This window comes from Schistocerca americana, chromosome 6 (genome assembly GCF_021461395.2).
Source record: "Schistocerca americana isolate TAMUIC-IGC-003095 chromosome 6, iqSchAmer2.1, whole genome shotgun sequence".
NCBI lineage: Eukaryota > Metazoa > Arthropoda > Insecta > Orthoptera > Acrididae > Schistocerca > Schistocerca americana.
In genome coordinates this window covers 550977409-551121587 of record NC_060124.1, presented here as the reverse complement: position 1 = coordinate 551121587, position 144179 = coordinate 550977409, and positions in this window count along the sequence as shown.

Genomic DNA, 144179 nt, shown 5'->3' with positions numbered 1-144179 from the left:
CGAGTCCAGTTTTAGATTCTGACGCTTCACTTCAGGTTTACTGTATCCCTTGGACCTTCTTATTGACGATGACACACTGAAATTGCATCCAAATTTAATACAAAAGGCACAATGCCGACTTAAGTACAGGAGGACTGACACTCTTACTTTCGATGATTTGAACCTCTCCTGTGAGTCCAATTTTAGATTCCGATGCTTCAAATCCGGTTTACTGTATCCGTAGGACCTTCTTATTGACGATGGAACACAGAAAATGCATCCGAATTTAATACAAAAGGCACAATGCTGACTGAAGTACAATTGCACTGACACTCTTACTTTCTATGACTTGATCCTCTCCTGTGAGTCCAGTTGTAGATTCCGATGCATCTCTTCACGTTTACTGTATCCCTTGGACCTTCTTATTGACGATGAAACACAGAAATTGCATCCGATTTTAATACAAAAGGCACAATGCCGACTTAAGTACAAGAGGACTGACACTCTAACTTTCAATGATTTGAACCACTCCTGTGAGTCCCGTTTAAGATTCCGATACTTCACTTCAGGTTTACTGTATCCCTTGGACCTTCTTATTTACGATGAAACACAGTAATTGCATCCAAATTTAATACAATAGGCACAATGCCGACTTAAGTACAAGAGGACTGACTCTCTACTTTTCGATGGTTAGAACCTCTCCTGTGAGTCCAGTTTTAGATTCCGATGCTTCACTTCAGGTTTACTGTATCCCTTGGACCTTCTTATTGACGATGAAACACAGAAATTGTATCCGAATTTAACACAAAAGGCACAATGCCGACTTAAGTACAAGAGGACTGAACCTCTAACTCTCTATGATTTGAACCTCTCCTGTGAGTCCAGTTTTAGCTTCCGATGCTTCACTTCAGGTTTACTGTATCCCATGGACCTTCTTATTGACGATGAAACACAGAAATTGCATCCGAAGTTAATACTAAATGCACAATGCCGACTTAAGTACAAGAGGACTGACACACTAAGTTTCTATGATTTAAACCTCTCCTGTGAGTCCAGTTTTAGATTCCGATGCTTCACTTCAGGTTTACTGTATCCTTTAGACCTTCTTATTCTCGATGAATCACAGAAATTGCATCCGAATTTAATACAAAAGGCACAATGCTGACTTAAGTACAAGAGGACTGACACTATAACTTTCTATGATTTGAACCTCTCCTGTGAGTCCAGTTTTAGATTCCGATGCTTCACTTCAGGTTTACTGTATCCCTTGGACCTTCTTACTGAGGATGAAACACAGAAATTGCATACGAATTTAATACAAAAGGCACAATGCCAACGTAAGTACAAGAGGACTGACACTCTAAATTTCTCTGATTTGAACCACTCCTGTAAGTCCAGTTTAAGATTCCGATGCTTCACTTCAGGTTTACTGTATCCCTTGAACCTTCTTATTGACGATGAAATACAGAAATTGCATCCAAATTTAATACAAAAGGCACAATGCCGACTTAAGTACAAGAGGACTGACACTATAACTTTCGATGATTTGAACCTCTCCTGTGAGTTAGTTTTAGATTCCGATGCTTCGATTCAGGTTTACTGTATCCCTTGGACCTTCTTATTGACGATGAAACACAGAAATTGCATCCGAATTTAATACAGAAGGCACAATGCCGACAAAGTACAAGAGGACTGACACTCTAACTTTCGATGATTTGAACCTAACCTGTGAGTCCAATTTTAGATTCCGGTGTTACATTTCAGGTTTACTGTATCCCTTGGAACTTCTTATTGACGATGAAACACAGAAATTGCATCCGAATTTAATAGAAAAGGCACAATGCCAACGTAAGTACAAGAGGACTGACACCCTAAATTTCTATGATTTGAACCGCTCCTGTGAGTCCAGTTTAAGATTCCGATGCTTCACTTCAGGTCTACTGTATCCCTTGGACCTTCTTATTGACGATGAAACATAGAAATTGCATCCGAATTTAATACAAAAGGCACAATGCCGACTTAAGTACAAGAGGACTGAACCTCTAACTCTCTATGATTTGAACCTCTCCAGTGAGTCCAGTTTTAGATTCCGATGCTTCACTTCAGGTTTACTGTATCCCTTGGACCTTCTTATTGACGATGAAACACAGAAATTGCATCCGAATTTAATACAAAAATCACAATGCCGACTTAAGTGCAAGAGGACTGACACTCTAACTTTCTATGATTTGAACCTCTCCTGTGAGTCCAGTTTTAGATTCCGATGCTTCACTTCAGGTTTCCTGTATCCCTTGGACTTTCTTATTTCGATGAAACACATAAATTACATCCGAATTTAATACAAAAGGCACAATGCCGACTTAATTACAAGAGGACTGACACTCTTACTTTCTATGATTTGAACCTCTCCTGTGAGTCCAGTTTTAGATTCCGATGCTTCACTTCAGGTTTACTGTATCTCTTGGACCTTCTTATTGATGATGAAACACAGAAATTACATCCGAATTCAATACAAAAGGGACAATACCGACTTAAGTACAAGAGGACTGACACTCTCACTCTCTATGATTTCAACCTCTCCTGTGAGTCCAGTTTTAGATTCCGATGCTTCACTTCAGGTTTACTGTATCCCTTAGACCATCTTATTCTCGATGAAACACAGAAATTGCATCCGAATTTAATACAAAAGGCACAATGCCGACTTAACTACAAGAGGACTGACACTATAACTTTCTATGATTTGAACCTCTCCTGTGAGTCCAGTTTTAGATTCCGATGCTTCACTTCAGGTTTACTGTATCCCTTGGACCTTCTTACTGAGGATGAAACACAGATATTGCATCCGAATTTAATACAAATTGCACAATGCCGACTTAAGTACAAGAGGACTGACACTCTAACTTTCTATGATTTGAACCTCTCCTGTGAGTCCAGTTTTAGATTCCGATGCTTCACATCAGGTTTACTGTATCTCTTGGACCTTCTAATTGATGATGAAACACAGAAATTACATCTGAATTCAATGCAAAAGGCACAATACCTACTTATGTAAAAAGAGGACTGACACTCTACCTCTCTTTGGTTTGGATCTCTCCTTCGAGTCCAGTTTTAGATTCTGACGCTTCACTTCAGGTTTACTGTATCCCTTGGACCTTCTTATTGACGATGACACACTGAAATTGCATCCAAATTTAATACAAAAGGCAAAATGCCGACTTAAGTACAGGAGGACTGACACTCTAACTTTCGATGATTTGAACCTCTCCTGTGAGTCCAATTTTAGATTCCGATGCTTCAAATCCGGTTTACTGTATCCGTAGGACCTTCTTATTGACGATGGAACACAGAAAATGCATCCGAATTTAATACAAAAGGCACAATGCTGACTGAAGTACAATTGCACTGACACTCTTACTTCCTATGACTTGAACCTCTCCTGTGAGTCCAGTTGTAGATTCCGATGCATCACTTCACGTTTACTGTATCCCTTGGACCTTCTTATTGACGATGAAACACAGAAATTGCATCCGATTTTAATACAAAAGCCACAATGCCGACTTAAGTACAAGAGGACTGACACACTAACTTTCTATGATTTGAACCACTCCTGTGAGTCCAGTTTAAGATTCCGATGCTTCACTTCAGGTTTACTGTATGCCTTGGACCGTCTTATTGACGATGAAACACAGAAATTGTATCCGAATTTAACACAAAAGGCACAATGCCGACTTAAGTACAAGAGGACTGAACCTCTAACTCTCTATGATTTGAACCCCTCCTGTGAGTCCAGTTTTAGCTTGCGATGCTTCACTTCAGGTTTACTGTATCCCATGGACCTTCTTATTGACGATGAAACACAGAAATTGCATCCGAATTTAATACAAAAATCACAATGCCGACTTAAGTACAAGAGGTCTGACACTCTAACTTTCTATGATTTGAACCTCTCCTGTGAGTCCAGTTTTAGAGTCCGATGCTTCACTTCAGGTTTACTGTATCCCTTGGACTTTCTTATCGTCGATGAAACACAGAAATTGCATCCGAATTTAATACAAACGGCACCATGCCGACTTAAGTACAAGTGGACTGACACTGTAAGTTTCTATGATTTGAAACTCTCCTGTGAGTCCAGTCTTAGGTTCCGATGCTTCAATTCAGGTTTACTGTATCCCTTGGACCTTCTTATTGACGATGAAACACAGAAATTGCATCCGAATTTAATACAAAAGGCACAATGCCGACTTATGTACAAGAGGACTGACACTCTAATTTTCCCTGATTTGAACCTCTCCTGTGAGTCCAGTTTTAGATTCCGATGCTTCAATTCAGGTTAACTGTATCCCTTGGAATTCCTTATTGACGATGAAACACAGAAATTGCATCCGAAATTATTACAAAAGGCACAATGCCGACTTAAGTACAAGAGGACTGACACTCTACCTTTCTATGATTTGAACAACTCCTGTGAGTCCAGTTTCAGATTCCGATGCTTCACTTCAGGTTTACTATATTCCTTGGACCTTCTTTATGACGATGAAACACAGAAATTGCATCCGAATTTAATACAAAAGGCACAATGCCGACTTAAGTACAAGAGGACTGACACTCTAACTTTCTTTGATTTGAACCTCTCCTGTGAGTCCAGTTTTAGATTCCGACGCTTCACTTCAGGTTTACTGTATCACTTGGACTTTCTTATTGTCGATGAATCACAGAAAATGCATCCGAATTTAATACAAAAGGCACAATGCCGACTTAAGTACAAGAGGACAGACATTCTAACTTTCGATGATTTGAACCTCTCCTGTGGGTCTAGTTTTAGATTCCGATGCTTCAATTCTGGTTTACCGTATCCTTTGGACCTTGTTATTGACGATGAAACACAGAAATTGCATCCGAATTTAACAGAAAAGGCACAATGCCGACTTAAGTACAAGAGGACTGACACTCTAACTTTCTATGATTTAAACCTCTCCTGTGAGTCCAGTTTTAGATTCCGATGCTTCACTAGAAGTTTATTGTATCCCTTGGACCTTATTATTGATGATGAAACACAGAAATTACATCTGAATTCAATACAAAAGGCACAATACCGACTTAAGTACAAGAGGATTGACACTCTAACTCTCTATGATTTGAACATCTCCTGTGAGTCCAGTTTTAGATTCCGATGCTTCACTTCAGGTTTACTGTATCCCTTGGACCTTCTTATTCACGATGAAACACAGAAATTGCATCCAAATTTAATACAAAAGGCACAATGCCGACTTAAGCACAAGAGGACTGACACTCTAACTCTCGACGATTTGAACCTCTCCGGTGAGTCCAATTTTAGATTCCGATGATTCAATTCAGGTTTACTGTATACCTTGGAACTTCTTATTGACGATGAATCACAGAAATTGCATCCGAATTTAACACAAAAGGCACAATGCCGACTTAAGTACAAGAGGACTGACACTCTAACTCTCTACGATTTGAACCTCTCCAGTGAGACCAGTTGTAGATACCGATGCTTCACATCAGGTTTACTGTATCTCTTGGACCTTCTTATTGATGATGAATCACAGAAATTACATCCGAATTCAATACAAAAGGCACAATGCCGACTTAAGTACAAGAGGACTGACACTCTAACTTTCAATGATTTGAACCTCTCGTGTGAGCCCAGTTTGAGATTCCGATGCTTCACATCAGGTTTACTGTATCTCTTGTACCTTCTTATTGATGATGAAAAACAGAAATTACATCCGAAATCAATACAAAAGGCACAATACCGACTTAAGTACAAGAGGACTGACACTCTAACTCTCTATGATTTGAACATCTCCTGTGAGTCCAGTTTTAGATTCTGATGCTTCACTTCAGGTTTACTGTATCCCTTGGACCTTTACATTCACGATGAAAAACAGAAATTGCATCCAAATTTAATACAAAAGGCACAAAGCCGACTTAAGCAAAAGAGGACTGACACTCCAACTCTCGACGATTTGAACCTCTCCTGTGAGTCCAGTTTTAGATTCCGATGCTTCACTTCAGGTTTACTGTATCCCTTGGACCTTCTTATTCACGATGAAACACAGAAATTGCATCCGAATTTAATACAAAAGGCACAATGCCGACTTATGTACAAGAGGACTGACACTCTAATTTTCCATGATTTGAACCTCTCCTGTGAGTCCAGTTTTAGATTCCGATGCTTCAATTCAGGTTAACTGTATCCCTTGGAATTCCTTATTGACGATGAAACACAGAAATTTCATCCGAAATTAATACAAAAGGCACAATGCCGACTTAAGTACAAGAGGACTGACACTCTACCTTACTATGATTTGATCAACTCCTGTGAGTCCAGTTTCAGATTCCGATGCTTCACTTCAGGTTTACTATATCCCTTGGACCTTCTTTATGACGATGAAACTCAGAAATTGCATCTGAATTTAATACAAAAGGCACAATGCCGACTTAAGTACAAGAGGACTGACACTCTAACTTTCTATGATTTGAACCTCTCCTGTGAGTCCAGTTTCAGATTCCGATACTTCACTTCGGGTTTACTGTATCACTTGGACTTTCTTATTGTCGATGAATCACAGAAAATGCATCCGAATTTAATACAAAAGGCACAATGTCGACTTAAGTACAAGAGGACAGACACTCTAACTTTCTATGATTTGAACCTCTCCTGTGAGTCCAGTTTTTGATTCCGATGCTGCACTTCAGGTTTACTGTATCCCTTGGACCTTCTTATTGACGATGAAACACAGAAATTGCATCCAAATTTAATACAAAAGGAACAATGCCGACTTAAGTACAAGAGGACTGACATTCTAACTTTCGATGATTTGAACCTCTCCTGTGGGTCTAGTTTTAGATTCCGATGCTTCAATTCTGGTTTACCGTATCCCTTGGACCTTGTTATTGACGATGAAACACAGAAATTGCATCCGAATTTAACAGAAAAGGCACAATGCCGACTTAAGTACAAGAGGACTGACACTCTAACTTTCTATGATTTAAACCTGTCCTGTGAGTCCAGTTTTAGATTCCGATGCTTCACTAGAAGTTTATTGTATCCCTTGGACCTTCTTATTGATGATGAAACACAGAAATTACATCCGAATTCAATACAAAAGGCACAATACCGACTTAAGTACAAGAGGATTGACACTCTAACTCTCTATGATTTGAACATCTCCTGTGAGTCCAGTTTTAGATTCCGATGCTTCACTTCAGGTTTACTGTATCCCTTGGACCTTCTTATTCACGATGAAACACAGAAATTGCATCCAAATTTAATACAAAAGGCACAATGCCGACTTAAGTACAAGAGGACTGACACTGTAACTTTCTATGATTTGAACCTCTCTTATGAGTGCAGTTTTAGACTCCGATGCTTCACTTCAGGTTTACTGTATCACTTGGACTTTTTTATTGTCGATGAATCACAGAAATTGCATCCGAATATAATACAAAAGGCACAATGCCGACTTAAGTACAAGAGGACAGACACTCTAACTTTCTATGATTTGAACCTCTCCTGTGAGTCCAGATTAAGATTCCGATGCTTCACTTCAGGTTTGCTGTTTCCGTTGGACCTTCTTATTGACGATGAAACACGGATATTGCATCCGAATTTAATACAAAAGGCACAATGCCGATTTAAGTACAAGAGGACTGACACTCTAACTCTCTATGGTTTGAACCTTTCCTGTGAGTCCAGTCTTAGATTCCGATGCTTCGCTTCAGGTTCACTCTATCCCTTGGACCTTCTTATTGACGATGAAACACAGAAATTGCATCCGAATTTAATACAAAAGGCACAATGCCGACTTAAGCACAAGAGGACTGACACTCTAATTTTCCATATTTTGAACCTCTCCTGTGAGTCCAGTTTTAGATTACGATGCTTCACATCAGGTTTACTGTATCTCTTGGACCTTCTTGTTTATGATGAAACACAGATATTACATCCGAATTAAATACAAAAGGCGCAATACCGACTTAAGTACAAGAGGACTTACACTCTAACTCTCTATGGTTTGAACCTCTCCTGTGAGTCCAGTTTTAGATTCCGATGCTTCACTTAAGGTTTACTGTATCCCTTGGACCTTCTTATTGACGATGAAACACTGAAATTGCATCCAAATTTAATACAAAAGGCACAATACCGACTTAAGTACAGGAGGACTGACACTCTAACTTTCGATGATTTGAACCTCTCCTGTGAGTCCAGTTTTAGATTCCGATGCTTCAATTCAGGTTAACTGTATCCCTTGGACCTTCTTATTGACGATGAAACACATAAATTGCATCCGAATTTAATACAAAAGGCAAAATGCCGACATAAGTACAAGAGGACTGACACTCTAACTTTCTATGATTTGAACCTCTCCAGTAAGTCCTGTTTTAGATTCCGGAGCTTCACTTCAGGTTTACTGTATCCCTTGGACCTTTTTATTGACGCTGAAACACAGAAATTGCATCCGAAATTAATACAAAAGGCACAATGCCGACTTAAGTACAAGAGGACTGACACTCTACCTTTCTATGATTTGAACAACTCCTGTGAGTCCAGTTTAAGATTCCGATGCTTCACTTCAGGTTTACTGTATCCCTTGGACCTTCTTTATGACGATGAAACACAGAAATTGCATCCGAATTTAATACAAAAGGCACAATGCCGACTTAAGCACAAGAGGACTGACACTCTAACTTTCTATGATTTGAACCTCTCCTATGAGTCCAGTTATTGATTCCGATGCTGCACTTCAGGTTTACTGTATCCCTTGGACCTTCTTATTGACGATGAAACACAGAAATTGCATCCAAATTTAATACAGATGGAACAATGCCGACTTAAGTACAAGATTACTGACATTCTAACTTTCGATGATTTGAACCTCTCCTGTGGGTCTAGTTTTAGATTCCGATGCTTCAATTCAGGTTTACCGCGTCCCTTGGACCTTCTTATTGACGATGAAACACAGAAATTGCATCCGAATTTAACACAAAAGGCACAATGCCGACTTAAGTACAAGAGGACTGACACTCTAACTTTCTATGATTTAAACCTCTCCTGTGAGTCCAGTTTTAGATTCCGATGCTTCACTAGAAGTTTATTGTATTCCTTGGACCTTCCTATTGACGATGAAACACAGAAATTGCATCCGAATTTAATACAAAAGCACAATGCCGACATAAGTACAAGAGGACTGACACTCTAACTCTCTATGGTTTGAACCTTTCCTGTGAGTCCAGTCTTAGATTCCGATGCTTCGCTTCAGGTTCACTCTATCCCTTGGACCTTCTTATTGACGATGAAACACAGATATTGCTTCCGCATTTAATACAAAAGGCACAATGCCGACTTAAGTACAAGAGGACTGACACTTTAAATCTATGATTTGAACCTCTCCTGTGAGTCCTGTTTTAGATTCCAATGCTTCGCTTCAGGTTTACTGTATCCCTTGGAGCTTCTTATTGACGATGAGACACAGAAACTGCATCCGAATTTAATACAAAAGGCACAATGCCGACATAAGTACAAGAGGACTGACACGCTAACTTTCGATGATTTGAACCCCTCCTGTGAGTCCAGTTTTAGATTCCGATGCTTCAATTCAGGTTCACTGTATCCCTTGGAGCTTCTTATTGACGATGAAACACAGAAATTGCATCCGAATTTAATACAAAAGGCACATTGCCGACTTAAGTACAAGAGGACTGACACTCTAACTTTCTATGATTTGAACCTCTCGTGTGAGCCCAGTTTGAGATTCCGATGCTTCACATCAGGTTAACTGTATCTCTTGGACCTTATTATTGATGAAGAAACACAGAAATTACATTCGAATTCAATACAAAAGGCACAATACCGACATAAGTACAAGAGGACTGTCACTCTAACTCTCTATGATTTGAACATCTCCTGTGAGTCCAGTTTTAGATTCCGATGCTTCACTTCAGGTTTACTGTATCCCTTGGACCTTCTTATTGACGATGAAACACAGAAATTGCATCCAAATTTAATACAAAAGGCACAATGCCGACTTAAGCACAAGAGGACTGACACTCAAACTCTCGACGATTTGAACCTCTCCTGTGAGTCCAGTTTTAGATTCCGATGCTTCAATTCAGTTTTACTGTATTCCTTGGACCTTCTTATTGACGATGAATCACAGAAATTGCATCCGAATTTAATACAAAAGGCACAATACCGACTTACGTACAAGAGGACTGACACTCTAACTCTCTACGATTTGAACCCCTCCTGTGAGTCCAGTTTTAGATTCCGATGCTTCACTTCAGGTTTACTGTATCCCTAAGACCTTCTTATTGACGATGAAACACAGAAATTGCATCCGAATTTAATACAAAAGGCACAATGCCGACTGAAGTACAAGAGGACTGACACTCTAACTTTCGATGATTTGAACCTTTCCTGTGAGTCCAGTTCTAGATTCCGATGCTTCAATTCAGGTTTACTGTATCCCTTGGACCTTCCTATTGGCGATGGAACATAGAAATTGCATCCCAATGTAATACTAAAGGCACAATGCCGACTTAAGTACAAGAATACTGACACTGTAACTTTCTATGATTTGAACCTCTCCCATGATTCCAGTATTAGATTCCGATGCTTCACTTCAGGTTTACTGTATCACTTGGACCTTCTTATTGACGATGCAACACAGAAATTGCATCCGAATTTAATACAAAAGGGACAATGCCGACTTAAGTACAAGAGGACTGACACTCTAACTTTCTATGATTTGAACCACTGCTGTGAGTCCAGTTTAAGATTCCGATGCTTCACTTCATGTTTACTGTATCCCTTGGACCTTCATATTGACGATGAAACATAGATATTGCATCCGAATTTAATACAAAAGGCACAATGCCGACTTAAGTACAAGAGGACTGACACTCTAACTCTCTATGGTTTGAACCTCTCCTGTGAGTCCAGTCTTAGATTCCGATGCTTCGCTTCAGGTTAACTCTATCCCTTGGACCTTCTTCTTGACGATGAAACACAGAAATTTCATCAGAAAATAATACAACAAGCACAATGCCGACTTAAGTACAAGAGGACTGACACTCTAACTTTCTATGATTTGAACCACTCCTGTGAGTCCAGTTTAAGATTCCGATGCTTCACTTCAGGTTTACTGTATCCTTTGGACCTTCTTAATGACGATGAAACACAGAAATTGCATCCGAATTTAATACAAAAAGCACAATGCCGACTTAAGTACAAGAGGACTGACACTCTAACTCTCTACGATTTGAACGTCTCCTGTGAGTCCAGGTTTGGATTCCGATGCTTCACTTCAGGTTTTCTGTATCCCTTGGACCTTCTTATTGACGATGAGACACAGAAATTGCATCCGAATTTAATACAAAAGGCACATCGCCGACTTAAGTACAAGCGGACTGACACTCTAACTTTCGATGACTTGAACCTCTCCTGTGAGTCCAGTTTTAGATTCCGATGCTTCAATTCAGGTTTACTGTATCCCTTGGACCTTCATATTGACGATGTAACACAGAAATTGCATCCGAATTTAATACAAAAGGCACAATGCTGACTTAAGTACTAGATGACTGACTCTCTAACTTTCTATGATTTGAGCCTCTCGTGTGAGCCCAGTTTGAGATTCCAATGCTTCTCATCAGGTATAGTGTATCCCTTGGGCCTTCTTATTCACGATGAAACACAGAAATTGCATCCAAATTTAATACAAAAGGCACAATGCCGACTTAAGCACAAGAGGACTGACACCCTAACTCGCGGCGATTTGAACCTCTCCTGTGAGTCCAGTTTTAGATTCCGATGCTTTAATTCACGTTTACTGTATTTCTTGGACCTTCTTATTGACTATGAATCACAGAAATCGCATCCGAATTTAATACAAAAGGCACAATGCCGACTTAAGTACAAGAGGACTGTCACTCTAACTCTCTACGATTTGAATCTCTCCAGTGAGACCAGTTTTAGATTCCGATGCTTCACATCAGTTTCACTGTATCTCTTGGACCTTCTTATTGATGATGAAACACAGAAATTACATCCGAATTCAATACAAAAGGCAAAATGCTAACTTAAGTACAAGAGGACTGACACTCTAACTTTCTATGATTTTAACCTCTCGTGTGAGCCCAGTTTGAGATTCAGATGCTTCACATCAGGTTTACTTTATCTCTTGGACGTTCTTGTTGATGATGAAACAAATAAATTACATCCGAATTCAATACAAAAGGCACAATACCGATTTAAGTACAAGAGGGCTGACTCTCTAACTCTCTATGATTTGAACATCTCCTGTGAGTCCAGTTTTAGACTCCGATGTTTCACTTCAGGTTTACTGTATCCCTTGGACCTTCTTATTCACGTGGAAAAACACAGAAATTGCATCCAAATTTAATACAAAAGGCACAATGCCGACTTAAGCACAAGAGGACTGACAGTCTAACTCTCGACGATTTGAACCTCTCCTGTGAGTCCAGTTTTAGATTCCCGTGCTTCACTTTAGGTTTACTGTATACCTTGGACCTTCTTATTGACGATGAATCACAGATATTGCATCAGAATTTAATACAAAAGGCACAATGCCGACTTAAGTACAAGAGGACTGACACTCTAACTCACTACGGTTTGAACCTCTCCTGTGAGTCCAGTTTTAGATTCCGATGCTTCACTTTAGGTTTACTGGGTCCCTTGGACCTTCTTATTGAGGATGAAACACCGAAATTGCATCTAAATTTAATACAAAAGGCACAATGCCGACTTAAGTACAAGAGGACTGACACTCTAACTTTCTATGATTTGAACCTCTCCTGTGGGTCCAGTTTTAGATTCTGTTGCTTCACATCAGGTTTACTAAATATCTTGGACCTTCTTATTGATGATGAAACACTGAAATCACATCCGAATTCAATACGAAAGGCACAATACCGACTTAAGTACAAGAGGACTGACACTCTAACTCTCGACGATTTGAACCTCTCCTCTGAGTCCAGTTTTAGATTCCGATGCTTCAATTCAGGTGTACTGTATCCCTTGGACCTTCTTATTGACGATGAAACACAGAAATTGCATCCGAATTTAATACAAAAGGCACAATGCAGACTTAAGTACAAGAGGTTTGACACTCTAACTCTTTACGATTGAACCTCTCCTGTGAGTCCAGTTTTAGATTCCGATGCTTCACTTCAGGTTTACTGTGTCCCTTGGACCTTCTTATTGAGGATTAAACACCGAAATTGCATCTCAATTTAATACAAAATGCACAATACCGACTTAAGTACAAGAGGACTGACACTCTAATTTTCAATGATTTGAACCTATCCTGTGAGTCCAGTTTTAGATTCCCATGTTTCACATCTGGTTTACTGTATCTCTTGGACCTTCTTATTGATGATGAAGCACAGGAATTACATCCGAATTCAATACGAAAGGCACAATTACGATTAAGTACAAGAGGACTGACACTCTAACTCTCTACGATTTGAACCTCTCCTGTGAGTCCAGTTTTAGATTCCGATGCTTCACTTCAGGTTTACTGTATCCCTTGGACCTTCTTATTGACGATGAAACACAGAAATTGCATCCGAATTTAATACAAAAGGCACAATGCCGACTCAAGTATAAGAGGACTGACACACTAAATTTCGATGATTTGAACCTCTCCTGTGGGTCCAGTTTTAGATTCCGATGCATCAATTCAGGTTTACTGTATCCCTTGGACCTTCCTATTGACGATGAAACACAGAAATTGCATCCCAATGTAATACAAAAGGCACAAAGCCGACTTAAGTACAAGAGGACTGACACTGTAACTTTCTATGATTTGAACCTCTCCTATGAGTCCAGTTTTAGGTTCCGATGCTTCACTTCAGGTTTACTGTATCACTTGGACTTTATTATTGTCGATGAATCACAGAAATTGCATCCAAACTTAATACAAAAGGAACAATGCCGACTTAAGTACAAGAGGACTGACACTCTAACTTTCGATGATTTGAACCTCTCCTGTGGGTCCATTTTTAGATTCCGATGCTTCACTTCAGGTTTACTGTATCCCTTGGACCTTGTTATTGACGATGACACACAGAAATTGCATCCGAATTTAATACAAAAGGGACAATGCCGACTTAAGTACAAGAGGACTGACACTCTAACTTTCTATGATTTTAACCACTCCTGTGAGTCCAGTTTAAGATTCCGATGCTTCACTTCAGGTTTTCTGTATCCCTTGGACCTACTTATTGACGATGAAACACAGATAATTCATCCGAATTTAATACAAAAGGCACAATGCCGACTTAAGTACAAGAGGACTGACACTCCAACTCTCTATGGTTTGAATCTCTCCTGTGAGTCCAGTCTTAGATTCCGATGCTTCGCTTCAGGTTTACTCTATCCCTTGGACCTTCTTATTGACGATGAAACACAGAAATTTCATCAGAAATAATTACAAAAGGCACAATGCCGACTTAAGTACAAGATTAATGACACTCAAACTTTCTATGATTTGAACCACTCCTGTGAGTCCAGTTTAAGATTCCGATGCTTCACTTCAGGTTTACTGTATCCCTTGGACCTTCTAAATGACGATGAAACACAGAAACTACATCCGAATTCAATACAAAAGGCACAATACCGACTTAAGTACAAGAGGACTGACACTCTAACTCTCTATGATTTGAACATCTCCTGTGAGTCCAGTTTTAGATTCCGATGCTTCACTTCAGGTTTACTGTATCCCTTGGACCTTCTTATTCTCGATGTAACACAGAAATTGCATCCAAATTTAATACAAAAGGCACAATGCCGACTTAAGCACAAGAGGACTGACACTCTAACTCGCGGCGATTTGAACCTCTCCTGTGAGTCCAGTTTTAGATTCCGATGCTTGAATTAAGGTTTACTGTATCCCTTGGACATTCTTATTCACGATGAAACACAGAAACTGCATCCAAATTTAATACAAATGGCACAATGCCGACTTAAGTACAAGCGGACTGACACTCTAACTTTCGATGATTTGAACCTCTCCTGTGAGTACAGTTTTAGATTCCGATGATTCAATTCAGGTTTACTGCATCCCTTGGACCTTCTTATTGACGATGAAACACAGAAATTGCATCCGAATTTAATACAAAAAGCACAATGCCGACTTAAGCACAAGAGGACTAACATTCTAACTCTCGACGATTTGAACCTCTCCTGTGAGTCTAGTTTTAGATTCCGATGCTTCAATTCAGGTTTACTGTATCCCTTGGACCTTCTTATTGACGATGAATCACAGAAATTGCATCCGAATTTCATACAAAAGACACAATGCCGACTTAAGTACAAGAGGACTGACACTCTAACTCTCTACGATTTGAACCTCTCCTGTGAGTTCAGTTTTAAATTCCGATGCTTCACTTCAGGTTTACTGTGTCCCTTGGTCCTTCTTATTGAGGATGAAACACCGAAATTGCATCTAAATTTAATACAAAAGGCACAATGTCGACTTCAGTACAAGAGGACTGACACTCTAACTTTCTTTGATTTTAACCTCTCCTGTGAGTCCAGTTTTAGATTCTGATGCTTCACATCAGGTATACTGTATATCTTGGACCTTCTTATTGATGATGAAACACAGAATTTACATCCGAATTTAATACGAAAGGCACAATACCGACTTAAGTACAAGAGGACTGACACTCTAACTCTCTACGATTTGAACCTCTCCTGTGAGTCCAGTTTTAGATTCCGATGCTTCACTTCAGGTTTACTGTATCCCTTGGACGTTCGTATTGACGATGAAACACAGAAATTGCATCCAAATTTAGTGCAAAAGGCACAATGCCGACTTAAGCACAAGAGGACTGACACACTAACTCGCGGCGATTTGAACCTCTCCTGTGAGTCCGTTTTAGATTCCGATGCTTCAATTCAGGTTTACTGTATTCCTTGGACCTTCTTATTGACTATGAGTCACAGAAATCGCATCCGAATTTAATACAAAAAACACAATGCCGACTTAAGTACAAGAGGACTGACACTCTAACTCTCTACGATTTGAACCTCTCCAGTGAGACCAGTTTTAGATTCCGATGCTTCACATCAGGTTTACTGTATCTCTTGGACCTTCTTATTGATGATGAAACACAGAAATTACATCCGTATGTATTACAAAAGGCACAATGCCGACTTAAGTACAAGAGGACTGACACTCTAACTTTCTATGATTTGAACCTCTCGTGTGAGCCCAGTTTAAGATTCCGATGCTTCACATCAGGTTTACTGTATCTCGTGGACCTTCTTATTGATGATGAAACACAGAAATTACATCCGAATTCAATACAAAAGGCACAATACCGACTTAAGTACAAGAGGACTGACACTCTAACTCTCTATGATTTGAACATCTCCTGTGAGTCCAGTTTTAGATTCCGATGCCTCACTTCAGGTTTACTGTATCCCTTGGACCTTCTTATTCTTGATGAAACACAGAAATTGCATCCAAATATAATACATAAGGCACAATGCCGACTTAAGCACAAGAGGACTGACACTCTAACTCTCGACGATTTGAACCTCTCCTGTGGGTCCAGTTTCAGATTCCGATGCTTCAATTCAGGTTTACTGTATCCCTTGGACCTTCTTATTGAGGATAAAACACAGAAATTGCATCTAAATTTAATACAAAAGGCACAACGCCGACTTAAGTACAAGAGGACAGACACTCTAACTTTCTATGATTTGAACCTCTCCTGTGAGTCCAGTTTTAGATTCTGTGCTTCACATAAGGTTTACTGTATATCTTGGACCTTCTTATTGATGATGAAACACAGAAATTACATCCGAATTCAATACGAAAGGCACAATACCGACTTAAGTACAAGAGGACTGAGACACTAACTCTCTACGATTTGAACCTCTCCTGTGAGTCCAGTTTTAGATTCCGATGCTTCACCTCAGGTTTACTGTATCCCTTGGACATTCTTATTGACGATGAAACACAGAAATTGCATCCAAATTTAATACAAAAAGCACAATGCCGACTTAAGTAGAAGAGGACTGACACTCTAACTTTCGATGATTTGAACCTCTCCTGTGAGTCCAGTTTTAGATTCCGATGATTCAATTCAGGTTTACTGTATCATTTGGACCTTCTTATTGACGATGAAACACAGAAATTGCATCCGAATGTAATACAAAAGGCACAATGCCGACTTAAGTACAAGAGGACTGACACTCTAACTCTCTACCATTTGAGCCTTTCCTGTGAGTCCAGTTTTCGATTCCGATGATTCACTTCAGGTTTACTGTGTCCCTTGGACCTTCTTATTGAGGATGAAACACCGAAATTGCATCTAAATTTAATACAAAAGGGCACAATGTCGCCTTAAGTACAAGAGGACTGACACTCTAACTTTCTATGATTTGAAACTCTCCTGAGAGTCCAGTTTTAGATTCTGATGCTTCACATCAGGTTTACTGTATATCTTGGATCTTCTTTTTGATGATGAAACACTGAAATTACATCCGAATTCAATACGAAAGGCACAATACCGACTTAAGTACAAGAGGACTGACACTCTAACTCTCTACGGTTTGAACCTGTCCTGTGAGTCCAGTTTTAGATTCCGATGCTTCACTTCAGGTTTACTGTATCCCTTGCTCATTCTTATTGACGATGAAACACAGAAATTGCATCCAAATTTAATACAAAAGGCACAATGCCGACTTAAGTACAAGAGGACTAACACTCTTACTTTCTATGACTTGGACCTCTATTGTGAGTCCAGTTTTAGATTCCGATGCTTCACTTCAGGTTTACTGTATCCTTTGGACCTTGTTATTGAAGATGAAACACAGAAATTGCATCCCAATGTAATACAAAAGGCACAATGCCGACTTAAGTACAAGAGGACTGACACTGTAACTTTCTATGATTTGAACCTCTCCTATGAGTCCAGTTTTAGTTTCCGATGCTTCACTTCAGGTTTACTGTATCACTTGGACTTCTTTATTGTCGATGAATCACAGAAATTGCATCCGAATTTAATACAAAATGCACAATGCCGACTTAAGTAGAAGAGGACAGACACTCTAAGTTTCTATGATTTGAACCTCTCCTGTGAGTCCAGCTTTTGATTCCGATGCTTCACTTCAGGTTTACTGTATCCCTTGGACCTTCTTATTGGCGATGAAACACAGAAATTGCATCCAAATTTAATAGAAAAGGAACAATGCCGACTTAAGTACAAGAGGACTGACACTCTAATTTTCGATGATTTGAACCTCTCCTGTGGGTCCACTTTTAGATTCCGATGCTTCACTTCAGGTTTACTGTATCCCTTGGACCTTCTTATTGACGATGAAACACAGATAATTCATCCGAATTTAATACAAAAGGCACAATGCCGACTTAAGTACAAGAGGACTGACACTCTAACTCTCCACGATTTGAGCCTTTCCTGTGAGTCCAGTTTTCGATTCCGATGATTCACTTCAGGTTTACTGTGTCCCTTGGACCTTCTTATTGAGGATGAAACACCGAAATTGCATCTAAATTTAATACAAAAGGCACAATGTCGCCTTAAGTACAAGAGGACTGACACTCTAACTTTCTATGATTTGAAACTCTCCTGAGAGTCCAGTTTTAGATTCTGATGCTTCACATCAGGTTTACTGTATATCTTGGATCTTCTTTTTGATGATGAAACACTGAAATTACATCCGAATTCAATACGAAAGGCACAATACCGACTTAAGTACAAGAGGACTGACACTCTAACTCTCTACGGTTTGAACCTGTCCTGTGAGTCCAGTTTTAGATTCCGATGCTTCACTTCAGGTTTACTGTATCCCTTGCTCGTTCTTATTGACGATGAAACACAGAAATTGCATCCAAATTTAATACAAAAGGCACAATGCCGACTTAAGTACAAGAGGACTAACACTCTTACTTTCTATGACTTGGACCTCTATTGTGAGTCCAGTTTTAGATTCCGATGCTTCACTTCAGGTTTACTGTATCCCTTGGACCTTGTTATTGAAGATGAAACACAGAAATTGCATCCCAATGTAATACAAAAGGCACAATGCCGACTTAAGTTGAAGAGGACTGACACTGTAACTTTCTATGATTTGAACCTCTCCTATGAGTCCAGTTTTAGTTTCCGATGCTTCACTTCAGGTTTACTGTATCACTTGGACTTTTTTATTGTCGATGAATCACAGAAATCGCATCCGAATTTAATACAAAATGCACAATGCCGACTTAAGTACAAGAGGACAGACACTCTAAGTTCCTATGATTTGAACCTCTCCTGTGAGTCCTGCTTTTGATTCCGATGCTTCACTTCAGGTTTCCTGTATCCCTTGGACCTTCTTATTGACGATGAAACACAGAAATTGCATCCGAATTCAATACAAAAGGGACAATTCCGACTTAAGTACAAGAGGACTGACACTCTAACTTTCTATGATTTGAACCACTCCTGTGAGTCCAGTTTAAGATTCCGATGCTTCACTTCAGGTTTACTGTATCCCTTGGACCATCTTATTGACGATGAAACACAGATAATTCATCCGAATTTAATACAAAAGGCACAATGCCGACTTAAGTACAAGAGGACTGACACTCCAACTCTCTATGGTTTGAACCTCTCCTGTGAGTCCAGTCTTAGATTCCGATGCTTCGCTTCAGGTTTACTCTATCCCTTGGACCTTCTTATTGACGATGAAACACAGAAAAATCATCAGAAATAATTACAAAAGGCACAATGCCGACTTAAGTACAAGAGGAATGACACTCTAACTTTCTATGATTTGAACCACTCCTGTGAGTCCAGTTTAAGATTCCGATGCTTCACTTCAGGTTTACTGTATCCCTTGGACCTTCTTAATGACGATGAAACACAGAAATTGCATCCGAATTTAATACAAAAGGCACAATGCCGACATAAGTACAAGAGGACTGACACTCTAACACTCTACGATTTGAACCGCTCCTGTGAGTCCAGGTTTGGATTCTGATGCTTCACTTCAGGTTTACTTTTTCCCTTGGACCTTCTTATTGACGATGAAACGCAGAAATTGCATCCGAATTTAATACAAAAGGCACAATGCCGACTTAAGTACAAGAGGACTGACACTCTAACTTTCTATGATTTGAACCTCTCGTGTGAGCCCAGTTTGAGATTCCGATGCTTCACATCAGGTTTACTGTATCTCTTGGAACTTCTTATTGATGATGAAACACCGAAACTACATCCGAATTCAATACAAAAGGCACAATACCGACTTAAGTACAAGAGGACTGACACTCTAACTCTCTATGATTTGAACATCTCCTGTGAGTCCAGTTTTAGATTCCGATGCTTCACTTCAGGTTTACTGTATCCCTTGGACCTTCTTATTCTCGATGAAACACAGAAATTGCATCCAAATTTAATACAAAAGGCACAATGCCGACTTAAGCACAAGAGGACTGACACTCTAACTCGCGGCGATTTGAACCTCTCCTGTGAGTCCAGTTTTAGATTCCGATGCTTCAATTCAGGTTTACTGTATCCATTGGACATTCTTATTGACGATGAAACACAGAAATTGCATCCAAATTTAATACAAAAGGCACAATGCCGACTTAAGTACAAGAGGACTGACACTGTAACTTTCTATGATTTGAACCTCTCCTATGAGTCCAGTTTTAGTTTCCGATGCTTCACTTCAGGTTTACTGTATCACTTGGACTTTTTTATTGTCGATGAATCACAGAAATCGCATCCGAATTTAATACAAAATGCACAATGCCGACTTAAGTACAAGAGGACAGACACTCTAAGTTCCTATGATTTGAACCTCTCCTGTGAGTCCTGCTTTTGATTCCGATGCTTCACTTCAGGTTTACTGTATCATTTGGACCTTCTTATTGACGATGAAACACAGAAATTGCATCCGAATTCAATACAAAAGGGACAATTCCGACTTAAGTACAAGTGGACTGACACTCTAACTTTCTATGATTTGAACCACTCCTGTGAGTCCAGTTTAAGATTCCGATGCTTCACTTCAGGTTTACTGTATCCCTTGGACCTTCTTATTGACGATGAAACACAGATAATTCATCCGAATTTAATACAAAAGGCACAATGCCGACTTAAGTACAAGAGGACTGACACTCCAACTCTCTATGGTTTGAACCTCTCCTGTGAGTCCAGTCTTAGATTCCGATGCTTCGCTTCAGGTTTACTCTATCCCTTGGACCTTCTTATTGACGATGAAACACAGAAATTTCATCAGAAATAATTACAAAAGGCACAATGCCGACTTAAGTACAAGAGGAATGACACTCTAACTTTCTATGATTTGAACCACTCCTGTGAGTCCAGTTTAAGATTCCGATGCTTCACTTCAGGTTTACTGTATCCCTTGGACCTTCTTAATGACGATGAAACACAGAAATTGCATCCGAATTTAATACAAAAGGCACAATGCCGACATAAGTACAAGAGGACTGACACTCTAACACTCTACGATTTGAACCGCTCCTGTGAGTCCAGGTTTGGATTCTGATGCTTCACTTCAGGTTTACTTTTTCCCTTGGACCTTCTTATTGACGATGAAACACAGAAATTGCATCCGAATTTAATACAAAAGGCACAATGCCGACTTAAGTACAAGAGGACTGACACTCTAACTTTCTATGATTTGAACCTCTCGTGTGAGCCCAGTTTGAGATTCCGATGCTTCACATCAGGTTTACTGTATCTCTTGGAACTTCTTATTGATGATGAAACACCGAAACTACATCCGAATTCAATACAAAAGGCACAATACCGACTTAAGTACAAGAGGACTGACACTCTAACTCTCTATGATTTGAACATCTCCTGTGAGTCCAGTTTTAGATTCCGATGCTTCACTTCAGGTTTACTGTATCCCTTGGACCTTCTTATTCTCGATGAAACACAGAAATTGCATCCAAATTTAATACAAAAGGCACAATGCCGACTTTAGCACAAGAGGACTGACACTCTAACTCGCGGCGATTTGAACCTCTCCTGTGAGTCCAGTTTTAGATTCCGATGCTTCAATTCAGGTTTACTGTAATCATTGGACATTCTTATTGACGATGAAACACAGAAATTGCATCCAAATTTAATACAAAAGGCACAATGCCGACTTAAGTACAAGAGGACTGACACTCTAACTTTCGATGATTTGAACCTCTCCTGTGAGTCCAGTTTTAGATTCCGATGATTCAATTCAGGTTTACTGTATCCCTTGGACCTTCTTATTGACGATGAAACACAGAAATTGCATCCGAATTTAATACAAAAGGCACAATGCTGACTTAAGCACAAGAGGACTGACACTCTAACTCTCGACGATTTGAACCTCTCCTGTGAGTCTAGTTTTAGATTCCGATGCTTCAATTCAGGTTTACTGTATCCCTTGGACCTTCTTATTGACGATGAATCACAGAAATTGCATCCGAATTTCATACAAAAGACACAATGCCGACTTAAGTACAAGAGGACTGACACTCTAACTCTCTACGATTTGAACCTCTCCTGTGAGTTCAGTTTTAAATTCCGATGCTTCACTTCAGGTTTACTGTGTCCCTTGGACCTTCTTATTGAGGATGAAACACCGAAATTGCATCTAAATTTAATACAAAAGGCACAATGTCGACTTAAGTACAAGAGGACTGACACTCTAACTTTCTTTGATTTTAACCTCTCCTGTGAGTCCAGTTTTAGATTCTGATGCTTCACATCAAATATACTGTATATCTTGGACCTTCTTATTGATGATGAAACACAGAATTTACGTCCGAATTTAATACGAAATGCACAATACCGACTTAAGTACAAGAGGACTGACACTCTAACTCTCTACGATTTGAACCTCTCCTGTGAGTCCAGTTTGAGATTCCGATGCTTCAATTCAGGTTTACTGTATTCCTTGGACCTTCTTATTGACTATGAATCACAGAAATCGCATCCGAATTTAATACAAAAAACACAATGCCGACTTAAGTACAAGAGGACTGACACTCTAACTCTCTACGATTTGAACCTCTCCAGTGAGACCAGTTTTAGATTCCGATGCTTCACATCAGGTTTACTGTATCTCTTGGACCTTCTTATTGATGATGAAACACAGAAATTACATCCCAATTCAATACAAAAGGCACAATGCCGACTTACGTACAAGAGGACTGACACTCTAACTTTCGATGATTTGAACCTCTCGTGTGAGACCAGTTTAGGATTCCGATGATTCACATCAGGTTTACTGTATCTATTGGACCTTCTTATTGATGATGAAACACAGAAATTACATCCGAATTCAATACAAAAGGCACAATACCGACTTAAGTACAAGAGGACTGACACTCTAACTGTCTATGATTTGAACATCTCCTGTGAGTCCAGTTTTAGATTCCGATGCCTCACTTCAGGTTTACTGTATCCCTTGGACCTTCTTATTCTTGATGAAACACAGAAATTGCATCCAAATTTAATACATAAGGCACAATGCCGACTTAAGCACAAGAGAACTGACACTCTAACTCTCGACGATTTGAACCCCTCCTGTGAGTCCAGTTTCAGATTCCGATGCTTCAATTCAGGTTTACTGTATCCCTTGGACCTTCTTATTGACGATGAATCACAGAAATTGCATCCGAATATAATACAAAAGGCACAATGCCGACTTAAGTACAAGAGGACTGACACTCTAACTCTCTACGTTTTGAACCTCTCATGTGAGTCCAGTTTTAGATTCCGATGCTTCACTTCAGGTTTACTGTGTCCCTTGGACCTTCTTATTGAGGATGAAACACAGAAATTGCGTCTAAATTTAATACAAAAGGCACAATGCCGACTTAAGTACAAGAGGACAGACACTCTAACTATCTATGATTTGAACCTCTCCTGTGAGTCCACATTTAGATTCTGATGCTTCACATAAGGTTTTTTGTATATCTTGGACCTTCTTATTGATGATGAAACACAGAAATTACATCCGAATTCAATACGAAAGGCACAATACCGACTTAAGTACAAGAGGACTGAGACACTAACTTTCTACGATTTGAACCTCTCCTGTGAGTCCAGTTTTAGATTCCGATGCTTCACCTCAGGTTTACTGTATCCCTTGGACATTCTTAATGACGATGAAACACAGAAATTGCATCCAAATTTAATACAAAAAGCACAATGCCGACTTAAGTAGAAGAGGACTGACACTCTAACTTTCGATGATTTGAACCTCTCCTGTGAGTCCAGTTTTACATTCCGATGATTCAATTCAGGTTTACTGTATCATTTGGACCTTCGTATTGACGATGAAACACAGAAATTACATCCGAATTTAATACAAAAGGCACAATGCCGACTTAAGCACAAGAGGACTGACACTCTAACTCTCGACGATTTGAACCACTCCTGTAAGTCCAGTTTTAGATTCCGATGCTTCAATTCAGGTTTACTGTATCCCTTGGACCTTCATATTGACGATGAATCACAGAAATTGCATCCGAATTTAATACAAAAGGCACAATGCCGACTTAAGTACAAGAGGACTGACACTCTAACTCTCTACGATTCTAGCCTCTCCTGTGAGTCTAGTTTTCAATTCCGATGATTCACTTCAGGTTTACTGTGTCCCTTGGACTTTCTTATTGAGGATGAAACACCGAAATTGCAACTAAATTTAATACAAAAGGCACAATGCCGCCTTAAGTACAAGAGGACTGACACTCTAACTTTCTATGATTTGAAACTCTCCTGAGAGTCCAGTTTTAGATTCTGATGCTTCACATCAGGTTTACTGTATATCTTGGATCTTCTTTTTGATGATGAAACACAGAAATTACATCCGAATTCAATACGAAAGGCACAATACCGACTTAAGTACAAGTGGACTGACACTCTAACTCTCTACGGTTTGAACCTGTCCTGTGAGTCCAGTTTTAGATTCCGATGCTTCACTTCAGGTTTACTGTATCCCTTGCTCGTTCTTATTGACGATGAAACACAGAAATTGCATCCAAATTTAATACAAAAGGCACAATGCCGACTTAAGTACAAGAGGACTAACACTCTTACTTTCTATGACTTGGACCTCTATTGTGAGTCCAGTTTTAGATTCCGATGCTTCACTTCAGGTTTACTGTATCGCTTGGACCTTCTTATTGACGATGAAACACAGATATTGCATCCGAATTCAATACAAAAGGGACAGTGCCGACTTAAGTACAATAGGACTGACACTCTAACTTTCTATGATTTGAACCACTCCTGTGAGTCCAGTTTAAGATTCCGATGCTTCACTTCAGCTTTACTGTATCCCTTGGACCTTCTTATTGACGATGAATCACAGAAATTGCATCCGAATTTCATACAAAAGACACAATGCCGACTTAAGTACAAGAGGACTGACACTCTAACTCTCTATGATTTGAACATCTCCTGTGAGTCCAGTTTTAGATTCCGATGCCTCACTTCAGGTTTACTGTATCCCTTGGACCTTCTTATTCTTGATGAAACACAGAAATTGCATCCAAATATAATACATAAGGCACAATGCCGACTTAAGCACAAGAGGACTGACACTCTAACTCTCGACGATTTGAACCTCTCCTGTGAGTCCAGTTTCAGATTCCGATGCTTCAATTCAGGTTTACTGTATCCCTTGGACCTTCTTATTGAGGATAAAACACAGAAATTGCATCTAAATTTAATACAAAAGGCACAATGCCGACTTAAGTACAAGAGGACAGACACTCTAACTTTCTATGATTTGAACCTCTCCTGTGAGTCCAGTTTTAGATTCTGATGCTTCACATAAGGTTTACTGTATATCTTGGACCTTCTTATTGATGATGAAACACAGAAATTACATCCGAATTCAATACGAAAGGCACAATACCGACTTAAGTACAAGAGGACTGAGACACTAACTCTCTACGATTTGAACCTCTCCTGTGAGTCCAGTTTTAGATTCCGATGCTTCACCTCAGGTTTACTGTATCCCTTGGACATTCTTATTGACGATGAAACACAGAAATTGCATCCAAATTTAATACAAAAAGCACAATGCCGACTTAAGTAGAAGAGGACTGACACTCTAACTTTCGATGATTTGAACCTCTCCTGTGAGTCCAGTTTTAGATTCCGATGATTCAATTCAGGTTTACTGTATCATTTGGACCTTCTTATTGACGATGAAACACAGAAATTACGTCCGAATTTAATACAAAAGGCACAATGCCGACTTAAGCACAAGAGGATTGACACTCTAACTCTCGACGATTTGAACCACTCCTGTGAGTCCAGTTTTAGATTCCGATGCTTCAATTCAGGTTTACTGTATCCCTTGGACCTTCTTATTGACGATGAATCACAGAAATTGCATCCGAATGTAATACAAAAGGCACAATGCCGACTTAAGTACAAGAGGACTGACACTCTAACTCTCTACCATTTGAGCCTTTCCTGTGAGTCCAGTTTTCGATTCCGATGATTCACTTCAGGTTTACTGTGTCCCTTGGACCTTCTTATTGAGGATGAAACACCGAAATTGCATCTAAATTTAATACAAAAGGCACAATGTTGCCTTAAGTACAAGAGGACTGACACTCTAACTTTCTATGATTTGAAACTCTCCTGAGAGTCCAGTTTTAGATTCTGATGCTTCACATCAGGTTTACTGTATATCTTGGATCTTCTTTTTGATGATGAAACACTGAAATTACATCCGAATTCAATACGAAAGGCACAATACCGACTTAAGTACAAGAGGACTGACACTCTAACTCTCTACGGTTTGAACCTGTCCTGTGAGTCCAGTTTTAGATTCCGATGCTTCACTTCAGGTTTACTGTATCCCTTGCTCGTTCTTATTGACGATGAAACACAGAAATTGCATCCAAATTTAATACAAAAGGCACAATGCCGACTTAAGTACAAGAGGACTAACACTCTTACTTTCTATGACTTGGACCTCTATTGTGAGTCCAGTTTTAGATTCCGATGCTACACTTCAGGTTTACTGTATCCCTTGGACCTTGTTATTGAAGATGAAACACAGAAATTGCATCCCAATGTAATACAAAAGGCACAATGCCGACTTAAGTACAAGAGGACTGACACTGTAACTTTCTATGATTTGAACCTCTCCTATGAGTCCAGTTTTAGTTTCCGATGCTTCACTTCAGGTTTACTGTATCACTTGGACTTCTTTATTGTCGATGAATCACAGAAATTGCATCCGAATTTAATACAAAATGCACAATGCCGACTTAAGTAGAAGAGGACAGACACTCTAAGTTTCTATGATTTGAACCTCTCCTGTGAGTCCAGCTTTTGATTCCGATGCTTCACTTCAGGTTTACTGTATCCCTTGGACCTTCTTATCGGCGATGAAACACAGAAATTGCATCCAAATTTAATAGAAAAGGAACAATGCCGACTTAAGTACAAGAGGACTGACACTCTAACTTTCGATGATTTGAACCTCTCCTGTGGGTCCACTTTTAGATTCCGATGCTTCACTTCAGGTTTACTGTATCCCTTGGACCTTCTTATTGACGATGAAACACAGATAATTCATCCGAATTTAATACAAAAGGCACAATGCCGACTTAAGTACAAGAGGACTGACACTCTAACTCTCTACGATTTGAGCCTTTCCTGTGAGTCCAGTTTTCGATTCCGATGATTCACTTCAGGTTTACTGTGTCCCTTGGACCTTCTTATTGAGGATGAAACACCGAAATTGCATCTAAATTTAATACAAAAGGCACAATGCCGCCTTAAGTACAAGAGGACTGACACTCTAACTTTCTATGATTTGAAACTCTCCTGTGAGTCCAGTTTTAGATTCTGATGCTTCACATCAGGTTTACTGTATATCTTGGATCTTCTTTTTGATGATGAAACACAGAAATTCCATCCGAATTCAATACGAAAGGCACAATACCGACTTAAGTACAAGAGAACTGACACTCTAACTCTCTACGGTTTGAACCTGTCCTGTGAGTCCAGTTTTAGATTCCGATGCTTCACTTCAGGTTTACTGTATCCCTTGCTCGTTCTTATTGACGATGAAACACAGAAATTGCATCCAAATTTAATACAAAAGGCACAATGCCGACTTAAGTACAAGAGGACTAACACTCATACTATCTATGACTTGGACCTCTATTGTGAGTCCAGTTTTAGATTCCGATGCTTCATTTCAGGTTTACTGTATCCCTTGGACCTTGTTATTGAAGATGAAACACAGAAATTGCATCCCAATGTAATACAAAAGGCACAATGCCGACTTAAGTACAAGAGGACTGACACTGTAACTTTCTATGCTTTGAACCTCTCCTATGAGTCCAGTTTTAGTTTCCGATGCTTCACTTCAGGTTTACTGTATCACTTGGACTTTTTTATTGTCGATGAATCACAGAAATCGCATCCGAATTTAATACAAAATGCACAATGCCGACTTAAGTACAAGAGGACAGACACTCTAAGTTCCTATGATTTGAACCTCTCCTGTGAGTCCTGCTTTTGATTCCGATGCTTCACTTCAGGTTTACTGTATCCCTTGGACCTTCTTATTGACGATGAAACACAGAAATTGCATCCGAATTCAATACAAAAGGGACAATTCCGACTTAAGTACAAGAGGACTGACACTCTAACTTTCTATGATTTGAACCACTCCTGTGAGTCCAGTTTAAGATTCCGATGCTTCACTTCAGGTTTACTGTATCCCTTGGACCTTCTTATTGACGATGAAACACAGATAATTCATCCGAATTTAATACAAAAGGCACAATGCCGACTTAAGTACAAGAGGACTGACACTCCAACTCTCTATGGTTTGAACCTCTCCTGTGAGTCCAGTCTTAGATTCCGATGCTTCGCTTCAGGTTTACTCTATCCCTTGGACCTTCTTATTGACGATGAAACACAGAAATTTCATCAGAAATAATTACAAAAGGCACAATGACGACTTAAGTACAAGAGGAATGACACTCTAACTTTCTATGATTTGAACCACTCCTGTGAGTCCAGTTTAAGATTCCGATGCTTCACTTCAGGTTTACTGTATCCCTTGGACCTTCTTAATGACGATGAAACACAGAAATTGCATCTGAATTTAATACAAAAGGCACAATGCCGACATAAGTACAAGAGGACTGACACTCTAACACTCTACGATTTGAACCGCTCCTGTGAGTCCAGGTTTGGATTCTGATGCTTCACTTCAGGTTTACTTTTTCCCTTGGACCTTCTTATTGACGATGAAACACAGAAATTGCATCCGAATTTAATACAAAAGGCACAATGCCGACTTAAGTACAAGAGGACTGACACTCTAACTTTCTATGATTTGAACCTCTCGTGTGAGCCCAGTTTGAGATTCCGATGCTTCACATCAGGTTTACTGTATCTCTTGGAACTTCTTATTGATGATGAAACACCGAAACTACATCCGAATTCAATACAAAAGGCACAATACCGACTTAAGTACAAGAGGACTGACACTCTAACTCTCTATGATTTGAACATCTCCTGTGAGTCCAGTTTTGGATTCCGATGCTTCACTTCAGGTTTACTGTATCCCTTGGACCTTCTTATTCTCGATGAAACACAGAAATTGCATCCAAATTTAATACAAAAGGCACAATGCCGACTTAAGCACAAGAGGACTGACACTCTAACTCGCGGCGATTTGAACCTCTCCTGTGAGTCCAGTTTTAGATTCCGATGCTTCAATTCAGGTTTACTGTATCCATTGGACATTCTTATTGACGATGAAACACAGAAATTGCATCCAAATTTAATACAAAAGGCACAATGCCGACTTAAGTACAAGAGGACTGACACTGTAACTTTCTATGATTTGAACCTCTCCTATGAGTCCAGTTTTAGTTTCCGATGCTTCACTTCAGGTTTACTGTATCACTGGGACTTTTTTATTGTCGATGAATCACAGAAATCGCATCCGAATTTAATACAAAATGCACAATGCCGACTTAAGTACAAGAGGACAGACACTCTAAGTTCCTATGATTTGAACCTCTCCTGTGAATCCTGCTTTTGATTCCGATGCTTCACTTCAGGTTTACTGTATCCCTTGGACCTTCTTATTGACGATGAAACACATAAATTGCATCCGAATTCAATACAAAAGGGACAATTCCGACTTAAGTACAAGAGGACTGACACTCTAACTTTCTATGATTTGAACCACTCCTGTGAGTCCAGTTTAAGATTCCGATGCTTCACTTCAGGTTTACTGTATCCCTTGGACCTTCTTATTGACGATGAAACACAGATAATTCATCCGAATTTAATACAAAAGGCACAATGCCGACTTAAGTACAAGAGGACTGACACTCCAACTCTCTATGGTTTGAACCTCTCCTATGAGTCCAGTCTTAGATTCCGATGCTTCGCTTCAGGTTTACTCTATCCCTTGGACCTTCTTATTGACGATGAAACACAGAAATTTCATCAGAAATAATTACAAAAGGCACAATGCCGACTTAAGTACAAGAGGAATGACACTCTAACTTTCTATGATTTGAACCACTCCTGTGAGTCCAGTTTAAGATTCCGATGCTTCACTTCAGGTTTACTGTATCCCTTCGACCTTCTTAATGACGATGAAACACAGAAATTGCATCCGAATTTAATACAAAAGGCACAATGCCGACATAAGTACAAGAGGACTGACACTCTAACACTCTACGATTTGAACCGCTCCTGTGAGTCCAGGTTTGGATTCTGATGCTTCACTTCAGGTTTACTTTTTCCCTTGGACCTTCTTATTGACGATGAAACACAGAAATTGCATCCGAATTTAATACAAAAGGCACAATGCCGACTTAAGTACAAGAGGACTGACACTCTAACTCTCTATGATTTGAACATCTCCTGTGAGTCCAGTTTTAGATTCCGATGCTTCACTTCAGGTTTACTGTATCCCTTGGACCTTCTTATTCTCGATGAAACACAGAAATTGCATCCAAATTTAATACAAAAGGCTCAATGCCGACTTTAGCACAAGAGGACTGACACTCTAACTCGCGGCGATTTGAACCTCTCCTGTGAGTCCAGTTTTAGATTCCGATGCTTCAATTCGGGTTTACTGTAATCATTGGACATTCTTATTGACGATGAAACACAGAAATTGCATCCAAATTTAATACAAAAGGCACAATGCCGACTTAAGTACAAGAGGACTGACACTCTAACTTTCGATGATTTGAACCTCTCCTGTGAGTCCAGTTTTAGATTCCGATGATTCAATTCAGGTTTACTGTATCCCTTGGACCTTCTTATTGACGATGAAACACAGAAATTGCATCCGAATTTAATACAAAAGGCACAATGCTGACTTAAGCACAAGAGGACTGACACTCTAACTCTCGACGATTTGAACCTCTCCTGTGAGTCAAGTTTTAGATTCCGATGCTTCAATTCAGGTTTACTGTATCCCTTGGACCTTCTTATTGACGATGAATCACAGAAATTGCATCCGAATTTCATACAAAAGACACAATGCCGACTTAAGTACAAGAGGACTGACACTCTAACTCTCTACGATTTGAACCTCTCCTGTGAGTTCAGTTTTAAATTCCGATGCTTCACTTCAGGTTTACTGTGTCCCTTGGACCTTCTTATTGAGGATGAAACACGGAAATTGCATCTAAATTTAATACAAAAGGCACAATGTCGACTTAAGTACAAGAGGACTGACACTCTAACTTTCTTTGATTTTAACCTCTCCTGTGAGTCCAGTTTTAGATTCTGATGCTTCACATCAGGTATACTGTATATCTTGGACCTTCTTATTGATGATGAAACACAGAATTTACGTCCGAATTTAATACGAAAGGCACAATACCGACTTAAGTACAAGAGGACTGACACTCTAACTCTCTACGATTTGAACCTCTCCTGTGAGTCCAGTTTGAGATTCCGATGCTTCAATTCAGGTTTACTGTATTCCTTGGACCTTCTTATTGACTATGAATCACAGAAATCGCATCCGAATTTAATACAAAAAACACAATGCCGACTTAAGTACAAGAGGACTGACACTCTAACTCTCTACGATTTGAACCTCTCCAGTGAGACCAGTTTTAGATTCCGATGCTTCACATCAGGTTTACTGTATCTCTTGGACCTTCTTATTGATGATGAAACACAGAAATTACATCCCAATTCAATACAAAAGGCACAATGCCGACTTACGTACAAGAGGACTGACACTCTAACTTTCTATGATTTGAACCTCTCGTGTGAGACCAGTTTAGGATTCCGATGATTCACATCAGGTTTACTGTATCTATTGGACCTTCTTATTGATGATGAAACACAGAAATTACATCCGAATTCAATACAAAAGGCACAATACCGACTTAAGTACAAGAGGACTGACACTCTAACTGTCTATGATTTGAACATCTCCTGTGAGTCCAGTTTTAGATTCCGATGCCTCACTTCAGGTTTACTGTATCCCTTGGACCTTCTTATTCTTGATGAAACACAGAAATTGCATCCAAATTTAATACATAAGGCACAATGCCGACTTAAGCACAAGAGAACTGACACTCTAACTCTCGACGATTTGAACCCCTCCTGTGAGTCCAGTTTCAGATTCCGATGCTTCAATTCAGGTTTACTGTATCCCTTGGACCTTCTTATTGACGATGAATCACAGAAATTGCATCCGAATATAATACAAAAGGCACAATGCCGACTTAAGTACAAGAGGACTGACACTCTAACTCTCTTCGTTTTGAACCTCTCATGTGAGTCCAGTTTTAGATTCCGATGCTTCACTTCAGGTTTACTGTGTCCCTTGGACCTTCTTATTGAGGATGAAACACAGAAATTGCATCTAAATTTAATACAAAAGGCACAATGCCGACTTAAGTACAAGAGGACAGACACTCTAACTATCTATGATTTGAACCTCTCCTGTGAGTCCACATTTAGATTCTGATGCTTCACATAAGGTTTTTTGTATATCTTGGACCTTCTTATTGATGATGAAACACAGAAATTACATCCGAATTCAATACGAAAGGCACAATACCGACTTAAGTACAAGAGGACTGAGACACTAACTTTCTACGATTTGAACCTCTCCTGTGAGTCCAGTTTTAGATTCCGATGCTTCACCTCAGGTTTACTGTATCCCTTGGACATTCTTAATGACGATGAAACACAGAAATTGCATCCAAATTTAATACAAAAAGCACAATGCCGACTTAAGTAGAAGAGGACTGGCACTCTAACTTTCGATGATTTGAACCTCTCCTGTGAGTCCAGTTTTACATTCCGATGATTCAATTCAGGTTTACTGTATCATTTGGACCTTCGTATTGACGATGAAACACAGAAATTACATCCGAATTTAATACAAAAGGCACAATGCCGACTTAAGCACAAGAGGACTGACACTCTAACTCTCGACGATTTGAACCACTCCTGTGAGTCCAGTTTTAGATTCCGATGCTTCAATTCAGGTTTACTGTATCCCTTGGACCTTCATATTGACGATGAATCACAGAAATTGCATCCGAATTTAATACAAAAGGCACAATGCCGACTTAAGTACAAGAGGACTGACACTCTAACTCTCTACGATTCTAGCCTCTCCTGTGAGTCCAGTTTTCAATTCCGATGATTCACTTCAGGTTTACTGTGTCCCTTGGACTTTCTTATTGAGGATGAAACACCGAAATTGCATCTAAATTTAATACAAAAGGCACAATGCCGCCTTAAGTACAAGAGGACTGACACTCTAACTTTCTATGATTTGAAACTCGCCTGAGAGTCCAGTTTTAGATTCTGATGCTTCACATCAGGTTTACTGTATATCTGGGATCTTCTTTTTGATGATGAAACACAGAAATTACATCCGAATTCAATACGAAAGGCACAATACCGACTTAAGTACAAGTGGACTGACACTCTAACTCTCAACGGTTTGAACCTGTCCTGTGAGTCCAGTTTTAGATTCCGATGCTTCACTTCAGGTTTACTGTATCCCTTGCTCGTTCTTATTGACGATGAAACACAGAAATTGCATCCAAATTTAATACAAAAGGCACAATGCCGACTTAAGTACAAGAGGACTAACACTCTTACTTTCTATGACTTGGACCTCTATTGTGAGTCCAGTTTTAGATTCCGATGCTTCACTTCAGGTTTACTGTATCGCTTGGACCTTCTTATTGACGATGAAACACAGAAATTGCATCCGAATTCAATACAAAAGGGACAGTGCCGACTTAAGTACAATAGGACTGACACTCTAACTTTCTATGATTTGAACCACTCCTGTGAGTCCAGTTTAAGATTCCGATGCTTCACTTCAGGTTTACTGTATCCCTTGGACCTTCTTAATGACGATGAAACACAGAAATTGCACCCGAATTTCATACAAAAGACACAATGCCGACTTAAGTACAAGAGGACTGACACTCTAACTCTCTACGATTTGAACCTCTCCTGTGAGTTCAGTTTTAAATTCCGATGCTTCACTTCAGGTTTACTGTGTCCCTTGGACCTTCTTATTGAGGATGAAACACCGAAATTGCATCTAAATTTAATACAAAAGGCACAATGTCGACTTAAGTACAAGAGGACTGACACTTCAACTTTCTTTGATTTTAACCTCTCCTGTGAGTCCAGTTTTAGATTCTGATGCTTCACATCAGGTATACTGTATATCTTGGACGTTCTTATTGATGATGAAACACAGAAATTGCATCCAAATTAAGTGCAAAAGGCACAATGCCGACTTAAGCACAAGAGGACTGACACACTAACTCGCGGCGATTTGAACCTCTCCTGTGAGTCCAGTTTTAGATTCCGATGCTTCAATTCAGGTTTACTGTATTCCTTGGACCTTCTTATTGACTATGAATCACAGAAATCGCATCCGAATTTAATACAAAAAACACAATGCCGACTTAAGTACAAGATCACTGACACTCTAACTCTCTACGATTTGAACCTCGCCAGTGAGACCAGTTTTAGATTCCGATGCTTCACATCAGGTTTACTGTATCTCTTGGACCTTCTTATTGATGATGAAACACAGAAATTACATCCGAATTCAATACAAAAGGCACAATGCCGACTTAAGTACAAGAGGACTGACACTCTAACTATCTATGATTTGAACCTCTCGTGTGAGCCCAGTTTAAGATTCCGATGATTCACATCAGGTTTACTGTATCTATTGGACCTTCTTATTGATGATGAAACACAGAAATTACATCCGAATTCAATACAAAAGGCACAATACCGACTTAAGTACAAGAGGACTGACACTCTAACTCTCGATGATTTGAACATCTCCTGTGAGTCCAGTTTTAGATTCCGATGCCTCACTTCAGGTTTACTGTATCCCTTGGACCTTCTTATTCTTGATGAAACACAGAAATTGCATCCAAATTTAATACATAAGGCACAATGCCGACTTAAGCACAAGAGGACTGACACTCTAACTCTCGACGATTTGAACCTCTCCTGTGAGTCCAGTTTCAGATTCCGATGCTTCAATTTAGGTTTACTGTATCCCTTGGACCTTCTTATTGACGATGAATCACAGAAATTGCATCCGAATTTAATACAAAAGGCACAATGCCGACTTAAGTACAAGAGGACTGACACTCTAACTCTCTACGTTTTGAACCTCTCATGTGAGTCCAGTTTTAGATTCCGATGCTTCACTTCAGGTTTACTGTGTCCCTTGGACCTTCTTATTGAGGATGAAACACAGAAGTTGCATCTAAATTTAATACAAAAGGCACAATGCCGACTTAAGTACAAGAGGACAGACACTCTAACTTTCTATGATTTGAGCCTCTCCTGTGAGTCCAGTTTTAGATTCTGATGCTTCACATAAGGTTTACTGTATATCTTGGACCTTCTTATTGATGATGAAACACAGAAATTACATCCGAATTCAATACGAAAGGCACAATACCGACTTAAGTACAAGAGGACTGAGACACTAACTCTCTACGATTTGAACCTCTCCTGTGAGTCCAGTTTTAGATTCCCATGCTTCACCTCAGGTTTACTGTATCCCTTGGACATTCTTATTGACGATGAAACACAGAAATTGCATCCAAATTTAATACTAAAAGCACAATGCCGACTTAAGTAGAAGCGGAATGACACTCTAACTTTCGATGATTTGAACTTCTCTTGTGAGTCCAGTTTTAGATTCCGATGACTCAATTCAGGTTTACTGCATCCCTTGGACCTTCTTATTGACGATGAAACACAGAAATTACATCCGAATTTAATACAAAAGGCACAATGCCGACTTAAGCACAAGAGGACTGACACTCTAACTCTCTACGATTTGAACCTCTCCTGTGAGTCCAGTTTTAGATTCCGATGCTTCACTTCAGGTTTACTGTATCCCTTGCTCGTTCTTATTGACGATGAAACACAGAAATTGCATCCAAATTTAATACAAAAGGCACAATGCCGACTTAAGTACAAGAGGACTAACACTCTTACTTTCTATGACTTGGACCTCTATTGTGAGTCCAGTTTTAGATTCCGATGCTTCACTTCAGGTTTACTGTATCCCTTGGACCTTGTTATTGAAGATGAAACACAGAAATTGCATCCCAATGTAATACAAAAGGCACAATGCCGACTTAAGTACAAGAGGACTGACACTGTAACTTTCTATGATTTGAACCTCTCCTGTGAGTCCAGTCTTAGATTCCGATGCTTCGCTTCAGGTTTACTCTATCCCTTGGACCTTCTTATTGACGATGAAACACAGAAATTTCATCAGAAATAATTACAAAAGGGACAATGCCGACTTAAGTACAAGAGGACTGACACTCTAACTCTCTACGATTTGAGCCTTTCCTGTGAGTCCAGTTTTCGATTCCGATGATTCACTTCAGGTTTACTGTGTCCCTTGGACCTTCTTGTTGAGGATGAAACACCGAAATTGCATCTAAATTTAATACAAAAGGCACAATGCCGCCTTAAGTACAAGAGGACTGACACTGTAACTTTCTATGATTTGAACCTCTCCTATGAGTCCAGTTTTAGTTTCCGATGCTTCACTTCAGGTTTACTGAATCACTTGGACTTTTTTATTGTCGATGAATAACAGAAATCGCATCCGAATTTAATACAAAATGCACAATGCCGACTTAAGTACAAGAGGACAGACACTCTAAGTATCTATGATTTGAACCTCTCCTGTGAGTCCAGCTTTTGATTCCGATGCTTCACTTCAGGTTTACTGTATCCCTTGGACCTTCTTATTGACGATGAAACACAGAAATTGCATCCGAATTCAATACGAAAGGGACAATGCCGACTTAAGTACAAGAGGACTGACACTCTAACTTTCTATGATTTGAACCACTCCTGTGAGTCCAGTTTAAGATTCCGATGCTTCACTTCAGGTTTACTGTATCCCTTGGACCTTCTTATTGACGATGAAACACAGATAATTCATCCGAATTTAATACAAAAGGCACAATGCCGACTTAAGTACAAGAGGACTGACACTCCAACTCTCTATGGTTTGAACCTCTCCTGTGAGTCCAGTCTTAGATTCTGATGCTTCGCTTCAGGTTTACTCTATCCCTTGGACCTTCTTATTGACGATGAAACACAGAAATTTCATCAGAAATAATTACAAAAGGCACAATGCCGACTTAAGTACAAGAGGAATGACACTCTAACGTTCTATGATTTGAACCACTCCTGTGAGTCCAGTTTAAGATTCCGATGCTTCACTTCAGGTTTACTGTATCCCTTGGACCTTGTTAATGACGATGAAACACAGAAATTGCATCCGAATTTAATACAAAAGGCACAATGCCGACAAAGTACAAGAGGACTGACACTCTAACACTCTACGATTTGAACCGCTCCTGTGAGTCCAGGTTTGGATTCTGATGCTTCACTTCAGGTTTACTTTTTCCCTTGGACCTTCTTATTGACGATGAAACACAGAAATTGCATCCGAATTTAATACAAAAGGCACAATGCCGACTTAAGTACAAGAGGACTGACACTCTAACTTTCTATGATTTGAACCTCTCGTGTGAGCCCAGTTTGAGATTCCGATGCTTCACATCAGGTTTACTGTATCTCTTGGAACTTCTTATTGATGATGAAACACCGAAACTACATCCGAATTCAATACAAAAGGCACAATACCGACTTAAGTACAAGAGGACTGACACTCTAACTCTCTATGATTTGAACATCTCCTGTGAGTCCAGTTTTAGATTCCGATGCTTCACTTCAGGTTTACTGTATCCCTTGGACCTTCTTATTCTCGATGAAACACAGAAATTGCATCCAAATTTAATACAAAAGGCACAATGCCGACTTAAGCACAAGAGGACTGACACTCTAACTCGCGGCGATTTGAACCTCTCCTGTGAGTCCAGTTTTAGATTCCGATGCTTCAATTCAGGTTTACTGTATCCATTGGACATTCTTATTGACGATGAAACACAGAAATTGCATCCAAATTTAATACAAAAGGCACAATGCCGACTTAAGTACAAGAGGACTGACACTCTAACTTTCGATGATTTGAACCTCTCCTGTGAGTCCAGTTTTAGATTCCGATGATTCAATTCAGGTTTACTGTATCCCTTGGACCTTCTTATTGACGATGAAACACAGAAATTGCATCCGAATTTAATTCAAAAGGCACAATGCTGACTTAAGCACAAGAGGACTGACACTCTAACTCTCGACGATTTGAACCTCTCCTGTGAGTCTAGTTTTAGATTCCGATGCTTCAATTCAGGTTTACTGTATCCCTTGGACCTTCTTATTGACGATGAATCACAGAAATTGCATCCGAATTTCATACAAAAGACACAATGCCGACTTAAGTACAAGAGGACTGACACTCTAACTCTCTACGATTTGAACCCCTCCTGTGAGTTCAGTTTTAAATTCCGATGCTTCACTTCAGGTTTACTGTGTCCCTTGGACCTTCTTATTGAGGATGAAACACCGAAATTGCATCTAAATTTAATACAAAAGGCACAATGTCGACTTAAGTACAAGAGGACTGACACTCTAACTTTCTTTGATTTTAACCTCTCCTGTGAGTCCAGTTTTAGATTCTGATGCTTCACATCAGGTATACTGTATATCTTGGACCTTCTTATTGATGATGGAACACAGAATTTACGTCCGAATTTAATACGAAAGGCACAATACCGACTTAAGTACAAGAGGACTGACACTCTAACTCTCTACGATTTGAACCTCTCCTATGAGTCCAGTTTTAGATTCCGATGCTTCACTTCAGGTTTACTGTATCCCTTGGACGTTCTTATTGACGATGAAACACAGAAATTGCATCCAAATTTAGTGCAAGAGGCACAATGCCGACTTAAGCACAAGAGGACTGACACTCTAACTCGCGGCGATTTGAACCTCTCCTGTGAGTCCAGTTTTAGATTCCGATGCTTCAATTCAGGTTTACTGTATTCCTTGGACCTTCTTATTGACTATGAATCACAGAAATCGCATCCGAATTTAATACAAAAAACACAATGCCGACTTAAGTACAAGAGGACTGACACTCTAACTCTCTACGATTTGAACCTCTCCAGTGATACCAGTTTTAGATTCCGATGCTTCACATCAGGTTTACTGTATCTCTTGGACCTTCTTATTGATGATGAAACACAGAAATTACATCCGAATGCAATACAAAAGGCACAATGCCGACTTAAGTACAAGAGGACTGACACTCTAACTTTCTATGATTTGAACCTCTCGTGTGAGCCCAGTTTAGGATTCCGATGATTCACATCAGGTTTACTGTATCTATTGGACCTTCTTATTGATGATGAAACACAGAAATTACATCCGAATTCAATACAAAAGCACAATACCGACTTAAGTACAAGAGGACTGACACTCTAACTGTCTATGATTTGAACATCTCCTGTGAGTCCAGTTTTAGATTCCGATGCCTCACTTCAGGTTTACTGTATCCCTTGGACCCTCTTATTCTTGATGAAACACAGAAATTACATCCAAATTTAACACATAAGGCACAATGCCGACTTAAGCACAAGAGAACTGACACTCTAACTCTCGACGATTTGAACCCCTCCTGTGAGTCTAGTTTCAGATTCCGATGCTTCAATTCAGGTTTTCTGTATCCCTTGGACCATCTTATTGACGATGAATCACAGAAATTGCATCCGAATATAATACAAAAGGCACAATGCCGACTTAAGTACAAGAGGACTGACACTCTAACTCTCTACGTTTTGAACCTCTCATGTGAGTCCAGTTTTAGATTCCGATGCTTCACTTCAGGTTTACTGTGTCCCTTGGACCTTCTTATTGAGGATGAAACACAGAAATTGCATCTATATTTAATACAAAAGGCACAATGCCGACTTAAGTACAAGAGGACAGACACTCTAACTATCTATGATTTGAACCTCTCCTGTGAGTCCAGATTTAGATTCTGATGCTTCACATAAGGTTTATTGTATATCTTGGACCTTCTTATTGATGATGAAACACAGAAATTACATCCGAATTCAATACGAAAGGCACAATACCGACTTAAGTACAAGAGGACTGAGACACTAACTCTCTACGATTTGAACCTCTCCTGTGAGTCCAGTTTTAGATTCCGATGCTTCACCTCAGGTTTACTGTATCCCTTGGACATTCTTGATGACGATGAAACACAGAAATTGCATCCAAATTTAATACAAAAGGCACAATGCCGACTTAAGTACAAGAGGACTGACACTCTAACTCTCGACGATTTGAACCACTCCTGTGAGTCCAGTTTTAGATTCCGATGCTTCAATTCAGGTTTACTGTATCCCTTGGACCTTCTTATTGACGATGAATCACAGAAATTGCATCCGAATTTAATACAAAAGCACAATGCCGACTTAATTACAAGAGGACTGACACTCTAACTCTCTACGATTCTAGCCTCTCCTGTGAGTCCAGTTTTCGATTCCGATGATTCACTTCAGGTTTACTGTGTCCCTTGGACTTTCTTATTGAGGATGAAACACCGAAATTGCATCTAAATTTAATACAAAAGGCACAATGCCGCCTTAAGTACAAGAGGACTGACACTCTAACTTTCTATGATTTGAAACTCTCCTGAGAGTCCAGTTTTAGATTCTGATGGTTCACATCAGGTTTACTGTATATCTTGGATCTTCTTTTTGATGATGAAACACAGAAATTACATCCGAATTCAATACGAAAGGCACAATACCGACTTAAGTACAAGTGGACTGACACTCTAACTCTCTACGGTTTGAACCTGTCCTGTGAGTCCAGTTTTAGATTCCGATGCTTCACTTCAGGTTTACTGTATCCCTTGCTCGTTCTTATTGACGATGAAACACAGAAATTGCATCCAAATTTAATACAAAAGGCACAATGCCGACTTAAGTACAAGAGGACTAACACTCTTACTTTCTATGACTTGGACCTCTATTGTGAGTCCAGTTTTAGATTCCGATGCTTCACTTCAGGTTTACTGTATCGCTTGGACCTTCTTATTGACGATGAAACACAGAAATTGCATCCGAATTCAATACAAAACGGACAGTGCCGACTTAAGTACAAGAGGACTGACACTCTAACTTTCTATGATTTGAACCACTCCTGTGAGTCCAGTTTAAGATTCCGATGCTTCACATCAGCTTTACTGTATCCCTTGGACCATCTTATTGACGATGAAACACAGATAATTCATCCGAATTTAATACAAAAGGCACAATGCCGACTTAAGTACAAGAGGACTGACAGTCCAAATCTCTATGGTTTGAACCTCTCCTGTGAGTCCAGTCTTAGATTCCGATGCTTCGCTTCAGGTTTACGCTATCCCTTGGACCTTCTTATTGACGATGAAACACAGAAATTTCGTCAGAAATAATTACAAAAGGCACAATGCCGACTTAAGTACAAGAGGAATGACACTCTAACTTTCTATGATTTGAACCACTCCTGTGAGTCCAGTTTAAGATTCCGATGCTTCACTTCAGGTTTACTGTATCCCTTGGACCTTCTTAATGACGATGAAACACAGAAATTGCATCCGAATTTAACACAAAAGGCACAATGCCGACATAAGTACAAGAGGACTGACACTCTAACACTCTACGATTTGAACCTCTCCTGTGAGTCCAGGTTTGGATTCTGATGCTTCACTTCAGGTTTACTTTATCCCTTGGACCTTCTTATTGACGATGAAACACAGAAATTGCATCCGAATTTAATACAAAGGCACAATGCCGACATAAGTACAAGGGGACTGACACTCTAACTTTCTATGATTTGAACCTCTCGTGTGAGCCCAGTTTGAGATTCCGATGCTTCACATCAGGTTTACTGTATCTCTTGGAACTTCTTATTGATGATGAAACACAGAAACTACATCCGAATTCAATACAAAAGGCACAATACCGACTTAAGTACAAGAGGACTGACACTCTAACGCTCTATGATTTGAACATCTCCTATGAGTCCAGTTTCAGATTCCGATGATTCAATTCAGGTTTACTGTATCCCTTGGACCTTCTTATTGACGATGAAACACAGAAATTGCATCCGAATTTAATACAAAAGGCACAATGCCGACTTAAGCACAAGAGGACTCACACTCTAACTCTCGACGATTTGAACCTCTCCTGTGAGTCTAGTTTTAGATTCCGATGCTTCAATTCAGGTATACTGTATCCCTTGGACCTTCTTATTGACGATGAATCACAGAAATTGCACCCGAATTTCATACAAAAGACACAATGCCGACTTAAGTACAAGAGGACTGACACTCTAACTCTCTACGATTTGAACCTCTCCTGTGAGTTCAGTTTTAAATTCCGATGCTTCACTTCAGGTTTACTGTGTCCCTTGGACCTTCTTATTGAGGATGAAACACCGAAATTGCATCTAAATTTAATACAAAAGGCACAATGTCGACTTAAGTACAAGAGGACTGACACTTCAAATTTCTTTGATTTTAACCTCTCCTGTGAGTCCAGTTTTAGATTCTGATGCTTCACATCAGGTATACTGTATATCTTGGACGTTCTTATTGATGATGAAACACAGAATTTACATCCGAATTTAATACGAAAGGCACAATACCGACTTAAGTACAAGAGGACTGACACTCTAACTCTCTACGATTTGAACCTCTCCTGTGAGTCCAGTTTTAGATTCCGATGCTTCACTTCAGGTTTACTGTATCCCTTGGACCTTCTTATTGACGATGAAACACAGAAATTGCATCCAAATTTAGTGCAAAAGGCACAATGCCGACTTAAGCACAAGAGGACTGACACTCTAACTCGCGGCGATTTGAACCTCTCCTGTGAGTCCAGTTTTAGATTCCGATGCTTCAATTCAGGTTTACTGTATTCCTTGGACCTTCTTATTGACTATGAATCACAGAAATCGCATCCGAATTTAATACAAAAAACACAATGCCGACTTAAGTACAAGATCACTGACACTCTAACTCTCTACGATTTGAACCTCTCCAGTGAGACCAGTTTTAGATTCCGATGCTTCACATCAGGTTTACTGTATCTCTTGGACCTTCTTATTGATGATGAAACACAGAAATTACATCCGAATTCAATACAAAAGGCACAATGCCGACTTAAGTACAAGAGGACTGACACTCTAACTATCTATGATTTGAACCTCTCGTGTGAGCCCAGTTTAAGATTCCGATGATTCACATCAGGTTTACTGTATCTATTGGACCTTCTTATTGACGATGAAACACAGAAATTACATCCGAATTCAATACAAAAGGCACAATACCGACTTAAGTACAAGAGGACTGACACTCTAACTCTCGATGATTTGAACATCTCCTGTGAGTCCAGTTTTAGATTCCGATGCCTCACTTCAGGTTTACTGTATCCCTTGGACCTTCTTATTCTTGATGAAACACAGAAATTGCATCCAAATTTAATACATAAGGCACAATGCCGACTTAAGCACAAGAGGACTGACACTCTAACTCTCGACGATTTGAACCTCTCCTGTGAGTCCAGTTTCAGATTCCGATGCTTCAATTCAGGTTTACTGTATCCCTTGGACCTTCTTATTGACGATGAATCACAGAAAATGCATCCGAATTTAATACAAAAGGCACAATGCCGACTTAAGTACAAGAGGACTGACACTCTAACTCTCTACGTTTTGAACCTCTCATGTGAGTCCAGTTTTAGATTCCGATGCTTCACTTCAGGTTTACTGTGTCCCTTGGACCTTCTTATTGAGGATGAAACACAGAAGTTGCATCTACATTTAATACAAAAGGCACAACGCCGACTTAAGTACAAGAGGACAGACACTCTAACTTTCTATGATTTGAACCTCTCCTGTGAGTCCAGTTTTAGATTCTGGTGCTTCACATAAGGTTTACTGTATATCTTGGACCTTCTTATTGATGATGAAACACAGAGATTACATCCGAATTCAATACGAAAGGCACAATACCGACTTAAGTACAAGAGGACTCAGACACTAACTCTCTACGATTTGAACCTCTCCTGTGAGTCCAGTTTTAGATTCCGATGCTTCACCTCAGGTTTACTGTATCCCTTGGACATTCTTATTGACGATGAAACACAGAAATTGCATCCAAATTTAATACAAAAAGCACAATGCCGACTTAAGTAGAAGAGGAATGACACTCTAACTTTCGATGATTTGAACCTCTCCTGTGGGTCCAGTTTTAGATTCCTATGATTCAATTCAGGTTTACTTTATCCCTTGGACCTTCTTATTGACGATGAAACACAGAAATTACATCCGAATTTAATACAAAAGGCACAATGCCGACTTAAGCACAAGAGGACTGACACTCTAACTCTCGACGATTTGAACCACTCCTGTGAGTCCAGTTTTAGATTCCGATGCTTCAATTCAGGTTTACTGTATCCCTTGGACCTTCTTATTGACGATGAAACACAGAAATTACATCCGAATTCAATACGAAAGGCACAATACCGACTTAAGTACAAGAGGACTGACACTCTAACTCTCTACGGTTTGAACCTGTCCTGTGAGTCCAGTTTTAGATTCCGATGCTTCACTTCAGGTTTACTGTATGGCTTGCTCGTTCTTATTGACGATGAAACACAGAAATTGCATCTAAATTTAATACAAAAGGCACAATGCCGACTTAAGTACAAGAGGACTAACACTCTAATTTTCGATGATTTGAACCTATCCTGTGAGTCCAGTTTTAGATTCCGATGATTCAATTCAGGTTTACTGTATCCCTTGGACCTTCTTATTGACGATGAAACAAAGAAATTGCATCCGAATTTAATACAAAAGGCACAATGCCGACATAAGTACAAGAGGAATGACACTCTAACTGTCTATGATTTGAACCTCTCCTGTGACTCCAGTTTTAGATTCTGATGCTTCACATCAGGGTTACTGTATTTCTTGGACCTTCTTATTCATGATGAAACACAGAAATTACATCCGAATTCAATACAAGAGGCACATTACCGACTTAAGTACAAGAGGACTGACACTCTAACTCTCTATGATTTTAACATCTCCTGTGAGTCCAGTTTTAGATTCCGATGCTTTACTTCAGGTTTACTGTATCTCTTGGACATTCTTTTTCACGATGAAACACAGAAATTGCATCCAAATGTAATACAAAACGCACAATGCTGACTTAAGCACAAGAGGACTGACACTCTAACTCTCGACGATTTGAACCTCTCCTGTGAGTCCAGTTATAGATTCCGATGCTTCAATTCAGGTTTACTGTATCCCTTGGACCTTCTTATGGACGATGAATCTACGAAATTGCATCCGAATTTAATACAAAAGGCACAATGCCGACTTAAGTACAAGAGGACTGACACTCTAACTCTCTACGATCTGAACTTCTCCTGTGAGTCCAGTTTTAGATTCCGATGCTTCACTTCAGGTTTACTGTGTCCCTTGGACCTTCTTATTGAGGATGAAACACCGAAATTGCATCTGAATTTAATACAAAAGGCACAATGCCGACTTAAGTACAAGAGGACTGACACTCTAATTTTCTATGATTTGAACCTCTCCTGTGACTACAGTTTTAGTTTCTGTTGCTTCACATCAGGTTTACTGTATCTCTTAGACCATCTTATTGATGATGAAACACCGAAATTACATCCGATTTCAGTACGAAAGGCACCATACCGACTTAAGTACAAGAGGACTGACACTCTAACTCTCTACGATTTGAACCACTCCTGTGAGTCCAGTTTTAGATTCCGATGCTTCACTTCAGGTTTACTGTATCCCTTGGACCTACTTATTAACGATGAAACACAGAAATTGCATCCGAATTTAATACAAAAGGCACAATGCCGACTTAAGTACAAGAGGACTGACACTCTAACTTTCTATGATTTGATCCTCTCGTGTGAGCCCAGTTTGAGATTCCGATGATTCACATCAGGTTTACTGTATCTCTTGGACCTTCTTATTGATGATGAAACACAGAAATTACTTCCGAATTCAATACAAAAGGCACAATACCGACTTAAGTACAAGAGGACTGACGTTCTAGCTCTCTATGATTTGAACATCTCCTGTGAGTCCAGATTTAGATTCCGATGCTTCACTTCAGGTTTACTGTATCCCTTGGATCTTCTTATTCACGATGAAACACAGAAATTGCATCCAAGTTTAATACAAAAGGCACAATGCCGACTTAAGCACAAGAGGACTGACACTCTAATTCTCGACGATTTGAACCTCTCCTGTGAGTCCAGTTTTAGATTCCGATGCTTCAATTCAGGTTTACTGTATTCCTTGGACCTTCTTATTGACGATGAATCACAGAAATTGCATCCGAATTTAATGCAAAAGGCACAATGCCGACTTAAGTACAAGAGGACTGACACTCTAACTCTCTACGATTTGAACCTCTCCAGTGAGACCAGTTTTAGATTCCGATGCTTCACAGCAGGTTTACTATATCTCTTGGACCTTCTTATTGATGATGAAACACAGAAATTACATCCGAATTCAATACAAAAGGCACAAATTCGACTTATGTACAAGAGGACTGACACTCTAACTTTCTATGATTTGAACCTCTTGTGTGAGTCCAGTTTGAGATTCCGATGCTTCACATCAGGTTTACTGGATCTCTTGGACCTTCTTATTGTTGATGAAACACAGAAACTACATCCGAATTCAATACAACAGTCACAATACCGACTTAAGTACAAGAGGACTGACACCCTAACTCTCTTTGACTTGAACATCTGATGTGAGTCCAGTTTTCGATTCCGAAGCTTCACTTCAGGTTTACTGTATCCCTTGGACCTTCTTATTCATGATGAAACACAGAAATTGCATCCAAATTTAATACAAAAGGCACAATGCCGATATAAGCACAAGAGGACTGACACACTAACTCTCGACGATTTGAACCTCTCCTGTGAGTCCAGTTTTAGATTCCGATGCTTCCATTCAGGTTTACTGTATCCCTTGGACCTTCTTATTCACGATGAAACACAGAAATTGCATCCAAATTTAATACAAAAGGCACAATGCCGACTTAAGCACAATAGGACTGACACTCTAAATCTCGACGATTTGAACCTCTCCTGTGAGTCCAGTTTTAGATTCCGATGCTTCAATTCAGGTTTACTGTATCCCTTGAACCTTCTTTTGACGATGAAACACAGAAATTGCATCCAAATTTAATACAAAAGGCACAATGCCGACTTAAGTACAAGAGGACTGACACTCTAACTTCCGATGATTTGAACCTCTCCTGTGAGTCCAGTTTTAGATTCCGATGCTTCAATTCAGGTTTACTGTATCCCTTGGACCTTCTTATTGACGATGAAACACAGAAATTATATCCCAATTCAATACGAAAGGCACAATACCGACTTAAGTAAAAGAGGACTGACACTCTAACTCTCTACGATTTGAACCTCTCCTGGGAGTCCAGTTTTAGATTCCGATGCTTCACTTCAGGTTTACTGTATCTCTTGGACATTCTTATTGACGATGAAACACAGAAATTGCTTCCAAATTTAATACAAAAGGCACAATGCCGACTTAAGTACAAGAGGACTGACACTCTAACTTCCGATGATTTGAACCTCTCCTGTGAGTCCAGTTTTAGATTCCGATGCTTCAATTCAGGTTTACTGTATCCCTTGGACCTTCTCATTGACGATGAAAGACAGAAATTGCATCCGAATTTAATACAAAAGGCACAATAACGACTTAAGTACAAGAGGAATGACACTCTAACTGTCTCTGCTTTGAACCTCTCCTGTGAGTTCAGTTTTAGATTCCGATGCTTCACATCAGGTTTACTGTATTTCTTGGACCTCGTTATTCATGATGAAACACAGAAATTACATCCGAATTCAATACAAGAGGCACAATACTGACCTAAGTACAAGAGGACTGACACTCTAACTCTCTATGATTTGAACCTCTCCTGTGAGTCCAGTTTTATATTCCGATGCTTCACTTCAGGTTTACTGTATTCCTTGGGCCTTCTTATTGACGATGAAACACAGAAATTGCATCCAAATTTAATACAAAAGGCACAATGCCGACTTAAGTACAGGAGGACTGACACTCTAACTTTCGATGATTTGAACCTTTCCTGTGAGTCCGGTTTTAGATTCTGTTGCTTCACTTCAAGTTTACTGTATCCCTTGGACCTTCTTATTCACGATGGAACACAGAAATTGCATCCAAATTTAATACAAAAGGCACAATGCCGACTTAAGCACAAGAGGACTGACACACTAACTCTCGACGATTTGAACCTCTCCTGTGAGTCCAGTTTTAGATTCCGATGCTTCCATTCAGGTTTACTGTATCCCTTGGACCTTCTTATTCACGATGAAACACAGAAATTGCATCCAAATTTAATACAAAAGGCACAATGCCGACTTAAGCACAATAGGACTGACACTCTAAATCTCGACGATTTGAACCTCTCCTGTGAGTCCAGTTTTAGATTCCGATGCTTCAATTCAGGTTTACTGTATCCCTTGAACCTTCTTATTGACGATGAATCACAGAAATTGCATCCGAATTTAATACAAAAGGCACAATGCCGACTTAAGTACAAGAGGACTGACACTCTAACTCTCTACGATTTGAACCTCTCCTGTGAGTCCAGTTTTATATTCCGATGCTTCAATTCAGGTTTACTGTATCCCTTGGATATTCTTATTGACGATGAAACACAGAAATTGCATCCAAATTTAATACAAAAGGCACAATGCCGACTTAAGTACAAGAGGACTGACACTCTAACTTCCGATGATTTGAACCTCTCCTGTGAGTCCAGTTTTAGATTCCGATGCTTCAATTCAGGTTTACTGTATCCCTTGGACCTTCTTATTGACGATGAAACACAGAAATTGCATCCGAATTTAATACAAAAGGCACAATGCCGACTTAAGTACAAGAGGAATGACACTTGTAACGTCTAGTAAGAACCAAAAACAACATATTATGTAGTAACGAGAAAATTATATGTATCATATTGTGTGATTGTATAAAATTATGTATTTTTTTTTATTATTTATTTTTGAGAATATCTGCGTCGGCGAGTAATCAAACCGTCACAGACGATAAATGTCGAACAAAGATTAAAATAAGTAACTAGCATATAATACGTGACGAATAGCAATTTCTTTGTCTTCTTCATCTGGGTGTCGAACGAGTAAGATATCCTGTGACGTAGTAGCGAACGCTAGTGTAGCATTCTTTTGTCGAGACTAAGCAATGTACGCCATTACGTGTGAATTCACAAAGGTCTGTAATCACTGAGATATTTAAAGGTTTTAATAGAGGTGTTTAAATGAAAACTTGTATTATTTATTGTTAAGCTTGCTTGCATATTATCCCATCCTGTTGAGACATTTTTCAGTTATATAAATATTATCTGTGGTGCTGAGCTGCGTGGAGAACGAAGAGCCGCTGCCGCGGCGTATTTAAACGACTTACAATATTGTCGAGCATACCGCAAGGAAGCGGTAAAATAATAGTAAAATAATATTATTTCTTTTAGCTCCCAGACTGGCAGTGAAGATCAGCAGATTTTATGATGTGTTGCAGATTGACGCGGGCTGCTGATAGGATATAATTTACAGTGCAAATAATGTAATGTACCTTCAGAATTTATTAGTAATCTTGCTGTGCTCCGTTCTGATCTGGCAAACTTTATAGTGACAACGTATTTTTTAATGAGAGTCTCATGTTCTTGGGCTAGTCGTGGTATGAAATAGCATTTTAACGAGAAATAAAATCCACTGCGAACTTGTGTTTTTGAACGATCACACGAACTGTAACATCAGTGTTCATAACAGAGTAAATTTAACTTTTAATCACTATGAAGTAGGGAAGATATATTGATTCTTAGCATGAGTTGCAGTTATGAAAAATCGTTCCTTAAATTGTAGGCCAGATGCAGAACAATAAGACTTCCATATATACATTTTATTCCGCTAAAAGGTAATGATGATAAAGAAAAGCAAAGCACAGCATTATTAACAGATATTTCGCGGCTCCTTTCGTATATACGATAACAAAAACGCGAAACTGTCGTCCAAAAACGCGGGGCCCGAATTTGCAGCGGCCACAAATATAAAATTTTATGTATTTTTCTTTCAGTGTTGATTGTTATGTATGTGTAAATATATATGTATCTAGTGATAAATGTATGTATGTATATCATGATCAATGCTATGTTTTAATGAATGTGTAAATACTCTTTCATGACAAACCGTACTACTGCAAACGAGTCTGAGAAGACGATCCTGATAGTACTGAGAAGCTGTAACGACTACGTAATCCGGGGGCAGCCGAACCCCGAGATAAGATAAGCTAAAGGTAAGACTACAGTGTAGTTGTCCTGTTTGTAGAAGTCGAGCTCCAGTGAAGTGATCTCATTTCGCTAGTGGTGTGCATATTGTGCGTAGTTTGATGTTAGTGTTTGTGACAGGACAAAGTTGATGGTAGATAGTAATTTTTAGTGTGCAGTTAGTGTAGATAAATTAACGTATTTTGTGTGCAAGGGGCTAAACTGTCAGACTTTGTGGTTTAGTAAGCAATTTATGAATATGGTTAAGTTGCGTAGTCAACGTCCGAGCAATATGGATACTGAGGAACAACAATTAGTTAGTGCAGGAAATGTGGAACCGGGTACCTCAAGTAGTACTAGTACTCTCTTTGAGGATATAACATGTGAGAATGTGGGGGCAGGGGCACAGGAAGTGGTGCCACCGCCCACTAGTCCTCAAGGGGATGTAGAGAAAGAAGTTGTACCACCACCAGAAAAGCAGGAACCAGAGAGTGGTAATCTGCCTGGTGGGTATTCGCTTCAGGCTATATTAGAGCGCGTGCTGAATTACCAGGCAGAATTTGCGCAACAGCAAGTCGAGCGAGACCGCCAGCAAGCTGAGCGAGATCGCCGGCAAGCTGAGCGGGACCAGCAACTTGTGCATTCGTTAGAAAACATGAAAAAAGAGATTGCAGATATGAAACAGAATTATGAGTCGATACCTAAGGCCGTGCAGGAGCTGACTGAACAGGTCAACAACCTGCAAGTAGCAAACACTAACAGGGTAGACGAAATAGGTGTATTAGCCAATCGAGTAGAAAAGCTAGAAATAGATTCCACGCAGCTTGTAGAGCAGAAGTGGAACGAACAAGCAACTAAACTTGAAACAGAATTCAACTCATGGCTAGAAGTGAAGGAGTGTGAGATTGACAAGAACATTAATTCCAAAGTACAAGCAGCCATAGCAAATAGAGGCTCCGAATCGTTCAGTACCGCAGTGAATAGTCAGGTACAGAACGACGTGCAAACCATCAAACAAATACTCAGTGAGGATATTCCGCAGTGGCAAGTGAATATGAACAAACGGATATCCGACCTAGAGAAGGGTTTAGCACAAAGCAGAAAACATTTGGAACAGGAACCTCTGTCGCCAACAGCCCATGGTTTCGGCAACGCACAAACTTATACGCGATACAACAATGGGGAATCTGTAGTCGATAATGCGAAGAGCTGTAGCTTCGGTTCGGAGCACACAGCATATGTCCAAGGAGCAAAACCATGTAGTTCAAAAATATTAGTGGAAGAAAGTTTAATCAAAAATAGACAATGTCAAACGTTTACTACTGAACGGAAATCAGTACACCCAGTAGTATTCATAAAAAGCTTTAAAAATATCTTGCCCAGTGTGTGGAACGAAACACAGAAAATTCAATACGTAATGTCGTACATTCAAGGTGATGCAGCGTTGTGGGCTACAGAAGTAGCAGACAGCTGCATGACATATGAACAGTTCGAAAGGGCATTTCTATCGAAATATTGGTCGCCTTGTATACAAGAGCGGCTAAGAAAAGAAGTATATAATCCCGAACCGTACTCACCTCGTCTGGGGAATTTGAGACGGTATTTTGAAAAATATATAAACATAACACGCTACTGGGACGAGCCTATATCACCAAGAGACATAATAAGACTACTAAAATCACATTTACCCATTCATATCAAAGAGAAATTAATACACGTACCAGAAAGCGATATGGAAAACTTCCTGTCTGTTCTAGATTCTATAGACTTGATACAGGAAGACGCAAAATCAGCGTGTGATCACTCGCGGAATAATGGGTCAGGATGTAAACATGACAGAAATAGTAGTGCACAAAACCACAACCATGGAAATGGTGGGGGTGGTAACAAGCGGCAAGAACATTCGCAAAATGGTAGTAATGGTAGAGGCCAGAACGGGTATGGACAAACAACCTATAACAAAAGGCGTCGATTTGACGACCGGTACGAATCTGGAATGTCAGGGACCAACCGCGGGAAAAATGCGCGAGGTCAGTGGCAGAGCAATTATAATGATAGTAGTCGAAATTGGCAGCAAAATCAGCGAAGAAGCCCAGAGCGACAGGGTAATGACCGGTATGACAACAATAGGCCACCGCCGCAAAACGCGCCTATAGCGCAGCCGTGGCGGCCGACAAATCAGAGTGTACATATAGTGGAGGTCGCGGACAATAGCCGTCCAAGTACTTCACAAGTAACTAATTCAACAAACTAGAATCGGCCTCGATATGCTCTCCATCGATGGCCGAGGGATGGAGTGAGAGCAACACGAGTGATAATAATATACATGGGATACGTATGCTGCGATACAACGATGGTGTCAGTATGGATAAAGATCTACTGAACGAACCACACGAATGTAAGAAAGATAATAACGAAAATGTGCAAGCTATTATCGAAGCGAAAATCAATGTTGTTGCAGTGAATATAATCATCGACACAGGTGCCTCAGTAAGTGTAATGAGTATGGAGTTATTTAAGGCACTGGGAAAAGGACATAGCATTCCGACTTTCCCGGTTAATAATTGTAAGGTGTCTGGAGCCATAAGTGCACAGAGCCAATTAGTTAAATACCAGGTGCAGGTAGAGATTTGTAAGGAGGGCGAAGCCATAGTGAGCTCGTTCCTCGTTGTTAAAGGATTGAAGGTGGCCTGCATTCTGGGAGTAGATTTTCTCCGTGAGAGGGACGCATTGATCGACCTCTCATTGGGGAAATTAAGCATAGTTAATAGGGGTAGGAGGATTGAGTTATCTATGATGAAATCGAAGGAGGTACTTGTGCCGTGTTGTAATCGAATCAATATCAAGGGTAGGAACCCTTGGGTACTAAACCTTGATGATTTGTCACATGCAGCAGACCTCTATTACCCGAATTTAGAGGATCGAAATTTTGAAACAAATGTTGAGGCATTTCAAACCAAAGTGCAGGAATCTGAAGGTTTAAGCGGTAAACAAAAGCAACAGTTGACGCTGCTGCTATCGGAATACACTATGGTATTTACCGACCGACCAGGAATAGTCAAAGGGTACCACTATCACAGAGAGGTGATGCCCCACAAAACATACTGTCGCGCAACTTACTCCATCCCTTGGTCGAGGAGGGAATTAGTAGCTAAAGAGATTCGGAAGATGTTAGAGTGGGATATCATTGAGCCCTCCTTCTCTCCATACAGTAGTCCTCTTGTAGCAGTGGCGAAAGCCAATGGAAAAATCAGGCTAGTGTTAGATGCGAGGGACATTAACAAAATTATCATACCTGTCCGGACTCGCCCTGAGAATTTAGATGAGCAGATACAACAGAAATATAATTTAGGAGATCTAGTACTTATTCGTAACCACGCTAAATCCTCAGCCACCTTAAAACAGAATAGTAAGTGGCAATTGCTATATTCAGGGCCTTTTGAAGTAATAAGCGTGCCACACGAATGTAGCTATTTGTTAGCACATCCCCATACGGGGAAGATCAAAGGATTGTATCCACGTAAAGATGTGAAGTTATTTATTCAATGACATATCACATATAAAGAGTAATAGTTGTAAGAAGATTTTAATTGTGTTTTAGAATATAAGTATGTTAGTATTAAGAAAGAAATTTGTGTGTAATGAAACTTGGAGGAAGTGGATCCAGAAAGTAGGCAATAGCTTACACAGGAAAGATTTTGTTTACAGACAATTAGAGCCATTTAAAAATTATAGGCTCATTAAGCAACGAACAATCTTCTTGTTGATAAAGTGAGGATTAATTTCTTGAATCATTATACAAAGGATTAATTTCTTGAACCATTTTCTATGTGTAGTATGTAAGTGCAATTAATGATGCAATCTAATATAGTAAGGTAACTGTTGTAATTGTATTAGGATAAGGAACCCTGAGAGAGAGAGTCTTGACTAGCCAAACATGGACTCTGTAATATGCAACAATTATGTGATGTTTGCTGCCAGTAGTGATATGAGAACGACACTGGAGCATAAGCTAATCAAAAAACAAGCCCGTTCCGTGGAAAATCCGCTTTGTATATAACAATGCTTCAATTGAAGCCCGTGTACTTGGTACACGCCCTTGAATATTCATTACGCGATACGCGAATTAAGTTAACCAATGTGGAACCTACACTGTAGTCATATAGGAAAAATTATTAAAAATAATGCCAGTGCTAAAGGAAGTATTTATTGATCAATATGCCCAAGTCAAGCTGTCATGCACATGGTAAAATCTGTTTGATAGATGGGTGATAACCAGGCAAGCTACACTGATAAGAAAATTAAAAAATTTCACAAAAGGGCTATATACGCCTAGTAACAATATGAAAAGTGTGTTGTGATAAGGTAAAAACAAATAGACGCCATGTAGATGAGAGTGAGTATGCGAAGAACAGTTAAAAGGTATTAAAAAATAAACTGTGTGCATAAACAATGGAGGAAAGGACGGAATATTGTGTGTAGCAGGGACAGAAAATGACTGTTGTATCTGCACCAATATATACGTCGATAAGTCTAGTGTTGAGTGACAGACTGTCCTAGTGCAGTGCTCAACGAACAATAGACAGTGTATAAAAACAGTAGTTATTGATTCGTTCGGAGTCGAGTTAAACGAACATCGATCGACGGGGACATTTAGTATGTGTGTTACGAAACATTTTCACGTGTTGAAAGACGCTCTGGCAGTGTACCAACCGTGGAGTGAGTGGAAATGTGTAGTACAATGTGCGTGTGGCGAACCTTGAATACCAGTGTTACAATGCCACAAGAAACCTGTTATCACGCCAAACTATCCTGTGCATACCAGTGAAGCGACGGCTTACTGAACAATAAACGCTTTTAACAAGTTGCATCTTCTTCCACAGCTAGTAATCTGTGTCCTTAAAGACAGTACACCGTTGTGGAATGTTTGTTTCATGCGCTACAACGGGGAGCCATGCGGAGAAGCCGAGACGAGTGCCGTGCCGCCAGCCAGCCGGTCGCGGTAAACCACTGCTACTCGCCGACATCGGCGAATGGTTCGCCGCGGTTCGCGACTGCTTGGGCGCCACGTCAGCACGACGTCGCTGTTACTGAGAGCCGGTCGTCGAACCCAGCGGCCGTCGGCACGCGGCGGTCCAGACGACGCTACTCAACAATTGCTTCGCGCCGCCACCTCCGTACAACATTGTTGTCATTCAAATGAACTATCAGATATGTGTTTAATGCACTAACATGAATAGGGTTTAGTGGACACGAAATGAGGTGACAAACATTTTTTTTTTCCTTGAGTTATTCAATACGGACTCAAAGTATTCATTGGTTCAGTGATATATAGATATAATATGTTTTCGTCATGTTAATGAAGTATACTCGCATGAATGCTGGACATTTTAAACCAATTGTCGCGATTAAATGCAAGGACGATTCATGATACTACTGTAAAAATGTGTAACAAGTGACTTTCATTACAATCCAAAACACAAATATTATATGGGTAACAAAGAGACTAAAGGTTTAACATGCTCTCACAAATAGCCTTTGTTATATGTGAACGTTGGATAGAATCTGAACTTTTTGTGATCAAACTGGGTATTAAAACAAACCAGACGAGATGAGCATGGCTCCGGCGCAGTTTTCCCAGGTTTTCTAATCGCACGTAGCCCGAATGGGGGAGCCAAATAAATGTAATGACCCTGGGACTAGGTTGACGGTCACCTCGCAAAGTGTAAGAACAGTATAAAAAGTGTAATTAAACCTACAGTGTAAAAGAACTAAAAAGTTTAAAGTGAATGTTCTAACCAAGGTAACAGACAATAACCTAACAGACGTTAGTGGCAGCATATTGCCGAACATTCTTAACGTTAGTCAATTGCTGCCAGGGGGCATTGTAACGACTAGTAAGAAACAAAAACAACATATTATGTAGTAACGAGAAAATTATATGTATCATATTGTGTGATTGTATAAAATTATGTATTTTTTTTTATTATTTATTTTTGAGAATATCTGCGTCGGCGAGTAATGAAACCGCCACAGACGATATGTGTCGAACAAAGATTAAAATAAGTAACTAGCATATAATACGTGACGAATAGCAATTTCTTTGTCTTCTTCTGGGAGTCGAACGAGTAAGATATCCTGTGTCGTAGTAGCGAACGCTAGTGTAGCATTCTTTTGTCGAGACTAAGCAATGTACGCCATTACGTGTGAATTCACAAAGGTCTGTAATCACTGAGATATTTAAAGGTTTTAATAGAGGTGTTTAAATGAAAACTTGTATTATTTATTGTTAAGCTTGCTTGCATATTATCCCATCCTGTTGAGACATTTTTCAGTTATATAAATATTATCTGTGGTGCTGAGCTGCGTGGAGAACGAAGAGCCGCTGCCGCGGCGTATTTAAACGACTTACAATATAGTCGAGCATACCGCAAGGAAGCGGTAAAATAATAGTAAAATAATATTATTTCTTTTAGCTCCCAGACTGGCAGTGAAGATCAGCAGATTTTATGACGTGTTGCAGATTGACGCGGGCTGCTGATAGGATATAATTTACAGTGCAAATAATGTATTGTACCTTCAGAATTTAATAGTAATCTTGCTGTGCTCCGTTCTGATCTGGCAAACTTTATAGTGACAACGTATTTTTTAATGAGAGTCTCATGTTCTTGGGCTAGTCGTGGTATGAAATAGCATTCTAACGAGAAATAAAATCCACTGCGAACTTGTGTTTTTGAACGATCACACGAACTGTAACATCAGTGTTCATTACAAAGTAATTTTAACTTTTAATCACTATGAAGTAGGGAAGATATATTGATTCTTAGCATGAGTTGCAGTTATGAAAAATCGTTCCTTAAATTGTAGGCCAGATGCAGAACAATAAGACTTCCATATATTCATTTTATTCCGCTAAAAGGTAATGATGATAAAGAAAAGCAAAGCACAGCATTGCTAAAAGTATTTCACGTAACTCTTTTCGTAAATGTGTTGTTACAAAGAGAATAAATAAACCAAAGAGCAACAAATGTACAATCCGCGAGAGAGTTGGACGTGAAGCACTCTAACTGTCTATGATTTGAACCTCTCCTGTCAGTCCAGTTTTAGATTCCGATGCTTCACATCAGGTTTACTGTATTTCTTGGACCTTCTTATTCATGATGAAACACAGAAATTACATCCGAATTCAATACAAGAGGCACAATACCGACTTAAGTACAAGAGGACTGACACTCTAACTCTCTATGATTTGAACCTCTCCTGTGAGTCCAGTTTTAGATTCCGATACTTCACTTCAAGTTTACTGTATCCCTTGGACCTTCTTATTGACCATGAAACACAGAAATTGCATCCAAATTTAATACAAAAGGCACAATGCCGACTTAAGTACAAGAGGACTGACACTCTAACTTTCTATGATTTGAACCACTCCTGTGACTCCAGTTTAAGATTCCGATGCTTCACTTCAGGTTTACTGTATCCCTTGGACCTTCTTATTGACGATGAAACACCGAAATTCTAACCGAATTTAATGCAAAAGGCACAATGCCGACTTAAGTACAAGAGGACTGACACTCTAACTCTCTATGATTTGAACCTCTCCTGTCAGTCCAGTTTTAGATTCCGATGCTTCACTTCAGGTTTTCTGTAACCCTTGGACCATCTTATTGACGATGAAACACAGAAATTGCATCCGAATTTAATACAAAAGGCACAAGCCGACTTAAGTACAAGAGGACTGACACTCTAACTCTCTATGATTTGAACCTTTTCTGTGAGTCCAGTTTTACATTCCGATGCTTCAATTCAGGTTTACTGTATCCCTTGAACTTTCTTATTGACGATGAAACACAGAAATTGCATCCAAATTTAATACAAAAGGCACAATGCCGACTTAAGTACAAGAGGACTGACACTCTAACTTAGTATGATTTGAACCTCTCCTGTGAGTCCAGTTTTAGATTCCGATGCTTCACTTCAGGTTTACTGTATCCCTTGGACCTTCTTATTGACGATGAAACACAGAAATTGCATCCGAATTTAATACAAAGGGCACATTGCCGACATAAGTACAAGAGGACTGACACTCTAACTTTCTATGATTTGAACCTCTCCTGTGAGTCCAGTTTTCGATTCCGATGCTTCACTTCAGGTTTACTGTATGCCTCTGACCTTCCTATTGACGATGAAACACAGAAATTGCATCCAAATTTAATACAAAAGTCACAATGCCGACTTAAGTACAAGAGGACTGACACTCTAAATTTCGATGATTTGAACCGCTCCCGTGAGTCCAGTTTTAGATTCCGATGCTTCACTTCAGGTTTACTGCATCCGTTGCACCTTCTTATTGCCGATGAAACACAGAAATGGCATCCAAATTCAATACAAAAGGCACAATGCCGACTTACGTAGAAGAGGACTGACACTCTAACTTTCGATGATTTGAACCTCTCCTGTGAGTCCAGTTTTAGATTCCGATGCTTCGATTCAGGTTTACTGTATTCCTTGGACCATCTTATTGACGATGAAACACAGAAATTGCATCCGAATTTAATACAAAAGGCACAATGCCGACTTAAGTACAAGAGGACTGACACTCTAACTTTCGATGATTTGAACCTCTCTTGTGAGTCCTGTTTTAGATTCCGATGCTTCAATTCTGGTTTACTGTATCCCTTGGACCTTCGTATTGACGATGAAACACAGAAATTGCATCCGAATTTAATACAAAAGGCACAATGCCGACTTAAGTACAAGAGGAATGACACTCTAAGTGTCTATGATTTGAACCTCTCCTGTGAGTCCAGTTTTAGATTCCGATGCTTCACATCAGGTTTACTGTATTTCTTGGACCTTCTTATTTATGATGAAACACAGAAATTACATCCGAATTCAATACAAGAGGCACAATACCGACTTAAGTACAAGAGGACTGACACTCTAATTTTCGATGATTTGAACCTCTCCTGTGAGTCCACTTTAAGATTCCGATGCTTCAATTCAGGTTTACTGTATCCCTTGGACCTTCGTATTGACGATGAAACACAGAAATTGCATCCGAATTTAATACAAAAGGCACAATGCCGACTTAAGTACAAGAGGACAGACTCTCTAACTTTCTATGATTTGAACCACTCCTGTGACTCCAGTTTAAGATTCAGATGCTTCACTTCAGGTTTACTGTATCCCTTGGACCTTCTTATTGACGATGAAACACAGAAATTGCATCCGAATTTAATACAAAAGGCACAATGCCCACTTAAGTACAAGAGGACTGACACTCTAATTTTCGATGATTTGAACCTCTCCTGTGAGTCCAGTTTTAGATTCCGATGCTTCACATCAGGTTTACTGTATCTCTTGGACCTTCTTATTGATGATTAAATACAGAAATTCATCCGAATTCAATACAAAAGGCACAATACCGACTTAAGTACAAGAGGACTGACGTTCTAACTCTCTATGATTTGAACATCTCCTATGAGTCCAAATTTAGATTCCGATGCTTCACTTCAGGTTTACTGTATCCCTTGGACCTTCTTATTCACGATGAAACACAGAAATTGCATCCAAATTTAATACAAAAGGCACAATGCCGACTTAAGCACAAGAGGACTGACACTCTAACTCTCGACGATTTGAACCTCTCCTGTGACTCCAGATTTAGATTCCGATGCTTCAATTCAGGTTTACTGTATTCCTTGGACCTTCTTATTGACGATGAATCACAGAAATTGCATCCGAATTTAATACAAAAGGCACAATGCCGACTTAAGTACAAGAGGACTGACACTCTAACTCTCTACGATTTGAACCTCTCCAGTGAGACCAGTTTTAGTTTCCGATGCTTCACATCAGGTTTACTGTATCTCTTGGACCTTCTTATTGATGATGAAACACAGAAATTACATCCGAATTCAATACAAAAGGCACAAAGCCGACTTAAGTACAGGAGGACTGACACTCTAACTTTCTATGATTTGAACTTCTCGTGTGAGCCCAGTTTCAGATTCCGATGCTTCACATCAGGTTTACTGTATCTCTTGGACCTTCTTATTGATGAAGAAACACAGAAATTACATCCCAATTCAATACAACAGGCACAATACCGACTTAAGTACAAGAGGACTGACACTCCAACTCTCTATGATTTGAACATCTCCTGTGAGCCCAGTTTGAGATTCCGATGCTTCACATTAGGTTTACTGTATCTCTTGGACCTTCTTATTGATGATGAAACACAGAAATTACATCCCAATTCAATACAACAGGCACAATACCGACTTAAGTACAAGAGGACTGACACTCCAACTCTCTATGATTTGAACATCTCCTGTGAGTCCAGTTTTAGATTCCGATGCTTCACTTCAGGTTTACTGTATCCCTTGGACCTTCTTATTCACGATGAAACACAGAAATTGCATCCAAATTTAATACAAAAGGCACAATGCCGACTTAAGTACAAGAGGACTGACACTCTAACTTTCTATGATATGAACCACTCCTGTGAGTCCAGTTTGAGATTCCGATACTTCACTTCAGGTTTGCTGTATCCCTTGGACCTTCTTATTGACGATGAAACACAGAAATTGCATCAAAATTTAATACAAAAGGCACAATGCCGACTTAAGTACAAGAGGACTGACACTGTAACTTTCTATTATTTGAACCACTCCTGTGAGTCCAGTTTTAGATTCTGATGCTTCAATTCAGGTTCACTGTATGCCTTGGACCTTCTTATTGACGATGAAACACAGAAATTGCATCCGAATTTAATACAAAAGGCACAATGCCGACTTAAGTACAAGAGGACTGACACTCTAACTCTCTACGATTTGAACCTCTCCTGTGAGTCCAGTTTTTGATTCCGATGCTTCACTTCAGGATTACTGTATCCTCTGGACCTTCTTGTTGTCGATGAAACACAGAAATTGCATCCGAATTTAATACAAAAGGCACAATGCCGACTTAAGTCAAGAGGACTGACACTCTAACTTTCTATGATTTGAACCACTCCTGTGACTCCAGTTTAAGATTCCGATGCTTCACTTCAGGTTTACTGTATCCCTAGGACCTTCTTATTGACGATGAAACACAGAAATTGCATCCGAATTTAATACAAAAGGCACAATGCCGACTTAAGTACAAGAGGACTGACACTCTAACTCTCTATGATTTGAACCTCTCCTGTCAGTCCAGTTTTAGATTCCGATGCTTCACTTCAGGTTTACTGTAACCCTTGGACCATCTTATTGACGATGAAACACAGAAATTGCATGCGAATTTAATACAAAAGGCACAAGCCGACTTAGGTACAAGAGGACTGACACTCTAACTTAGTATGATTTGAACCTCTCCTGTGAGTCCAGTATTAGATTCCGATGCTTCACTTCAGCTTTACTGTATCCCTTGGACCTTCTCTTTGACGATGAAACACAGAAATTGCATCCAAATTTAATACAGAAGGAACAATGCCGACTTAAGTACAAGAGGACTGACACTCTAACTTTCGATGGATTGAACCTCTACTGTGGGTCCAGTTTTAGATTCCGATGCTTTAATTCACGATTACTGTATCTCTTGGACCTTCTTATTGACGATGAAACACAGAAATTGCATCCGAATTTAACACAAAAGGCACAATGAAGACTTATGTACAAGAGGACTGGCACTCAAACTTTCTATGATTTGAACCTCTCCTGTGAGTCCAGTTCTAGATTCCGATGCTTCACATCAGGTTTACTGTATCTCTTGGACCTTCTTATTGATGATGAAACACAGAAATTACATCCGAATTCAAAACAAAAGGCACAATACCGACTTAAGTACAAGAGGACTGACACTCTAACCCTCTATGATTTGAACCTCTCCTCTGAGTCCTGTTTTAGATTCCGATGCTTCACTTCAGGTTTACTGTATCCCTTGGACCTTCTTATTGACGATGAAACACAGAAATTGCATCCAAATTTAATACAAAAGGCACAATGCCAACTTATGTACAAGAGGACTGACACTATTACTCTCTATGATTTGAACCCCTCCTGTGAGTCCAGTTTTAAATTCCGATGCTTTACCTCAGGTTTACTGTATCCCTTGGACCTTATTATTGACGATGAAACACAGAAATTGCATCCGAATTTAATACAAAAGGCAGAATGCCGACTTAAGTACAAGAGGACTGGCTCGCTAACTTTCTATGATTTGAACGTCTCCTGTGAGTCCAGTTAGGATTCCGATGCTTCACATCACGTTTACTGTATCTCTTGGACCTTCTTATTGATGATGAAACACAGAAATTACATCCAAATTCAATACAAAAGGCACAATACCGACTTAAGTACAAGAGGACTGACACTCTAACTCCCTATGATTTGACCCTCTCCTGTGAGTCCAGTTTTAGTTTCCGATGCTTCACTTCAGGTTTACTGTATCCCTCTGACCTTCCTATTGACAATGAAACACAGAAATTGCATCAAAATTTAATACAAAAGGCACAATGCCGACTTAAGTACAAGAGGGCTGACACTCTAAATTTCGATGATTTGAACCGCTCCTGTGAGTCCAGTTTGAGATTCCGATACTTCACTTCAGGTTTGCTGTATCCCTTGGACCTTCTTATTGACGATGAAACACAGATATTGCATCCAAATTTAATACAAAAGGCACAATGCCGACTTAAGTACAAGAGGACTGACACTCTAACTTTCTATTATTTGAATCACTCCTGTGCGTCCAGTTTTAGATTCTGATGCTTCAATTCAGTTTCACTGTATGCCTTGGACCTTTTTATTGACGATGAAACACCGAAATTGCATCCGAATTTAATACAAAAGGCACAATGCCGACTTAAGTACAAGAGGACTGACGCTCTAACTCTCTACGATTTGAACCTCTCCTGTGAGTCCAGTTTTTGATTCCGATGCTTCACTTCAGGTTTACTGTATGCCTTGGACCTTCTTATTGTCGATGAAACAAAGAAATTGCATCCTAATTTAATACAAAAGGCACAATGCCGACTTAAGTCAAGAGGACTGACACTCTATTTTTCTATGATTTGAACCACTCCTGTGACTCCAGTTTAAGATTCCGATGCTTCACTTCAGGTTTGCTGTATCCCTTGGACCTTCTTATTGACGATGAAACACAGAAATTGCATCCGAATTTAACACAAAAGGCACAATGCCGACTTAAGTACAAGAGGACTGACACTCTAACTCTCTATGATTTGAACCTCTCGTGTGAGCCCAGTTTGAGATTCCGATGCTTCAATTCAGGTTTACTGTATTCCTTGGACCTTCTTATTGACGATGAATCACAGAAATTGCATCCGAATTTAATACAAAATGCACAATGCCGACTTAAGTACAAGAGGACTGACACTCTAACTCTCTACGATTTGAACCTCTCCTGTGAGTCCAGTTTTTGATTCCGATGCTTCACTTCAGGTTTACTGTATCCCTTGGACCTTCTTATTGTCGATGAAACACAGAAATTGCATCCGAATTTAATACAAAAGTCACAATGCCGACTTAAGTCAAGAGGACTGACACTCCAACTTTCTATGATTTGAACCACTCCTGTGACTCCAGTTTAAGATTCCGATGCTTCACTTCAGGTTTACTGTATCCCTTGGACCTTCTTATTGACGATGAAACACAGAAATTGCATCCGAATTTAATACAAAAGGTACAAGCCGACTTAATTACAAGTGGACTGACACTCTAACTCTCTATGATTTGAACCTTTTCTGTGAGTCCAGTTTTAGATTCCGATGCTTCAATTCAGGTTTACTGTATCCCTTGAACTTTCTTATTGACGATGAAACACAGAAATTGCATCCGAATTTAATACAAAAGGCACAATGCCGACTTAATTACAAGAGGACTGACACTCTAACGTTGTATGATTTGAACCTCTCCTGTGAGTCCAGTTTTTGATTCCAATGCTTCACTTCAGGTTTACTGTATCCCTTGGACTTACTTATTGTCGATGAAACACAGAAATTGCATCCGAATTAATTACAAAGGGCACAATGCCGACATAAGTACAAGAGGACTGACGCTCTAACTTTCTATGATTTGAACCTCTCCTGTGAGTCCAGTTTTCGATTCCGATGCTTCAATTCAGGTTTACTGTATCCCTTGGACCTTCTCTTTGACGATGAAACACAGAAATTGCATCCAAATTTAATACAGAAGGCACAAGCCGACTTAAGTACAAGAGGACTGACACTCTAACTCTCTATGATTTGAACCTTTTCTGTGAGTCCAGTTTTAGATTCCGATGCTTCAATTCAGGTTTACTGTATCCCTTGAACTTTCTTATTGACGATGAAACACAGAAATTGCATCCGAATTTAATACAAAAGGCACAATACCGACATAAGTACAAGAGGACTTACACTCTAACTCTCTATGATTTGAACCTCTCCTGTGAGTCCATTTTTAGATTCCGATGCTTCACTTCAGGTTTACTGTATCCTTTGCACCTTCTTATTGACGATGAAACACAGAAATTGCATCCAAATATAATACAAAAGGCACAATGCCGACTAAAGTACAAGAGGACTGACACTCTAACTTTCGATGATTTGAACCTCTCCTGTGAGTCCAGTTTTAGATTCCGATGCTTCAATTCAGGTTTACTGTATTCCTTGGACCACCTTATTGACGATGAAACACAGAAATTACATCCGAATTTAATACAAAAGGCACAATGCTGACTTAAGTACAAGAGGACTGACACTCTAACTTTCGATGATTTGAACCTCTCCTGTGAGTCCAGTTTTAGATTCCGAAGCTTCAATTCAGGTTTACTGTATCCCTTGGACATTCGTATTGACAATGAAACACAGAAATTGCATCCGAATTTAATACAAAAGGCACATTGCCGACTTAAGTACATGAGGAATGACACTCTAACTGTCTATGATTTGAACCTCTCCTGTGAGTCCAGTTTTAGATTCCGATGCTTCACATCAGGTTTACTGTATTTCTTGGACCTTCTTATTCATGATGAAAGACAGAAACTACTTCCGAATTCAATACAAGAGGCACAATACCGACTTAAGTACAAGAGGACTGACACTCTACCTTTCGATGATTTGAACCTCTCCTGTGAGTCCGCTTTTAGATTCCGATGCTTCAATTCAGGTTTACTGTATCCCTTGGACCTTCTTATTGACGATGAATCACAGAAATTGCATCCGAATTTAATACAAAAGGCACAATTCCGACTTAAGTACAAGAGGACTGACACTCTAACTCTCTACGATTTGAACCTCTCCAGTGAGACCAGTTTTAGTTTCCGATGCTTCACATCAGGTTTACTGTATCTCTTGGACCTTCTTATTGATAATGAAACACAGAAATTACATCCGAATTCAATAGAACAGGCACAATACCGACTTAAGTACAAGAGGACTGACACTCTAACTCTCTATGATTTGAACATCTCCTGTGAGTCCAGTTTTAGATTCCGATGCTTCACTTCAGGTTTACTGTATCCCTTGCACCTTCTTATTCACGATGAAGCACAGAAATTGCATCCAAATTTAATACAAAAATCACAATGCCGACTTAAGTACAAGAGGACTGACACTCTAACTTTCTATGATATCAACCACTCTTGTGAGTCCAGTTTGAGGTTCCGATACTTCACTTCAGGTTTACTGTATCCCTTGGACCTTCTTATTGACGATGAAACACAGAAATTGCATCGAAATTTAATACAAAAGGCACAATGCCGACTTAAGTACAAGAGGACTGACACTCTAACTTTCTATTATTTGAACCACTCCTGTGAGTCCAGTTTTAGATTCTGATGCTACAATTCAGGTTCACTGTATGCCTTGGACATTCTTATTGACGATGAAACATAGAAATTGCATCCGAATTTAATACAAAAGGCACAATGCCGACTTAAGTACAAGAGGACTGACACTCTAACCCTCTACGATTTGAACCTCTCCTGTGAGTCCAGTATCAGATTTCGATGCTTCACTTCAGGTTTACTGTATCCCTAGGACCTTCTTACTGACGATGAAACACAGAAATTGCATCCAAATTTAATACAAAAGGCACAATGCCGACTTAAGTACAAGAGGACTGACACTCTAAGTTTCGATGATTTGAACCCCTCCTGTGAGTCCAGTTTCAGATTTCGATGCTTCACTTCAGGTTTACTGTATCCATGGACCTTCTTATTTACGATGAATCACAGAAATTGCATCCGATTTTAATACAAAAGGCACAATGCCGACTTAAGTACAAGAGGACTGACACTCTAACTTTCTATGATTTGAACCACTCCTGTGAGTCCAGTTTAAGATTCGGATGCTTCACTTCATGTTTACTGTATCCCTTGGACCTTCTTATTGACGATGAAACAAAGAAATTGCATCCGAATTTAATACAAAAGGCACAATGCTGACTTAAGTACAAGAGGACTGACACTGTAACTTTCTATGACTTGAACCTGTCCTGTGAGTACAGTTTTAGATTCCGATGTTTCACTTCAGGTTTTCTGTATCCCTTGGACCTTCTTATTGACGATGAAACACAGAAATTGCATCCGAAATTAATACAAAAGGCACAATGCCGACTTAAGTACAAGAGGACTGACACTCTAACTGTCGATGATTTGAACCTCTCCTGTGAGTCCAGTTTTAGATTCCGATGCTTCAATTCTGGTTTAGTGTATCCCTTGGACCTTCGTATTGACGATGAAATACAGAAATTGCATCCGAATTTTTATACGAAGGGCACAATGCCGACTTAAGTACAAGAGGACTGACACTCTAAGTTTCGATGATTTGAACCTCTCCTGTGAGTCCAGTTTTCTATTCCGATGCTTCACCTTAGGTTTACTGTATCCTTGGACCTTCTTATTGACGATGAAACACAGAAATTGCATCCGAATTTAATACAAAAGTCACAATGCTGACTTAAGTACAAGAGGACTGACACTCTAACTTTCTATGATTTGAACCACTCCTGTGAGTCCAGTTTGAGATTCCGATACTTCACTTCAGGTTTGCTGTATCCCTTGGACCTTCTTATTGACGATGAAACACAGAAATTGCATCCAAATTTAATACAAAGGGCACAATGCCGACTTAAGTACAAGAGGACTGACACTCTAACTTTCTATGATTTGAACCACTCCTGTGAGTCCAGTTTTAGATTCTGATGCTTCAATTCAGGTTCACTGTATGCCTTGGACCTTCTTATTGGCGATGAAACACAGAAATTGCATCCGAATTTAATACAAAAGGCACAATGCCGGCTTAAGTACAAGAGGACTGACACTCTATCTCTCTATGATTTGAACCTGTCCTGTGAGTCCAGTTTAAGATTCCGATACTTCACTTCAGGTTTCCTGCATCCCTTGGACCTTCTTATTGACGATGAAACACAGAAATTGCATCCGAATTTAATACAAAAGGCACAATGCCGACTTAAGTACAAGAGGACTGACACTCTCACTCTCTATGATTTGAACCTCTCCTGTGAGCCCAGTTTTAGATTCCGATGTTTCACTTCAGGTTTTCTGTATCCCTTGGACCTTCTTATTGACGATGAAACACAGAAATTGCATCCGAAATTAATACAAAAGGTACAATGCCGACTTAAGTACAAGAGCACTGACACTCTAACTTTCGATGATTTGAACCTCTCCTGTGAGTCCAGTTTTAGATTCCGATGCTTCAATTCTGGTTTACTGTATCCCTTGGACCTTCGTATTGACGATGAAATACAGAAATTGCATCCGAATTTTTATACGAAGGGCACAATGCCGACTTAAGTACAAGAGGACTGACACTCTAAGTTTCGATGATTTGAACATCTCCTGTGAGTCCAGTTTTCGATTCCGATGCTTCACCTTAGGTTTACTGTATCCTTGGACCTTCTTATTGACGATGAAACACAGAAATTGCATCCGAATTTAATACAAAAGTCACAATGCCGACTTAAGTACAAGAGGACTGACACTCTAACTTTCTATGATTTGAACCACTCGTGTGAGTCCAGTTTAAGATTCCGATGCTCCACTTCAGGTTTACTGTATCCCTTGGCCTTCTTATTGACGATGAAACACAGAAATTGCATCCGAATTTAATACAAAAGGCACAATGTTGACGAAAGTACAAGTGGACTGAACCTCGATCTCTCTATGATCTGAACATCTCCTGTGAGTCCAGTTTTAGATTCCGATGCTTCACTTCAGGTTTACTGTATCCCTTGGACATTCTTATTGACGATGAAACACAGAAAGTGCATCCAAATTTAATACAAAAGGCACAAAGCCGACTTAAGTACAAGAGGACTGACACTCTAACTTTCGATGATTTGAACCTCTCCTGTGAGTGCAGTTTTAGATTCCGATGCTTCAATTCAGGTTTACTGTATCCCTTGGACCTTCTTATTGATGATGAAACGCAGAAATTACATCCGAATTCAAAACAAAAGGCACAATACCGACTTAAGTACAAGAGGACTGACACTCTAACCCTCTATGATTTGAACCTCTCCTCTGAGTCCTGTTTTAGATTCCGATGCTTCACTTCAGGTTTACTGTATCCCTTGGACCTTCTTATTGACGATGAAACACAGAAATTGCATCCAAATTTAATACAAAAGGCACAATGCCAACTTATGTACAAGAGGACTGACACTATTACTCTCTATGATTTGAACCCCTCCTGTGAGTCCAGTTTTAAATTCCGATGCTTTACCTCAGGTTTACTGTATCCCTTGGACCTTATTATTGACGATGAAACACAGAAATTGCATCCGAATTTAATACAAAAGGCAGAATGCCGACTTAAGTACAAGAGGACTGGCTCGCTAACTTTCTATGATTTGAACGTCTCCTGTGAGTCCAGTTAGGATTCCGATGCTTCACATCACGTTTACTGTATCTCTTGGACCTTCTTATTGATGATGAAACACAGAAATTACATCCAAATTCAATACAAAAGGCACAATACCGACTTAAGTACAAGAGGACTGACACTCTAACTCCCTATGATTTGACCCTATCCTGTGAGTCCAGTTTTAGTTTCCGATGCTTCACTTCAGGTTTACTGTATCCCTCTGACCTTCCTATTGACAATGAAACACAGAAATTGCATCAAAATTTAATACAAAAGGCACAATGCCGACTTAAGTACAAGAGGGCTGACACTCTAAATTTCGATGATTTGAACCGCTCCTGTGAGTCCAGTTTGAGATTCCGATACTTCACTTCAGGTTTGCTGTATCCCTTGGACCTTCTTATTGACGATGAAACACAGATATTGCATCCAAATTTAATACAAAATGCACAATGCCGACTTAAGTACAAGAGGACTGACACTCTAACTTTCTATTATTTGAATCACTCCTGTGCGTCCAGTTTTAGATTCTGATGCTTCAATTCAGTTTCACTGTATGCCTTGGACCTTTTTATTGACGATGAAACACCGAAATTGCATCCGAATTTAATACAAAAGGCACAATGCCGACTTAAGTACAAGAGGACTGACGCTCTAACTCTCTACGATTTGAACCTCTCCTGTGAGTCCAGTTTTTGATTCCGATGCTTCACTTCAGGTTTACTGTATGCCTTGGACCTTCTTATTGTCGATGAAACACAGAAATTGCATCCTAATTTAATATAAAAGGCACAATGCCGACTTAAGTCAAGAGGACTGACACTCTATTTTTCTATGATTTGAACCACTCCTGTGACTCCAGTTTAAGATTCCGATGCTTCACTTCAGGTTTACTGTATCCCTTGGACCTTCTTATTGACGATGAAACACAGAAATTGCATCCGAATTTAACACAAAAGGCACAATGCCGACTTAAGTACAAGAGGACTGACACTCTAACTCTCTATGATTTGAACCTCTCGTGTGAGCCCAGTTTGAGATTCCGATGCTTCAATTCAGGTTTACTGTATTCCTTGGACCTTCTTATTGACGATGAATCACAGAAATTGCATCCGAATTTAATACAAAATGCACAATGCCGACTTAAGTACAAGAGGACTGACACTCTAACTCTCTACGATTTGAACCTCTCCTGTGAGTCCAGTTTTTGATTCCGATGCTTCACTTCAGGTTTACTGTATCCCTTGGACCTTCTTATTGTCGATGAAACACAGAAATTGCATCCGAATTTAATACAAAAGTCACAAAGCCGACTTAAGTCAAGAGGACTGACACTCCAACTTTCTATGATTTGAACCACTCCTGTGACTCCAGTTTAAGATTCCGATGCTTCACTTCAGGTTTACTGTATCCCTTGGACCTTCTTATTGACGATGAAACACAGAAATTGCATCCGAATTTAATACAAAAGGTACAAGCCGATTTAATTACAAGTGGACTGACACTCTAACTCTCTATGATTTGAACCTTTTCTGTGAGTCCAGTTTTAGATTCCGATGCTTCAATTCAGGTTTACTGTATCCCTTGAACTTTCTTATTGACGATGAAACACAGAAATTGCATCCGAATTTAATACAAAAGGCACAATGCCGACTTAATTACAAGAGGACTGACACTCTAACGTTGTATGATTTGAACCTCTCCTGTGAGTCCAGTTTTTGATTCCTATGCTTCACTTCAGGTTTACTGTATCCCTTGGACTTACTTATTGTCGATGAAACACAGAAATTGCATCCGAATTAATTACAAAGGGCACAATGCCGACATAAGTACAAGAGGACTGACGCTCTAACTTTCTATGATTTGAACCTCTCCTGTGAGTCCAGTTTTCGATTCCGATGCTTCAATTCAGGTTTACTGTATCCCTTGGACCTTCTCTTTGACGATGAAACACAGAAATTGCATCCAAATTTAATACAGAAGGCACAAGCCGACTTAAGTACAAGAGGACTGACACTCTAACGTTGTATGATTTGAACCTTTTCTGTGAGTCCAGTTTTAGATTCCGATGCTTCAATTCAGGTTTACTGTATCCCTTGAACTTTCTTATTGACGATGAAACACAGAAATTGCATCCGAATTTAATACAAAAGGCACAATGCCGACTTAATTACAAGAGGACTGACACTCTAACGTTGTATGATTTGAACCTCTCCTGTGAGTCCAGTTTTTGATTCCAATGCTTCACTTCAGGTTTACTGTATCCCTTGGACTTACTTATTGTCGATGAAACACAGAAATTGCATCCGAATTAATTACAAAGGGCACAATGCCGACATAAGTACAAGAGGACTGACGCTCTAACTTTCTATGATTTGAACCTCTCCTGTGAGTCCAGTTTTCGATTCCGATGCTTCAATTCAGGTTTACTGTATCCCTTGGACCTTCTCTTTGACGATGAAACACAGAAATTGCATCCAAATTTAATACAGAAGGCACAAGCCGACTTAAGTACAAGAGGACTGACACTCTAACTTTCGATGATTTGAACCTCTCCTGTGAGTCCAGTTTTAGATTCCGATGCTTCAATTCAGGTTTACTGTATTCCTTGGACCACCTTATTGACGATGAAACACAGAAATTACATCCGAATTTAATACAAAAGGCACAATGCTGACTTAAGTACAAGAGGACTGACACTCTAACTTTCGATGATTTGAACCTCTCCTGTGAGTCCAGTTTTAGATTCCGAAGCTTCAATTCAGGTTTACTGTATCCCTTGGACATTCGTATTGACAATGAAACACAGAAATTGCATCCGAATTTAATACAAAAGGCACATTGCCGACTTAAGTACATGAGGAATGACACTCTAACTGTCTATGATTTGAACCTCTCCTGTGAGTCCAGTTTTAGATTCCGATGCTTCACATCAGGTTTACTGTATTTCTTGGACCTTCTTATTCATGATGAAAGACAGAAACTACTTCCGAATTCAATACAAGAGGCACAATACCGACTTAAGTACAAGAGGACTGACACTCTACCTTTCGATGATTTGAACCTCTCCTGTGAGTCCGGTTTTAGATTCCGATGCTTCAATTCAGGTTTACTGTATCCCTTGCACCTTCTTATTCACGATGAAGCACAGAAATTGCATCCAAATTTAATACAAAAATCACAATGCCGACTTAAGTACAAGAGGACTGACACTCTAACTTTCTATGATATCAACCACTCTTGTGAGTCCAGTTTGAGGTTCCGATACTTCACTTCAGGTTTACTGTATCCCTTGGACCTTCTTATTGACGATGAAACACAGAAATTGCATCCAAATTTAATACAAAAGGCACAATGCCGACTTAAGTACAAGAGGACTGACACTCTAACTTTCTATTATTTGAACCACTCCTGTGAGTCCAGTTTTAGATTCTGATGCTACAATTCAGGTTCACTGTATGCCTTGGACATTCTTATTGACGATGAAACATAGAAATTGCATCCGAATTTAATACAAAAGGCACAATGCCGACTTAAGTACAAGAGGACTGACACTCTAACCCTCTACGATTTGAACCTCTCCTGTGAGTCCAGTATCAGATTTCGATGCTTCACTTCAGGTTTACTGTATCCATGGACCTTCTTATTTACGATGAATCACAGAAATTGCATCCGATTTTAATACAAAAGGCACAATGCCGACTTAAGTACAAGAGGACTGACACTCTAACTTTCTATGATTTGAACCACTCCTGTGAGTCCAGTTTTAGATTCTGATGCTTCAATTCAGGTTCACTGTATGCCTTGGACCTTCTTATTGGCGATGAAACACAGAAATTGCATCCGAATTTAATACAAAAGGCACAATGCCGGCTTAAGTACAAGAGGACTGACACTCTATCTCTCTATGATTTGAACCTGTCCTGTGAGTCCAGTTTAAGATTCCGATACTTCACTTCAGGTTTCCTGCATCCCTTGGACCTTCTTATTGACGATGAAACACAGAAATTGCATCCGAATTTAATACAAAAGGCACAATGCCGACTTAAGTACAAGAGGACTGACACTCTCACTCTCTATGATTTGAACCTCTCCTGTGAGCCCAGTTTTAGATTCCGATGTTTCACTTCAGGTTTTCTGTATCCCTTGGACCTTCTTATTGACGATGAAACACAGAAATTGCATCCGAAATTAATACAAAAGGTACAATGCCGACTTAAGTACAAGAGCACTGACACTCTAACTTTCGATGATTTGAACCTCTCCTGTGAGTCCAGTTTTAGATTCCGATGCTTCAATTCTGGTTTACTGTATCCCTTGGACCTTCGTATTGACGATGAAATACAGAAATTGCATCCGAATTTTTATACGAAGGGCACAATGCCGACTTAAGTACAAGAGGACTGACACTCTAAGTTTCGATGATTTGAACCTCTCCTGTGAGTCCAGTTTTCGATTCCGATGCTTCACCTTAGGTTTACTGTATCCTTGGACCTTCTTATTGACGATGAAACACAGAAATTGCATCCGAATTTAATACAAAAGTCACAATGCCGACTTAAGTACAAGAGGACTGACACTCTAACTTTCTATGATTTGAACCACTCGTGTGAGTCCAGTTTAAGATTCCGATGCTCCACTTCAGGTTTACTGTATCCCTTGGCCTTCTTATTGACGATGAAACACAGAAATTGCATCCGAATTTAATACAAAAGGCACAATGTTGACGAAAGTACAAGTGGACTGAACCTCGATCTCTCTATGATCTGAACATCTCCTGTGAGTCCAGTTTTAGATTCCGATGCTTCACTTCAGGTTTACTGTATCCCTTGGACCTTCTTATTGACGATGAAACACAGAAATTGCATGCGAATTCAATACAAAAGGCACAATGCCGACTTAAGATCGAGAGGACTGACACTCTAACTCTCTATGATTTGAACCCCTCCTGTGAGTCCAGTTTTAGATTCCGATGCTTCACTTCAGGTTTACTGTATCCTTGGACTTTCTTACTGACGATGAAACACAGAAATTGCATCCGAATTTAATACAAAAGGCACAATGCCGACTTAAGTACAAGAGGACTGACACACTAACTTTCTATGATTTTAACCACTCCTGTGAGTCCAGTTTAAGATTCCGATGCCTCACTTCAGGTTTACTGTATCCCTAGGACCTTCTTATTGACGATGAAACACAGAAATTGCATTCAAATTTAATACAAAAGGCACAATGCCGACTTAAGTACAAGAGGACTGACACTCTAAGTTTCGATGATTTGAACCTCTCCTGTGAGTCCAGTTTTAGATTCCGATGCTTCACTTCAGGTTTACTGTATCCATGGACCTTCTTATTGACGATGAATCACAGAAATTGCATCCGAATTTAATACAAAAGGCACAATGCCGACTTAAGTACAAGAGGACTGACACACTAAATTTCTATGATTTCAACCACTCCTGTGAGTCCAGTTTAAGATTCCGATGCCTCACTTCAGGTTTACTGTATCCCTAGGACCTTCTTATTGACGATGAAACACATAAATTGCATCCAAATTTAATACAAAAGGCACAATGCCGACTTAAGTACAAGGGGACTGACACTCTAAGTTTCGATGATTTGAACGTCTCCTGTGAGTCCAGTTTTAGATTCCGATGCTTCACTTCAGGTTTACTGTATCCATGGACCTTCTTATTGACGATGAATCACAGAAATTGCATCCGAATTTAATACAAAAGGCACAATGCCGACTTAAGTACAAGAGGACTGACACTCTAACTTTCTATGATTTGAACCACTCCTGTGAGTCCAGTAAAAGATTCGGATGCTTCACTTAGGGTTTACTGTATCCCTTGGACCTTCTTATTGACGATGAAACACAGAAATTGCATCCGAATTTAATACAAAAGGCACAATGCTGACTTAAGTACAAGAGGACTGACACTGTAACTTTCTATGACTTAAACCTGTCCTGTGAGTACAGTTTTAGATTCCGATGCTTCACTTCAGGTTAACTGTATCCCTTGGACCTTCTTATTGACGATGAAACACAGAAATTGCATCCGATTTTAATACAAAAGGCACAATGCCGACTCAAGTACAAGAGGACTGACACTCTATCTCTCTATGATTTGAACCTGTCCTGTGAGTCCAGTTTGAGATTCCGATACTTCACTTCAGGTTTGCTGTATCCCTTGGACCTTCTTATTGACGATGAAACACAGAAATTGCATCCAAATTTAATACAAAAGGCACAATGCCGACTCAAGTACAAGAGGACTGACACTCTCACTCTCTATGATTTGAACCTCTCCTGTGAGCCCAGTTTTAGATTCCGATGTTTCACTTCAGGTTTTCTGTATCCCTTGAACCTTCTTATTGACGATGAAACACAGAAATTGCATCCGAAATTAATACAAAAGGCACAATGCCGACTTAAGTACAAGAGGACTGACACTCTAACTTTCGATGATTTGAACTTCTCCTGTGAGTCCAGTTTTAGATTCCGATGCTTCAATTCTGGTTTAGTGTATCCCTTGGACCTTCGTATTGACGATGAAATACAGAAATTGCATCCGAATTTTTATACGAAGGGCACAATGCCGACTTAAGTACAAGAGGACTGACACTCTAAGTTTCGATGATTTGAACCTCTCCTGTGAGTCCAGTTTTCGATTCCGATGCTTCACCTTAGGTTTACTGTATCCTTGGACCTTCTTATTGACGATGAAACACAGAAATTGCATCCGAATTTAATACAAAAGTCACAATGCCGACTTAAGTACAAGAGGACTGAAACTCTAACTTTCTATGATTTGAACGACTCCTGTGAGTCCAGTTTGAGATTCCGATACTTCACTTCAGGTTTGCTGTATCCCTTGGACCTTCTTATTGACGATGAAACACAGAAATTGCATCCAAATTTAATACAAAAGGCACAATGCCGACTTAAGTACAAGAGGACTGACACTCTAACTTTCTATGATTTGAACCACTCCTGTGAGTCCAGTTTTAGATTCTGATGCTTCAATTCAGGTTCACTGTATGCCTTGGACCTTCTTATTGGCGATGAAACACAGAAATTGCATCCGAATTTAATACAAAAGGCACAATGCCGACTTAAGTACAAGAGGACTAACACTCTATCTCTCTATGATTTGAACCTGTCCTGTGAGTCCAGTTTAAGATTCCGATACTTCACTTCAGGTTTCCTGCATCCCTTGGACCTTCTTAATGACGATGAAACACAGAAATTGCATCCGAATTTAATACAAAAGGCACAATGCCGACTTAAGTACAAGAGGACTGACACTCTCACTCTCTATGATTTGAACCTCTCCTGTGAGCCCAGTTTTAGATTCCGATGTTTCACTTCAGGTTTTCTGTATCCCTTGGACCTTCTTATTGACGATGAAACACAGAAATTTCATCCGAAATTATTACAAAAGGCACAATGCCGACTTAAGTACAAGAGGACTGACACTCTAACTTTCGATGATTTGAACCTCTCCTGTGAGTCCAGTTTTAGATTCCGATGCTTCAATTCTGGTTTACTGTATCCCTTGGACCTTCGTATTGACGATGAAATACAGAAATTGCATCCGAATTTTTATACGAAGGGCACAATGCCGACTTAAGTACAAGAGGACTGACACTCTAAGTTTCGATGATTTGAACATCTCCTGTGAGTCCAGTTTTCGATTCCGATGCTTCACCTTAGGTTTACTGTATCCTTGGACCTTCTTATTGACGATGAAACACAGAAATTGCATCCGAATTTAATACAAAAGTCACAATGCCGACTTAAGTACAAGAGGACTGACACTCTTACTTTCTATGATTTGAACAACTCGTGTGAGTCCAGTTTAAGATTCCGATGCTTCACTTCAGGTTTACTGTATCCCTTGACCTTCTTATTGACGATGAACCACAGAAATTGCATCCGAATTTAATACAAAAGGCACAATGTTGACGAAAGTACAAGAGGACTGAACCTCGATCTCTCTATGATCTGAACCTCTCCTGTGAGTGCAGTTTTAGATTCCGATGCTTCAATTCAGGTTTACTGTATCCCTTGGACCTTCTTATTGACGATGAAACACAGAAATTGCATGCGAATTCAATACAAGAGGCACAATGCCGACTTAAGATCAAGAGGACTGACACTCTAACTCTCTATGATTTGAACCCCTCCTGTGAGTCCAGTTTTAGATTCCGATGCTTCACTTCAGGTTTACTGTATCCTTGGACTTTCTTACTGACGATGAAACACAGAAATTGCATCCGAATTTAATACAAAAGGCACAATGCCGACTTAAGTACAAGAGGGCTGACACACTAACTCTCTATGATTTCAACCACTCCTGTGAGTCCAGTTTAAGATTCCGATGCCTCACTTCAGGTTTACTGTATCCCTTGGACCTTCTTATTGACGATGAAACACAGAAATTGCATCCGAATTTAATACAAAAGGCACAATGCTGACGTAAGTACAAGAGGACTGAACCTCGATCTCTCTATGATTTGAACATCTCCTGTGAGTCCAGTTTTAGATTCCGATGCTTCACTTCAGGTTTACTGTATCCCTTGGATCTTCTTATTGACGATGGAACACAGAAATTGCATCCGAATTTAATACGAAAGGCACAATGCCGACTTAAGTACAAGAGGACTAACACTCTAACTCTCTACGATTTGAACCTCTCCTGTGAGTCCAGTTTCAGATTCCGATGCTTCACGTCAGGTTTACTGTATCTCTTGGACGTTCTTATCGATGATGAAACACAGAAATTACATCCGAATTCAATACAAAAGGCACAATACCGACTAAAGTACAAGAGGACTGACCCTCTAACTCTCTATGATTTGAACTTCTCCTGTGAGTCCAGTATTAGATTCCGAAGCTTCACTTCGGGTTTACTGTATCCCTAGGACCTTCTTATTGACGATGAAACACAGAAATTGCATCTAAATTTAATACAAAAGGCACAATGCCGACTTAAGTACAAGAGGACTGACACTCTAACTTTCTATGATTTTAACCACTCATGTGAGTCCAGTTTAAGATTCCGATGTTACACTTCAGTTTTACTGTATCCCTTGGATCTTCTTATTGACGGTGAAATACAGAAATTGCATTCGAATTTAATACAAAAGGCACAATGCCGACTTCAGTACAAGAGGACTGACACTCTATCTTTCTATGATTTGAACCTCTCCTGTGAGTCTAGTTTAAGTTTCCGATGCTTCACTTCAGGTTTCCTGCATCCCTTGGACGCTCTTATTGACGATGAAACACAGATATTGCATCCGAATTTAATACAAAAGGCACAATGCCGACTTAAGTACAAGAGGACTGACACTCTCACTCTCTATGATTTGAACCTCTCCTGTGAGCCCAGTTTTAGATTCCGATGTTTCACTTCAGGTTTTCTGTATCCCTTGGAACTTCTTATTGACGATGAAACACAGAAATTGCATCCGAAATTAATACAAAAGGCACAATGCCGACTTAAGTACAAGAGGACTGACACTCTAACTTTCGATGATTTGAACCTCTCCTGTGAGTGCAGTTTTAAATTCCGATGCTACAATTCAGGTTTACTGTATCCCTTGGACCTTCTTATTGACGATGAAACACAGAAATTGCATGCGAATTCAATACAAAAGGCACAATGCCGACTTAAGATCAAGAGGACTGACACTCTAACTCTCTATGATTTGAACCCCTCCTGTGAGTCCAGTTTTAGATTCCGATGCTTCACTTCAGGTTTACTGTATCCTTGGACTTTCTTACTGACGATGAAACACAGAAATTGCATCCGAATTTAATACAAAAGGCACAATGCCGACTTAAGTACAAGAGGACTGACACACTAACTCTCTATGATTTCAACCACTCCTGTGAGTCCAGTTTAAGATTCCGATGCCTCACTTCAGGTTTACTGTATCCTTGGACCTTCTTATTGACGATGAAACACAGAAATTGCATCCGAATTTAATACAAAAGGCACAATGCTGACGTAAGTACAAGAGGACTGAATCTCGATCTCACTATGATTTGAACATCTCCTGTGAGTCCAGTTTTAGATTCCGATGCTTCACTTCCGGTTTACTGTATCCCTTGGATCTTCTTATTGACGATGGAACACAGAAATTGCATCCGAATTTAATACGAAAGGCACAATGCCGACTTAAGTACAAGAGGACTGACACTCTAACTCTCTACGATTTGAACCTCTCCTGTGAGTCCAGTTTCAGATTCCGATGCTTCACATCAGGTTTACTGTATCTCTTGGACGTTCTTATCGATGATGAAACACAGAAATTACATCCGAATTCAATACAAAAGGCACAATACCGACTAAAGTACAAGAGGACTGACCTTCTAACTCTCTATGATTTGAACTTCTCCTGTGAGTCCAGTATTAGATTCCGAAGCTTCACTTCAGGTTTACTGTATCCCTAGGACCTTCTTATTGACGATGAAACACAGAAATTGCATCCAAATTTAATACAAACGGCACAATGCCGACTTAAGTACAAGAGGACTGACACTCTAACTTTCTATGATTTTAACCACTCATGTGAGTCCAGTTTAAGATTCCGATGTTACACTTCAGTTTTACTGTATCCCTTGGATCTTCTTATTGACGGTGAAATACAGAAATTGCATTCGAATTTAATACAAAAGGCACAATGCCGACTTCAGTACAAGAGGACTGACACTCTATCTTTCTATGATTTGAACCTCTCCTGTGAGTCCAGTTTAAGATTCCGATGCTTCACTTCAGGTTACCTGCATCCCTTGGACGCTCTTATTGACGATGAAACACAGATATTGCATCCGAATTTAATACAAAAGGCACAATGCCGACTTAAGTACAAGAGGACTGACACTCTCACTCTCTATGATTTGAACCTATCCTGTGAGCCCAGTTTTAGATTCCGATGTTTCACTTCAGGTTTTCTGTATCCCTTGGAACTTCTTATTGACGATGAAACACAGAAATTGCATCCGAAATTAATACAAAAGGCACAATGCCAACTTAAGTACAAGAGGACTGACACTCTAACTTTCGATGATTTGAACCTCTCCTGTGAGTCCAGTTTCAGATTCCGATGTGTCAATTCTGGTTTACTGTATCCCTTGGACCTTCTTATTGACGATGAAATACACAAATTGCATCCGAATTTAATACAAAGGGCACAATGCCGACTTAAGTACAAGAGGACTGACACTGTAAGTTTCGATGATTTGAACCTCTCCTGTGAGTCCAGTTTTCGATTCCGATGCTTCACCTTAGGTTTACTGTATCCTTGGACCTTCTTATTGACGATGAAACACAGAAATTGCATCCGAATTTAATACAAAAGTCACAATGCCGACTTAAGTACAAGAGGACTGACACTCTAACTTTCTATGATTTGAACCACTCGTGTGAGTCCAGTTTAAGATTCCGATGCTTCACTTCAGGTTTACTGTATCCCTTGGCCTTCTTATTGACGATGAAACACAGAAATTGCATCCGAATTTAATACAAAAGGCACAATGTTGACGTAAGTACAAGAGGACTGAACCTCGATCTCTCTATGATTTGAACATCTCCTGTGAGTCCAGTTTTAGATTCCGATGCTTCACTTCAGGTTTACTGTATCCCTTGGACATTCTTATTGACGATGAAACACAGAAATTGCATCCAAATTTAATACAAAAGGCACAATGCCGACTTAAGTACAAGAGGACTGACACTCTAACTTTCGATGATTTGAACCTCTCCTGTGAGTGCAGTTTTAGATTCCGATGCTTCAATTCAGGTTTACTGTATCCCTTGGACCTTCTTATTGACGATGAACCACAGAAATAGCATGCGAATTCAATACAAAAGGCACAATGCCGACTTAAGTACAAGAGGACTGACACTCTAATTCTCGACGATTTGAACCTCTCCTGTGAGTCCAGTTTTAGATTCCGATGCTTCAATCAGGTTTACTGTATTCCTTGGACCTTCTTATTGACGATGAATCACAGAAATTGCATCCGAATTTAATACAAAAGGCACAATTCCGACTTAAGTACAAGAGGACTGACACTCTAACTCTCTACGATTTGAACCTCTCCAGTGAGACCAGTTTTAGTTTCCGATGCTTCACATCGGGTTTACTGTATCTCTTGGACCTTCTTATTGATAATGAAACACAGAAATTACATCCGAATTCAATAGAACAGGCACAATACCGACTTAAGTACAAGAGGACTGACACTCTAACTCTCTATGATTTGAACATCTCCTGTGAGTCCAGTTTTAGATTCCGATGCTTCACTTCAGGTTTACTGTATCCCTTGGACCTTCTTATTCACGATGAAACACAGAAATTGCATCCAAATTTAATACAAAAATCACAATGCCGACTTAAGTACAAGAGGACTGACACTCTAACTTTCTATGATATGAACCACTCCTGTGAGTCCAGTTTGAGGTTGCGATACTTCACCTCAGGTTTACTGTATCCCTTGGACCTGCTTATTGACGATGAAACACAGAAATTGCGTCCAAATTTAATACAAAAGGCACAATGGCGACTTAAGTACAAGAGGACTGACACTCTAACTTTCTATTATTTGAACCACTCCTGTGACTCCAGTTTTAGATTCTGATGCTTCAATTCAGGTTCACTGTATGCCTTGGACATTCTTATTGACGATGAAACACAGAAATTGCATCCGAATTTAATACAAAAGGCACAATGCCGACTTAAGTACAAGAGGACTGACACTCTAACTCTCTACGATTTGAACCTCTCCTGTGAGTCCAGTTTCAGATTTCGATGCTTCACATCAGGTTTACTGTATCTCTTGGACGTTCTTATCGATGATGAAACACAGAAATTACATCCGAATTCAATACAAAAGGCATAATATCGACATAAGAACAAGAGGACTGACACTCTAACTCTCTACGATTTGAACCTCTCCAGTGAGACCAGTTTTAGTTTCCGATGCTTCACATCGGGTTTACTGTATCTCTTGGACCTTCTTATTGATAATGAAACACAGAAATTACATCCGAATTCAATAGAACAGGCACAATACCGACTTAAGTACAAGAGGACTGACACTCTAACTCTCTATGATTTGAACATCTCCTGTGAGTCCAGTTTTAGATTCCGATGCTTCACTTCAGGTTTACTGTATCCCTTGGACCTTCTTATTCACGATGAAACACAGAAATTGCATCCAAATTTAATACAAAAATCACAATGCCGACTTAAGTACAAGAGGACTGACACTCTAACTTTCTATGATATGAACCACTCCTGTGAGTCCAGTTTGAGGTTCCGATACTTCACCTCAGGTTTACTGTATCCCTTGCACCTTCTTATTGACGATGAAACACAGAAATTGCGTCCAAATTTAATACAAAAGGCACAATGTTGACGTAAGTACAAGAGGACTGAACCTCGATCTCTCTATGATTTGAACATCTCCTGTGAGTCCAGTTTTAGATTCCGATGCTTCAATTCAGGTTTACTGTATCCCTTGGACCTTCTTATTGACGATGAACCACAGAAATTGCATGCGAATTCAATACAAAAGGCACAATTCCGACTTAAGTACAAGAGGACTGACACTCTAACTCTCTACGATTTGAACCTCTCCTGTGAGTCCAGTTTCAGATTTCGATGCTTCACATCAGGTTTACTGTATCTCTTGGACGTTCTTATCGATGATGAAACACAGAAATTACATCCGAATTCAATACAAAAGGCACAATACCGACTAAAGTACAAGAGGACTGACACTCTAACTCTCTATGATTTGAACCTCTCCTGTGAGTCCAGTATTAGATTCCGAAGCTTCACTTCAGGTTTACTGTATCCCTAGGACCTTCTTATTGACGATGAAACACAGAAATTGAATCCAAATTTAATACAAAAGGCACAATGCCGACTTAAGTACAAGAGGACTGACACTCTAAGTTTCGATGATTTGAACCTCTCCTGTGAGTCCAGTTTTAGATTCCGATGCTTCACTTCAGGTTTACTGTATTCATGGACCTTCTTATTGACGATGAATCACAGAAATTGCATCCGAATTTAATACAAAAGGCACAATGCCGACTTAAGTACAAGAGGACTGACACTCTAACTTTCTATGATTTGAACCACTCGTGTGAGTCCAGTTTAAGATTCCGATGCTTCACTTCAGGTTTACTGTATCCCTTGGCCTTCTTATTGACGATGAAACACAGAAATTGCATCCGAATTTAATACAAAAGGCACAATGTTGACGTAAGTACAAGAGGACTGAACCTCGATCTCTCTATGATTTGAACATCTCCTGTGAGTCCAGTTTTAGATTCCGATGCTTCAATTCAGGTTTACTGTATCCCTTGGACCTTCTTATTGACGATGAACCACAGAAATTGCATGCGAATTCAATACAAAAGGCACAATTCCGACTTAAGTACAAGAGGACTGACACTCTAACTCTCTACGATTTGAACCTCTCCAGTGAGACCAGTTTTAGTTTCCGATGCTTCGCATTAGGTTTACTGTATCTCTTGGACCTTTTTATTGATAATGAAACACAGAAATTACATCCAAATTCAATAGAACAGGCACAATACCGACTTAAGTACAAGAGGACTGACACTCTAACTCTCTATGATTTGAACATCTCCTGTGAGTCCAGTTTTAGATTCCGATGCTTCACTTCAGGTTTACTGTATCCCTTGGACCTTCTTATTCACGATGAAACACAGAAATTGCATCCAAATTTAATACAAAAATCACAATGCCGACTTAAGTACAAGAGGACTGACACTCTAACTTTCTATGATATGAACCACTCCTGTGAGTCCAGTTTGAGGTTCCGATACTTCACCTCAGGTTTACTGTATCCCTTGGACCTTCTTATTGACGATGAAACACAGAAATTGCGTCCAAATTTAACACAAAAGGCACAATGCCGACTTATGTACAAGAGGACTGACACTCTAACTTTCTATTATTTGAACCACTCCTGTGAGTCCAGTTTTAGATTCTGATGCTTCAATTCAGGTTCACTGTATGCCTTGGACATTCTTATTGACGATGAAACACAGAAATTGCATCCGAATTTAATACAAAAGGCACAATGCCGACTTAAGTACAAGAGGACTGACACTCTAACTCTCTACGATTTGAACCTCTCCTGTGAGTCCAGTTTCAGATTTCGATGCTTCACATCAGGTTTACTGTATCTCTTGGACGTTCTTATCGATGATGAAACACAGAAATTACATCCGAATTCAAATCAAAAGGCACAATACCGACTAAAGTACAAGAGGACTGACACTCTAACTCTCTATGATTTGAACCTCTCCTGTGAGTCCAGTATTAGATTCCGAAGCTTCACTTCAGGTTTACTGTATCCCTAGGACCTTCTTATTGACGATGAAACACAGAAATTGCATCCAAATTTAATACAAAAGGCACAATGCCGACTTAAGTACAAGAGGACTGACACTCTAAGTTTCGATGATTTGAACCTCTCCTGTGAGTCCAGTTTTAGATTCCGATGCTTCACTTCAGGTTTACTGTATCCATGGACCTTCTTATTGACGATGAATCACAGAAATTGCATCCGAATTTAATACAAAAGGCACAATGCCGACTTAAGTACAAGAGGACTGACACTCTAACTTTCTATGATTTGAACCACTCCTGTGAGTCCAGTTTAAGATTCGGATGCTTCACTTCAGGTTTACTGTATCCCTTGGACCTTCTTATTGACGATGAAACACAGAAATTGCATCCGAATTTAATACAAAAGGCACAATGCTGACTTAAGTACAAGAGGACTGACACTGTAACTTTCTATGACTTGAACCTGTCCTGTGAGTACAGTTTTAGATTCCGATGCTTTACTTCAGGTTAACTGTATCCCTTGGACCTTCTTATTCACGATGAAACACAGAAATTGCATCCGATTTTAATACAAAAGGCACAATGCCGACTTAAGTACAAGAGGACTGACACTCTAACTTTCTATGATTTGAACCACTCCTGTGAGTCCAGTTTGAGATTCCGATACTTCACTTCAGGTTTGCTGTATCCCTTGGACCTTCTTATTGACAATGAAACACAGAAATTGCATCCAAATTTAATACAAACGGCACAATGCCGACTTAAGTACAAGAGGACTGACACTCTAACTTTCTATGATTTGAACCACTCCTGAGAGTCCAGTTTTAGATTCTGATGCTTCAATTCAGGTTCACTGTATGCCTTGGACCTTCTTATTGACGATGAAACACAGAAATTGCATCCGAATTTAATACAAAAGGCACAATGCCGACTTAAGAACAAGAGGACTGACACTCTCACTCTCTATGATTTGAACCTCTCCTGTGAGCCCAGTTTTAGATTCCGATGTTTCACTTCAGGTTTTCTGTATCCCTTGGACCTTCTTATTGACGATGAAACACAGAAATTGCATCCGAAATTAATACAAAAGGCACAATGCCGACTTAAGTACAAGAGGACTGACACTCTAACTTTCGATGATTTGAACCTCTCCTGTGAGTCCAGTTTTAGATTCCGATGCTTCAATTCTGGTTTACTGTATCCCTTGGACTTTCGTATTGACGATGAAATACAGAAATTGCATACGAATTTTTATACGAAGGGCACAATGCCGACTTAAGTACAAGAGGACTGACACTCTAAGTTTCGATGATTTGAACCTCTCCTGTGAGTCCAGTTTTCGATTCCGATGCTTCACCTTAGGTTTACTGTATCCTTGGACCTTCTTATTGACGATGAAACACAGAAATTGCATCCGAATTTAATACAAAAGGCACAATGTTGACGAAAGTACAAGAGGACTGAACCTCGATCTCTCAATGATTTGAACATCTCCTGTGAGTCCAGTTTTAGATTCCGATGCTTCACTTCAGGTTTACTGTATCCCTTGGACATTCTTATTGACGATGAAACACAGAAAGTGCATCCAAATTTAATACAAAAGGCACAAAGCCGACTTAAGTACAAGAGGACTGACACTCTAACTTTCGATGATTTGAACCTCTCCTGTGAGTGCAGTTTTAGATTCCAATGCTTCAATTCATGTTTACTGTATCCCTTGGACCTTCTTATTGACGATGAAACACAGAAATTGCATGCGAATTCAATACAAAAATGCATAATGCCGACTTAAGATCAAGAGGACTGACACTCTAACTCTCTATGATTTGAACCCCTCCTGTGAGTCCAGTTTTAGATTCCGATGCTTCACTTCAGGTTTACTGTATCCTTGGACTTTCTTACTGACGATGAAACACAGAAATTGCATCCGAATTTAATACAAAAGGCACAATGCCGACTTAAGTACAAGAGGACTGACACACTAACTTTCTATGATTTCAACCACTCCTGTGAGTCCAGTTTAAGATTCCGATGCCTCACTTCAGGTTTACTGTATCCCTTGGACCTTCTTATTGACGATGAAACACAGAAATTGCATCCGAATTTAATACAAAAGGCACAATGCTGATGTAAGTACAAGAGGACTGAACCTCGATCTCTCTATGATTTGAACATCTCCTGTGAGTCCAGTTTTAGATTCCGATGCTTCACTTCGGGTTTACTGTATCCCTTGGATCTTCTTATTGACGATGGAACACAGAAATTGCATCCGAATTTAATACAAAAGGCACAATGCCGACTTAAGTACAAGAGGACTGACACTCTAACTCTCTACGATTTGAACCTCTCCTGTGAGTCCAGTTTCAGATTCCGATGCTTCACATCAGGTTTACTGTATCTCTTGGACGTTCTTATCGATGATGAAGCACAGAAATTACATCCGAATTCAATACAAAAGGCACAATACCGACTAAAGTACAAGAGGACTGACCCTCTAACTCTCTATGATTTGAACCTCTCCTGTGAGTCCAGTATTAGATTCCGAAGCTTCACTTCAGGTTTAGTGTATCTTTAGGACCTTCTTATTGACGATGAAACACAGAAATTGCATCCAAATTTAATACAAAAGGCACAATGCCGACTTAAGTACAAGAGGACTGACACTCTAACTTTCTATGATTTTAACTACTCATGTGAGTCCACTTTAAGATTCCGATGTTTCACTTCAGTTTTACTGTATCCCTTGGATCTTCTTATTGACGATGAAATACAGAAATTGCATTCGAATTTAATACAAAAGGCACAATGCCGACTTCAGTACAAGAGGACTGACACTCTACCTCTCTATGATTTAAACCTCTCCTGTCAGTCCAGTTTAAGATTCCGATGCTTCACTTCAGGTTTCCTGCATCCCTTGGACGTTCATATTGACGATGAGACACAGATATTGCATCCGAATTTAATACAAAAGGCACAATGCCGACTTAAGTACAGGAGGACTGACACTCTCACTCTCTATGATTTGAACCTCTCCTGTGAGCCCAGTTTTAGATTCCGATGTTTCACTTCAGGTTTTCTGTATCCCTTGGACCTTCTTATTGACGATGAAACACAGAAATTGCATCCGAAATTAATACAAAAGGCACAATGCCGACTTAAGTACAAGAGGACTGACACTCTAACTTTCGATGATTTGAACCACTCCAGTGAGTCCAGTTTCAGATTCCGATGCGTCAATTCTGGTTTACTGTATCCCTTGGACCTTCTTATTGACGATGAAATACAGAAATTGCATCCGAATTTAATACAAAGGGCACAATGCCGACTTAAGTACAAGAGGACTGACACTCTAAGTTTCGATGATTTGAACCTCTCCTGTGAGTCCAGTGTTCGATTCCGATGCTTCACCTTAGGTTTACTGTATCCTTGGTCCGTCTAATTGACGATGAAACACAGAAATTGCATCCGAATTTAATACAAAAGTCACAATGCCGACTTAAGTACAAGAGGACTGACACACTAACTTTCTATGATTTGAACCACTCGTGTGAGTCCAGTTTAAGATTCCGACGCTTCACATCAGGTTTACTGTATCCCTTGGCCTTCTTATTGACGATGAAACACAGAAATTGCATCCGAATTTAATACAAAAGGCACAATGTTGACGTAAGTACAGGAGGACTGAACCTCGATCTCTCTATGATTTGAACATCTCCTGTGAGTCCAGTTTTAGATTCCGATGCTTCACTTCAGGTTTACTGTATCCCTTGGACGTTCTTTTTGACGATGAAACACAGAAATTGCATCCAAATTTAATACAAAAGGCACAATGCCGACTTATGTACAAGAGGACTGACACCCTAACTTTCGATGATTTGAACCTCTCCTGTGAGTGCAGTTTTAGATTCCGATGCTTCAATTCAGGTTTACTGTATCCCTTGGACCTTCTTATTGACGATGAACCACAGAAATTGCTTGCGAATTCAATACAAAAGGCACAATGCCGACTTAAGTACAAGAGGACTGACAATCTAAGTTTCGATGATTTGAACCTCTTCTGTGAGTCCAGTTTTAGATTCCGATGCTTCACTTCAGGTTTACTGTATCCTTGGACTTTCATACTGACGATGAAACACAGAAATTGCATCCGAATTTAATACAAAAGGCACAATGCCGACTTAAGTACAAGAGGACTGACACTCTAACTTTCTATGATTTCAACCACTCCTGTGAGTCCAGTTTAAGATTCCGATGCCTCACTTCAGGTTTACTGTATCCCTTGGAGCTTCTTATTGACGATGAAACACAGAAATTGCATCCGAATTTAATACAAAAGGCACAATGCTGAACTAAGTACAAGATTACTGAACCTCGATATCTCTATGATTTGAACATCTCCTGTGAGCCCAGTTTTAGATTCCGATGCTTCACTTCAGGTTTACTGTATCCCTTGGACCTTCTTATTGACGATGGAACACAGAAATTGCATCCGAATTTAATACAAAAGGCACAATGCCGACTTAAGTACAAGAGGACTGACACTCTAACTCTCTACGATTTTAACCTCTCCTGTGAGTCCAGTTTCAGATTCCGATGCTTCACATCAGGTTTACTGTATCTCTTGGACGTTCTTATCGATGATGAAGCACAGAAACTACATCCGAATTCAATACAAAAGGCACAATACCGACTAAAGTACAAGAGGACTGACCCTCTAACTCTCTATGATTTGAACCTCTCCTGTGAGTCCAGTATTAGATTCCGAAGCTTCACTTCAGGTTTACTGTATCTTTAGGACCTTCGTATTGACGATGAAACACAGAAATTGCATCCAAATTAAATACAAAAGGCACAATGCCGACTTAAGTACAAGAGGAATGACACTCTAACTTTCTATGATTTTAACCACTCATGTGAGTCCAGTTTAAGATTCCGATGTTTCACTTCAGTTTTACTGTATCCCTTGGATCTTCTTATTGACGATGAAATACAGAAATTGCATTCGAATTTAATACAAAAGGCACAATGCCGACTTCAGTACAAGAGGACTGACACTCTACCTCTCTATGATTTAAACCTCTCCTGTCAGTCCAGTTTAAGATTCCGATGCTTCACTTCAGGTTTCCTGCATCCCTTGGACGTTCATATTGACGATGAGACACAGATATTGCATCCGAATTTAATACAAAAGGCACAATGCCGACTTAAGTACAGGAGGACTGACACTCTCACTCTCTATGATTTGAACCTCTCCTGTGAGCCCAGTTTTAGATTCCGATGTTTCACTTCAGGTTTTCTGTATCCCTTGGACCTTCTTATTGACGATGAAACACAGAAATTGCATCCGAAATTAATACAAAAGGCACAATGCCGACTTAAGTACAAGAGGACTGACACTCTAACTTTCGATGATTTGAACCACTCCAGTGAGTCCAGTTTCAGATTCCGATGCGTCAATTCTGGTTTACTGTATCCCTTGGACCTTCTTATTGACGATGAAATACAGAAATTGCATCCGAATTTAATACAAAGGCCACAATGCCGACTTAAGTACAAGAGGACTGACACTCTAAGTTTCGATGATTTGAACCTCTCCTGTGAGTCCAGTGTTCGATTCCGATGCTTCACCTTAGGTTTACTGTATCCTTGGACCGTCTAATTGACGATGAAACACAGAAATTGCATCCGAATTTAATACAAAAGTCACAATGCCGACTTAAGTACAAGAGGACTGACACTCTAACTTTCTATGATTTGAACCACTCGTCTGAGTCCAGTTTAAGATTCCGACGCTTCACATCAGGTTTACTGTATCCCTTGGCCTTCTTATTGACGATGAAACACAGAAATTGCATCCGAATTTAATACAAAAGGCACAATGTTGACGTAAGTACAGGAGGACTGAACCTCGATCTCTCTATGATTTGAACATCTCCTGTGAGTCCAGTTTTAGATTCCGATGCTTCACTTCAGGTTTACTGTATCCCTTGGACGTTCTTTTTGACGATGAAACACAGAAATTGCATCCAAATTTAATACAAAAGGCACAATGCCGACTTATGTACAAGAGGACTGACACTCTAACTTTCGATGATTTGAACCTCTCCTGTGAGTGCAGTTTTAGATTCCGATGCTTCAATTCAGGTTTACTGTATCCCTTGGACCTTCTTATTGACGATGAACCACAGAAATTGCTGGCGAATTCAATACAAAAGGCACAATGCCGACTTAAGTACAAGAGGACTGACAATCTAAGTTTCGATGATTTGAACCTCTTCTGTGAGTCCAGTTTTAGATTCCGATGCTTCACTTCAGGTTTACTGTATCCTTGGACTTTCATACTGACGATGAAACACAGAAATTGCATCCGAATTTAATACAAAAGGCACAATGCCGACTTAAGTACAAGAGGACTGACACTCTAACTTTCTATGATTTCAACCACTCCTGTGAGTCCAGTTTAAGATTCCGATGCCTCACTTCAGGTTTACTGTATCCCTTGGACCTTCTTATTGACGATGAAACACAGAAATTGCATCCGATTTTAATACAAAAGGCACAATGCTGAACTAAGTACAAGATTACTGAACCTCGATATCTCTATGATTTGAACATCTCCTGTGAGTCCAGTTTTAGATTCCGATGCTTCACTTCAGGTTTACTGTATCCCTTGGACCTTCTTATTGACGATGGAACACAGAAATTGCATCCGAATTTAATACAAAAGGCACAATGCCGACTTAAGTACAAGAGGACTGACACTCTAACTCTCTACGATTTTAACCTCTCCTGTGAGTCCAGTTTCAGATTCCGATGCTTCACATCAGGTTTACTGTATCTCTTGGACGTTCTTATCGATGATGAAACACAGAAATTACATCCGAATTCAATACAAAAGGCACAATACCGACTAAAGTACAAGAGGACTGACACTCTAACTCTCTATGATTTGAACCTCTCCTGTGAGTCCAGTATTAGATTCCGAAGCTTCACTTCAGGTTTACTGTATCCCTAGGACCTTCTTATTGACGATGAAACACAGAAATTGCATGCGAATTTAATACAAAAGGCACAATCCCGACTTAAGTACAAGAGGACTGACACTCTAAGTCTCGATGATTTGAACCTCTCCTGTGAGTCCTGTTTTAGATTCCGATGCTTCACTTAAGGTTTACTGTATCCTTGGACCTTCTTATTGACGATGAAACACAAAAATTGCATCCGAATTTAATACAAAAGGCACAATGCCGACTTAAGTACAAGAGGACTGACACTCTAACTTTCTATGATTTGATCCACTCCTATGAGTCCAGTTTAAGATTCCGATGCTTCCCTTCAGGTTTACTGTATCCCTTTGACCTTCTTATTGACGATGAAACACAGAAATTGCATCCGAATTAAATACAAAAGGCACAATGCCGACGTAAGTACAAGAGGACTGAACCTCTATCTCTCTGTGATTTGAACCTCTCCTGTGAGTCCAGTTTTAGATTCCGATGCTTCACTTCAGGTTTACTGTATCCCTTGGACCTTCTTATTGACGATGAAACACAGAAATTGCATCCGAATTTAATACAAAAGGCACAATGCCGACGTAAGTACAAGAGGACTGAACCTCTATCTCTATATGATTTGAACCTCTCCTGTGAGTCTAGTTTTAGATTCCGATGCTTCACTTCAGGTTTACTGTATCCCTTGGACCTTCTTATTGACGATGAAACACAGAAATTGCAACCGAATTTAATACAAAAGGCACAATGCCGACTTAAGTACATGAGGACTGACACTCTAACTCTCTATGATTTGAACCTTTTCTGTGAGTCCAGTTTTAGATTCCGATGCTTCAATTCAGGTTTACTGTATCCCTTGAACTTTCTTATTGACGATGAAAAACAGAAATTGCTTCCGATTTTAATACAAAAGGCACAATGCCGAATTAAGTACAAGAGGACTGACACTCTAACTTAGTATGATTTGAACCTCTCCTGTGAGTCCAGTATTAGATTCCGATGCTTCACTTCAGGTCTACTGTAACCCTTGGACCTTCTCTTTGACGATGAAACACAGTAATTGCATCCAAATTTAATACAGAAGGAACAATGCCGACTTAAGTACAAGAGGACTGACACTCTAACCCTCTATGATTTGAGCCTCTCCTGTGAGTCGAGTTTTAGATTCCGATGCTTCACTTCAGGTTTACTGTATCCCTTGGACCTTCTTATTGACGATGAAACACAGAAATTGCATCCGAATTTAATACAAAAGGCACAATACCGACTTAAGTACAAGAGGACTAACACTCTAACTTTCGATGATTTGAACCTCTCCTGTGAGTCCAGTTTTAGATTCCGATGTTTCTATTCAGGTTTACTGTATCCCTTGGACCATCTTATTGACGATGTAACACAGAAATTGCATCCGAATTTAATACAAAAGGCACAATGACGACTTAAGTACAAGAGGACTGACACTCTAACTTTCGATGATTTGAACGTCTCCTGTGAGTCCAGTTTTACATTCCAATGATTCACATCAGGTTTACTGTATCTCTTGGACCTTCTTATTGATGATGAAACACTGAAATTACATCCGAATTCAATACAAAAGGCAAAATACCGACATATGTACAAGAGGACTGACACTCTAACTTTCTATGATTTGAACCTCTCCTGTGAGTCCAGTTTTAGATTCCGATGCTTCACATCAGGTTTACTGTATCTCTTGGACCTTCTTATTGATGATGAAACACTGAAATTACATCCGAATTCAATACAAAAGGCACAATACCGACATAAGTACAAGAGGACTGACACTCTAACTCTCTATGATTTGAACCTCTCCTGTGAGCCCATTTTTTGATTCCGATGCTTCACTTCAGGTTTACTGTATCCTTTGCACCTTCTTATTGACGATGAAACACAGAAATTGCATCCAAATATAATACAAAAGGCACAATGTCGACCAAAGTACAAGAGGACTGACACTCTAACTTTCGATGATTTGAACCTCTCCTGTGAGTCCAGTTTTAGATTCCGATGCTTCACTTCAGGTTTACTGTATCCATGGACCTTCTTATTGACGATGAATCACAGAAATTGCATCCGAATTCAATACAAAAGGCACAATGCCGACTTAAGTACAAGAGGACTGACACTCTAACTTTCTATGATTTGAACCACTCCTGTGAGTCCAGTAAAAGATTCGGATGCTTCACTTCAGGTTTACTGTATCCCTTGGACCTTCTTATTGACGATGAAACACAGAAATTGCATCCGAATTTAATACAAAAGGCACAATGCTGACTTAAGTACAAGAGGACTGACACTGTAACTTTCTATGACTTAAACCTGTCCTGTGAGTACAGTTTTAGATTCCGATGCTTCACTTCAGGTTAACTGTATCCCTTGGACCTTCTTATTGACGATGAAACACAGAAATTGCATCCGATTTTAATACAAAAGGCACAATGCCGACTCAAGTACAAGAGGACTGACACTCTATCTCTCTATGATTTGAACCTGTCCTGTGAGTCCAGTTTGAGATTCCGATACTTCACTTCAGGTTTGCTGTATCCCTTGGACCTTCTTATTGACGATGAAACACAGAAATTGCATCCAAATTTAATACAAAAGGCACAATGCCGACTTAAGTACAAGAGGACTGACACTCTCACTCTCTATGATTTAAACCTCTCCTGTGAGCCCAGTTTTAGATTCCGATGTTTCACTTCAGGTTTTCTGTATCCCTTGGACCTTCTTATTGACGATGAAACATTGAAATTGCATCCGAATTTAATACAAAAGGCACAATGCCGACTTAAGTACAAGAGGACTGACACTCTAACTTTCGATGATATGAACCTCTCCTGTGAGTCCAGTTTTAGATTCCGATGCTTCAATTCTGGTTTAGTGTATCCCTTGGACCGTCGTATTGACGATGAAATACAGAAATTGCATCCGAATTTTTATACGAAGGGCACAATGCCGACTTAAGTACAAGAGGACTGACACTCTAAGTTTCGATGATTTGAAGCTCTCCTGTGAGTCCAGTTTTCGATTCCGACGCTTCACCTTAGGTTTACTGTATCCCAGGACCTTCTTATTGACGATGAAACACAGAAATTGCATCCGAATTTAATACAAAAGTCACAATGCCGACTTAAGTACAAGAGGACTGACACTCTAACTTTCTATGATTTGAACGACTCCTGTGAGTCCAGTTTGAGATTCCGATACTTCACTTCAGGTTTGCTGTATCCCTTGGACCTTCTTATTGACGATGAAACACAGAAATTGCATCCAAATTTAATACAAAAGGCACAATGCCGACTTAAGTTCAAGAGGACTGACACTCTAACTTTCTATGATTTGAACCACTCCTGTGAGTCCAGTTTTAGATTCTGATGCTTCAATTCAGGTTCACTGTATGCCTTGGACCTTCTTATTGGCGATGAAACACAGAAATTGCATCCGAATTTAATACAAAAGGCACAATGCCGACTTAAGTACAAGAGGACTGACACTCTATCTCTCTATGATTTGAACCTGTCCTGTGAGTCCAGTTTAAGATTCCGATACTTCACATCAAGTTTCCTGCATCCCTTGGACCTTCTTATTGACGATGAAACACAGAAATTGCATCCGAATTTAATACAAAAGGCACAATGCCGACTTAAGTACAAGAGGACTGACACTCTCACTCTCTATGATTTGAACCTCTCCTGTGAGCCCAGTTTTAGATTCCGATGTTTCACTTCAGGTTTTCTGTATCCCTTGGACCTTCTTATTGACGATGAAACACAGAAATTTCATCCGAAATTAATACAAAAGGCACAATGCCGACTTAAGTACAAGAGGACTGACACTCTAACTTTCGATGATTTGAACCTCTCCTGTGAGTCCAGTTTTAGATTCCGATGCTTCAATTCTGGTTTACTGTATCCCTTGGACCTTCGTATTGACGATGAAATACAGAAATTGCATCCGAATTTTTATACGAAGGGCACAATGCCGACTTAAGTACAAGAGGACTGACACTCTAAGTTTCGATGATTTGAACCTCTCCTGTGAGTCCAGTTTTCGATTCCGATGCTTCACCTTAGGTTTACTGTATCCTTGGACCTTCTTATTGACGATGAAACACAGAAATTGCATCCGAATTTAATACAAAAGTCACAATGCCGACTTAAGTACAAGAGGACTGACACTCTTACTTTCTATGATTTGAACCACTCGTGTGAGTCCAGTTTAAGATTCCGATGCTTCACTTCAGGTTTACTGTATCCCTTGGCCTTCTTATTGACGATGAAACACAGAAATTGCATCCGAATTTAATACAAAAGGCACAATGTTGACGAAAGTACAAGAGGACTGAACCTCGATCTCTCTATGATCTGAACATCTCCTGTGAGTCCAGTTTTAGATTCCGATGCTTCACTTCAGGTTTACTGTATCCCTTGGACATTCTTATTGACGATGAAACACAGAAAGTGCATCCAAATTTAATACAAAAGGCACAAAGCCGACTTAAGTACAAGAGGACTGACACTCTAACTTTCGATGATTTGAACCTCTCCTGTGAGTGCAGTTTTAGATTCCGATGCTTCAATTCAGGTTTACTGTATCCCTTGGACCTTCTTATTGACGATGAAACACAGAAATTGCATGCGAATTCAATACAAAAGGCACAATGCCGACTTAAGATCAAGAGGACTGACACTCTAACCCTCTATGATTTGAACCCCTCCTGTGAGTCCAGTTTTAGATTCCGATGCTTCACTTCAGGTTTACTGTATCCTTGGACTTTCTTACTGACGATGAAACACAGAAATTGCATCCGAATTTAATACAAAAGGCACAATGCCGACTTAAGTACAAGAGGACTGACACACTAACTCTCTATGATTTCAACCACTCCTGTGAGTCCAGTTTAAGATTCCGATGCCTCACTTCAGGTTTACTGTATCCCTTGGACCTTTTTATTGACGATGAAACACAGAAATTGCATCCGAATTTAATACAAAAGGCACAATGCTGACGTAAGTACAAGAGGACTGAACCTCGATCTCTCTATGATTTGAACATCTCCTGTGAGTCCAGTTTTAGATTCCGATGCTTCACTTCAGGTTTACTGTATCCCTTGGATCTTCTTATTGACGATGGAACACAGAAATTGCATCCGAATTTAATACGAAAGGCACAATGCCGACTAAAGTACAAGAGGACTGACACTCTAACTCTCTACGATTTGAACCTCTCCTGTGAGTCCAGTTTCAGATTCCGATGCTTCACATCAGGTTTACTGTATCTCTTGGACGTTCTTATCGATGATGAAACACAGAAATTACATCCGAATTCAATACAAAAGGCACAATACCGACTAAAGTACAAGAGGACTGACCCTCTAACTCTCTATGATTTGAACTTCTCCTGTGAGTCCAGTATTAGATTCCGAAGCTTCACTTCAGGTTTACTGTATCCCTAGGACCTTCTTATTGACGATGAAACACAGAAATTGCATCCAAATTTAATACAAAAGGCACAATGCCGACTTAAGTACAAGAGGACTGACACTCTAACTTTCTATGATTTTAACCACTCATGTGAGTCCAGTTTAAGATTCCGATGTTACACTTCAGTTTTACTGTATCCCTTGGATCTTCTTATTGACGGCGAAATACAGAAATTGCATTCGAATTTAATACAAAAGGCACAATGCCGACTTCAGTACAAGAGGACTGACACTCTATCTTTCTATGATTTGAACCTCTCCTGTGAGTCCAGTTTAAGATTCCGATGCTTCACTTCAGGTTTCCTGCATCCCTTGGACGCTCTTATTGACGATGGAACACAGATATTGCATCCGAATTTAATACAAAAGGCACAATGCCGACTTAAGTACAAGAGGACTGACACTCTCACTCTCTATGATTTGAACCTCTCCTGTGAGCCCAGTTTTAGATTCCGATGTTTCACTTCAGGTTTTCTGTATCCCTTGGAACTTCTTATTGACGATGAAACACAGAAATTGCATCCGAAATTAATACAAAAGGCACAATGCCGACTTAAGTACAAGAGGACTGACACTCTAACTTTCGATGATTTGAACCTCTCCTGTGAGTCCAGTTTCAGATTCCGATGTGTCAATTCTGGTTTACTGTATCCCTTGGACCTTCTTATTGACGATGAAATACACAAATTGCATCCGAATTTAATACAAAGGGCACAATGCCGACTTAAGTACAAGAGGACTGACACTGTAAGTTTCGATGATTTGAACCTCTCCTGTAAGTCCAGTTTTCGATTCCGATGCTTCACCTTATGTTTACTGTATCCTTGGACCTTCTTATTGACGATGAAACACATAAATTGCATCCCAATTTAATACAAAAGTCACAATGCCGACTTAAGTACAAGAGGACTGACACTCTAACTTTCTATGATTTGAACCACTCGTGTGAGTCCAGTTTAAGATTCCGATGCTTCACTTCAGGTTTACTGTATCCCTTGGCCTTCTTATTGACGATGAAACACAGAAATTGCATCCGAATTTAATACAAAAGGCACAATGTTGACGTAAGTACAAGAGGACTGAACCTCGATCTCTCTATGATTTGAACATCTCCTGTGAGTCCAGTTTTAGATTCCGATGCTTCACTTCAGGTTTACTGTATCCCTTGGACATTCTTATTGACGATGAAACACAGAAATTGCATCCAAATTTAATACAAAAGGCACAATGCCGACTTAAGTACAAGAGGACTGACACTCTAAATTTCGATGATTTGAACCTCTCCTGTGAGTGCAGTTTTAGATTCCGATGCTTCAATTCAGGTTTACTGTATCCCTTGGACCTTCTTATTGACGATGAACCACAGAAATTGCATGCGAATTCAATACGAAAGGCACAATGCCGACTTAAGTACAAGAGGACTGACACTCTAACTCTCGACGATTTGAACCTCTCCTGTGAGTCCAGTTTTAGATTCCGATGCTTCAATTCAGGTTTACTGTATTCCTTGGATCTTCTTATTGACGACGAATCACAGAAATTGCATCCGAATTTAATACAAAAGGCACAATTCCGACTTAAGTACAAGAGGACTGACACTCTAACTTTCTATTATTTGAACCAGTCCTGTGAGTCCAGTTTTAGATTCTGATGCTTCAATTCAGGTTCACTGTATGCCTTGGACATTCTTATTGACGATGAAACACAGAAATTGCATCCAAATTTAATACAAAAGGCACAATGCCGACTTAAGTACAAGAGGACTGACACTCTAACTTTCTATGATATGAACCACTCCTGTGAGTCCAGTTTGAGGTTCCGATACTTCACCTCAGGTTTACTGTATCCCTTGGACCTTCTTATTGACGATGAAACACAGAAATTGCGTCCAAATTTAATACAAAAGGCACAATGCCGACTTAAGTACAAGAGGACTGACACTCTAACTTTCTATTATTTGAACCACTCCTGTGAGTCCAGTTTTAGATTCTGATGCTTCAATTCAGGTTCACTGTATGCCTTGGACATTCTTATTGACGATGAAACACAGAAATTGCATCCGAATTTAATACAAAAGGCACAATGCCGACTTAAGTACAAGAGGACTGACACTCTGACTCTCTACGATTTGAACCTCTCCTGTGAGTGCAGTTTCAGATTTCGATGCTTCAAATCAGGTTTACTGTATCTCTTGGACGTTCTTATCGGTGATGAAACACAGAAATTACATCCGAATTCAATACAAAAGGCATAATACCGACATAAGAACAAAAGGACTGACACTCTAACTCTCTACGATTTGAACCTCTCCAGTGAGACCAGTTTTAGTTTCCGATGCATCACATCGGGTTTACTGTATCTCTTGGACCTTCTTATTGATAATGAAACACAGAAATTACATCCGAATTCAATAGAACAGGCACAATACCGACTTAAGTACAAGAGGACTGACACTCTAACTCCCTATGATTTGAACATCTCCTGTGAGTCCAGTTTTAGATTCCGATGCTTCACTTCAGGTTTACTGTATCCCTTGGACCTTCTTATTCACGATGAAACACAGAAATTGCATCCAAATTTAATACAAAAATCACAATGCCGACTTAAGTACAAGAGGACTGACACTCTAACTTTCTATGATATGAACCACTCCTGTGAGTCCAGTTTGAGGTTCCGATACTTCACCTCAGGTTTACTGTATCCCTTGGACCTTCTTATTGACGATGAAACACAGAAATTGCATCCAAATTTAATACAAAAGGCACAATGCCGACTTAAGTACAAGAGGACTGACACTCTAACTTTCGATGATTTGAACCTCTCCTGTGAGTGCAGTTTTAGATTCCGATGCTTCAATTCAGGTTTACTGTATCCCTTGGACCTTCTTATTGACGATGAACCACAGAAATTGCATGCGAATTCAATACAAAAGGCACAATGCCGACTTAAGTACAAGACGACTGACACTCTAACTCTCGACGATTTGAACCTCTCCTGTGAGTCCAGTTTTAGATTCCGATGCTTCAATTCAGGTTTACTGTATTCCTTGGATCTTCTTATTGACGACGAATCACAGAAATTGCATCCGAATTTAATACAAAAGGCACAATTCCGACTTAAGTACAAGAGGACTGACACTCTAACTTTCTATTATTTGAACCAGTCCTGTGAGTCCAGTTTTAGATTCTGATGCTTCAATTCAGGTTCACTGTATGCCTTGGACATTCTTATTGACGATGAAACACAGAAATTGCATCCAAATTTGATACAAAAGGCACAATGCCGACTTAAGTACAAGAGGACTGACACTCGAACTTTCTATGATATGAACCACTCCTGTGAGTCCAGTTTGAGGTTCCGATACTTCACCTCAGGTTTACTGTATCCCTTGGACCTTCTTATTGACGATGAAACACAGAAATTGCGTCCAAATTTAATACAAAAGGCACAATGCCGACTTAAGTACAAGAGGACTGACACTCTAACTTTCTATTATTTGAACCACTCCTGTGAGTCCAGTTTTAGATTCTGATGCTTCAATTCAGGTTCACTGTATGCCTTGGACATTCTTATTGACGATGAAACACAGAAATTGCATCCGAATTTAATACAAAAGGCACAATGCCGACTTAAGTACAAGAGGACTGACACTCTGACTCTCTACGATTTGAACCTCTCCTGTGAGTGCAGTTTCAGATTTCGATGCTTCACATCAGGTTTACTGTATCTCTTGGACGTTCTTATCGATGATGAAACACAGAAATTACATCCGAATTCAATACAAAAGGCATAATACCGACATAAGAACAAAAGGACTGACACTCTAACTCTCTACGATTTGAACCTCTCCAGTGAGACCAGTTTTAGTTTCCGATGCATCACATCGGGTTTACTGTATCTCTTGGACCTTCTTATTGATAATGAAACACAGAAATTACATCCGAATTCAATAGAACAGGCACAATACCGACTTAAGTACAAGAGGACTGACACTCTAACTCCCTATGATTTGAACATCTCCTGTGAGTCCAGTTTTAGATTCCGATGCTTCACTTCAGGTTTACTGTATCCCTTGGACCTTCTTATTCACGATGAAACACAGAAATTGCATCCAAATTTAATACAAAAATCACAATGCCGACTTAAGTACAAGAGGACTGACACTCTAACTCTCTACGATTTGAACCTCTCCTGTGAGTCCAGTTTCAGATTTCGATGCTTCACATCAGGTTTACTGTATCTCTTGGACGTTCTTATCGATGATGAAACACAGAAATTACATCCGAATTCCATACAAAAGGCACAATACCGACTAAAGTACAAGAGGACTGACACTCTAACTCTCTATGATTTGAACCTCTCCTGTGAGTCCAGTATTAGATTCCGAAGCTTCACATCAGGTTTACTGTATCCCTAGGACCTTCTTATTGACGATGAAACACAGAAATTGCATCCAAATTTAATACAAAAGGCACAATGCCGACTTAAGTACAAGAGGACTGACACTCTAAGTTTCGATGATTTGAACCTCTCCTGTGAGTCCAGTTTTAGATTCCGATGCTTCACTTCAGGTTTACTGTATCCATGGACCTTCTTATTGACGATGAATCACAGAAATTGCATCCGAATTTAATACAAAAGGCACAATGCCGACTTAAGTACAAGAGGACTGACACTCTAACTTTCTATGATTTGAACCACTCGTGTGAGTCCAGTTTAAGATTCCGATGCTTCACTTCAGGTTTACTGTATCCCTTGGCCTTCTTATTGACGATGAAACACATAAATTGCATCCGAATTTAATACAAAAGGCACAATGTTGACGTAAGTACAAGAGGACTGAACCTCGATCTCTCTATGATTTTAACATCTCCTGTGAGTCCAATTTTACATTCCGATGCTTCAATTCAGGTTTACTGTATCCCTTGGACCTTCTTATTGACGATGAACCACAGAAATTGCATGCGAATTCAATACAAAAGGCACAATGCCGACTTAAGTACAAGAGGACTGACACTCTAACTCTCGACGATTTGAACCTCTCCTGTGAGTCCAGTTTTAGATTCCGATGCTTCAATTCAGGTTTACTGTATTCCTTGGACCTTCTTATTGACGATGAATCACAGAAATTGCATCCGAATTTAATACAAAAGGCACAATTCCGACTTAAGTACAAGAGGACTGACACTCTAACTCTCTACGATTTGAACCTCTCCAGTGAGACCAGTTTTAGTTTCCGATGCTTCGCATCGGGTTTACTGTATCTCTTGGACCTTCTTATTGATAATGAAACACAGAAATTACATCCGAATTCAATAGAACAGGCACAATACCGACTTAAGTACAAGAGGACTGACACTCTAACTCTCTATGATTTGAACATCTCCTGTGAGTCCAGTTTTAGATTCCGATGCTTCACTTCAGGTTTACTGTATCCCTTGGACCTTCTTATTCACGATGAAACACAGAAATTGCATCCAAATTTAATACAAAAATCACAATGCCGACTTAAGTACAAGAGGACTGACACTCTAACTTTCTATGATATGAACCACTCCTGTGAGTCCAGTTTGAGGTTCCGATACTTCACTTCAGGTTTACTGTATCCCTTGGACCTTCTTATTGACGATGAATCACAGAAATTGCGTCCAAATTTAACACAAAAGGCACAATGCCGACTTAAGTACAAGAGGACTGACACTCTAACTTTCTATTATTTGAACCACTCCTGTGAGTCCAGTTTTAGATTCTGATGCTTCAATTCAGGTTCACTGTATGCCTTGGACATTCTTAATGACGATGAAACACAGAAATTGCATCCGAATTTAATACAAAAGGCACAATGCCGACTTAAGTACAAGAGGACTGACACTCTAACTCTCTACGATTTGAACCTCTCCTGTGAGTCCAGTTTCAGATTTCGATGCTTCACATCAGGTTTACTGTATCTCTTGGACGTTCTTATCGATGATGAAACACAGAAATTACATCCGAATTCAATACAAAAGGCACAATACCGACTAAAGTACAAGAAGACTGACACTCTAACTCTCTATGATTTGAACCTCTCCTGTGAGTCCAGTATTAGATTCCGAAGCTTCACTTCAGGTTTACTGTATCCCTAGGACCTTCTTATTGACGATGAAACACAGAAATTGCATCCAAATTTAATACAAAAGGCACAATGCCGACTTAAGTACAAGAGGACTGACACTCTAAGTTTCGATGATTTGAACCTCTCCTGTGAGTCTAGTTTTAGATTCCGATGCTTCACTTCAGGTTTACTGTATCCATGGACCTTCTTATTGACGATGAATCACAGAAATTGCATCCGAATTTAATACAAAAGGCACAATGCCGACTTAAGTACAAGAGGACTGACACTCTAACTTTCTATGATTTGAACCACTCCTGTGAGTCCAGTTTAAGATTCGGATGCTTCACTTCAGGTTTACTGTATCCCTTGGACCTTCTTATTGACGATGAAACACAGAAATTGCATCCAAATTTAATACAAAAGGCACAATGCTGACTTAAGTACAAGAGGACTGACACTGTAACTTTCTATGACTTCAACCTGTCCTGTGAGTACAGTTTCAGATTCCGATGCTTTACTTCAGGTTAACTGTATCCCTTGGACCTTCTTATTGACGATGAAACACAGAAATTGCATCCGATTTTAATACAAAAGGCACAATGCCGACTTAAGTACAAGGGGACTGACACTCTAACTTTCTATGATTTGAACCACTCCTGTGAGTCCAGTTTGAGATTCCGATACTTCACTTCAGGTTTGCTGTATCCCTTGGACCTTCTTATTGACGATGAAACACAGAAATTGCATCCAAATTTAATACAAAAGGCACAATGCCGACTTAAGTACAAGAGGGCTGACACTCTAACTTTCTATGATTTGAACCACTCCTGAGAGTCCAGTTTTAGATTCTGATGCTTCAATTAAGGTTCACTGTATGCCTTGGACCTTCTTATTGACGATGAAACACAGAAATTGCATCCGAATTTAATACAAAAGGCACAATGCCTACTTAAGTACAAGAGGACTGACACTCTATCTCTCTATGATTTGAACCTGTCCTGTGAGTCCAGATTAAGATTCCGATACTTCACTTCAGGTTTCCTGCATCCCTTGGACCTTCTTATTGACGATGAAACACAGAAATTGCATCCGAATTTAATACAAAAGGCACAATGCCGACTTAAGTACAAGAGGACTGACACTCTCACTCTCTATGATTTGAACCTCTCCTGTGAGCCCAGTTTTAGATTCCGATGTTTAACTTCAGGTTTTCTGTACCCCTTGGACCTTCTTATTGACGATGAAACACAGAAATTGCATTCGAAATTAATACAAAAGGCACAATGCCGACTGAAGTACAAGAGGACTGACACTCTAACTTTCGATGATTTGAACCTCTCCTGTGAGTCCAGTTTTAGATTCCGATGCTTCAATTCTGGTTTACTGTATCCCTTGGACTTTCGTATTGACGATGAAATACAGAAATTGCATACGAATTTTTGTACGAAGGGCACAATGCCGACTTAAGTACAAGAGGACTGACACTCTAAGTTTCGATGATTTGAACCTCTCCTGTGAGTCCAGTTTTCGATTCCGATGCTTCACCTTAGGTTTACTGTATCCTTGGACCTTCTTATTGACGATGAAACACAGAAATTATATCCGAATTTAATACAAAAGTCACAATGCCGACTTAAGTACAAGAGGACTGACACTCTAACTTTCTATGATTTGAACCACTCGTGTGAGTCCAGTTTAAGTTTCCGATGCTACACTTCAGGTTTACTGTATCCCTTGGCCTTCTTATTGACGATGAAACACAGAAATTGCATCCGAATTTAATACAAAAGGCACAATGTTGACGAAAGTACAAGAGGACTGAACCTCGATCTCTCAATGATTTGAACTTCTCCTGTGAGTCCAATTTTAGATTCCGATGCTTCACTTCAGGTTTACTGTATCCCTTGGACATTCTTATTGACGATGAAACACAGAAATTGCATGCGAATTCAATACAAAAGGCACAATGCCGACTTAAGTACAAGAGGACTGACACTCTAACTCTCGACGATTTGAACCTCTCCTGTGAGTCCAGTTTTAGATTCCGATGCTTCAATTCAGGTTTACTGTATTCCTTGGATCTTCTTATTGACGACGAATCACAGAAATTGCATCCGAATTTAATACAAAAGGCACAATTCCGACTTAAGTACAAGAGGACTGACACTCTAACTTTCTATTATTTGAACCAGTCCTGTGAGTCCAGTTTTAGATTCTGATGCTTCAATTCAGGTTCACTGTATGCCTTGGACATTCTTATTGACGATGAAACACAGAAATTGCATCCAAATTTAATACAAAAGGCACAATGCCGACTTAAGTACAAGAGGACTGACACTCGAACTTTCTATGATATGAACCACTCCTGTGAGTCCAGTTTGAGGTTCCGATACTTCACCTCAGGTTTACTGTATCCCTTGGACCTTCTTATTGACGATGAAACACAGAAATTGCGTCCAAATTTAATACAAAAGGCACAATGCCGACTTAAGTACAAGAGGACTGACACTCTAACTTTCTATTATTTGAACCACTCCTGTGAGTCCAGTTTTAGATTCTGATGCTTCACTTCAGGTTCACTGTATGCCTTGGACATTCTTATTGACGATGAAACACAGAAATTGCATCCGAATTTAATACAAAAGGCACAATGCCGACTTAAGTACAAGAGGACTGACACTCTGACTCTCTACGATTTGAACCTCTCCTGTGAGTGCAGTTTCAGATTTCGATGCTTCACATCAGGTTTACTGTATCTCTTGGACGTTCTTATCGATGATGAAACACAGAAATTACATCCGAATTCAATACAAAAGGCATAATACCGACATAAGAACAAAAGGACTGACACTCTAACTCTCTACGATTTGAACCTCTCCAGTGAGACCAGTTTTAGTTTCCGATGCATCACATCGGGTTTACTGTATCTCTTGGACCTTCTTATTGATAATGAAACACAGAAATTACATCCGAATTCAATAGAACAGGCACAATACCGACTTAAGTACAAGAGGACTGACACTCTAACTCCCTATGATTTGAACATCTCCTGTGAGTCCAGTTTTAGATTCCGATGCTTCACTTCAGGTTTACTGTATCCCTTGGACCTTCTTATTCACGATGAAACACAGAAATTGCATCCAAATTTAATACAAAAATCACAATGCCGACTTAAGTACAAGAGGACTGAAATTCTAACTTTCTATGATATGAACCACTCCTGTGAGTCCAGTTTGAGGTTCCGATACTTCACCTCAGGTTTACTGTATCCCTTGGACCTTCTTATTGACGATGAAACACAGAAATTGCCTCCAAATTTAATACAAAAGGCACAATGCCGACTTAAGTACAAGAGGACTGACACTCTAACTTTCTATTATTTGAACCACTCCTGTGAGTCCAGTTTTAGATTCTGATGCTTCAATTCAGGTTCACTGTATGCCTTGGACATTCTTATTGACGATGAAACACAGAAATTGCATCCGAATTTAATACAAAAGGCACAATGCCGACTTAAGTACAAGAGGACTGACACTCTAACTCTCTACGATTTGAACCTCTCCTGTGAGTCCAGTTTCAGATTTCGATGCTTCACATCAGGTTTACTGTATCTCTTGGACGTTCTTATCGATGATGAAACACAGAAATTACATCCGAATTCCATACAAAAGGCACAATACCGACTAAAGTACAAGAGGACTGACACTCTAACTCTCTATGATTTGAACCTCTCCTGTGAGTCCAGTATTAGATTCCGAAGCTTCACTTCAGGTTTACTGTATCCCTAGGACCTTCTTATTGACGATGAAACACAGAAATTGCATCCAAATTTAATACAAAAGGCACAATGCCGACTTAAGTACAAGAGGACTGACACTCTAAGTTTCGATGATTTGAACCTCTCCTGTGAGTCCAGTTTTAGATTCCGATGCTTCACTTCAGGTTTACTGTATCCATGGACCTTCTTATTGACGATGAATCACAGAAATTGCATCCGAATTTAATACAAAAGGCACAATGCTGACTTAAGTACAAGAGGACTGACACTCTAACTTTCTATGATTTGAACCACTCGTGTGAGTCCAGTTTAAGATTCCGATGCTTCACTTCAGGTTTACTGTATCCCTTGGCCTTCTTATTGACGATGAAACACAGAAATTGCATCCGAATTTAATACAAAAGGCACAATGTTGACGTAAGTACAAGAGGACTGAACCTCGATCTCTCTATGATTTTAACATCTCCTGTGAGTCCAGTTTTACATTCCGATGCTTCAATTCAGGTTTACTGTATCCCTTGGACCTTCTTATTGACGATGAACCACAGAAATTGCATGCGAATTCAATACAAAAGGCACAATGCCGACTTAAGTACAAGAGGACTGACACTCTAACTCTCGACGATTTGAACCTCTAATGTGAGTCCAGTTTTAGATTCCGATGCTTCAATTCAGGTTTACTGTATTCCTTGGACCTTCTTATTGACGATGAATCACAGAAATTGCATCCGAATTTAATACAAAAGGCACAATTCCGACTTAAGTACAAGAGGACTGACACTCTAACTCTCTACGATTTGAACCTCTCCAGTGAGACCAGTTTTAGTTTCCGATGCTTCGCATCGGGTTTACTGTATCTCTTGGACCTTCTTATTGATAATGAAACACAGAAATTACATCCGAATTCAATAGAACAGGCACAATACCGACTTAAGTACAAGAGGACTGACACTCTAACTCTCTATGATTTGAACATCTCCTGTGAGTCCAGTTTTAGATTCCGATGCTTCACTTCAGGTTTACTGTATCCCTTGGACCTTCTTATTCACGATGAAACACAGAAATTGCATCCAAATTTAATACAAAAATCACAATGCCGACTTAAGTACAAGAGGACTGACACTCTAACTTTCTATGATATGAACCACTCCTGTGAGTCCAGTTTGAGGTTCCGATACTTCACTTCAGGTTTACTGTATCCCTTGGACCTTCTTATTGACGATGAATCACAGAAATTGCGTCCAAATTTAACACAAAAGGCACAATGCCGACTTAAGTACAAGAGGACTGACACTCTAACTTTCTATTATTTGAACCACTCCTGTGAGTCCAGTTTTAGATTCTGATGCTTCAATTCAGGTTCACTGTATGCCTTGGACATTCTTAATGACGATGAAACACAGAAATTGCATCCGAATTTAATACAAAAGGCACAATGCCGACTTAAGTACAAGAGGACTGACACTCTAACTCTCTACGATTTGAACCTCTCCTGTGAGTCCAGTTTCAGATTTCGATGCTTCACATCAGGTTTACTGTATCTCTTGGACGTTCTTATCGATGATGAAACACAGAAATTACATCCGAATTCAATACAAAAGGCACAATACCGACTAAAGTACAAGAAGACTGACACTCTAACTCTCTATGATTTGAACCTCTCCTGTGAGTCCAGTATTAGATTCCGAAGCTTCACTTCAGGTTTACTGTATCCCTAGGACCTTCTTATTGACGATGAAACACAGAAATTGCATCCAAATTTAATACAAAAGGCACAATGCCGACTTAAGTACAAGAGGACTGACACTCTAAGTTTCGATGATTTGAACCCCTCCTGTGAGTCCAGTTTTAGATTCCGATGCTTCACTTCAGGTTTACTGTATCCATGGACCTTCTTATTGACGATGAATCACAGAAATTGCATCCGAATTTAATACAAAAGGCACAATGCCGACTTAAGTACAAGAGGACTGACACTCTAACTTTCTATGATTTGAACCACTCCTGTGAGTCCAGTTTAAGATTCGGATGCTTCACTTCAGGTTTACTGTATCCCTTGGACCTTCTTATTGACGATGAAACACAGAAATTGCATCCGAATTTAATACAAAAGGCACAATGCTGACTTAAGTACAAGAGGACTGACACTGTAACTTTCTATGACTTCAACCTGTCCTGTGAGTACAGTTTCAGATTCCGATGCTTTACTTCAGGTTAACTGTATCCCTTGGACCTTCTTATTGACGATGAAACACAGAAATTGCATCCGATTTTAATACAAAAGGCACAATGCCGACTTAAGTACAAGGGGACTGACACTCTAACTTTCTATGATTTGAACCACTCCTGTGAGTCCAGTTTGAGATTCTGATACTTCACTTCAGGTTTGCTGTATCCCTTGGACCTTCTTATTGACGATGAAACACAGAAATTGCATCCAAATTTAATACAAAAGGCACAATGCCGACTTAAGTACAAGAGGGCTGACACTCTAACTTTCTATGATTTGAACCACTCCTGAGAGTCCAGTTTTAGATTCTGATGCTTCAATTCAGGTTCACTGTATGCCTTGGACCTTCTTATTGACGATGAAACACAGAAATTGCATCCGAATTTAATACAAAAGGCACAATGCCTACTTAAGTACAAGAGGACTGACACTCTATCTCTCTATGATTTGAACCTGTCCTGTGAGTCCAGATTAAGATTCCGATACTTCACTTCAGGTTTCCTGCATCCCTTGGACCTTCTTATTGACGATGAAACACAGAAATTGCATCCGAATTTAATACAAAAGGCACAATGCCGACTTAAGTACAAGATTACTGACACTCTCACTCTCTATGATTTGAACCTCTCCTGTGAGCCCAGTTTTAGATTCCGATGTTTAACTTCAGGTTTTCTGTACCCCTTGGACCTTCTTATTGACGATGAAACACAGAAATTGCATTCGAAATTAATACAAAATTCACAATGCCGACTGAAGTACAAGAGGACTGACACTCTAACTTTCGATGATTTGAACCTCTCCTGTGAGTCCAGTTTTAGATTCCGATGCTTCAATTCTGGTTTACTGTATCCCTTGGACTTTCGTATTGACGATGAAATACAGAAATTGCATACGAATTTTTGTACGAAGGGCACAATGCCGACTTAAGTACAAGAGGACTGACACTCTAAGTTTCGATGATTTGAACCTCTCCTGTGAGTCCAGTTTTCGATTCCGATGCTTCACCTTAGGTTTACTGTATCCTTGGACCTTCTTATTGACGATGAAACACAGAAATTATATCCGAATTTAATACAAAAGTCACAATGCCGACTTAAGTACAAGAGGACTGACACTCTAACTTTCTATGATTTGAACCACTCGTGTGAGTCCAGTTTAAGTTTCCGATGCTACACTTCAGGTTTACTGTATCCCTTGGCCTTCTTATTGACGATGAAACACAGAAATTGCATCCGAATTTAATACAAAAGGCACAATGTTGACGAAAGTACAAGAGGACTGAACCTCGATCTCTCAATGATTTGAACATCTCCTGTGAGTCCAATTTTAGATTCCGATGCTTCACTTCAGGTTTACTGTATCCCTTGGACATTCTTATTGACGATGAAACACAGAAATTGCATCCAAATTTAATACAAAAATCACAATGCCGACTTAAGTACAAGAGGACTGACACTCTAACTTTCTATGATATGAACCACTCCTGTGAGTCCAGTTTGAGGTTCCGATACTTCACCTCAGGTTTACTGCATCCCTTGGACCTTCTTATTGACGATGAATCACAGAAATTGCGTCCAAATTTAACACAAAAGGCACAATGCCGACTTAAGTACAAGAGGACTGACACTCTAACTTTCTATTATTTGAACCACTCCTGTGAGTCCAGTTTTAGATTCTGATGCTTCAATTCAGGTTCACTGTATGCCGTGGACATTCTTATTGACGATGAAACACAGAAATTGCATCCGAATTTAATACAAAAGGCACAATGCCGACTTAAGTACAAGAGGACTGACACTCTAACTCTCTACGATTTGAACCTCTCCTGTGAGTCCAGTTTCAGATTTCGATGCTTCACATCAGGTTTACTGTATCTCTTGGACGTTCTTATCGATGATGAAACACAGAAATTACATCCGAATTCAATACAAAAGGCACAATACCGACTAAAGTACAAGAAGACTGACACTCTAACTCTCTATGATTTGAACCTCTCCTGTGAGTCCAGTATTAGATTCCGAAGCTTCACTTCAGGTTTACTGTATCCCTAGGACCTTCTTATTGACGATGAAACACAGAAATTGCATCCAAATTTAATACAAAAGGCACAATGCCGACTTAAGTACAAGAGGACTGACACTCTAGGTTTCGATGATTTGAACCTCTCCTGTGAGTCCAGTTTTAGATTCCGATGCTTCACTTCAGGTTTACTGTATCCATGGACCTTCTTATTGACGATGAATCACAGAAATTGCATCCGAATTTAATACAAAAGGCACAATGCCGACTTAAGTACAAGAGGACTGACACTCTAACTTTCTATGATTTGAACCACTCCTGTGAGTCCAGTTTAAGATTCGGATGCTTCACTTCAGGTTTACTGTATCCCTTGGACCTTCTTATTGACGATGAAACACAGAAATTGCATCCGAATTTAATACAAAAGGCACAATGCTGACTTAAGTACAAGAGGCCTGACACTGTAACTTTCTATGACTTCAACCTGTCCTGTGAGTACAGTTTCAGATTCCGATGCTTTACTTCAGGTTAACTGTATCCCTTGGACCTTCTTATTGACGATGAAACACAGAAATTGCATCCGATTTTAATACAAAAGGCACAATGCCGACTTAAGTACAAGAGGACTGACACTCTAACTTTCTATGATTTGAACCACTCCTGTGAGTCCAGTTTGAGATTCCGATACTTCACTTCAGGTTTGCTGTATCCCTTGGACCTTCTTATTGACGATGAAACACAGAAATTGCATCCAAATTTAATACAAACGGCACAATGCCGACTTAAGTACAAGAGGGCTGACACTCTAACTTTCTATGATTTGAACCACTCCTGAGAGTCCAGTTTTAGATTCTGATGCTTCAATTCAGGTTCACTGTATGCCTTGGACCTTCTTATTGACGATGAAACACAGAAATTGCATCCGAATTTAATACAAAAGGCACAATGCCTACTTAAGTACAAGAGGACTGACACTCTATCTCTCTATGATTTGAACCTGTCCTGTGAGTCCAGATTAAGATTCCGATACTTCACTTCAGGTTTCCTGCATCCCTTGGACCTTCTTATTGACGATGAAACACAGAAATTGCATCCGAATTTAATACAAAAGGCACAATGCCGACTTAAGTACAAGAGGACTGACACTCTCACTCTCTATTATTTGAACCTCTCCTGTGAGCCTAGTTTTAGATTCCGATGTTTCACTTCAGGTTTTCTGTATCCGTTGGACCTTCTTATTGACGATGAAACACAGAAATTGCATTCGAAATTAATACAAAAGGCACAATGCCGACTGAAGTACAAGAGGACTGACACTCTAACTTTCGATGATTTGAACCTCTCCTGTGAGTCCAGTTTTAGATTCCGATGCTTCAATTCTGGTTTACTGTATCCCTTGGACTTTCGTATTGACGATGAAATACAGAAATTGCATACGAATTTTTGTACGAAGGGCACAATGCCGACTTAAGTACAAGAGGACTGACACTCTAACTTTTGATGATTTGAACCTCTCCTGTGAGTCCAGTTTCAGATTCCGATGCGTCAATTCTGGTTTACTGTATCCCTTGGACCTTCTAATTGACGATGAAATACAGAAATTGCATCCGAATTTAATACAAAGGGCACAATGCCGACATAAGTACGAGAGGACTGACACTCTAAGTTTCGATGATTTGAACCTCTCCTGTGAGTCCAGTTTTCGATTCCGATGCTTCACCTTAGGTTTACTGTATCCTTGGACCGTCTTATTGACGATGAAACACAGAAATTGCATCCGAATTTAATACAAAAGTCACAATGCCGACTTAAGTACAAGAGGACTGACACTCTAACTTTCTATGATTTGAACCACTCGTGTGAGTCCAGTTTAAGATTCCGACGCTTCACATCAGGTTTACTGTATCCCTTGGCCTTCTTATTGACGATGAAACACAGAAATTGCATCCGAATTTAATACAAAAGGCACAACGTTGACGTAAGTACAAGGGGACTGAACCTCGATCTCTCTATGATTTGAACATCTCCTGTGAGTCCAGTTTTAGATTCCGATGCTTCACTTCAGGTTTACTGTATCCCTTGGACGTTCTTTTCACCGATGAAACACAGAAATTGCATCCAAATTTAATACAAAAGGCACAATGCCGACTTAAGTACACGAGGACTGACACTCTAACTTTCGATGATTTGAACCTCTCCTGTGAGTGCAGTTTTAGATTCCGATGCTTCAATTCAGGTTTACTGTATCCCTTGGACCTTCTTATTGACGATGAACCACAGAAATTGCATGCGAATTCAATACAAAAGGCACAATGCCGACTTAAGTACAAGAGGACTGACAATCTAAGTTTCGATGATTGGAACCTCTTCTGTGAGTCCAGTTTTAGATTCCGATGCTTCACTTCAGGTTTACTGTATCCTTGGACTTTCCTACTGACGATGAAACACAGAAATTGCATCCGAATTTAATACAAAAGGCACAATGCCGACTTAAGTACAAGAGGACTGACACTCTAACTTTCTATGATTTCAACCACTCCTGTGAGTCCAGTTTAAGATTCTGATGCCTCACTTCAGGTTCACTGTATCCCTTGGACCATCTTATTGACGATGAAACACAGAAATTGCATCCGAATTTAATACAAAAGGCACAATGCTGAACTAAGTACAAGATTACTGAACCTCGATATCTCTATGATTCGAACATCTCCTGTGAGTCCAGTTTTAGATTCCGATGCTTCACTTCAGGTTTACTGTATCCCTTGGACCTTCTTATTGACGATGGAACACAGAAATTGCATCCGAATTTAATACAAAAGGCACAATGCCGACTTAAGTACAAGATTACTGACACTCTAACTCTCTACGATTTGAACCTCTCCTGTGAGTCCAGTTTCAGATTCCGATGCTTCACATCAGGTTTACTGTATCTCTTGGACGTTCTTATCGATGATGAAACACAGAAATTACATCCGAATTCAATACAAAAGGCACAATACCGACTAAAGTACAAGAGGACTGACACTCTAACTCTCTATGATTTGAACCTCTCCTGTGAGTCCAGTATTAGATTCCGAAGCTTCACTTCAGGTTTACTGTATCCCTAGGACCTTCTTATTGACGGTGAAACACAGAAATTGCATGCGAATTTAATACAAAAGGCACAATCCCGACTTAAGTACAAGAGGACTGACACTCTAAGTCTCGATGATTTGAACCTCTCCTGTGAGTCCTGTTTTAGATTCCGATGCTTCACTTCAGGTTTACTGTATCCTTGGACCTTCTTATTGACGATGAAACACAAAAATTGCATCCGAATTTAATACAAAAGGCACAATGCCGACTTAAGTACAAGAGGACTGACACTCTAACTTTCTATGATTTGAACCACTCCTATGAGTCCAGTTTAAGATTCCGATGCTTCACTTCAGGTGTACTGTATCCCTTTGACCTTCTTATTGACGATGAAACACAGAAATTGCATCCGAATTTAATACAAAAGGCACAATGCCGACGTAAGTACAAGAGGACTGAACCTCTATCTCTCTGTGATTTGAACCTCTCCTGTGAGTCCAGTTTTAGATTCCGATGCTTCACTTCAGGTTTACTGTATCCCTTGGACCTTCTTATTGACGATGAAACACAGAAATTGCATCCGAATTTAATACAAAAGGCACAATGCCGACGTAAGTACAAGAGGACTGAACCTCTATCTCTCTATGATTTGAACCTCTCCTGTGAGTCTAGTTTTAGATTCCGATGCTTCACTTCAGGTTTACTGTATCCCTTGGACCTTCTTATTGACGATGAAACACAGAAATTGCATCCGAATTTAATACAAAAGGCACAATGCCGACTTAAGTACAAGAGGACTGACACTCTAACTCTCTATGATTTGAACCTTTTCTGTGAGTCCAGTTTTAGATTCCGATGCTTCAATTCAGGTTTACTGTATCCCTTGAACTTTCTTATTGACGATGAAACACAGAAATTGCTTCCAATTTTAATACAAAAGGCACAATGCCGAATTAAGTACAAGAGGACTGACACTGTAACTTAGTATGATTTGAACCTCTCCTGTGAGTCCAGTATTAGATTCCGATGCTTCACTTCAGGTCTACTGTATCCCTTGGACCTTCTCTTTGACGATGAAACACAGTAATTGAATCCAAAATTAATAGAGAAGGAACAATGCCGACTTAAGTACAAGAGGACTGATACTCTAACCCTCTATGATTTGAACCTCTCCTGTGAGTCGAGTTTTTGATTCCGATGCTTCACTTCAGGTTTACTGTATCCCTTGGACCTTCTTATTGACGTTGAAACACAGAAATTGCATCCGAATTTAATACAAAAGGCACAATACCGACTTAAGTACAAGAGGACTAACACTCTAACTTTCGATGATTTGAACCTCTCCTGTGAGTCCAGTTTTAGATTCCGATGTTTCTATTCAGGTTTACTGTATCCCTTGGACCCTCTTATTGACGATGTAACACAGAAATTGCATCCGAATTTAATACAAAAGGCACAATGACGACTTAAGTACAAGAGGACTGACACTCTAACTTTCGATGATTTGAACGTCTCCTGTGAGTCCAGTTTTAGATTCCAATGATTCACATCAGGTTTACTGTATCTCTTGGACCTTCTTATTGATGATGAAACACTGAAATTACATCCGAATTCAATACAAAAGGCAAAATACCGACATATGTACAAGAGGACTGACACTCTAACTTTCTATGATTTGAACCTCTCCTGTGAGTCCAGTTTTAGATTCCGATGCTTCACATCAGGTTTACTGTATCTCTTGGACCTTCTTATTGATGATGAAACTCTGAAATTACATCCGAATTCAATACAAAAGGCACAATACCGACATAAGTACAAGAGGACTGACACTCTAACTCTCTATGATTTGAACCTCTCCTGTGAGCCCATTTTTTGATTCCGATGCTTCACTTCAGGTTTACTGTATCCTTTGCACCTTATTATTGACGATGAAACACAGAAATTGCATCCAAATATAATACAAAAGGCACAATGTCGACCAAAGTACAAGAGGACTGACACTCTAACTTTCGATGATTTGAACCTCTCCTGTGAGTCCAGTTTTAGATTCCGATGCTTCAATTCAGGTTTACTGTATTCCTTGGACCTTCTTATTGACGATGAATCACAGAAATTGCATCCGAATTTAATACAAAAGGCAGAATGCCGACTTAAGTACAAGAGGACTGACACTATTACTCTCTATGATTTGAAACCCTCCTGTGAGTCCAGTTCTAGATTCCGATGCTTCACATCAGGTTTACTGTATCTCTTGGACCTTCTTATTGATGATGAAACACAGAAATTACATCCGAATTCAAAACAAAAGGCACAATACCGACTAAGTACAAGAGGACTGACACTCTAAACCTCTATGATTTGAACCTCTCCTGTAAGTCCAGTTTTAGATTCCGATGCTTCAATTCAGGTTTACTGTATTCCTTGGACCTTCTTATTGACGATGAAACACAGAAATTGCATCCGAATTTAATACAAAAGGCAGAATGCCGACTTAAGTACAAGAGGACTGGCTCGCTAACTTTCTATGATTTGAACGTCTCCTGTGAGTCCAGTTAGGATTCAGATGCTTCACATCACGTTTACTGTATCTCTTGGACCTTCTTATTGATGATGAAACACAGAAATTACATCCGAATTCAATACAAAAGGCACAATACCGATTTAAGTACAAGAGGACTGACACTCTAACTCCCTATGATTTGACCCTCTCCTGTGGGTCCAGTTTTAGATTCCGATGCTTCACTTCAGGTTTACTGTATCCCTCTGACCTTAATATGGACAATGAAACACAGAAATTGCATCAAAATTTAATACAAAAGGCACAATGCCGACTTAAGTACAAGAGGACTGACACTCCAAATTTCGATGATTTGAACCGCTCCTGTGAGTCCAGTTTGAGATTCCGATACTTCACTTCAGGTTTGCTGTATCCCTTGGACCTTCTTATTGACGATGAAACACAGAAATTGCATCCAAATTTAATACAAAAGGCACAATGCCGACTTAAGTACAAGAGGACTGACACTCTAACTCTCTATGATTTGAACCTCTCGTGTGAGCCCAGTTTGAGATTCCGATGCTTCACTTCAGGTTTACTGTATCCCTCTGACCCTCCTATTGACGATGAAACACAGAAATTGCATCCGAATTTAATACAAAAGGCACAATGCCGACTTAAGTACAAGAGGACTGACACTCTCACTTAGTATGATTTCAACCTCTCCTGTGAGTCCAGTTTTAGATTCCGATGCTTCACTTCAGGTTTACTGTATCCCTTGGACTTTCTTATTGTCGATGAAACACAGAAATTGCATCCGAATTTAATACAAAGGGCACAATGCCGACATAAGTACAAGAGGACTGACACTCTAACTTTCTATGATTTGAACCTCTCCTGTGAGTCCAGTTTTCGATTCCGATGCTTCAATTCAGGTTTACTGTTTCCCTTGGACCTTCTCTTTGACGATGAAACACAGAAATTGCATCCAAATTTAATACAGAAGGAACAATGCCGACTTATGTACAAGAGGACTGACACTCTAACTTTCGATGAATTGAACCTCTACTGTGGGTCCAGTTTTAGATTCCGATGCTTCAATTCACGTTTACTGTATCTCTTGGACCTTCTTATTGACGATGAAACACAGAAATTGCATCCGAATTTAATACAAAAGGCACAATGCCGACTTATGTACAAGAGGACTGGCACTCAAACTTTCTATGATTTGAACCTCTCCTGTGAGTCCAGTTCTAGATTCCGATGCTTCACATCAGGTTTGCTGTATCTCTTGGACCTTCTTATTGATGATGAAACACAGAAATTTCATCCGAATTCAAAACAAAAGGCACAATGCCTACTTAAGTACAAGAGGACTGACACTCTAACCCTCTATGATTTGAACCTCTCCTGTGAGTCCAGTTTTAGATTCCGATGCTTCACTTCAGGTTTACTGTATCCCTTGGACCTTCTTATTGACGATGAAACACAGATATTGCATCCAAATTTAATACAAAAGGCACAATGCCGACTTAAGTACAAGAGGACTGACACTATTACTTTCTATGATTTGAACCCCTCCTGTGAGTCCAGCTTTAGATTCCGATGCTTTACCTCAGGTTTACTGTATCCCTTGGACCTTCTTATTGACGATGAAACACAGAAATTGCATCCAAATTTAATATAAAAGGCACAATGCCGACTTAAGTACAAGAGGACTGGCATTCTAACCTTCGACGATTTGAACCTCTCCTGTGAGTCCAGTTTTAGATTCCGATTCCTCAATTCAGGTTTACTGTATCCCTTGGACCATCTTATTGACGATGTAACACAGAAATTGCATCCGAATTTAATACAAAAGGCACAATGACGACTTAAGTACAAGAGGACTGACACTCTAACTTTCGATGATTTGAACGTCTCCTGTGAGTCCAGTTTTAGATTCCAATGCTTCACATCAGGTTTACTGTATCTCTTGGACCTTCTTATTGATGATGAAACACTGAAATTACATCCGAATTCAATACAAAAGGCACAATACCGACATAAGTACAAGAGGACTGACACTCTAACTTTCTATGATTTGAACCTCTCCTGTGAGTCCAGTTTTAGATTCCGATGCTTCACATCAGTTTTACTGTATCTCTTGGACCACCTTATTGACGATGAAACACAGAAATTGCATCCGAATTTAATACAAAAGGCACAATGCCCACTAAAGTACAAGAGGACTGACACTCTAACTTTCGATGATTTGAACCTCTCCTGTGAGTCCAGTTTTAGATTCCGATGCTTCAATTCAGGTTTACTGTATTCCTTGGACCACCTTATTGACGATGAAACACATAAATTGCATCCGAATTTAATACAAAAGGCACAATGCTGACTTAAGTACAAGAGGACTGACACTCTAACTTTCGATGATTTGAACCTCTCCTGTGAGTCCAGTTTTAGATTCCGATGCTACAATTCAGGTTTACTGTATCCCTTGGACATTCGTATTGACGATGAAACACAGAAAGTGCATCCGAATTTAATACAAAAGGCACAATGCCGACTTAAGTACATGAGGAATGACACTCTAACTGTCTATGATTTGAACCTCTCCTGTGAGTCCAGTTTTAGATTCCGATGCTTCACATCAGGTTTACTGTATTTCTTGGACCTTCTTATTCATGATGAAACACAGAAATTACATCCGAATTCAATACAAGAGGCACAATACCGACTTAAGTACAAGAGGACTGACACTCTACCTTTCGATGATTTGAATATCTCCTGTGAGTCCAGTTTTAGATTCCGATGTTTCAATTCAGGTTTACTGTATCCCTTGGACCTTCGTATTGACGATGAAACACAGAAATTGCATCCGAATTTAATACAAAAGGCACAATGCCGACTTAAGTACAAGAGGACTGACACTCTAACTTTCTATGATTTGAACCACTCCTGTGACTCCAGTTTAAGATTCAGATGCTTCACTTCAGGTTTACTGTATCCCTTGGACCTTCTTATTGACGATGAAACACAGAAATTGCATCCGAATTTAATACAAAAGGCACAATGCCGACTTAAGTACAAGAGGACGGAAACTCTAACTTTCGATGATTTGAACCTCTCCTGTGAGTCCAGTTTTAGATTCCGATGCTTCAATTCAGGTTTACTGTATCCCTTGGTCCTTCTTATTGACGATGAAACACAGAAATTGTATCCGAATTTAATACAAAAGGCACAATGCCGACTTAAGTACTAGAGGACTGACACTCTAACTTACTATGTTTTGAACCTCTCGTGTGAGCCCAGTTTGAGATTCCGATGCTTCACATCAGGTTTACTGTATTTCTTGGACCTTGTTATTGATGATGAAACACAGAAATTCATCCGAATTGAATACAAAAGGCACAATACCGACTTAAGTACAAGAGGACTGACGTTCTAACACTGTATGATTTGAACATCTCCTGTGAGTCCAGATTTAGATTCCGATGCATCACTTCAGGTTTACTGGATCCCTTGGACCTTCTTATTCACGAAGAAACACAGAAATTGTATCCAAATTTAATACAAAAGGCACAATGCCGACTTAAGCACAAGAGGACTGAAACTCTAACTCTCGACGATTTGAACCTCTCCTGTGAGTCCAGTTTTAGATTCCGATGCTTCAATTCAGGTTTACTGTATTCCTTGGACCTTCTTGTTGACGATGAATCACAGAAATTGCATCCGAATTTAATACAAAAGGCACAATTCCGACTTAAGTACAAGAGGACTGACACTCTAACTCTCTACGATTTGAACCTCTCCAGTGAGACCAGTTTTAGTTTCCGATGCTTCACATCAGGTTTACTGTATCTCTTGGACCTTCTTATTGATAATGAAACACAGAAATGACATCCGAATTCAATACAACAGGCACAATACCGACTTAAGTACAAGAGGACTGACACTCTAACTCTCAATGATTTGAACATCTCCTGTGAGTCCAGTTTTAGATTCCGATGCTTCACTTCAGGTTTACTGTATCCCTTGGACCTTCTTATTCACGATGAAACACAGAAATTGCATCCAAATTTAATACAAAAATCACAATGCCGACTTAAGTACAAGCGGACTGACACTCTAACTTTCGATGATTTGAACCTCTCCTGTGAGTGCAGTTTTAGATTCCGATGCTTCAATTCAGGTTTACTGTATCCCTTGGATCTTCTTATTGACGATGAAACACAGAAATTGCATGCGAATTTAATACAAAAGGCACAATCCCGACTTAAGTACAAGAGGACTGACACTCTAAGTTTCGATGATTTGAACCTCTCCTGTGAGTCCTGTTTTAGATTCCGATGCTTCACTTCAGGTTTACTGTATCCTTGGACCTTCTTATTGACGATGAAACTCAGAAATTGCGACCGAATTTAATACAAAAGGCACAATGTCGACTTAAGTACAAGAGGACTGACACTCTAACTTTCTATGATATGAACCACTCCTATGAGTCCAGTTTAAGATTCCGATGCTTCAATTCAGGTTTACTGTATCCCTTGGACCTTCTTATTGACGATGAAACACAGAAATTGCATCCGAATTTAATACAAAAGGCACAATGCCGACGTAAGTACAAGAGGACTGAACCTCTATCTCTCTGTGATTTGAACCTCTCCTGTGAGTCCAGTTTTAGATTCCGATGCTTCACTTCAGGTTAACTGTATCCGTTGGACCTTCTTATTGACGATGAAACACAGAAATTGCATCCGAATTTAATACAAAAGGCACAATGCCGACTTAAGTACAAGAGGACTGACACTCTAAGTTTCGATGATTTGAACCTCTCCTGTGAGTCCAGTTTCAGATTCCGATGCTTCACTTCAGGTTTACTGTATCCATGGACCTTCTTATTGACGATGAATCACAGAAATTGCATCCGAATTTAATACAAAAGGCACAATGCCGACTTAAGTACAAGGGGACTGACACTCTAACTTTCTATGATTTGAACCACTCCTGTGAGTCCAGTTTAAGATTCCGATGCTTCACTTCAGTTTTACTGTATCCCTTGGTCCTTCTTATTGACGATGAAACACAGAAATTGCATCCGAATTTAATACAAAAGGCACAATGCTGACTTAAGTACAAGAGGACTGACACTGTAACTTTCTATGACTTGAACCTGTCCTGTGAGTACAGTTTTAGATTCCGATGCTTCACTTCAGGTTAACTGTATCCCTTGGAACTTCTTATTGACGATGAAACACAGAAATTGCATCCGATTTTAATACAAAATGCACAATGCCGACTTAAGTACAAGAGAACTGACACTCTAACTTTCTATGATTTGAACCACTCCTGTGAGTCCAGTTTGATATTCCGATACTTCACTTCAGGTTTGCTGTATCCCTTGGACCTTCTTATTGACGATGAAACACAGAAATTGCATCCAAATTTAATACAAAAGGCACAATGCCGACTTAAGTACAAGAGGACTGACACTCTCACTCTCTATGATTTGAACCTCTCCTGTGAGCCCAGTTTTAGATTCCGATGTTTCACTTCAGGTTTTCTGTATCCCTTGGACCTTCTTATTGACGATGAAACACAGAGATTGCATCCGAAATTAATACAAAAGGCACAATGCCGACTTAAGTACAAGAGGACTGACACTCTAACTTTCGATGATTTGAACCTCTCCTGTGAGTCCAGTTTAAGATTCCGATGCTTCACTTCAGGTTTACTGTATCCCTTGGCCTTCTTATTGACGATGAAACACAGAAATTGCATCCGAATTTAATACAAAAGGCACAATGTTGACGATAGTACAAGAGGACTGAACCTCGATCTCTCTATGATTTGAACATCTCCTGTGAGTCCAGTTTTAGATTCCGATGCTTCACTTCAGGTTTACTGTATCCCTTGGACATTCTTATTGACGATGAAACACAGAAAGTGCATCCAAATTTAAAACAAAAGGCACAAAGCCGACTTAAGTATAAGAGGACTGACACTCTAACTTTCGATGATTTGAACCTCTCCTGTGAGTGCAGTTTTAGATTCCGATGCTTGAATTCAGGTTTACTGTATCCCTTGGACCTTCTTATTGACGATGAAACACAGAAATTGCATGCGAATTTAATACAAAAGGCACAATCCCGACTTAAGTACAAGAGGACTGACACTCTAAGTTTCGATGATTTGAACCTCTCCTGTGAGTCCTGTTTTATATTCCGATGCTTCACTTCAGGTTTACTGTATCCTTGGACCTTCTTATTGACGATGAAACACAGAAATTGCATCCGAATTTAATACAAAAGGCACAATGCCGACATAAGTACAAGAGGACTGACACTCTAACTTTCTATGATTTGAACCACTCCTATGAGTCCAGTTTAAGATTCCGATGCTTCAATTCAGGTTTACTGTATCCCATGGACCTTCTTATTGACGATGAAACACAGAAATTGCATCCGAATTTAATACAAAAGGCACAATGCCGACGTAAGTACAAGAGGACTGAACCTCTATCTCTCTGTGATTTGAACCTCTCCTGTGAGTCCAGTTTTAGATTCCGATGCTTCACTTAAGGTTAACTGTATCCGTTGGACCATCTTATTGACGATGAAACACAGAAATTGCATGCGAATTCAATACAAAAGGCACAATGCCGACTTGAGATCAAGAGGACTGACCCTCTAACTCTCTATGATTTGAACCCCTCCTGTGAGTCCAGTTTTAGATTCCGATGCTTTACTTCAGGATTACTGTATCCTTGGACTTTCTTACTGACGATGAAACACAGAAATTGCATCCCAATGTAATACAAAAGGCACAATGCCGACTTAAGTACAAGAGGACTGAACCTCGATCTCTCTATGATTTGAACATCTCCTGTGAGTCCAGTTTTAGATTCCGATGCTTCACTTCAGGTTTACTGTATCCCTTGGATCTTCTTATTGACGATGGAACACAGAAATTGCATCCGAATTTAATACAAAAGGCACAATGCCGACTTAAGTACAAGAGGACTGACACTCTAACTCTCCACGATTTGAACCTCTCCTGTGAGTCCAGTTTCAGATTCCGATGCTTCACATCAGGTTTACTGTATCTCTTGGAAGTTCTTATCGATGATGAAACACAGAAATTACATCCGAATTCAATACAAAAGGCACAATACCGACTAAAGTACAAGAGGACTGACCCTCTAACTCTCTATGATTTGAACCTCTCCTGTGAGTCCAGTATTAGATTCCGAAGCTTCACTTCAGGTTTACTGTATCCCTAGGACCTTCTTATTGACGATGAAACAAAGATATTGCATCCAAATTTAATACAAAGGGCACAATGCCGACTTAAGTACAAGAGGACTGACACTCTAACTCTCTACGATTTGAACCTCTCCAGTGAGACCAGTTTTAGTTTCCGATGCTTCACATCAGGTTTACTGTATCTCTTGGCCCTTCTTATTGATAATGAAACACAGAAATTACATCCGAATTCAATACAACAGGCACAATACCGACTTAAGTACAAGAGGACTGACTCTCTAACTCTCTATGATTTGAACATCTCCTGTGAGTCCAGTTTTAGATTCCGATGCTTCACTTCAGGTTTACTGTATCCCTTGGACCTTCTTATTCACGATGAAACACAGAAATTGCATCCAAATTTGATACAAAAATCACAATGCCGACTTAAGTACAAGAGGACTGACACTCTAACTTTCGATGATTTGAACCTCTCCTGTGAGTGCAGTTTTAGATTCCGATGCTTGAATTCAGGTTTACTGTATCCCTTGGACCTTCTTATTGACGATGATACACAGAAATTGCATGCGAATTTAATACAAAAGGCACAATCCCGACTTAAGTACAAGAGGACTGACACTCTAAGTTTCGATGATTTGAACCTCTCCTGTGAGTCCAGTTTCAGATTCCGATGCTTCACTTTAGGTTTACTGTATCCATGGACCTTCTTATTGACGATGCATCACAGAAATTGCATCCAAACTTAATACAAAAGGCACAATGCCGACTGAAGTACAAGAGGACTGACACTCTAACTTTCTATGATTTGAACCACTCCTGTGAGTCCAGTTTAAGATTCCGATGGTTCACTTCAGGTTTACTGTATCCCTTGGTCCTTCTTATTGACGATGAAACACAGAAATTGCATCCGAATTTAATACAAAAGGCACAATGCTGACTTAAGTACAAGAGGACTGACACTGTAACTTTCTATGACTTGAACCTGTCCTGTGAGTACAGTTTTAGATTCCGATGCTTCACTTCAGGTTAACTGTATCCCTTGGACCTTCTTATTGACGATGAAACACAGAAAATGCATCCGATTTTAATACAAAAGGCACAATGCCGACTTAAGTACAAGAGGACTTACACTCTAACTTTCTATGATTTGAACCACTCCTGTGAGTCCAGTTTGAGATTCCGATACCTCACTTCAGGTTTGCTGTATCCCTTGGACCTTCGTATTGACGATGAAACACAGAAATTGCATCCAAATTTAATACAAAAGGCACAATGCCGACTTAAGTACAAGAGGACTGACACTCTCACTCTCTATGATTTGAACCTCTCCTGTGAGCCCAGTTTTAGATTCCGATGTTTCACTTCAGGTTTTCTGTATCCCTTGGACCTTCTTATTGACGATGAAACACAGAAATTGCATCCGAAATTAATACAAAAGGCACAATGCCGACTTAAGTACAAGAGGACTGACACTCTAACTTTCGATGATTTGAACCTCTCCTGTGAGTCCAGTTTTAGATTCCGATGCTTCAATTCAGGTTTCCTGTAGCCCTTGGACCTTCGTATTGACGATGAAATACAGAAATTGCATCCGAATTTTTATACGAAGGGCACAATGCCGACTTAATTACAAGAGGACTGACACTCTAACTTTCTATGATTTGAACCACTCGTGTGAGTCCAGTTTATGATTCCGATGCTTCACTTCAGGTTTACTGTATCCCTTGGCCTTCTTATTGACGATGAAACACAGAAATTGCATCCGAATTTAATACAAAAGGCACAATGTTGACGATAGTACAAGAGGACTGAACCTCGATCTCTCTATGATTTGAACATCTCCTGTGAGTCCAGTTTTAGATTCCGATGCTTCACTTCAGGTTTACTGTATCCCTTGGACATTCTTATTGACGATGAAACACAGAAAGTGCATCCAAATTTAAAACAAAAGGCACAAAGCCGACTTAAGTATAAGAGGACTGACACTCTAACTTTCGATGATTTGAACCTCTCCTGTGAGTGCAGTTTTAGATTCCGATGCTTGAATTCAGGTTTACTGTATCCCTTGGACCTTCTTATTGACGATGAAACACAGAAATTGCATGCGAATTTAATACAAAAGGCACAATCCCGACTTAAGTACAAGAGGACTGACACTCTAAGTTTCGATGATTTGAACCTCTCCTGTGAGTCCTGTTTTATATTCCGATGCTTCACTTCAGGTTTACTGTATCCTTGGACCTTCTTATTGACGATGAAACACAGAAATTGCATCCGAATTTAATACAAAAGGCACAATGCCGACATAAGTACAAGAGGACTGACACTCTAACTTTCTATGATTTGAACCACTCCTATGAGTCCAGTTTAAGATTCCGATGCTTCAATTCAGGTTTACTGTATCCCATGGACCTTCTTATTGACGATGAAACACAGAAATTGCATCCGAATTTAATACAAAAGGCACAATGCCGACGTAAGTACAAGAGGACTGAACCTCTATCTCTCTGTGATTTGAACCTCTCCTGTGAGTCCAGTTTTAGATTCCGATGCTTCACTTAAGGTTAACTGTATCCGTTGGACCATCTTATTGACGATGAAACACAGAAATTGCATGCGAATTCAATACAAAAGGCACAATGCCGACTTGAGATCAAGAGGACTGACACTCTAACTCTCTATGATTTGAACCCCTCCTGTGAGTCCAGTTTTAGATTCCGATGCTTTACTTCAGGATTACTGTATCCTTGGACTTTCTTACTGACGATGAAACACAGAAATTGCATCCCAATGTAATACAAAAGGCACAATGCCGACTTAAGTACAAGAGGACTGAACCTCGATCTCTCTATGATTTGAACATCTCCTGTGAGTCCAGTTTTAGATTCCGATGCTTCACTTCAGGTTTAGTGTATCCCTTGGATCTTCTTATTGACGATGGAACACAGAAATTGCATCCGAATTTAATACAAAAGGCACAATGCCGACTTAAGTACAAGAGGACTGACACTCTAACTCTCTACGATTTGAACCTCTCCTGTGAGTCCAGTTTCAGATTCCGATGCTTCACATCAGGTTTACTGTATCTCTTGGACGTTCTTATCGATGATGAAACACAGAAATTACATCCGAATTCAATACAAAAGGCACAATACCGACTAAAGTACAAGAGGACTGACCCTCTAACTCTCTATGATTTGAACCTCTCCTGTGAGTCCAGTATTAGATTCCGAAGCTTCACTTCAGGTTTACTGTATCCCTAGGACCTTCTTATTGACGATGAAACAAAGAAATTGCATCCAAATTTAATACAAAGGGCACAATGCCGACTTAAGTACAAGAGGACTGACACTCTAACTCTCTACGATTTGAACCTCTCCAGTGAGACCAGTTTTAGTTTCCGATGCTTCACATCAGGTTTACTGTATCTCTTGGCCCTTCTTATTGATAATGAAACACAGAAATTACATCCGAATTCAATACAACAGGCACAATACCGACTTAAGTACAAGAGGACTGACACTCTAACTCTCTATGATTTGAACATCTCCTGTGAGTCCAGTTTTAGATTCCGATGCTTCACTTCAGGTTTACTGTATCCCTTGGACCTTCTTATTCACGATGAAACACAGAAATTGCATCCAAATTTGATACAAAAATCACAATGCCGACTTAAGTACAAGAGGACTGACACTCTAACTTTCGATGATTTGAACCTCTCCTGTGAGTGCAGTTTTAGATTCCGATGCTTGAATTCAGGTTTACTGTATCCCTTGGACCTTCTTATTGACGATGATACACAGAAATTGCATGCGAATTTAATACAAAAGGCACAATCCCGACTTAAGTACAAGAGGACTGACACTCTAACTTTCGATGATTTGAACGTCTCCTGTGAGTCCAGTTTTAGATTCCAATGATTCACATCAGGTTTACTGTATCCCTTGAACTTTCTTATTGACGATGAAACACAGAAATTGCTTCCAATTTTAATACAAAAGGCACAATGCCGAATTAAGTACAAGAGGACTGACACTGTAACTTAGTATGATTTGAACCTCTCCTGTGAGTCCAGTATTAGATTCCGATGCTTCACTTCAGGTCTACTGTATCCCTTGGACCTTCTCTTTGACGATGAAACACAGTAATTGCATCCAAAATTAATAGAGAAGGAACAATGCCGACTTAAGTACAAGAGGACTGATACTCTAACCCTCTATGATTTGAACCTCTCCTGTGAGTCGAGTTTTAGATTCCGATGCTTCACTTCAGGTTTAATGTATCCCTTGGACCTTCTTATTGACGTTGAAACACAGAAATTGCATCCGAATTTAATACAAAAGGCACAATACCGACTTAAGTACAAGAGGACTAACACTCTAACTTTCGATGATTTGAACCTCTCCTGTGAGTCCAGTTTTAGATTCCGATGTTTCTATTCAGGTTTACTGTATCCCTTGGACCCTCTTATTGACGATGTAACACAGAAATTGCATCCGAATTTAATACAAAAGGCACAATGACGACTTAAGTACAAGAGGACTGACACTCTAACTTTCGATGATTTGAACGTCTCCTGTGAGTCCAGTTTTAGATTCCAATGATTCACATCAGGTTTACTGTATCTCTTGGACCTTCTTATTGATGATGAAACACTGAAATTACATCCGAATTCAATACAAAAGGCAAAATACCGACATATGTACAAGAGGACTGACACTCTAACTTTCTATGATTTGAACCTCTCCTGTGAGTCCAGTTTTAGATTCCGATGCTTCACATCAGGTTTACTGTATCTCTTGGACCTTCTTATTGATGATGAAACTCTGAAATTACATCCGAATTCAATACAAAAGGCACAATACCGACATAAGTACAAGAGGACTGACACTCTAACTCTCTATGATTTGAACCTCTCCTGTGAGCCCATTTTTTGATTCCGATGCTTCACTTCAGGTTTACTGTATCCTTTGCACCTTATTATTGACGATGAAACACAGAAATTGCATCCAAATATAATACAAAAGGCACAATGTCGACCAAAGTACAAGAGGACTGACACTCTAACTTTCGATGATTTGAACCTCTCCTGTGAGTCCAGTTTTAGATTCCGATGCTTCAATTCAGGTTTACTGTATTCCTTGGACCTTCTTATTGACGATGAATCACAGAAATTGCATCCGAATTTAATACAAAAGGCAGAATGCCGACTTAAGTACAAGAGGACTGACACTATTACTCTCTATGATTTGAAACCCTCCTGTGAGTCCAGTTCTAGATTCCGATGCTTCACATCAGGTTTACTGTATCTCTTGGACCTTCTTATTGATGATGAAACACAGAAATTACATCCGAATTCAAAACAAAAGGCACAATACCGACTAAGTACAAGAGGACTGACACTCTAAACCTCTATGATTTGAACCTCTCCTGTAAGTCCAGTTTTAGATTCCGATGCTTCAATTCAGGTTTACTGTATTCCTTGGACCTTCTTATTGACGATGAAACACAGAAATTGCATCCGAATTTAATACAAAAGGCAGAATGCCGACTTAAGTACAAGAGGACTGGCTCGCTAACTTTCTATGATTTGAACGTCTCCTGTGAGTCCAGTTAGGATTCAGATGCTTCACATCACGTTTACTGTATCTCTTGGACCTTCTTATTGATGATGAAACACAGAAATTACATCCGAATTCAATACAAAAGGCACAATACCGATTTAAGTACAAGAGGACTGACACTCTAACTCCCTATGATTTGACCCTCTCCTGTGGGTCCAGTTTTAGATTCCGATGCTTCACTTCAGGTTTACTGTATCCCTCTGACCTTAATATGGACAATGAAACACAGAAATTGCATCAAAATTTAATACAAAAGGCACAATGCCGACTTAAGTACAAGAGGACTGACACTCCAAATTTCGATGATTTGAACCGCTCCTGTGAGTCCAGTTTGAGATTCCGATACTTCACTTCAGGTTTGCTGTATCCCTTGGACCTTCTTATTGACGATGAAACACAGAAATTGCATCCAAATTTAATACAAAAGGCACAATGCCGACTTAAGTACAAGAGGACTGACACTCTAACTCTCTATGATTTGAACCTCTCGTGTGAGCCCAGTTTGAGATTCCGATGCTTCACTTCAGGTTTACTGTATCCCTCTGACCCTCCTATTGACGATGAAACACAGAAATTGCATCCGAATTTAATACAAAAGGCACAATGCCGACTTAAGTACAAGAGGACTGACACTCTCACTTAGTATGATTTCAACCTCTCCTGTGAGTCCAGTTTTAGATTCCGATGCTTCACTTCAGGTTTACTGTATCCCTTGGACTTTCTTATTGTCGATGAAACACAGAAATTGCATCCGAATTTAATACAAAGGGCACAATGCCGACATAAGTACAAGAGGACTGACACTCTAACTTTCTATGATTTGAACCTCTCCTGTGAGTCCAGTTTTCGATTCCGATGCTTCAATTCAGGTTTACTGTTTCCCTTGGACCTTCTCTTTGACGATGAAACACAGAAATTGCATCCAAATTTAATACAGAAGGAACAATGCCGACTTATGTACAAGAGGACTGACACTCTAACTTTCGATGAATTGAACCTCTACTGTGGGTCCAGTTTTAGATTCCGATGCTTCAATTCACGTTTACTGTATCTCTTGGACCTTCTTATTGACGATGAAACACAGAAATTGCATCCGAATTTAATACAAAAGGCACAATGCCGACTTATGTACAAGAGGACTGGCACTCAAACTTTCTATGATTTGAACCTCTCCTGTGAGTCCAGTTCTAGATTCCGATGCTTCACATCAGGTTTGCTGTATCTCTTGGACCTTCTTATTGATGATGAAACACAGAAATTTCATCCGAATTCAAAACAAAAGGCACAATGCCTACTTAAGTACAAGAGGACTGACACTCTAACCCTCTATGATTTGAACCTCTCCTGTGAGTCCAGTTTTAGATTCCGATGCTTCACTTCAGGTTTACTGTATCCCTTGGACCTTCTTATTGACGATGAAACACAGATATTGCATCCAAATTTAATACAAAAGGCACAATGCCGACTTAAGTACAAGAGGACTGACACTATTACTTTCTATGATTTGAACCCCTCCTGTGAGTCCAGCTTTAGATTCCGATGCTTTACCTCAGGTTTACTGTATCCCTTGGACCTTCTTATTGACGATGAAACACAGAAATTGCATCCAAATTTAATATAAAAGGCACAATGCCGACTTAAGTACAAGAGGACTGGCATTCTAACCTTCGACGATTTGAACCTCTCCTGTGAGTCCAGTTTTAGATTCCGATTCCTCAATTCAGGTTTACTGTATCCCTTGGACCATCTTATTGACGATGTAACACAGAAATTGCATCCGAATTTAATACAAAAGGCACAATGACGACTTAAGTACAAGAGGACTGACACTCTAACTTTCGATGATTTGAACGTCTCCTGTGAGTCCAGTTTTAGATTCCAATGCTTCACATCAGGTTTACTGTATCTCTTGGACCTTCTTATTGATGATGAAACACTGAAATTACATCCGAATTCAATACAAAAGGCACAATACCGACATAAGTACAAGAGGACTGACACTCTAACTTTCTATGATTTGAACCTCTCCTGTGAGTCCAGTTTTAGATTCCGATGCTTCACATCAGTTTTACTGTATCTCTTGGACCACCTTATTGACGATGAAACACAGAAATTGCATCCGAATTTAATACAAAAGGCACAATGCCCACTAAAGTACAAGAGGACTGACACTCTAACTTTCGATGATTTGAACCTCTCCTGTGAGTCCAGTTTTAGATTCCGATGCTTCAATTCAGGTTTACTGTATTCCTTGGACCACCTTATTGACGATGAAACACATAAATTGCATCCGAATTTAATACAAAAGGCACAATGCTGACTTAAGTACAAGAGGACTGACACTCTAACTTTCGATGATTTGAACCTCTCCTGTGAGTCCAGTTTTAGATTCCGATGCTACAATTCAGGTTTACTGTATCCCTTGGACATTCGTATTGACGATGAAACACAGAAAGTGCATCCGAATTTAATACAAAAGGCACAATGCCGACTTAAGTACATGAGGAATGACACTCTAACTGTCTATGATTTGAACCTCTCCTGTGAGTCCAGTTTTAGATTCCGATGCTTCACATCAGGTTTACTGTATTTCTTGGACCTTCTTATTCATGATGAAACACAGAAATTACATCCGAATTCAATACAAGAGGCACAATACCGACTTAAGTACAAGAGGACTGACACTCTACCTTTCGATGATTTGAATATCTCCTGTGAGTCCAGTTTTAGATTCCGATGTTTCAATTCAGGTTTACTGTATCCCTTGGACCTTCGTATTGACGATGAAACACAGAAATTGCATCCGAATTTAATACAAAAGGCACAATGCCGACTTAAGTACAAGAGGACTGACACTCTAACTTTCTATGATTTGAACCACTCCTGTGACTCCAGTTTAAGATTCAGATGCTTCACTTCAGGTTTACTGTATCCCTTGGACCTTCTTATTGACGATGAAACACAGAAATTGCATCCGAATTTAATACAAAAGGCACAATGCCGACTTAAGTACAAGAGGACGGAAACTCTAACTTTCGATGATTTGAACCTCTCCTGTGAGTCCAGTTTTAGATTCCGATGCTTCAATTCAGGTTTACTGTATCCCTTGGTCCTTCTTATTGACGATGAAACACAGAAATTGTATCCGAATTTAATACAAAAGGCACAATGCCGACTTAAGTACTAGAGGACTGACACTCTAACTTACTATGTTTTGAACCTCTCGTGTGAGCCCAGTTTGAGATTCCGATGCTTCACATCAGGTTTACTGTATTTCTTGGACCTTGTTATTGATGATGAAACACAGAAATTCATCCGAATTGAATACAAAAGGCACAATACCGACTTAAGTACAAGAGGACTGACGTTCTAACACTGTATGATTTGAACATCTCCTGTGAGTCCAGATTTAGATTCCGATGCATCACTTCAGGTTTACTGGATCCCTTGGACCTTCTTATTCACGAAGAAACACAGAAATTGTATCCAAATTTAATACAAAAGGCACAATGCCGACTTAAGCACAAGAGGACTGAAACTCTAACTCTCGACGATTTGAACCTCTCCTGTGAGTCCAGTTTTAGATTCCGATGCTTCAATTCAGGTTTACTGTATTCCTTGGACCTTCTTGTTGACGATGAATCACAGAAATTGCATCCGAATTTAATACAAAAGGCACAATTCCGACTTAAGTACAAGAGGACTGACACTCTAACTCTCTACGATTTGAACCTCTCCAGTGAGACCAGTTTTAGTTTCCGATGCTTCACATCAGGTTTACTGTATCTCTTGGACCTTCTTATTGATAATGAAACACAGAAATGACATCCGAATTCAATACAACAGGCACAATACCGACTTAAGTACAAGAGGACTGACACTCTAACTCTCAATGATTTGAACATCTCCTGTGAGTCCAGTTTTAGATTCCGATGCTTCACTTCAGGTTTACTGTATCCCTTGGACCTTCTTATTCACGATGAAACACAGAAATTGCATCCAAATTTAATACAAAAATCACAATGCCGACTTAAGTACAAGCGGACTGACACTCTAACTTTCGATGATTTGAACCTCTCCTGTGAGTGCAGTTTTAGATTCCGATGCTTCAATTCAGGTTTACTGTATCCCTTGGATCTTCTTATTGACGATGAAACACAGAAATTGCATGCGAATTTAATACAAAAGGCACAATCCCGACTTAAGTACAAGAGGACTGACACTCTAAGTTTCGATGATTTGAACCTCTCCTGTGAGTCCTGTTTTAGATTCCGATGCTTCACTTCAGGTTTACTGTATCCTTGGACCTTCTTATTGACGATGAAACTCAGAAATTGCGACCGAATTTAATACAAAAGGCACAATGTCGACTTAAGTACAAGAGGACTGACACTCTAACTTTCTATGATATGAACCACTCCTATGAGTCCAGTTTAAGATTCCGATGCTTCAATTCAGGTTTACTGTATCCCTTGGACCTTCTTATTGACGATGAAACACAGAAATTGCATCCGAATTTAATACAAAAGGCACAATGCCGACGTAAGTACAAGAGGACTGAACCTCTATCTCTCTGTGATTTGAACCTCTCCTGTGAGTCCAGTTTTAGATTCCGATGCTTCACTTCAGGTTAACTGTATCCGTTGGACCTTCTTATTGACGATGAAACACAGAAATTGCATCCGAATTTAATACAAAAGGCACAATGCCGACTTAAGTACAAGAGGACTGACACTCTAAGTTTCGATGATTTGAACCTCTCCTGTGAGTCCAGTTTCAGATTCCGATGCTTCACTTCAGGTTTACTGTATCCATGGACCTTCTTATTGACGATGAATCACAGAAATTGCATCCGAATTTAATACAAAAGGCACAATGCCGACTTAAGTACAAGGGGACTGACACTCTAACTTTCTATGATTTGAACCACTCCTGTGAGTCCAGTTTAAGATTCCGATGCTTCACTTCAGTTTTACTGTATCCCTTGGTCCTTCTTATTGACGATGAAACACAGAAATTGCATCCGAATTTAATACAAAAGGCACAATGCTGACTTAAGTACAAGAGGACTGACACTGTAACTTTCTATGACTTGAACCTGTCCTGTGAGTACAGTTTTAGATTCCGATGCTTCACTTCAGGTTAACTGTATCCCTTGGAACTTCTTATTGACGATGAAACACAGAAATTGCATCCGATTTTAATACAAAATGCACAATGCCGACTTAAGTACAAGAGAACTGACACTCTAACTTTCTATGATTTGAACCACTCCTGTGAGTCCAGTTTGATATTCCGATACTTCACTTCAGGTTTGCTGTATCCCTTGGACCTTCTTATTGACGATGAAACACAGAAATTGCATCCAAATTTAATACAAAAGGCACAATGCCGACTTAAGTACAAGAGGACTGACACTCTCACTCTCTATGATTTGAACCTCTCCTGTGAGCCCAGTTTTAGATTCCGATGTTTCACTTCAGGTTTTCTGTATCCCTTGGACCTTCTTATTGACGATGAAACACAGAGATTGCATCCGAAATTAATACAAAAGGCACAATGCCGACTTAAGTACAAGAGGACTGACACTCTAACTTTCGATGATTTGAACCTCTCCTGTGAGTCCAGTTTAAGATTCCGATGCTTCACTTCAGGTTTACTGTATCCCTTGGCCTTCTTATTGACGATGAAACACAGAAATTGCATCCGAATTTAATACAAAAGGCACAATGTTGACGATAGTACAAGAGGACTGAACCTCGATCTCTCTATGATTTGAACATCTCCTGTGAGTCCAGTTTTAGATTCCGATGCTTCACTTCAGGTTTACTGTATCCCTTGGACATTCTTATTGACGATGAAACACAGAAAGTGCATCCAAATTTAAAACAAAAGGCACAAAGCCGACTTAAGTATAAGAGGACTGACACTCTAACTTTCGATGATTTGAACCTCTCCTGTGAGTGCAGTTTTAGATTCCGATGCTTGAATTCAGGTTTACTGTATCCCTTGGACCTTCTTATTGACGATGAAACACAGAAATTTGCATGCGAATTTAATACAAAAGGCACAATCCCGACTTAAGTACAAGAGGACTGACACTCTAAGTTTCGATGATTTGAACCTCTCCTGTGAGTCCTGTTTTATATTCCGATGCTTCACTTCAGGTTTACTGTATCCTTGGACCTTCTTATTGACGATGAAACACAGAAATTGCATCCGAATTTAATACAAAAGGCACAATGCCGACATAAGTACAAGAGGACTGACACTCTAACTTTCTATGATTTGAACCACTCCTATGAGTCCAGTTTAAGATTCCGATGCTTCAATTCAGGTTTACTGTATCCCATGGACCTTCTTATTGACGATGAAACACAGAAATTGCATCCGAATTTAATACAAAAGGCACAATGCCGACGTAAGTACAAGAGGACTGAACCTCTATCTCTCTGTGATTTGAACCTCTCCTGTGAGTCCAGTTTTAGATTCCGATGCTTCACTTAAGGTTAACTGTATCCGTTGGACCATCTTATTGACGATGAAACACAGAAATTGCATGCGAATTCAATACAAAAGGCACAATGCCGACTTGAGATCAAGAGGACTGACCCTCTAACTCTCTATGATTTGAACCCCTCCTGTGAGTCCAGTTTTAGATTCCGATGCTTTACTTCAGGATTACTGTATCCTTGGACTTTCTTACTGACGATGAAACACAGAAATATTGTCCCAATGTAATACAAAAGGCACAATGCCGACTTAAGTACAAGAGGACTGAACCTCGATCTCTCTATGATTTGAACATCTCCTGTGAGTCCAGTTTTAGATTCCGATGCTTCACTTCAGGTTTACTGTATCCCTTGGATCTTCTTATTGACGATGGAACACAGAAATTGCATCCGAATTTAATACAAAAGGCACAATGCCGACTTAAGTACAAGAGGACTGACACTCTAACTCTCCACGATTTGAACCTCTCCTGTGAGTCCAGTTTCAGATTCCGATGCTTCACATCAGGTTTACTGTATCTCTTGGAAGTTCTTATCGATGATGAAACACAGAAATTACATCCGAATTCAATACAAAAGGCACAATACCGACTAAAGTACAAGAGGACTGACCCTCTAACTCTCTATGATTTGAACCTCTCCTGTGAGTCCAGTATTAGATTCCGAAGCTTCACTTCAGGTTTACTGTATCCCTAGGACCTTCTTATTGACGATGAAACAAAGATATTGCATCCAAATTTAATACAAAGGGCACAATGCCGACTTAAGTACAAGAGGACTGACACTCTAACTCTCTACGATTTGAACCTCTCCAGTGAGACCAGTTTTAGTTTCCGATGCTTCACATCAGGTTTACTGTATCTCTTGGCCCTTCTTATTGATAATGAAACACAGAAATTACATCCGAATTCAATACAACAGGCACAATACCGACTTAAGTACAAGAGGACTGACTCTCTAACTCTCTATGATTTGAACATCTCCTGTGAGTCCAGTTTTAGATTCCGATGCTTCACTTCAGGTTTACTGTATCCCTTGGACCTTCTTATTCACGATGAAACACAGAAATTGCATCCAAATTTGATACAAAAATCACAATGCCGACTTAAGTACAAGAGGACTGACACTCTAACTTTCGATGATTTGAACCTCTCCTGTGAGTGCAGTTTTAGATTCCGATGCTTGAATTCAGGTTTACTGTATCCCTTGGACCTTCTTATTGACGATGATACACAGAAATTGCATGCGAATTTAATACAAAAGGCACAATCCCGACTTAAGTACAAGAGGACTGACACTCTAAGTTTCGATGATTTGAACCTCTCCTGTGAGTCCAGTTTCAGATTCCGATGCTTCACTTTAGGTTTACTGTATCCATGGACCTTCTTATTGACGATGCATCACAGAAATTGCATCCAAACTTAATACAAAAGGCACAATGCCGACTGAAGTACAAGAGGACTGACACTCTAACTTTCTATGATTTGAACCACTCCTGTGAGTCCAGTTTAAGATTCCGATGGTTCACTTCAGGTTTACTGTATCCCTTGGTCCTTCTTATTGACGATGAAACACAGAAATTGCATCCGAATTTAATACAAAAGGCACAATGCTGACTTAAGTACAAGAGGACTGACACTGTAACTTTCTATGACTTGAACCTGTCCTGTGAGTACAGTTTTAGATTCCGATGCTTCACTTCAGGTTAACTGTATCCCTTGGACCTTCTTATTGACGATGAAACACAGAAAATGCATCCGATTTTAATACAAAAGGCACAATGCCGACTTAAGTACAAGAGGACTTACACTCTAACTTTCTATGATTTGAACCACTCCTGTGAGTCCAGTTTGAGATTCCGATACCTCACTTCAGGTTTGCTGTATCCCTTGGACCTTCGTATTGACGATGAAACACAGAAATTGCATCCAAATTTAATACAAAAGGCACAATGCCGACTTAAGTACAAGAGGACTGACACTCTCACTCTCTATGATTTGAACCTCTCCTGTGAGCCCAGTTTTAGATTCCGATGTTTCACTTCAGGTTTTCTGTATCCCTTGGACCTTCTTATTGACGATGAAACACAGAAATTGCATCCGAAATTAATACAAAAGGCACAATGCCGACTTAAGTACAAGAGGACTGACACTCTAACTTTCGATGATTTGAACCTCTCCTGTGAGTCCAGTTTTAGATTCCGATGCTTCAATTCAGGTTTCCTGTAGCCCTTGGACCTTCGTATTGACGATGAAATACAGAAATTGCATCCGAATTTTTATACGAAGGGCACAATGCCGACTTAATTACAAGAGGACTGACACTCTAACTTTCTATGATTTGAACCACTCGTGTGAGTCCAGTTTATGATTCCGATGCTTCACTTCAGGTTTACTGTATCCCTTGGCCTTCTTATTGACGATGAAACACAGAAATTGCATCCGAATTTAATACAAAAGGCACAATGTTGACGATAGTACAAGAGGACTGAACCTCGATCTCTCTATGATTTGAACATCTCCTGTGAGTCCAGTTTTAGATTCCGATGCTTCACTTCAGGTTTACTGTATCCCTTGGACATTCTTATTGACGATGAAACACAGAAAGTGCATCCAAATTTAAAACAAAAGGCACAAAGCCGACTTAAGTATAAGAGGACTGACACTCTAACTTTCGATGATTTGAACCTCTCCTGTGAGTGCAGTTTTAGATTCCGATGCTTGAATTCAGGTTTACTGTATCCCTTGGACCTTCTTATTGACGATGAAACACAGAAATTGCATGCGAATTTAATACAAAAGGCACAATCCCGACTTAAGTACAAGAGGACTGACACTCTAAGTTTCGATGATTTGAACCTCTCCTGTGAGTCCTGTTTTATATTCCGATGCTTCACTTCAGGTTTACTGTATCCTTGGACCTTCTTATTGACGATGAAACACAGAAATTGCATCCGAATTTAATACAAAAGGCACAATGCCGACATAAGTACAAGAGGACTGACACTCTAACTTTCTATGATTTGAACCACTCCTATGAGTCCAGTTTAAGATTCCGATGCTTCAATTCAGGTTTACTGTATCCCATGGACCTTCTTATTGACGATGAAACACAGAAATTGCATCCGAATTTAATACAAAAGGCACAATGCCGACGTAAGTACAAGAGGACTGAACCTCTATCTCTCTGTGATTTGAACCTCTCCTGTGAGTCCAGTTTTAGATTCCGATGCTTCACTTAAGGTTAACTGTATCCGTTGGACCATCTTATTGACGATGAAACACAGAAATTGCATGCGAATTCAATACAAAAGGCACAATGCCGACTTGAGATCAAGAGGACTGACACTCTAACTCTCTATGATTTGAACCCCTCCTGTGAGTCCAGTTTTAGATTCCGATGCTTTACTTCAGGATTACTGTATCCTTGGACTTTCTTACTGACGATGAAACACAGAAATTGCATCCCAATGTAATACAAAAGGCACAATGCCGACTTAAGTACAAGAGGACTGAACCTCGATCTCTCTATGATTTGAACATCTCCTGTGAGTCCAGTTTTAGATTCCGATGCTTCACTTCAGGTTTAGTGTATCCCTTGGATCTTCTTATTGACGATGGAACACAGAAATTGCATCCGAATTTAATACAAAAGGCACAATGCCGACTTAAGTACAAGAGGACTGACACTCTAACTCTCTACGATTTGAACCTCTCCTGTGAGTCCAGTTTCAGATTCCGATGCTTCACATCAGGTTTACTGTATCTCTTGGACGTTCTTATCGATGATGAAACACAGAAATTACATCCGAATTCAATACAAAAGGCACAATACCGACTAAAGTACAAGAGGACTGACCCTCTAACTCTCTATGATTTGAACCTCTCCTGTGAGTCCAGTATTAGATTCCGAAGCTTCACTTCAGGTTTACTGTATCCCTAGGACCTTCTTATTGACGATGAAACAAAGAAATTGCATCCAAATTTAATACAAAGGGCACAATGCCGACTTAAGTACAAGAGGACTGACACTCTAACTCTCTACGATTTGAACCTCTCCAGTGAGACCAGTTTTAGTTTCCGATGCTTCACATCAGGTTTACTGTATCTCTTGGCCCTTCTTATTGATAATGAAACACAGAAATTACATCCGAATTCAATACAACAGGCACAATACCGACTTAAGTACAAGAGGACTGACACTCTAACTCTCTATGATTTGAACATCTCCTGTGAGTCCAGTTTTAGATTCCGATGCTTCACTTCAGGTTTACTGTATCCCTTGGACCTTCTTATTCACGATGAAACACAGAAATTGCATCCAAATTTGATACAAAAATCACAATGCCGACTTAAGTACAAGAGGACTGACACTCTAACTTTCGATGATTTGAACCTCTCCTGTGAGTGCAGTTTTAGATTCCGATGCTTGAATTCAGGTTTACTGTATCCCTTGGACCTTCTTATTGACGATGATACACAGAAATTGCATGCGAATTTAATACAAAAGGCACAATCCCGACTTAAGTACAAGAGGACTGACACTCTAAGTTTCGATGATTTGAACCTCTCCTGTGAGTCCAGTTTCAGATTCCGATGCTTCACTTCAGGTTTACTGTATCCATGGACCTTCTTATTGACGATGAATCACAGAAATTGCATCCAAACTTAATACAAAAGGCACAATGCCGACTGAAGTACAAGAGGACTGACACTCTAACTTTCTATGATTTGAACCACTCCTGTGAGTCCAGTTTAAGATTCCGATGGTTCACTTCAGGTTTACTGTATCCCTTGGTCCTTCTTATTGACGATGAAACACAGAAATTGCATCCGAATTTAATACAAAAGGCACAATGCTGACTTAAGTACAAGAGGACTGACACTGTAACTTTCTATGACTTGAACCTGTCCTGTGAGTACAGTTTTAGATTCCGATGCTTCACTTCAGGTTAACTGTATCCCTTGGACCTTCTTATTGACGATGAAACACAGAAAATGCATCCGATTTTAAAACAAAAGGCACAATGCCGACTTAAGTACAAGAGGACTTACACTCTAACTTTCTATGATTTGAACCACTCCTGTGAGTCCAGTTTGAGATTCCGATACTTCACTTCAGGTTTGCTGTATCCCTTGGACCTTCGTATTGACGATGAAACACAGAAATTGCATCCAAATTTAATACAAAAGGCACAATGCCGACTTAAGTACAAGAGGACTGACACTCTCACTCTCTATGATTTGAACCTCTCCTGTGAGCCCAGTTTTAGATTCCGATGTTTCACTTCAGGTTTTCTGTATCCCTTGGACCTTCTTATTGACGATGAAACACAGAAATTGCATCCGAAATTAATACAAAAGGCACAATGCCGACTTAAGTACAAGAGGCCTGACACTCTAACTTTCGATGATTTGAACCTCTCCTGTGAGTCCAGTTTTAGATTCCGATGCTTCAATTCAGGTTTACTGTATCCCTTGGACCTTCGTATTGACGATGAAATACAGAAATTGCATCCGAATTTTTATACGAAGGGCACAATGCCGACTTAATTACAAGAGGACTGACACTCTAACTTTCTATGATTTGAACCACTCGTGTGAGTCCAGTTTATGATTCCGATGCTTCACTTCAGGTTTACTGTATCCCTTGGCCTTCTTATTGACGATGAAACACAGAAATTGCATCCGAATTTAATACAAAAGGCACAATGTTGACGAAAGTACAAGAGGACTGAACCTCGATTATCTCTATGATTTGAACATCTCCTGTGAGTCCAGTTTTAGATTCCGATGCTTCACTTCAGGTTTACTGTATCCCTTGGACATTCTTATTGACGATGAAACACAGAAAGTGCATCCAAATTTAAAACAAAAGGCACAAAGCCGACTTAAGTACAAGAGGACTGACACTCTAACTTTCGATGATTTGAACCTCTCCTGTGAGTGCAGTTTTAGATTCCGATGCTTCAATTCAGGTTTACTGTCTCCCTTGGACCCTCTTAAAGACGATGAAACACAGAAATTGCATGCGAATTCAATACAAAAGGCACAATGCCGACTTAAGATCAAGAGGACTGACACTCTAACTCTCTATGATTTGAACCCCTCCTGTGAGTCCAGTTTTAGATTCCGATGCTTCACTTCAGGTTTACTGTATCCTTGGACTTTCTTACTGACGATGAAACACAGAAATTGCATCCCAATTTAATACAAAAGGCACAATGCCGACTTAAGTACAAGAGGACTGAACCTCGATCTCTCTATGATTTGAACATCTCCTGTGAGTCCAGTTTTAGATTCCGATGCTTCACTTCAGGTTTACTGTATCCCTTGGATCTTCTTATTGACGATGGAACACAGAAATTGCATCCGAATTTAATACAAAAGGCACAATGCCGACTTAAGTACAAGAGGACTGACACTCTAACTCTCTACGATTTGAACCTCTCCTGTGAGTCCAGTTTCAGATTCCGATGCTTCACATCAGGTTTACTGTATCTCTTGGACGTTCTTATCGATGATGAAACACAGAAATTACATCCGAATTCAATACAAAAGCCACAATACCGACTAAAGTACAAGAGGACTGACCCTCTAACTCTCTATGATTTGAACCTCTCCTGTGAGTCGAGTATTAGGTTCTGAAGCTTCACTTCAGGTTTACTGTATCCCTAGGACCTTCTTATTGACGATGAAACACAGAAATTGCATCCAAATTTAATACAAAGGGCACAATGCCGACTTAATTACAAGAGGACTGACACTCTAACTTTCTATGATTTTAACCACTCATTTGAGTCCAGTTTAAGATTCCGATGTTTCACTTCAGTTTTACTGTATCCCTTGGATCTTCTTATTGACGATGAAATACAGAAATTGCATCCGAATTTAATACAAAAGGCACAATGCCGACTTCAGTACAAGAGGACTGACACTCTATCTCTCTATGATTTGAACCTCTCCTGTGAGTCCAGTTTAAGATTCCGATGCTTCACTTCAGGTTTCCTGCATCCCTTGGACGTTCTTATTGACGATGAAACACAGATATTGCATCCGAATTTAATACAAAAGGCACAATGCCAACTTAAGTACAAGAGGACTGACACTCTCACTCTCTATGATTTGAACCTCTCCTGTGAGCCCAGTTTTAGATTCCGATGTTTCACTTCAGGTTTTCTGTATCCCTTGGACCTTCATATTGACGATGAAACACAGAAATTGCATCCGAAATTAATACAAAAGGCACACTGCCGACTTAAGTACAAGAGGACTGACACTCTAACTTTCGATGATTTGAACCTCTCCTGTGAGTCCAGTTTCAGATTCCGATGCGTCAATTCTGGTTTACTGTAT